The sequence below is a fragment of the Haliotis asinina genome, chromosome 8 (assembly GCF_037392515.1).
Source record: "Haliotis asinina isolate JCU_RB_2024 chromosome 8, JCU_Hal_asi_v2, whole genome shotgun sequence".
Classification (NCBI taxonomy): Eukaryota; Metazoa; Mollusca; class Gastropoda; order Lepetellida; family Haliotidae; genus Haliotis; species Haliotis asinina.
The window spans coordinates 34,755,526-34,898,672 of record NC_090287.1 but is presented as its reverse complement, the minus strand read 5'-3'; the positions used below and the strand labels follow the sequence as shown (position 1 = coordinate 34,898,672).

The 143,147-nt window shown below is 41.9% G+C and overlaps 4 protein-coding genes across 5 annotated transcripts; 2 read left to right on the top strand and 2 right to left on the bottom strand.

The window, feature by feature from the left end:
- Positions 1-17,007: 17,007 nt before the first annotated feature.
- LOC137294932 (proton-coupled folate transporter-like) lies at positions 17,008-29,238 on the top strand. Its single transcript, XM_067826105.1, has 6 exons — positions 17,008-17,261; positions 21,588-21,698; positions 24,474-25,532; positions 26,371-26,454; positions 27,578-27,734; positions 29,099-29,238. The coding sequence occupies exons 2-6, from the start codon at positions 21,620-21,622 to the stop codon at positions 29,145-29,147; spliced, it is 1,428 nt and encodes a 475-aa protein (XP_067682206.1). The 5' UTR covers positions 17,008-17,261; positions 21,588-21,619; the 3' UTR covers positions 29,148-29,238.
- A 4,381-nt stretch (positions 29,239-33,619) lies between these two features.
- On the bottom strand, positions 33,620-62,507 carry LOC137295234 (xanthine dehydrogenase/oxidase-like). The gene is made up of 35 exons (XM_067826550.1): positions 62,468-62,507; positions 57,701-57,844; positions 56,128-56,185; positions 55,886-55,982; positions 55,276-55,384; positions 55,071-55,197; positions 54,176-54,291; positions 52,561-52,629; positions 51,911-51,982; positions 51,323-51,461; positions 50,982-51,149; positions 49,994-50,070; positions 49,663-49,756; positions 49,336-49,448; positions 49,039-49,226; positions 48,515-48,665; positions 47,811-47,991; positions 47,313-47,491; positions 46,969-47,088; positions 46,307-46,537; positions 45,216-45,279; positions 44,249-44,318; positions 43,225-43,312; positions 42,509-42,595; positions 42,230-42,421; positions 41,647-41,792; positions 41,134-41,215; positions 40,869-40,964; positions 40,219-40,347; positions 39,764-39,838; positions 38,216-38,268; positions 37,799-37,916; positions 36,758-36,844; positions 35,723-35,890; positions 33,620-34,598 (listed from the first exon to the last, which is right to left on the bottom strand). Exons 2-35 carry the CDS (start codon positions 57,737-57,739, stop codon positions 34,422-34,424), a joined length of 3,960 nt encoding a protein of 1,319 aa, XP_067682651.1. The 5' UTR covers positions 57,740-57,844; positions 62,468-62,507; the 3' UTR covers positions 33,620-34,421.
- Positions 61,994-97,537, top strand: LOC137295048 (xanthine dehydrogenase/oxidase-like). 2 transcript variants are annotated; one of them, XM_067826312.1, is made up of 36 exons: positions 61,994-62,090; positions 62,526-62,591; positions 70,054-70,110; positions 72,362-72,419; positions 72,572-72,668; positions 73,561-73,669; positions 73,762-73,888; positions 74,746-74,807; positions 75,258-75,326; positions 76,082-76,150; positions 77,223-77,361; positions 77,546-77,713; positions 79,006-79,082; positions 79,215-79,308; positions 80,317-80,429; positions 80,538-80,725; positions 81,228-81,381; positions 81,696-81,876; positions 82,303-82,481; positions 84,434-84,553; positions 85,331-85,561; positions 85,994-86,057; positions 86,648-86,717; positions 87,131-87,218; positions 87,707-87,793; positions 87,914-88,105; positions 88,528-88,673; positions 89,863-89,944; positions 90,333-90,428; positions 90,855-90,983; positions 91,555-91,629; positions 94,149-94,201; positions 94,691-94,808; positions 95,579-95,665; positions 95,878-96,045; positions 96,706-97,537. In XM_067826312.1, exons 3-36 carry the CDS (start codon positions 70,072-70,074, stop codon positions 96,880-96,882), a joined length of 3,906 nt encoding a protein of 1,301 aa, XP_067682413.1. In that variant the 5' UTR covers positions 61,994-62,090; positions 62,526-62,591; positions 70,054-70,071; the 3' UTR covers positions 96,883-97,537. The 2 variants fall into 2 exon arrangements, with proteins under 2 accessions (XP_067682413.1, XP_067682412.1); XM_067826311.1 differs by lacking the exons at positions 61,994-62,090; positions 62,526-62,591 and having other exon boundaries at positions 69,999-70,110.
- A 2,186-nt stretch (positions 97,538-99,723) lies between these two features.
- LOC137295233 (xanthine dehydrogenase/oxidase-like) lies at positions 99,724-129,351 on the bottom strand. The gene is made up of 34 exons (XM_067826549.1): positions 129,313-129,351; positions 128,178-128,235; positions 126,814-126,910; positions 125,928-126,036; positions 125,695-125,821; positions 124,821-124,882; positions 124,582-124,647; positions 123,184-123,258; positions 122,291-122,429; positions 121,869-122,036; positions 121,293-121,369; positions 121,099-121,192; positions 120,605-120,717; positions 120,154-120,341; positions 119,427-119,577; positions 118,968-119,148; positions 117,788-117,966; positions 116,566-116,685; positions 115,586-115,816; positions 114,814-114,877; positions 113,959-114,028; positions 112,224-112,311; positions 111,441-111,527; positions 110,088-110,279; positions 108,704-108,852; positions 108,408-108,489; positions 107,623-107,718; positions 106,349-106,477; positions 105,068-105,142; positions 102,685-102,737; positions 102,094-102,211; positions 101,652-101,738; positions 100,773-100,940; positions 99,724-99,909 (listed from the first exon to the last, which is right to left on the bottom strand). The coding sequence occupies exons 1-34, from the start codon at positions 129,349-129,351 to the stop codon at positions 99,724-99,726; spliced, it is 3,918 nt and encodes a 1,305-aa protein (XP_067682650.1).
- Between the last annotated feature and the right edge of the window lie 13,796 nt (positions 129,352-143,147).

Genomic DNA, 143,147 nt, shown 5'->3' with positions numbered 1-143,147 from the left:
GTGGTGCCCCATGTCGGTGGTGGTGTGCCATGCATTGGTGTATGTGATGGGTATGTCTTATGTATGCCTGCGGTGGTGCCCAATGCATTGGTGGATGTTGTGGTGTCCTCATGTATGCCGGTGGCGGTGCGCCATGCATTGGTGGATGTTGTGGTGTGCTCATGTATGCTGGTTGCGGTGGACGATGCATTGGTGGATGTTGTGGTGTGCTCATGTATGCTGGTTGCGGTGCACAATGTATTGCTGGATGTTGTGGTGTAATCATGCATGCCAGTGGCGGTGCGCCATGCATTGTGATGATGATGTCTCATGTATGAGGGTGCTGGTGCGCCATGCATTGGTGGATGTTGTGGTGTACTCATGCATGCCGGTGGCGGTGTACGAAGCATTCGTTCATGTGATGGTGGTGGCTTATGTATGCCTGTGGCGGTGCGCCATGCATTGGTGGATGTTGTGGTGTACTCATGTATGCCGGTGGTGGGGTCCCATGCATTGGTGGATGTTGTGGTGTACTCATGTATGCCGGTGGTGGTGCCCCAGGCATTGGTGGATGTTGTGGTGTACTCATGCATGCCGGTGGTGGTGCGCCATGCATTGGTGGATGTTGTGGTGTCCAATGCCTGTGGTGGTGCGCCATGCATTGGTGAATGTGATGGTGGTGTCTCATGTACATGTATTGTGGTGTACGATGTTGAGATGATTTTTTTTACTTTACACAAAACGTAAACCAGACATAGTGAAATTAATATTTCGAGTCCACGTCGTTTTATCTTGCAACTGAAAATTTAAGTCTTAGAATTTTATTCAACTTAGGATAAAAGTTAACAAACGATTATAGATTGAAATCGTTATCACTGGTTTGTATTGCAAGGAGGTAAGCGCAGCAGTTAGAACAGTGAAACAAATGCACGTGCGGTACGTGATGAGCGTTAACTTAGACCAACCCAACTTCTCGACGTTTTATTTAATGTGCACCCCAAACCCCCTGTAATACAAACAAAGAAAGTGATTTGAAATTATGATCGTTTGTTTAACAACTTTCATCTTAAGCTGAATAAAATTCTGAGAATTAAATGTTCAATTGGCAAGGTATAAAATTATAAGAAATTTGCCATCCTATTTTCATTTTATTCGATTTACGTTTTTGTTTAAAGAGACATTCATCGGTACGCTTTCACGGCAAACGGACTGTAATCGCAGAATTTACAACATTCCCACCCACGGACGACAGTTTGTTTTAATTTATTTACATTGAATGTTCCATACACCTATGTCACTTTGGGTTTAACTTGTAATTTTAAATTTACAATGGGTTATACCTGTATTGTATTAGCCGTTGATTATGTTTTAGCTATATTGTCTTACATAAATAAATCTGTAATTAATGAAAGAAAATTTTGTTTCGTTTTGTTTCAATAATGAATATTACCAGGTCTCACTTGGCTCACGCTAAATAAGAAAACATGCCTCTGTGCAAACACTTGTGATTGAGGTGCTTTCAATAGCTCTGATCCTTTGTTTCGGGTTCGCCGACTGGGATTAGGTTGCGTAAGCGAGCGACCCGATGCGAGCGACTGAAGCCCGCTTGGAGTTTGAGCACCCACCTATAGTGATGTGAAATATTCGTCGTGGGGACAGAAAGTCTTGAAATCCTGTAGAGGTAGGACGACATCAAGGATTCTTCGGAAGGGCGACAGACAGGTAGGTGTTTCCATATCTATTTGGAAGAAAATATGCATCTTCATGGATATTTGTTTGATATATACACACTCATTCTCTCATAGTACACAGCCATTTAGGTATAGAAAGGTTGATACTGGTTTCTGCATGTAAACGGAGTGGTAGTGCAGCCTAGTTGTTCAAGTGTTGGCACGTCATGTTCAGTGTCAGTGTTCGAGTCCTCACTTAAATATTATGTCCCACGCCTACGTATGAGGCCCGTCGTTGGAATATTGCCCAAAGCGGCACAAAACCACACTTACTCGCTGTTGTTAATCCAATCTACAAACGCGAGAAATGTGATTACTGATGCTTATGCATGACTCATTTCTTTCAGACGCAGGAACCCTGGCACACTCTGGATTTGGTGTTGTGTCACTCTAAACCCTTCCACCTGGACTTTAGTACACTGACTTTCCGAGGGTCCGATGGGATGAGCTTTTGTCTCATGGTGGCTCCATTGTGCGTCTGCTCTCCGCGTAGCCCCCTGCCGAGCGTACATGGAGTAGGTTCGGTGCTAGGGCCTGACTGTACAGTCAGGATGGTTGTTACAGCAACCCAGCTAGTTTAGGGTTGGCACATTCTGTGGCCCCAGTCTTTTCAGCACCCCCAGTAGACCCAATGCTGACTGCACTTGACTGGTAGATTAGGGGTTAGTGTAGATAGGGCCCCCTTCGTGCATGCCCTGTACGATGCTATCTATAGATAGTATAACTTAGTGTTAACCCACCATTCCGTCCTTCAATAGGTAGTTCGAGACAAAGCAAGTCCCGGATGGTCACTTTGAAAGTCAGTGTACTGGCCACCTGCTGGTAAAGCATTCACTACTTCAGTTTAAAACTTAAATTTATTTTGCTTTGCATTTAAATGGAAGGAGATCGTCGAATAACCGAATGGTTAAAGCGTTCGCTCATGACGCTCCAAACAACCTATTTCGATTTCCCATATCTGAATGTGTGAAGCATCTATTTGTTGTTACTCACCGTGATATAGCTAGTATATTGCTGAAAGCGGTGTAAAAGGACACTCATGCAGTCATAATCTGTGTGAGAAGCATACATTATGTAAAGTGTTCTTTGCCTTTTTAAGTAGAACCGTTGCTTACGCATGCAACTGTTCCTTTCAAGCAATCTTTTGAATAAACCATAACATGAAATGCATCCTTGTTTATCATGACGTCTACTGCAAAATTACAACTTGAGTTTCATATTTGAGATTTTACGTGTAGGCATATAAGTTGCATTTATGCACACAGTAAGTGCCAGCGATGTAAACTATATTCTCTTTACTGTTATGAGCAGGGATGCCATCTACCTGGGGGCGGAAATGGACCCTGAAGTCCCCCAGAGGCAGGACGACTGCCAAGAAGATATTCCGTGGACAGAAGTGGATCAAGGTCTCTTCTGGCGGCAGGACAACGACCACAAAGCCACCAGACTACCAGGAAGGCATGTTCTCCAAACTATCTTTTGAAGACAACATACCATATATTCTTGTTGACAATGACGTCATGAGCAAGTTACAACTTGTGTTTCAAGTTACAGCGTTTTCCTGACCAAAAAGCACGTGCTTTTAATACTTATTATCTATGTAGTAAGTATCAGTGATATGAAATATTAACCTATTCGTTATCGTTACTATTAGGAACATGGATGCCATCGTCCTGGGGGCGGAAATGGACCCTGAAGTCCCCCAGAGGCAGGACGACTGCCAAGAAGATATTCCATGGATAGACGTGGACCATGGATTCTTCGGAAGGGTGACAGAGGACCAGACAGGCAGGTGTTTTCAACTCTATTTGGGAAGAAAATATTTGTTTCATATATAGTGCACACTAATTCTCTCATAGTATACAGCCATATAGGAGTGAGTGAGTTTAGTTTTACGCCACACTCAGCAATATTCAGCTATAAGGTGACGGTCTGTAAATAATCGAGTCTGGACAAGACAATCCAGTGATCAACAACACGAGCATCGATCTGCGCAAATGGGAACCGATGACATGTTTCAACCAAGAAGTCAGCGAGTCTGACCACCCGATCCCGTTAGTCGCCTCTTACGACCAGCATAGTACACAGCCATTTAGGTATAGATGGGAAAGGTTGATACTGGTTTCTGCATGTAAACGGAGTGGTAGTGTAGCCTAGTTGTTCAAGTGTTGGCACGTCATGTTCAGTACCATTGTTCGAGTCCTCACTTAAATACTATGCCCCACGCCTACGTATGAGGCCCGTCGTTGGAAAATTGCCCAAAGCGGCAGAAAACCACACTTACTCGCTGTTGTTAATCCAATCTACAAACGCGAGAAATGTGATTACTGATGCTTATGCATGACTCATTTCTTTCAGACGCAGGAACCCTGGCACACTCTGGATTTGATGTTGTGTCACTCTAAACCCTTCCACCTGGACTTTAGTACACTGACTTTCCGAGGGTCCGATGGGATGAGCTTTTGTCTCATGGTGGCTCCATTGTGCGTCTGCTCTCCGCGTAGCCCCTTGCCGAGCGTACATGGAGTAGGTTCGGTGCTAGGGCCTGACTGTACAGTCAGGATGGTTGTTACAGCAACCCAGCTAGTTTAGGGTTGGCACATTCTGTGGCCCCAGTCTTTTCAGCACCCCCAGTAGACCCAATGCTGACTGCACTTGACTGGTAGATTAGGGGTTAGTGTAGATAGGGCCCCCTTCGTGCATGCCCTGTACGATGCTATCTATAGATAGTATAACTTAGTGTTAACCCACCATTCCGTCCTTCAATAGGTAGTTCGAGACAAAGCAAGTCCCGGATGGTCACTTTGAAAGTCAGTGTACTGGCCACCTGCTGGTAAAGCATTCACTACTTCAGTTTAAAACTTAAATTATTTTTTGTTTTTCACGTCCCGGCATATTTGCTTTGCATTTAAATGGAAGGAGATCGTCGAATAACCGAATGGTTAAAGCGTTCGCTCATGACGCTCCAAACAACCTATTTCGATTTCCCATATCTGAATGATGTGTGAAGCATCTATTTGTTGTTACTCACCGTGATATAGCTAGTATATTGCTGAAAGCGGAGTACAAAGTACACTCATGCAGTCATAATCTGTGTGAGAAGCATAAATTATGTAAAGTGTTCTTTGCCCTTTTTAAGTAGAACCGTTGCTTACGCATGCAACTGTTCCTTTCAAGCAATCTTTTTGAATAAACCATAACATGCAATGCATCCTTGTTTATCATGACGTCTACTGCAAAATTACAACTTGAGTTTCATATTTGAGATTTTACGTGTAGGCATATAAGTTGCATTTATGCACACAGTAAGTGCCAGCGATGTAAACTATATTCTCTTTACTGTTATGAGCAGGGATGCCATCTACCTGGGGGCGGAAATGGACCCTGAAGTCCCCCAGAGGCAGGACGACTGCCAAGAAGATATTCCGTGGACAGAAGTGGATCAAGGTCTCTTCTGGCGGCAGGACAACGACCACAAAGCCACCAGACTACCAGGAAGGCAAGTTTTCCAAACTATCTTTTGAAGACAACATACCATATATTCTTGTTGACAATGACGTCATGAGCAAGTTACAACTTGTGTTTCAAGTTACAGCGTTTTCCTGACCAAAAAGCATACGCTTTTTATATTTATTATCTATGTAGTAAGTACCAGTGATATGAAACATTAACCTTTTCGTTATCGTTACTATTAGGAACGTGGATGCCATCGTCCTGGGGGCGGAAATGGACCCTGAAGTCCCCCAGAGGCAGGACGACTGCCAAGAAGATATTCCATGGATAGACGTGGACCATGGATTCTTCGGAAGGGTGACAGAGGACCAGACAGGCAGGTGTTTTCAACTCTATTTGGGAAGAAAATATTTGTTTCATATATAGTGCACACTAATTCTCTCATAGTATACAGCCATATAGGAGTGAGTGAGTTTAGTTTTACGCCACACTCAGCAATATTCAGCTATAAGGTGACGGTCTGTAAATAATCGAGTCTGGACAAGACAATCCAGTGATCAACAACACGAGCATCGATCTGCGCAAATGGGAACCGATGACATGTTTAAACCAAGAAGTCAGCGAGTCTGACCACCCGATCCCGTTAGTCGCCTCTTACGACCAGCATAGTACACAGCCATTTAGGTATAGATGGGAAAGGTTGATACTGGTTTCTGCATGTAAACGGAGTGGTAGTGTAGCCTAGTTGTTCAAGTGTTGGCACGTCATGTTCAGTACCATTGTTCGAGTCCTCACTTAAATACTATGCCCCACGCCTACGTATGAGGCCCGTCGTTGGAAAATTGCCCAAAGCGGCAGAAAACCACACTTACTCGCTGTTGTTAATCCAATCTACATCCGAGAGAAATGTGATTACTGATGCTTATGCATGACTCATTTCTTTCAGACGCAGGAACCCTGGCACACTCTGGATTTGGTGTTGTGTCACTCTAAACCCTTCCACCTGGACTTTAGTACACTGACTTTCCGAGGGTCCGATGGGATGAGCTTTTGTCTCATGGTGGCTCCATTGTGCGTCTGCTCTCCGCGTAGCCCCCTGCCGAGCGTACATGGAGTAGGTTCGGTGCTAGGGCCTGACTGTACAGTCAGGATGGTTGTTACAGCAACCCAGCTAGTTTAGGGTTGGCACATTCTGTGGCCCCAGTCTTTTCAGCACCCCCAGTAGACCCAATGCTGACTGCACTTGACTGGTAGATTAGGGGTTAGTGTAGATAGGGCCCCCTTCGTGCATGCCCTGTACGATGCTATCTATAGATAGTATAACTTAGTGTTAACCCACCATTCCGTCCTTCAATAGGTAGTTCGAGACAAAGCAAGTCCCGGATGGTCACTTTGAAATTCAGTGTACTGGCCACCTGCTGGTAAAGCATTCACTATTTCAGTTTAAAACTTAGATGAAATTTTGTTTTTCACGTCCCGATATATTTGCTTTGTATTTAAATGTATAGGGATCGTCGAATAACCGAATGGTTAAAGCGTTCGCTCATGACGCTCCAAACAACCCTATTTCGATTTCCCATATCTGAATGTGTGGAGCCGATATTTGTTGTTTCTCACCGTGATATAGCTGGTATGCTGGTATATGCAGTGTGAAAACGACACTCATGCAGTCTTAATATGTGCTGGAAGTATAAATTATGATACAGAATACTCTTTACCTTTATTAGCAGAAGCCACTGTGTTCTTCCAGATGATCTTTTAAAGAAAACATAAAGCGCCTCCTTGTGTACAATGACGTCTACTGCCAAGTCACAACTTGATTTTCGTGTTTGAGATATGTTCTCGTGGAATCACATATTTTGCATTTATGCACACAGTACAAATGATGTAAAATATGTTTACCTTTATTATCAGGAGCGTGGATGCCATCGTCCTGGGGGCGGAAATGGACCTTGAAGTCCCCCAGAGGCAGGACGACTGCCAAGAAGATATTCCATGGACAGAAGTGGATCAAGGATTCTTCTGGAGCAGCATGTGGATGTTTTACTGTTCGGACATTTTGTGACAATGTACTCTGCGTGTCTACTACTGTAAACCCTCCAGTAGAATAGGTAGCGTTGCATACGTTGAGGGAACACGGTTCCAGAGGTTTTTTTCTCAAAAATGTTTTTTATCTCTGGTTTTACGTGTCGGGCTTCAGTTACCTTTGACCTTGTTCAAATCTCAAATTTGATCAAGATCAATTTAGACACACATTCTGCGACAACGTTGGTGTTTATGTTCGAGGATTTGGTACTGTTCCATGTTGGGAATGATGACATCAATAAAACATAATCCGCACAGCTGGTCCAATTGTACTTGTTTGTTTTGCTGTTTTGTTTGTGAAACTTGTGAACTCAAGAAGAATTGTTTTTGTCCATGGAAATCGGATGTGCACGACTTTATCGCCTTGTAGGAGTGCTTGTTTTTAGCCATACACTGCCATGCACTGCTAAACACCGCCAACACAGAAACACATCACGAAACAAGTCCAGCATTAAAACAATAGATCAATACACGGGGTATTCTAATGTCTACACACCAGACCTTACAATACAAAAGCCCATCAACATTACTAGATCACATCGCACAGACCTTTAGTTCAATGTATGTACTAAACAATCCAGTGGTGTCTGTAGATGAGATAAGACATTAAATGAAAAGCTCCCACCGATATCCAACAGTCTTGAATATTACATTGCGCAAGTAAACAACCAGGTGCATGTTTGCCAATCATATTCCTTAACCAGCTGACCATGGTTGGAGAATTTGTGATGGTCAGCGTATCCCTATTCTGGTGTTCTGGTCTCGAGAGATGCTGCTCCACATGGATTGGTTGAACTGACAGAGTAAATGCAATAAAGTCAGTATGCCATTAGAGAGAGATCTATATCAAAGCAGATAAACTGAACAAATTGTAAGCTTTTGAATGTATCAAAGGTGATTAACAGTTATCTGACAGACCATTTGAATAGCTACTACGAGAGCTTAGAGGCAGTTATCGATCGTGAAGCATAGTTTTCTAATACTTTAGATACTGTTATTTCATCAAATAGTTTAGGAATGTATAGCTTTTATTAAGCATAACATTGAAGTTTGTTTTTTTTCTAAACTGTGTTAAACATGTGACACCAAATGAATTGTTCGTTAGTTCTCTGCTCTGTATAGGCACTAAAACTACAATGGTGGCCATCTTGGCAGCCATTTTTGAATTCTGGGTAATATCAAGTTATTCCATGTAACATGTTGTCACTCTCGAGGTAATCAGGAAACAAAATCTCGTCTCAAAGAGTAAGCTGTAAAACATTATCTTATCACGACATGACCATACAAAATCACCTGTTTTGTGCCCGAGTCACCACTCTAGAAGATACAAGTGTCAAAAAGCATAAAAAGTATCAACATTGGCCGTAAATGGACACATTCGGTGTTAATTTTGTATGTAAATGTAACTGCCGAGAAGACAATTCAAAATGGCGGTCATTGTCATTAGTTTCAAAAGCAAATATATGTCAAAAACAATATACACCCCTTAGCAATACACAATGACAGTGATCAGATTGATATTAGTAAAACTATCCATGATTAACTTTGAGATGTTGTCGGCTAGCAAACCAAATGTCATGAAAATGCTCACAGACCTCCACGACATAAAATGGCCTGTGAAAACCTGAGTATTAAAGACCTTTTCATGAACCAAAGATATAATACTAACTGAAGATAGTGTCAAACAAACTCAGTATTGGGGAGGCTAGGACATCAGATTTTTCAGCTGCCTCCTTCTGTACTACTTCAATGCCCTTGGATACAGCAAAGAGGTTCACCTTTTACGGTGTCTTAAGCTTGTCCGGAGTCTCGATCACAAGGAAAAGCGGCCAATACTCAATCGATGCAGAAGGTCTGTGATCAGAATCAACAGGGTCAATTGCAAGTGGACATTTTGGGTTTTGGGGCGGAATTTCATAGGTGTAAGCCATGGTTAGTGTAATATGGTTCATCATATACCACCCACCCACCCACCACGGAGTATCACAAGGACAATGCTAAAAGCAAGTGGGTCTCCAACTTACAGCACCAAGGATACCCGGATGATATACTCCAGCAGAAGAATTAATATTGATATTTCTACCAGATTGGCCCATGAGCCATATTAACTACGAGGTCGAAAATATCGGGGTTCATATTTTTCATACGATGACCTCGGGGAAAATATTACTTTGTCATGGTGAGGTGATGTCGTGAGCCATGCAAGGACGCCACGTCTCCTCTATAACGTTGCGTTCTAAATGAGGCCATTGTGGGTAACCAGCCCATGTTTGAAAGTTTGGTAATAGATAGGCACACTCGTGCCTAAATATCTGTATATCCCTCGCTTCCGTTCGGGGAATACCAACATTCCAACTTGTGTCGTAAACATAGTTTCACATTAACTAGCAACAGCCTTAACAATAATAAACGTATTGTATCGTGCTTACGTCGACTTTCAGGGTGTATTACACAGACAGGTGTAAGTTGTGGTAAGTTGTCAAAGTTAGGTGTAAATGGAAAGTTAATGTCAGTTATATATTCTTTGTATCTGAACGTTAGATCGTTTGTTAGCGTTGGCGGCTACTTTAGTGAATCCTTTAAGAATAATTCGGATTTAATGCAAGGTGATGTTTTGTCTCCAATTCTATTTTCATTTTATCTCAGTGATTTTGAGACCCCCTTTTTTGAAGATAACCGAATTTCTTATAAATGTAAATCCCTAAGTATTTTTCTGTTACTGTATGCAGACGACGTGTCCTGAATTGTTGAATTACTCCACTGAGGTTAAAAACTATACATGTAATTCTATGGTTATGCAGAATTGGGTCGTCTCACTCGCACATATCAGAGACAATTTAACATGATAAAGTATTGGTGCAAGTTGCTTCACACAAATGATCTTATCCTTCGAAATTATTATGAATGTCTTTTGTGAGAAGTAAAGACCCGTCGTGTTAATAGCTGGGCGTATCAGGGGAACAATATTTAATCTAACATTGGTATCAATGAATTATGACATAGAGATGAAGTATGTCCTGCATACCTACCTTCTTACATACGAAGTTTCGATCAAGCATCTCAAGAGATTGTTGTTATCTATCCAATTGATCAGAATGTGTAATTTATATAAATATTATTGATATTTGCACTCTGCTGTATTACCTATGTAAAGCTATCCCGCACATCCTCGGGAAATATTTATCTAAATTCCGACGTAACTCTCGTAATTCAACTATAGAAACAGCATGTTGAAATAACAGAAAGAAACTGTGTTTTTTTGTGAAGACGACATTGAAGACGAGTTATTTTATTTTATATTAGTATGTCGCTATTTTATTAATTACAGAAAACTGTACATAAAACCATATTACTACAGATGCCATATTACTAAGATATAAAACCATATTAGTACAATGCATAAACGCATTCAACTTGTAAGTGTTAGAACTGTAAAACAGTTGTGTAATTTAGGTGAATATTTGTATAAAGCTTTTGTCTCTGTACTGTACTTTCTGTACATTCTACATTATAATCAATGTTTCGTCATCCGCCTGTGCCAACTTTCGTCTTTGTAGGCACCACTGATTGTCTGTAAAGGTAAATTATGAATCTCAATCTGACATGGGCACTCATACAATGGTATAATACATCACTTCATATAATGGTATAATACATCACCTGAATCATCCAAACGTTCATCGATAGGTAGGGGTGGCCATTCTTCACTGAGTCGTGTTTGCATTATCCCAAGATTGATACTAAATGTGATTTCAGACACGTGTAAGGAGGAACCATTGTTATACCATTCAGTAAGTTAGACTGGTTTAACGGAATGGAATCGATGACGAAAAAAAACAGATTGGAATAGGTAAGGCAGGATGAATGACGTCTTTAACACGAGCCGAACCTAAGTATGGGAAATTGACGGGGGCTGTTTTGGAAATAACACTATGCAATTTGTGTCAGCGGTTTCTGGAAAGTAAATTAAGAGTTACTGGAGAAGCGATAGATTTAATGCCTTCCAATACACGACAAGTTGTACCACGGGGCGTTCAGATCAGATGTGATTTCATTCCGACTTTAAACATAACAGTTCCGGTGACTTTTATTTTCTATGCAGTCATTCTTGTGAATTGGTGGATGTTTTGGTGTACTCATGTATACGTGTTGCGGTGTGCCATGCATTTGTGGATGTGATGGTGGTGGCTGATATATACCGATGGTGGTGCCCACTGCATTGGTAGATGTTGTGGTGTCCTCATGTATGCCGGTGGCGTTGTGCCATGCAGTGGTGGATGTGATGGTGGTGGCTCATGTATACCGATAGTGGTGCACCATACATTGGTGGATGTTTTGGTGTGCTCATGTATGCCGGTGGCGGTGCACCATGCAGTGGTGTATGTGATGGTGGTGTGTCATGTATGTTGGTGGTGGTGCGCCATGCATTGGTGGATGTTGTGGTGTACTCATGTATGCCGGTGGCGGTGCACCATGCATTGGTGGATGTTGTGGTGTGCTCATGTATGAATGTGGTGGTGCCCCATGCATTGGTGAATGTTGTGGTGTACTCATGTATGCTGGTGGCAGTGCGCCATGCATTGGTGGATGTGATGTTGGTGTCTCATGTATGAGAGTGCTGGTGCTACATGCATTGGTGGATGTTGTGGTGTACTCATGTATGCCGGTGGCCTTGCGCCATGCATTTTTGGATATGATGGTGCTGCCTCATGTATGCCGGTGGCAGTGGCAAATGAATTAGTGGATGTGGTGGTGGTGTCTTATGTATGCCGGTGGCGGTGGACGATGCATTGGTGGATGTTCTGGTGTGCTCATGTATGCCGGTGGCTTTGTCCCATGCATTGGTGGATGTTGTGGTGTCCTTATGTATGCTGGTGGCGGTGCGCCATGCATTGGTGGATGTTGTGGTGTACTCATGTATGCCGTTGGCGGTGCGCTATGCATTGGTGGGTGTGATGGTGGTGGCTTATGTATGCCTGTGGTGGTGCCTTATGCATTGGTGGATGTTGTGGTGTATTCATGTATGCCGGTGGCGGTGCACGATCCAGTGGTGGATGTTGTGGTGTACTCTTGTATGTCAGTGGCGGTGCACGATACATTGGTGGATGTTGTGGTGCACTCATGTATGCCGGTTTCGGTGTGCCATGCATTGATGGATGCTGTGGTGTGCTCATGTATGCTGGTGGCGGTGCACCATACATTGGTGGATGTTGTGGTTGTGTCTTATGTGTGAGGGTGCTGGTGCTACATGCATTGGTGGATGTTGTACTGTACTCATGTATGCCGGTTTTGGTGCCCCTTGCATTGGTGGATGTTGTGGTGTCCTCATGTATGCCGGTGGCGGTGCACGATCCATTGGTGGATGTTGTGGTGTACTCATGCATAGTCTGTGAAAGCAGAGGTTTCTTTTGGAGCAAAACGTCAACGTCGCGTATCGGCACTGCTGCGTCTGTTGTGAGTCCCAATGATCTGGCGTACTGCTTCCTTCGCTCTAGAGAAGCGATCCTGCCAATGGTGGCGCACAATGTGTTGGTCTTGATATTGAGTATTTACTGAAGATCGCTCATTGCATGGACGATCTTGGAGGTTGTTTGTTAACTGATAACACGCCTGCCGTCGGTAGATTGTCCTTATATGAACAGTAAAATGATTGTCAGTCGGGCCCTTATATGAACAGTAAAATGATTGTCAGTCGGGCCAACCTGCAATCGTCACAAGAACTGGTTCCTCTGATTTCTCGTGAGACCTTCCATGGCGATTGTGTCGAAAACAAAATGAATTCGGGCGAGTTTGGGATTTGCTTTCATTGATCGGGTTGTCGTGATATGCATGTGCATTTTTTGTTTTAAGGAATGGCATAAGGAACATTTTACGGCGTCTTCTTTTATACGTGTGTTTGGTCGATATGCTTCTTCATCAGAAAAGCATAGTGGTCATAACTACTCTATCGATCTGGATTGAAAAACATGTTAAGAAAACGTTGCAGAACAAAATTTTGCATTTGATATTGAAAGGTGATGTTTCTTTTGTTGTTCAGTGTAAAATACAGACATCCAAATTGAAAACGGTGCTTTAGGTAATCATACATATTTTGGTTGAACTATTGGGGTATTATTAAATGCCGAATTTGACACAAAAAGTAAAGGTTATTTGGTTTATGGTTATGACTGTTGCATATTAAACGCCAATATACAGAATGTCTAACAAAGCTCAGAAACATTTGTCGGAAGAAATACAATATATATTTCCAGTGTAACAACAAAGGAAAAAGCATTTGATGGGCAAAAACCATCATGCAAAATATGACGATTGGACGACTGCCTGTTAAACCCCCTGCCCCTAAACAAAATGAATGAACGCTTTTGTGCAGCGTTGAGGACTGCTATTCATTAGTTGCAGCTACGCCTCATCTGGCAATATTTGTCGGTGAATATCAACTGTTATCATTCTGTTACCAACCTTGCCTCTTCCTTCACTTTTCTGACTGGTGTCTCCGTTTCTGATTGGAAAATGGACTGTCATGTCTGATTGGGCACGTAGTAGGCACTGACTAATTAATCCACTGTCACCGTAATAGACTTTGACGACTGAGAGAGCTTCTTTCAGATGGAAGGTCAGAGCATTGCAAGCGATAAATATGTGTATGATAAACTCTGTTAAAAAACTACGCACAGGCCAAATATAAGAAAATGTAGTATACGTAATTAAGTATGCACTTATTGACTAACACTGAACATAGATGAAGGAAATCAGACAGACGGAGGAACAAAAGGCTGTCATTATCAGCATTTATTCAGTCCACTGACTGCATATATATGGACACAATGGGGCGTTCAGGTGAGTGCCTGGTGACACCACCCCTTGCAGCCGTCACTGCTAGACACCGCTTTGGAAGAGGTTGTAGGATTTTTGGTTGGGGATATTTTTGCAACGCGTTGGCAGGTTTTGCAAGAGCCTGAGTACGATGGTGATGTTTCCGGATTCTTCGGTCAAGATCTTCCTATAGATGCTCGATTTGGAAGGTCAGGTAAGCATTTGTACGTTTGCAGTGGCGAGAAAGGCAGCTGTTATACGAACCGTATGACGTCGATTTTTGTCGCGTTAAACCAGCTCCATCTGTCGGTTAACAATGGGAAGAGGTGAGGCCGCAGGATTTGGTGGAAGTAGCGATTTGCTGCAAAAATGCTTTGAACCACCACCAGCTGTAATTTATACGTGTAAGACATGGCTCCCCACATCATGACGCCCTCTTCACAAAATCTACCCACCTGTCCAACACAGCTGGACGCAAAGTAATTGTGTCGTTGTCGATGGGCACGGTCCTGGTCACTCCTGGTCTTCTACTTCTTGGTCGATCTTGGATCGAACCAAAACAGGTCTTTTAGAGTCGATTTCTCTACTTATGTTTCCGAACTCTCTGCACTCTGCAATCTTTTTTTGTATGACAAAAAATAAACGAATTAACAAAATATAAAACAGGCTACTTTTATACTTTGGAGTTGGAAATAGACCGTTCTGGACGATTGGGTAGGCGGATATTTTAAATGTTGAGCATGAACAGCAAATAGTACCTTACAAAAGTATAAGTGAGGTGAAGAAATACGACAACGGTGTTCACGTCCCATATGCATGTCCCGGCACTGAAGCATGCTGCCTCCAGTGCAGACGCTGTAATTAACAATATATGTTGCTACATCACTTGCTTGTCTTACGAGTCATGATTTGTGGAATAATACGCTATACAAACTACGTTTTTTACTGTTTTCGAAAGCTTGTGTCATTTTCTTAAACAAAGTGTAGTGTGTTGGTGTAGTTAAGCGTGCTATTCGAGAACCATGAAGATCCGGATTAGAGTCATCTAAGGTAACCCATGTGTGTCGTAAGAACAAACTAGATTTGGAAAACAATGTTAACCATGGTACAGTGAAGGTAGACTGCTGGCTATACTACTTAGTTTCAGTGAAAACCAAACTCCATACACTCGCATACCCGTGAAGGTCCGTTAAGAAGTGAAATTGTCGTGAGAGGCAACTAACGTGTTCGGGGCTTCAGACTCGTTGACTTGGTTGACACATGACAACGTTTCCCAGTTGATGAATGGTGTTGTAGACAACAAATTGTATAAATAATTAAATTCTAGGTGGGAGCCCATGCTGTGGATTGTCTGGTCTAGACGCGATTATTGCTGATAGTTTGGAACTTGCTGTGTACGCTGTTACGCAGTGCAGAAATGTATTATATGTGTTCGTGCTTCATACGCGGCAATACGCTGATCTCTTGACAAGAGCTATGAGCCGCCTATGCTGGATGTATACATTGCACACTTGCAGCGTAGATACTACACACGCTGAACGAACTCATAGCTTATGCCGACGAATTGCAGAAGTTTATGCCGTTTGTCCTGCGATCGGGCAACGCATTGTACTTATTTGTAACTACGACAAACGCACTCACAACAAAAATTACAAAATGGAAACTTAAGTTTCAGTTAGTTTTCCGGATCGTTTCTTTACATTTTCCTTTATGTTTCCGGAAAACGGAAACTCGCAAGTTACCCACAATCCCGTGTGGCGTCAGTGAGTGTCCGTTACCCAGATTCCAGTAGGGGCCCCAGTGAGTTTCCGTTACCCAGATTCCAGTAGGGGCTCCAGTGAGCTTCTACTACTGATAGCGTATTAATTTGCGGTGTTGTATTAACCTTGAAGTGCTGCAGGCCCTTGCGATTAAGGTTCATAAAAGGTTGTGGGTCTTGATCAAAATGTGTAATCCTTATATTTTCATTAATCTGCAGCATAAGACTCCGCGGTAACTTCTACAGTATGGGCAACACTGGATTCGGAGCGGCGACTTCTTCTGGAAGAACTGCTCCTTTGATGGATCTGCATATCAACATATATCATCTACCATTGCAAATGAAATGAAAGCGATACCCTGTCAGGGAGTTTGCAATGCATTCGGATCACTTGTTCGCGGTTAGAACATCATATCTCAGTAATGATATCCCTCGGGTGGCCGAATAAATCCGAAATACGCTCGGAACACGCTTGGCACTGGTCGGAAGTTCGTCATTCTTTGGGTTCTGCTGGAATATACTCTGCATGCTCTCTGCATATACAACTATTTGCAGCAAGAAAAATAGATTTACGCAAAGCATACGCACCTCAAACGCTAAGGATGCAAGGATGCGCTGAATTGTAAATTATACGCCTGATGTATTATAAATACATACATGCATACATACATACATACATACATACATACATACATACATACATACATACATACATACATACATACATACATACATACATACATACATACATACATACATACATACATACATACATACATACATGTGTGTGCATATATATATAGGATAGCATCGTGGTTAAAGCATTCGCTCATCACGCCGAAGACTCGGGTTCGATTCCCACATGGGTACAATGTGCGAAACCCATTTCTGGAGTCCGAGGCGGTGGTGTTGCTAGAACATAGCTAAAAGGGGCGTAAAACTCACTCACTCATTAATGCACGCACGAGTGTGACAGGGGCTCTAGGGACGCAACTCCTCAGCGATTTACAACAACGGTCAGATACAGGTAACTGAGTAACATGCCCCAAGCCTGAAATGAATACTCTTCCATAAATCCACAGGTTGAATAATTGGATTTTCAGCTGTTATAGAAAGTACGTTTCACAGCTGTCAGTTAAACGAGCCAGTGATCAATTTAGTTATTTATACAATCTGTTTGTGAACATCAACGCACGTATTAAGCTGCTGATACGGGAACAGATGTGGTCTTATCCAAGCAACAGCGCAGTGATGAAGATGAGGCCGACGAGGATGACGAGGATGAAGCCGCAGAAAAAGAACAGTGACGCCATGTAAATTAGAGCCACGTCACGGGAAACTGACGACGACGTCATCGTCATCGCCATCGCCATCGTCGCCGCCATCGCCACCACTATCGCACTGACAGAAGCGAAACGTGCCTCTGCAATATCACAACAAAGGTAATACAAATTATTCTACGAAAACCTATATAAAACCGCACGATCTTTTTACACCATCCCTGTATAAAGATTTCTCCGAGGTATTAGACGCAGACGTAACCATAAATAAAATTGCTATTGCCACAAAATCAATGAAAAATAATAAGAGTTCCGGCCTGGACGGTTTTCCTAAAGTAGTTTTTTTGGAAAGATCTCAAAACATGGATTCACCGTTATATTAAAGAAACTTTCAACAACGATTTTCTCAGTACAACAATGAATAGAGGAGTGACTACCTGTATCCCCAAATCAAACAAAGATCGAAGATTTCTTAAGAACTGGCGACCTATTTCTCTCTTAAATGCTTTATCAAAATTTCTAAGTACTTGCATCACAAACAGACTAAAGAAAACATTAAATATTCTTATTAATGAAAATCAAACGGCTTTATCCCAGGCAGATGCATATCAGATAACATAAGACTTCTCTACGATATTATGAAACTGAGAGATTAAACAAAAAGGCTTTATTAGTCCTGACTGATTTTGAAAAAGTTTCTTAAGTGTTTATCATGATGGTTCTGAATAAATTTGACCTTGGGAAAAAATACAGAAATGAGTTAGTATTCTAATGTCTAATGCAAAGTCTTGCATTCTACAAAATGGACAGTTATCAACTTTCTTCCAAAATGAAAGGGGTTGCAGACAAGGAGATCCAATCTCACCTTACTTGTTTTTGTTTTTTGCTGAAATACACGGGATTATGATTCGTGATCATAGAGAAATAATCCTTGACCTTAATCTAGATTGGCATGTAGGAAACTTTGATGTATTGGGAATAACACTGAACGCTTCTTTGCAAAACCTGTGAGTTATCAACACCAGAAAGAGACTAAACAATATCAAAAGAATTCTTTCAAATTGGCGTAACCGCAATTTGACTTAAAGTTTGATTGGCAAAATCATTATAATTAAAACGCAGGCATTATCAACCATCGTACACATATTCACCTCCCCCCGACTTTATCGCAGAATTGAGCACTCTTTTTTTAACTTTGTATGGAACAACAACAACAAAAAGACAAAACGAATTATTCTTATACGAAAATATGAAGAAGGTGGTCTGAGAATGATTGATGTTGAAACATTCATTGCATCAGTAAAAAAATCATGTCTAAAAAGATACATTTAAAAAAAGAAACGGTATGAGCTCTGCGGTTTTAGGTTAGACTATAGCTTCCTTTTCGGTGGAAATATTCCATTTTACTTAAAAGTTAAACATCCCTTTTGGGATGATGTTCTAAAGGCGTGGAGTAGATATGTAAAGACCCATTCGGTTGACACTGACGACATTAACGGCATCCTAATGCAACCGCTTTGGTTAAATCATCATTTCACAACCCAAACTTCATTATTAAAAACTGGTTTCACAAAGGTATGTTTTACGTAAAAGACCTCTACGATGAAAATGAATTAATTCCATTCATAAACCTAAGAACGTTTTTCAATATACAGGGGACCATACTTAACTACAATCGCTTATTACTTAACATCCCAAAGGTATGGAGAACAAAACTACAAAATTTTAAAATAGACTTTTCTCACATTAAAACTGTATGCCCTTGGAATGATATTAATTATCCCTGTAAAGGATCTATACTTATCTATGATAAATTCATTTCAGCCACCAGTCTCCCCGATGTTTGTAATAAATGGGAAAGAGAACTCGACATTTTTATAGATTGGAAATGCATTTTTTCACGATACAGAAAAGCCATAACCGACACAAAACTCTTAGAATTCCAATACAAGCTCCTGCATAAAAGAATATACACTAAAAATTAACTACTAAGAATGAAATTGGTCAACTCTGATTTGTGCTCTTTCTGTGGGTTAGAAGGCGAAAATATTGACCATGTGTACATACAATGCCCATGCGTTAAATCCTTTTGGGAGAGTTTTAACAACTATGTTGATTTAATATTTGGAAAACATATTGCAAAAACAAACAATGACATTCTATTTTCTTCATGTGCTGATAGTTTATTAACTCATATGATCATTCTAGCCAAAATACATATATATGTTAGGAATATCAAAAGACATAAACCATGTATTAACTCATTTAAAGCCTCCTTCAAAGAGGTCTTCATTGTCTTTTCAACAGCAAATGGAATGTATACAAACCATGATTTAGATACTTAGAGCAAGTGTTAGCGTCCATCTTTATTACCAATTGTACAGGTTCAGCTCAGCTTAGCTTATAAGCTGTCACTACCACTGTTAATATTTGTCTTAGTATAGGTGCCCATTTATCAACTAGAGCTACTGCGCCTGCATTAATATTGTACCCTACTTTGAACGTACTCCTATTCTGTAACCCACTGAGTGTAATGAAGAAATGTACTCCTATTCTGTAACCCACTGAGTGTAATAAAAAAAGGTAATACAAAGTTGAAATTTACTATGTGGTCTGAGAGCTATCGCTCCTGGTGATTCTTGAACAGTATAGCGGTGGATAGATAATGGGTATACTGCTGTTGACTGCCACCGACTGGAAACTATTGTTTCCATACTTTTACAAATCTGGCGTGACCCATACAATGCTGGTAGAGAAGGTACTCTACCGAACATGGGTAGAGGGATGATTGACCCCCAATCTTTTCGAACAGACCCAGCGCTTAATAATGATAATCTTTCTAAATCCAGAGTCCTCTAGGGTTTGGGGGCTAAGACTTGATGTTTATTTTTGCAGAAGACATTCCACTATTGCAATAATCTGTTTATCGTTATTACCATTGGAGATACCGATGTTTATGAGTTGTAAGACATAACAGATTCAACCATAGACAGTATACCAGGGTTACCTTCAGTTACAACATCCACACCCGCAGGGACATAATCGAACACAACATGATGGACATTATAACCCATTTGACATCCCTCCGGGTACCCATTTTCGACTGGTGAACAATTTTGAACAAACTCACTTATCTAAAGTGAGACGACATGTGTGCTTCGTTGTGGTACCGGGATGATTGCACTTTTATACATGGTCATATCAATTCACACCCCGTGCGGGTTTCAGTTCTACTACAGGCAGGTTTTCAATACAGTTGAACAAACCTCTTTGAATTCCATTAGCATTCGTATGTTTGCAGAGGCGAGAGACTTTGCCAAGCGTGTCATATTGAAATAGTATTTGCAACGACTCATTGTTATTCTAGCAATAAGATAGAAGATATATTAACTGTATCTCTCAGTCGAAAGGATATTCTGCATAGTGAACATATGGCAACCAATATACACCCATTGTTCAATGCAACAATGGAACTAAACAACAACTGGTGACATAAATGCGATAGGACCAATCCGATATACATGCGTGTCTTGCGTGAACGTTCGTCACTATTTCTCTTAATCGTTGGGTCTTGAGAGATGCGACTCGTGAAGGTCCCAGCAAACCAGGCTTGCCATGAAAATGGCTGTGACTATGCTTTTCGTAAGAGGCGACTAACGGGATCGGGTGGTCAGACTCGCTGACTTGGTTGACACATGTCATCGGTTCCCCATTGCATAGATAGATGCTCATGTTGTTGTTCACTGAATTGTCTGGTTCAGACTCGATTGTTTACAGGCCGCCACCATATGGCTGGAATATTGCCGAGTGCGCCGAAAAACTAAACTCACCCCTCACCTCACCCTTGAGAGATGCACTATGTGGGGATTCTTCCCTCTTTATACAGGTTTTTGACATGTGAGTGAGCCAGTTTAGTTTTACGCCGCTTTTAGCGGCATTCCAGCAATATCACGGCCGGGGACTCAAGAAATGGGCTTCACACATTGTACCCATATGGGGAATCGAACCTGCGTCATCGGCTTGACGAGCGAACGTTTTTATCCCACCTTTCAGATGATTGATAGACACATACACGCAGGCTTATACTTTTCTACATTATAATCACAGTGGCCATAAACATGACGGTCGCCATTCTTAAGAACGCCGTTCCTCTTATGACATTGATATCGGTGGTTATTGGCCAATAGCTAAGGCGTGATGTTTTTCCCAAACCGAAAGACGACTGTATAAGAACGTATGCCTGAGTAAGATTTTATACCGATTACAATATGGCAATATTCCCAAAGCATCCATATAGGGCCACCAGAAATAATGAGGAATCGAATTTAGGATCTTCGACGTGACGAACCATCTCATTAGCCATAAGGCTACCCAAAGGAACATCTCCCTTTGAGGGTAAGTGTTTGAAAACTGCTCTCCACAAGATACTGAAATACCTGAAGAAATAAGTCTGTAACAGCTTAACGAACATTTGTGTATCTGTTGTAGCCCACAAATAAAGACCACTACAAACCTGAGTCATGATAGCACCTGATGATTCTACAATACACAAGGCCAGTTTCACAACGTCAGGTGACGATGTTAGACAAGGAGACGCGAGTAAGTGACCCTCCCTACTCGGTATTGTAAAGAAGTCACAACAAATAAATCAGTATAGCAATCTGTGATTTTATAGACAAAGATATTTTTCTGCTGCAGCTAAAAAAATAATTAATTAAAATCACGAGTTTATATTAAATATTACACCTGGAAAAAACGTTATGCATCGCTAAATATGTTAATTGCTGACGTAATTATGTTCAATATAATATTCATTTAATATTATATTGTTGCAAGTGTACCTGCTGGATAGTGTCGGTATTAAACGGCACACGCGACACGTGACCAGCACTGTGGTAAAACGAACACGTAGTGGTAGATCGAAAGAGGGCGAGCTGTCGCAATGGGCGAGCAAGGAGCTAACCACGCCTTCATTGCCAGAACAGAGACTCTTTCATCAAACTGACTAAACAAAGAAACAGACAATACGCCAGACAAATGTAGGCGTGACAACGCCAACGTTTCTGTGACGCCATCGACAGTGTCGGTCCAAGGCCACCGTATCAGTGAACATATAGTAGGACCGGAAATTACTGAGAATTTTAGGAACATGTTCAATTGGATTTCTAATGTAAACAACCTTGACGAGCTATCAAGTGCTTGGTTTCATTCATTAGTTCGAGAAGAGTTATGCCCCTTTGTTTACATGCTAGCAGAAAACATTTTCAGTGATCCACAGTATCGAAGATTTAGAGAAGAGGAAGTTGATTTTAGAGTATTATAAGAAGGACATCAGATCGGCTAAAGTGATTTCAAGTAGAAAAGAATCTCTTTGTCCACTGTTTATTACAAATCGATATGGCACCGAGCACCGAATAGGCGCAGGAAGGCCAAAAATTGACTGTAGGCGACAGGAGGCGGCTTGGTATTCTTGTTCCTAAAACAAACGAGGAGTTTAGAAAGCTCAAGGTTAGATATGATTGATAGAGGAACTGTGGCTGTCTGTAAGGAGACAATTAGAAGTGAGCTGCATGCAATAGGTTGGCAGAAACGTCGATGAATTCCATCACCAATCATGAAACCTGAACAAAAGGAGCGAAGGTTGAACTGGTGCTTACAATATTAACTGGGACAAAGTGATTTTCTCAAATGAAAGTTCTGTGTGGCTGTTTCCTAATACACTGAAATTCTGGACCAAATTAAGCCCGAAACAGTCCGAAATGTAACGTGGGGGTGGCTCATCTGTGTTATGGGCAACGCACCTCTGTGTTTTTGAAGGGAATATGAACAATGAGCTGTATACAGATATTCTCGGGGGACATTTACTTCCATCTGCTCACGTGTTTTATGGACATTCTTGGAGTTTCCAACGACCCAGAACATCGTTCAAAGCAGTCACAGGCCTGGTTTCGGACCCAAAATATGACATTATTAGATTAGCCATGGTATAGCCCTACCTAAATCCAATAGAAAATGTTTGGCGACTTATGAAGGAAAGTGCCAGTAAGAATCTAACAAATATTGCTGAAGTGAAAGAAGAGGTGGTTATATACTTGGACACCATGGACCACGACTTTCTAACTCCTTTGATCAGCAGTATGCTCCGAATGCGTTGCTGCCCATAGTGACTTGACAAAATACTAACTGTTCACCTGTCTTTCAATCTGGAGTTCTGCCAATATTCACATTTAATACGTGAGTAATGAGTGAAAAATAAATACAACGCCTTGAAAAAAAACGCCTTGTTGATTTGTATGAAGGATCCGACTATCATACCACGTTTCTTTCAGAAGCGGTACTTTCGACTTTATGTGACATGAAATTGTGTACATTACTGTAGAATTGAAAGCTTTACTGAAATTAAACAGATGTTCATTTGGTCAAATATTATTTTGAGCACTAGTTTTCGTCCATTTGTCCATCCCAACTTCAACAAGATTTCTTTGTTGTGTCATATCTGTTATCAAAACATTGAAGGAAACTGTCCTTTTGTGTTTTCTTATAGTCAAGGCATGATCTTACTGAAAAACACGCAACTTTACCAACGTCCTGTTCGTGTGCAGCACTGAAAATAGCCAAAGTATACCTCATTTAACACGATGCCGAAGATGCTTAACATTTTCACAGGTGTAATATATAATTTTGTCTAAGATAACAAGCAGAAATGTATTTTGTGCCCGGGAAACGTTTGTACAACAGCAGGAAAAATAGCTTTCAAGCATTATTGAGACCCTTCACAGTTCAACTGTGTAAGGTGTCATGACACATCTCTAGGTCAACAGTGTTGTGTCATGTGACATCTCTAGTTCAACGATGTGTCATGTGACACCTCTAGTTCAATAGTGTGGTGTCATGTGACATCTCTAGTTCAACGATGTGTCATGTGACACCTCTAGTTCAACAGTGAGGTGTCATGTGACATCTTTATTTCAACGACGTGCCATGTCACATCTCTAGTTCAACTGTCTGGTGTCATGTGACATCTCTAGTTCAACGATGTGTCATGTGACATCTGTAGTTCAACTGTGTGGTGTCACGTGACATCTCTAGTCTAACAGTGTGGTTCATGTCACATCTCTAGTTCAAATGTACGGAGTCATGTGACATCTGTAGTTCAACTGTGTAGCGGTATGTCACATCTCTAGTTCAACGATGTGTCATGTGACATCTCTAGTTCAACCGTCTGGTGTCATGTTACATCTCTAGCTCAACTGTGAGGTGCCATGTCACATCTGTAGTTCAACTACAAGGTTTATTATGTACACGTTACAGAGCAGAGATATGCTACCTCACTGATATGACGTACCCACTACTCACTTACGTTTTACAATTCAGATTATGGCAGCATTGGCCGGAATGTCCCAACTACTGGACGTCTTCACTACGTGCCCCTGGAGGTTCTAGCTCTATTTTACTTCACCAACGGCCACTTTCTCATATTCCATCTACAGTTTTACCTCCGCGAGAGGGCAAAGTTGGAGTACGATGACAACCATCTGAATCACAGCCTCAACAACAACAGCACAGGCAGAGAGGACGCCATACAACTTAAAGCCACCACAGATTTAATAATCATGCTGTTATCCCTGATTCTACCTGCTTGTCTCATTGCTCTCTTCATGGGGGGACTGTCGGACGTGTTTGGGCGGAAGATGCTGATGTATCTGTCACTTACTGGGTCAACGATTTATTCTATCAATATCATTATTGTCGTTCGGTTTAGCTTAAGCGTCTACTTTGTGTGTATAGGTGCGGTTTTGTATGGATTGGCAGGTTACTTAGCAACAATGATGACGTCTCTGTTTAGCACTGTTGCTGATATAACAGAAGCAGGGGATAGCAGATCCTGGCGTATGATTCTCCTCTCCTTCATCATGTTCTTGTCCAATGCTCTCGGAAATTCTATTTTAGGAGTTTGGATTGACCACGTCGGATACCTTCAACCATTGTACCTCAGCATTGCTCTCTGCACGGCATCGTTTCTGGTAGTAACACTCATTCCAGAAACACACCGGACAGGGAAATCAAAATATCTACTGAAAGAAAATTTATATGACATTAAACAAGGATTTAACTTTTACTTAGCCCCGTCAGAAAATCGCACGCTGGTCGGTTGGTGTCTTTTGTCATTTATCACGTCATTTTCCGTGGAATTTACGAAAAATATTATCTTGAACATGTTCCTGCTAACCCGACCCTTCTTCTGGTCAAAGACCCACATCACCCTCTATTCAGCCGGGAGAGTTTTGCTGTCTTGGTTCGTCATCCTACTGGCCACCCGGTGTTTGAGGCGAGTCATGTCCAACATCAGTATGACTATCATTGCTGTCCTCTCTGGCACTGTTTCGCTCCTTCTCATCGCAGTCAGTACCAACGACGCCATGATGTATATAGGTGAGAGTCCATAACACCTGCACATTCCGTCCATCCCACATGTCAGACGGGATGAAGTCAATTTCATTTGTGCTACAATGTGATATTTCTGGAGTATTGCTTATGGCGGAGTCAAACAAAACTCACTCCTTAATCCCAGATGGTGTTATCTCTCGTTTTCTTAATCTAACCACATCCGTCCGGTGAAAAGGGAGAAGAGAATGTCAGTGTTTCGATTCACTTGCAGAGCTATCCCAAGTGACGTTATTTTGTAGATAGTTCGAATGTACCATGATACTATGATCCAGCTTAGAACCGATCTTCAGCAACCTGTGCTTGTTGTAAAAGGCGACTAACGGGGTGAGGTGGTCATGCTCTCTGACTGGGTTGACACGTGTCATCGCATACCAATTGCACGGATCAATACTGTCCATTCTAGGCAGATAGACAAACATGCAGACACGCCATATCCATGTACTGCAAATTACAGTCTAATTATATCTTTCTAAGGCAGCCCTTGGTCCTTTCAAATCAGCATTGCGTGGTCTCTTCATATTCTTTGAAATGAAGTACCTGAAAACCTTGACACCGGGCCTATCTCTATGTGACAACTGCAATATGTTCTGTTCCAGCGGACTCGTGAAGGTCCGGTGTGGACATGTTCTTCAGTAGCCCATGCTTGTCGTAAGAGGCGACAAAAGGGTCAGAATTGGTTGACACATGTCATCGGTTCTCAAATACCCACATCGATGCTCATGCTGTTGATCACTGGATTGTCTGGGCCAAACAGGATTATTTACAGACCGTAAGTCAGGATTGTTGCTGAATGCGGCGTAAAACTAAACTCATTCTGTTTCAGCGGCTTTGGCTGGCGTATATACCCAGGCAACTGGGCCTTTAATGAGAGGATTTATGTCAAACCTCGCAACGCCTGATCAGCAAGGTAAGCATATGTTCCATCATACGTGCATAATATGCACGTGTTGTATCTCAATCCGTTCTCCCTGAGCAGGTTAGACGGGACATTAAACAATCACTTTCAACATCAGGATCACACGCGATAACCCTGAATTTGTTTTTTGTTCTATATTGTTCAAATTGATTAGTTTCACATACACGTAACTAACGTGGTTGTTGTTGTGGTGTTCAGTTGCTACAGATGTTGTGCAATTGTGTGGAACACAGCGATTGCGAATTTTTGTTGGTTAATTGAAAATGATGCCGTCCAGTATTAACACTGTAACAATAAACAATAAACTACCTGAACATGTTTATGATAAACTGGTTTTGGCTCCTGACTGTATAGTTTACACAAAGAACAAACTCGGTTATAACGAGCTACTATTAGTTGTCTCATGCACTGGATAGTCTAGAACAGATATTTCCAAGTAAGTCTTTAGTGCAATGCTGTACTTCTTTACTTGGCTTAAAATTTGTTTGCTATCTTAATGACAACAATTATTTACCGAAATCAGTAACACAACATTAGCCGGGGTCTCAGACCGTGTAATGGTATGTTGCTTTTCGAAAGATTCTTCTAACCACAGGCTAAGTGTAGCGCAAAATGGGTTACGCAGCAGAACGAAACTGACAAGTCTGCAACCCATTTTGCGCTACACTTTGCCTGTGTTCTAACACAACTGAGCTAGGCTACAACGAAACGACTAGTATCCGTGTCTGGAATTGGAACACAATCATCCAAGTCACAGATTCTAACCATCCAATCCACAATCGACTCAACGAGAACTGTAGGTTAAATGCAATTATTTCAAAACTGAATTAGTGACAAAAAATATGTTCCATGCAATTTCATATTTGACTTGTGCTATCCGTTCCAAATTTTAGGTGCAAAATTACCCTTTGCCCATATTGGTGACGGGTGTGAATGGGTAAGACACGTTCACCTTTTCGCGAACATCTGTAAATGTCACTTTTTTGACAATTATAAACACATGCCCCTGGTTTAACGGGAATTGCACAATCGCTTCTAAAAGATATTTCCTACGGTTGTGGAAATCGCTTTTGTCATGAAGAACGTGGAAAACTGCAGATCCCATCTGTTTTAGGAGCCGTGTTTAGTGTGATTGACCTCAGCGAGGTTGTCGCCACTGGAGTGTTCATGATGGTTGGAGGGCTGCTCTACGAGGCAACTCTAGTGATATTTCCTGGCTTCGTCTTCATTGTATTCGCTGTCGTCCTACTTTGTGTTGCTGCAGCTCTGTTGTGAGTAGACAGTGGGCTTTGTATTGCAGTGACAGTACTAAGCATCATCAGTTTGCTTCTGATCGCATTTCGAAACTCATGTAATACTCCCGATAGAATGAGTGAGTGAGTGAGTTTGGGTTTACGTCGCACTTGGCAATATTCCAGCTATATGGCGACGGTCTGTAAATAATCGAGTCTGGACCAGACAATCCAGTGATCAACAACATGAGCATCCATCTGTACAATTGGGAACCGATGACATGTGTCAACCAAGTCAGCGAGTCTGACCACCCGATCCCGTTAGTCGCCTCTTACGACAAGCATAGCCACCTTTTTATGGCAAGCATGGGTTGCTGAAGGCCTATTCAACCCCGGGACCTTCACGGGTACTCCCGATAGAAGCAGATCGGTTAGTGACTGAAACATACACGGCTTGTTCTTGTGGAAGATGGCGCGATAAGAATTAACATAGGCCACGTTCCCGTTTGAAGATGGGTGTTCGGAATGAAAGGGAATCACCTACTTCGCAGTATGTGACAGGGTGACGGGAATAAGGAGCTGTCACGTTCCCGATAGTAGAAGATAGGGTGATGGGAACAAACAGTGGCCACCTTCCAGATAGTAGAACACAGGGTGATGGGAACGAACAGTGGCCACCTTCCAGGTAGTAGAACAGAGAGTGACGGGAATAAGGAGTTGTCATGTTCCTTAGTAGTAGAAGATAGGGTCATGGGAACAAACAGTGGCCGCCTTCCCGGCAGTAGAAGATAGGGTGATGGGAACAAACAGTGGCCACCTTCCAGATAGTAGAACACAGGGTGATGGGAACGAACAGTTGCCACCTTCCAGGTAGTAGAACAGAGAGTGACGGGAATAAGGAGTTGTCATGTTCCTTAGTAGTAGAAGATAGGGTCATGGGAACAAACAGTGGCCGCCTTCCCGGCAGTAGAAGATAGGGTGATGGGAACGAACAGGGACTACCTTCCTGGATGATGGGAATAAACACGTTCTGCCATGAGTCTAACTTTGGGGGTTTTGCAATATCGAAGTTGTTTGAGCATATCCTGAATTCATCTTTGCCATTGATGAAACTAACCATGAGTCATCTGGACCACTGACATTGTTACGAATTATCGGGTATCATTTGAGATCCTTCTTGCCAAGCCTGGATTAATGAATAACAAATTTCCTCATCACAAATATAACGATAAATACCAGGGTGTCCAACACACAAAACGTTCGTAATGTTACGACCTGTCGTTACTCTTTAATTTATCATGGGTCTAACACTGTCGTAGCTCGGAACGTTTAATGTATCGGTATCCTGTATCGTCATACAATATCTTTCATAAAATGTCATTTTTTATATAATCATTCTTCAGCATCGCCAAACGAACACATGATCGCAAGACGGAAAGGAGGACAGAATGAAGGACAGAAGCGGATGACGATCAGTGCATACATATATATAGAAATATGGAGACACGTTCAGATGAATAAAGCAAAAATTTTTTTTTTCTAATTACATTTTATTTAATGGATGATTATGGTACCAAACACCATGGATATAAGTTTATAGATATCATGACAGACATGCTTTTCTACCAGTATTAAAAAAATTGGTATACAAAGTCAGTCAGTGCAAAACTCCAGCGATAAACCCTGAGAATTATCAATGTGTTCGGGAGAGTTATAAATTGCAGCATATAGTTAATTACAAAAAGTGAAAACATAAACATACAAGGTCAAGGAGCGCACCCCTCTAGCAACACACTTCATGGAGTAAAGACGAGATTGCAGTTGGTTGTACAACTGCAGCAAAAGTTACTAATAATTTCAAAGATAATAAATGGTACACAAAGTCAGTGGGTGCATAGCTCCAGCGGCAAACTCCGCGAATTACACGCATGTTTGACGCGATTATACATCAGCGACCAAACGTTAACTATAACATGTGGAAACATAGACGTATACAGTCATGGAGTGCACCACTCCAGCAACAAACTCCGTGGATTTCACACATGCTGAAGCTAGTTATATCTCGGCAATAAAAAGTTAGGCAACATAGGTATACAGAGTCAGAGAGTGAACAACTACAGCGAAAAACCTCCAGGATTTACACATGTCTTCAAGCTAATAATACATCATCAACAGAGAGCTTACTACAGGGAAGACAGTGAAAAACCTCCAGGATTTACACATGTCTTCAAGCTAATAATACATCATCATCAGAGAGCTTACTACAGGGAAGACAGCGAAAAACCTCCAGGATTTACACATGTCTTCAAGCTAATAATACATCATCAACAGAGAGCTTACTACAGGGAAGACTTAGGAATACAGCATTAAAGATTGCACCGCTCCAACAACAAACTTCGTGGGTTGCACGTATGTTCGAGTTAATTATACAACAAACAACCACGAGTTTATTTCAGAATGTGAGAACATAAGTATACTATGTCATTGAGTGCCTTGAGCTACACACATGTTCAAACTGGTTATACAATATTATTATTATGTATTATATATATTATGATACTAGACATTTGTATAGCGCTGATATCCAGTTCGCCAGTTCAACTGCAAAAGGGCGCATTGTTTTTCCCCGATCATTGGATTTCCATCACAACGGCACATCGTATTTTCAATCACAACTCCCTGGGGAATCATACAAACCTTGCAGCCTACTTAACGCACCGAGTTAATGTGGCTTTCCCATCCTTACGAGGTACCCATTCACAGCTGGGTAGACTGGGATACATTATCACAGTACTTTGTGCATGTTACTGCACGCTGCTGTACCCGCAACTAGGTGTATGCACGTATTTGTGTGGCCACCATCTGGGCATCTACCAACGGATTCGTGGGTTCTTTTAAGTGCACAGGGTTGTGTACTGCCCACTAGGGGGTGTGGCAATACTGAAAGAGTCTACACAAAGCTGACTCCAAAGTTTTTACACCCGGTCACAGGTGGGCTCGATCCCGACACCTCAAAGCACAATGGATTACTAGCCTGGCGTCTTAGACATCTCGCTCACCGCAACCCGCATCAGCAACAACAAGTTTTCTCAGTGTGAAAACATAGGTATACAAAGGCAGAGAGTGCATTACTCCATGGATTACACGTGTGTTCAAGCTGGTTATACCTCTTGCAAAGTTAATAATTTCAAAGTAGGAAAATGTAGTTATACAAAGTTAGGGTCTAGGGTTACACACACGTTCAAGCTACTTATACATTAGCAACCACACGTGTGAAAACAGGTATACAAAGTCAGGTAGTACACCACTCCAGCAACAGACTCTAGGGTTACACTTAAGTTCAAGCTGGTTGGTTATACATCAGCCACCACAAGTGTGAAAACAGGTATACAAAGTCAGGGAGTACACCCCTCCAGCAACAGCCTCTGGGGTTACACACAAGTTCAAGCTGGTTATACATCAGTCACCAAAAGTGTGAAAACAGGTATACAAAGTGAAGGAGTACACCACTCCACAAACTTTATGGGTTACCCGCTTTGAGACTGGTTATACATCAAGCTGATTTACCATATCAAAGTGTGATACTATAGGTATATAAGAACAGGGAGTACATGACTTCAAACAGCTAAGTCCAGGATTAAGTCTTGGGTCCTGATTATTCAATGGAAATACGAATTTGGTCCCCCTAATGCTTGTGTTTCCAGATATATATTCTGGTCTCCCTAATGCTGGTTCTGTATGTTTGAAAATTAAGGAGACCGAAAAACACGTACATGCTTATTTTAAGTGTTTTTCACATCATCTTTTTTGTTAAAGTTGTTAAGGTGATTTAGAGTTAAAATACAAAATCAAATTGAGTAAAAGTCATTTTATAGCAGAATGTACACGTAGTCGTCCTATTGCTGTCTTTTCACATACGTTGGCTCTAATGCTGGTTTCAGAAATATCTATATATGATCACACACACACACATACATACACACACACATACACACACTTCTGGTTCTGATTTGCAAAGTGTACAGCTATTTCTATGAACCAACTTCATTTTCAACAATTCTTTTTAGTGTATATAATCTTGTGGATGAACCTATATTGGGAATCCAATAATTTAACGTACGGAGTACAGTTTCTGTAGCGGCTGTAAACTGAACTCCAAGGTAGTGTAATTTGAGTCGTACTTTCCCACTTTTTACACACATATGTAATACAAAAGTTTTAATCAATTCAGTTAATCACAGAACAGCCTACAACCTCTCAAAGGTCTAAACAAGTCATGCACTGTGTCGTTAATACCCAGATTTTGATTCTCATTTATAAAATTATTGACTGTAAGTCTCCTAGAAGCAGGTATATTTTTCAAAAGTTTATTGTAATCTAGAAATGTTCCTCTTACTGATTATCTGTTCTTAAACTGATTAAATGAAGGTAGACCGGTAATGTTACAAACGTCCTTAACTACAGTGATTCCATACTCAAACCAACTTTTAAGAAGAAAAGAGGAAACAGCAAACCGGTGATTATACCAGAAGGGCTCCGAGTATTTTAGATAGATCATTGTGATCAGTTATGAATGAGCTTCTGTATTTTTCCATGATATAAGAACATCTTTCCAGTTTGGGTTGCCCACAGACCAGAACTAGTCAATTTTGGACCCAATTTAAACAAGTAAGTGGATAGGAACATTGCATAGGTTTTTAACGTCCTTATTAAAATAGTTCTTAACAGCGGCTGTTTTTAATGCAGAAATAAAGGAGTTTAAATAAATCATCCTAATTCCTCCTTCCCTGCAATCATTTTCATATTCGCCCTGTTAATCACATCGGGTTTATCACTCCAGATAAAAATGATAAACATATTTTCAATATGCTTCACAAAACTTTCAGGAAGATCGAAGCGATGTGAAAATGTGTACTAAAGTAGACACAACCAGGGTTTTAATAACAGTGATCTTTTCGTCAATTTCCAAGAATATTTGATATAACATTTAGCCTTTTCCTGGAGTTAATAACCCACAAGTCACTCAAATCTGCATTTAAGAGAATACCTAAAACTTCAAAGTTCCCTGCGTGCCAGACAAAGCTGTTTTCATTATATATTACAGCTTTACTGCTAACCATAGCGCCAGTCCACGGAGCTTTTGTCTTGTCTATGCTTATTGTTAATCCTGGCATACGATAGAATAGAGAAAGAGTATTCACAGAGGCCTTCAGGCTAATATCGGAACCATCCGAAAAAAAAGCTGGGTGTCGTCAGCTTATTGACCTAGTTCATATTCCGAACAATTCAAAATAATGCCCTTAATACTTACCTTTAGACGGACCATGATACCCAGGATCTCAACTACAAAGCAAAACAGATATGGCGAGATGGGATCACCCTGTCTACAGCCCCTATTGTTAGGAAAAAATTCGGATATATGTCCATTTCGAATAATACAGGAGGTAGCATTTTTCGTTAATATTATAGATATCCATTGCAACAGGTAGGGACCACATCCAATTTTGGTAAAACTTTGAGTACAAATGTTTTCGAGACTGTGTCAGACGGCTTTTCGAAATAATTAATAGTAAAAGGCCCTTCTTATTTTGTTTTTTAGATTCAAACATGATATCATACAACAGTCTTAAATGTTCAGATGGTCAAGTGTAGCTTTTAATCTATTAAAGATACACATCCTTACAACCTTATATATAACATTCAACAGAGATATAGGGCGCCAGTTTTTCAGATATTTTCTATCCCTCCCTTGTGTAGGCATGCATGTTATGACTCTCCTGTTCATTGTCAAAGTCAAGCGATCACTTGCAAAAGATTGATTGATATATCGAAGAATCCATTTTCCCAAATCCAACCCAACAAACTTAAAACCTCAATTGTGTAACCACCAATGCCGGGACTTTTATTGTTTTTCATAGATTTAATTGCGTTTCACTGGTATTTGTAAACTTTTCCAATTCATTTTTAAAGCATTTGGAAGGGTAGGGGGTGTTCAGTTCTGAACATTTTCACGGTCGTCTATACATTTTTGATCAGAAAACAGATCCCGATAGAAAGTCTTTTGTTTATCTAGTATGTATTTTCCATCAGTAATAGCTTCGCCCGTTCCAGTCATGAGAAGTACTTGACTTACTAACATAGTTTCTGTTTTCTAAATTACAAAAATATTCAAATGTTTTTTACTTCTTCTCCTTGACTGAAAGAACACTTGACAGTGACCTGACGTATAAGGCGTGAGGTAATACTGTGGGTGAGTGAGAGAATGGTTTAACGCAGCAATTTTGTTCCAATTTTGTCCAATGACAAGGTAGGGGAACCAGAAATGGACTTCACACACACACTTCAGTACTGGATCTTAATACTCGTTTCCCATACACTATGCGCTGGCCAGAGTGGACGCCGTTGATTAAATGGTCGAAGGGTTTGAACATTTTGTCAGTGCAATATCTGCACGTGGGGGCTCCACAAACGTTTGGAAAGCGTCGATGGACCTGAGTGCTTTCCTTTTTGTCATGTGTCCCATCGCAACATGACATGACGCACGTATTGTTCAAAACCAAAAACTGTTTAAGCCAAATTAACCTCACTAGAAACTATATGAATCAAATCACTTCCAATCGAAGGCACCATGATGTACGTTGCGCCATTCATGGTAAATCCGCCATCAGAAATAAAAGATGATCATGCAGCCTTTGACGGTGGTAGTACGTTCGATGTTACGAAATGTCAATCTGTTAGTTTAGAGATACAGGCCCGACAAGCCTCTCGGATCCTCTCCGAAGTGGCTGGAACCCGCAAATCGAAATCAGCGTCACAGCCATTCTCCTTCCGACAATCCAAGATGGCGGCTTTCAGTGCTAGGTACACCGACATTGCAATGCATATCGACGGTTCGCCGATACCCTGCAATAAAACAAACCGAAACAATTTAAATACTTGATGGTATTCGCAACGAAATATTACTTGGTCATTGTTGGTATTATAGGTTTTGGGAAAGAGAAGACCGAAATTCTGTAAGGTGTTATTGATAATGGAAACATTTATTTGATAACGAAGACACTGATTTGATGATGAATCTATTCATCAATTTGATTTAATAATGAAGACACCGATTTAGCTGACTACAATAATAATACGTGACAGTGACAGTATTGATTCGCAATTCAACCGGAATGCCCACAGGTAGCATACCTGTAAAAATGTCGACGGTGAATATATTTCTTACGATGGTATTTAAAACAGGGCAATACAACGCTCTGTTCAATAAAACATTTATACAAAGGATTTTAGTTTTTTAGGTGCAGTGTGAGGATTGGAGTCTCACTGATCACAAGATCTAAAATACATCAAAATGTGAAATAGCAAACAAAGTTTCCGGTACCCAAACCCAAAAGCAGCACATCGGGGATGCCTTTAAGCAGCGAATTATCAGAAAGGTATGTAAGATACCAAATGATCCGTCATAAAAATTATGCTTCATACAGAACATTCATTTGAAATAATGCCCGGAAATAATTCATAACAACCTTTATTAGCCTATTAAAGGATTATGTGTGTAATACTCTTGAACAGTTCCCAATATACAAATCTTATCCTGCCACTATCCCTTCTTTGATAGTAAAGAACTAAGTTTCTTAATTTCTTATGTGTATATTTTAATGTCATATAGTCTCTTTTTCATAGTGTTGTGCCAATGAACAGTGTGGTATGAGATTCCTTGGGAAAATACAACTTTATCTCATAAAATATATATGTCTCTTTTATTTTGTTGAATTGTCTATCAATGTGTTTCACTGCACCCCAAAGGCATGGATCGTTGCCTGTAACATCTAAAGTGTCTGTTCTAAATATTATTATTTACAAGTTTCCATCTTTTAGGCCACGTACTGATGCACAAAGAGTAAAAGTATATACCAAAATGAAATCGATTAATCTGAGTTTAACTTGTAACTATTGTCGAAGTAGCAGTGGAATATTCGTTAAATGTGGTGAAAAAAACATTAACCTTCAGGAAACACCGAACTGACCTTGGAGGAGTAAATGCCATGCGGGTTGTCGCTGTCCTTCAGCAAGGATACGTTGAGTTTCCGGGGGATGTTCCTCACGGTGGGTATCTTGTATTCATCAGGACCATCCTTCACCATCCACCCATCCTCAGACACAACAGCACTCTCCAGCAACATGTGGCCACAGCCCTAGAACATGAACATATTGAAGATGTCCAACATAATAAGAAGCTCGAAACATCGGCCTTGAACTTTGAAGTCACGTGTCAGTATAAAAGATACATGGTGAGTCTACTAACAAGACCACAATAAAGAATAACTTTGGAGTAGAAAGTTATACCAAGTATTCTGAAGGAATTAAAACACCTCTCATGCCTTGTAGATGTGTTTGTTGATGACGGTATGCATAAAAACATGACGACTTGTTTGCGCGAACAAACAATATGATGTTTTTTGCCTATCCACTCCGGCCAACTCAGACGTGACACGTAAATATAGGAATAGCGGTTTTGTGTCACAGAGGAAGATCGCCAAGTGGACCTTCGTGTGGGTGTCTCATACGTCCGTGTTTGATTATACAGTTTCCGACACAGTGCAAGAGGCTTTATGTGTTTCTTGAGTTATAAGATCTTCCCTTATCCTTTAACAACTGAAGGGTCAGGATGGCTGGTTGTTGTTTAACTCCGGACTCAGCAATGATCAGGCTATGAAGAGGCGGTCTGTATATAATCGCATTTGGACCAGGCAATCCAGTGATTAACAGCATGAGTTTCGATCTGTTAGGACACGACGGCATCTGTCAAGTCAGCGAGCCTAGCCACCTCTTACGACAACCACGGTCTGCTGAAGACCAAGTTTAATCTCACGGCACAGGGTGTTGACATTTTGACATCACGTTGACGAACAGTCGGATTAGCTGACCATGTAGCAAGGTGAAACCTTCGAAGTTCAATATTATGATTTACAAGACAATAAATACTAAAACAATGTCTGCGGTGATTGCAACCAGACAAGAAGAAAATTATATTACAGTTACTTATGCTCGTTTAAACTGACCATTTGGAAAGCGCCCTCTATCTGTCCAAGATCTATCCCGGGGTTGAGACTCCGACCAACATCGATGACCATGTCCGTCTGGAGGATCTGGAGCAGGATACCCGCACGTGAAATATAAACATCTCATAAACAATGCTCTGTGATGACGAAAAATGACAATGGTTAAGAAGAAGAAAAGTAAATACGAGTAAATATCGAGAATTTCTGACTCTCGACTGCTGGCGGACATACCTGAATTTCCCCTGTAAGTGGACATACCTGACACTGTACCGTATGTTGATATACCTGACGTTATCCTGTCAGTGGACATACCTGACGTTCTCCTGTCAATGGATGTACCTGACGTTCTCCTGTCAGTGGACATACCTGACGTTCTCCTGTCAGTGGACATACCTGACGTTATCCTGTCAGTGGATGTACCTGACGTTATCCTGTCAGTGGACACACCTGACCTCATCCTGTAAGTAGATGTTCCTGACGTTCTCCTGTCAGTGGACATACCTGATGTTATCCTGTATGTGGAAATACTTGACGTGCTCCTGTATGTTGACACAAGTGACGTTCTCCTGTCAGTGGACATGCCTGATGTTATCCTGTATGTGGAAATACTTGACGTGCTCCTGTATGTTGACACAAGTGACGTTCTCCTGTCAGTGGACATGCCTGATGTTATCCTGTATGTGGAAATACTTGACGTGCTCCTGTATGTTGACACAAGTGACGTTCTCCTGTCAGTGGACATGCCTGATGTTATCCTGTATGTGGAAATACTTGGCGTGCTCCTGTATGTTGACACAAGTGACGTTCTCCTGTCAGTGGACATGCCTGATGTTATCCTGTATGTGGAAATACTTGACGTGCTCCTGTATGTTGACACAAGTGACGTTCTCCTGTCAGTGGACATGCCTGATGTTATCCTGTATGTGGAAATACTTGACGTGCTCCTGTATGTTGACACAAGTGACGTTCTCCTGTCAGTGGACATGCCTGATGTTATCCTATAAGAGGACATACCCGTTGCTCTTCTGCAAACATACACACCTGACATTCTCCTGTGAGACAATCCACTTCTATCTCGGAGCAGCCTGCGCCATATGCCATATACTCGCACTGAGGGCCTTTGCCGGTATTGAAATCGTAGCCGCCCTTTTCACGTGAACTGGCAACCACAATATTGCAAGATGATGATATCGAGTTTTATATCTATACATGTAATTGTATCATTGCTCTTCACTATAGAAATATTCTGTCTGATAAGTAGAAAAAATATTTAGGCGAACCTTTCAGATTAATTACAGACAAACTAGCGGCACAGCACGCTAGCAATGCGACTGTGATCTGTAATTAGATTTTGAATTGAGGGCATATAAATTATGTCTGTACAGGGATGATCGGTGAAGCATGAGCGTAAGACTAATTTTGGCCGGGTCTTTCAAGAAGAAGCACAGTCGCTGTTACCTGTAGTATCCAGCTGCCGACAGGTTGACATTGGTCATGTAAGCCTCCTCCACCTGAAGTCAGACAAGTGGGCACAGAACAATGACGTGTGGTTCGTTTCGATACGCAGGATGCTGAGGCAAATATATCTTACATAAAAGATAAGATCTGGAAGTGATCATCGTAACTGCACACAACATCCATATTATGACAAGGAGCTTTGCTAGATAATAACCTCTTTTATCTTACCTCACACATGAATGTCGCTTTCTGATTGGCTAAGCGCTATTCTATTATTTTCAATGTACCCCGCTTACAGGCGATGAATTATTTTCAATGTACACCGCTGGGAATTCCGAACTCTTCTGGTGCTTCATGGTAGTACTTTTTTTATCTCGAATAACATTGAATCCCGCATCAAGCACGGAAATTACTGATGTTTTGCGATTGAAATTCGATGGAAGGGAGACAGCTCTAAATCTGTTTACCTTGTGTCGTCTGCAAAATCGCGATTCGCCTCACAGTCAAGTGATTCAAACAGTCCAAAGTTAAAATTCAGGTGTTCGTTGTTTTCTGGTCCCTCGGGTTCGGGGAACAGAAACAAACCTCGAGGGTACATGAGCCTATGGCCCCCTCGCGACCAGTGACCCACTTATATCGTAACGACGTTTGGACTGTAAAATATATGAACTCTTACAGTTATTAGATAACTCATACTATGAACAATGCCGAACGAGTCTATCTGTGAAGAATATAGGAAGACACGCGTTAAGAATATCGCGTATCTGCGTGTTTGAATCAGGTGTTGATAGTTCAAACACGGATAGTTAAACTATTGGTGAATATACAGCAGACAGTAACAGAGGTCTGTTCCGCGTATAACCAGATGACTTTGGTCTTCGAGAAAATGACTCACGAGTTCCACTACAGCAGACATCTCATGATGTCAGTCTTAGAGTAAGTAAATCCTTGCGTTCCGCTACAGCATACTTCACATGATGTCGGTTTGAGAAACTGACCCTTCGACTTCCAGTAAAGCAAACATCCCATGACGTCGGTCTTCGAGTAACTAAACTTTCGTGTTCAGCTAAATCAGTCATCTCATGGTTCCGACCTTCGATAACCTAACCTTTCGACTTCCACTCCTTTCGACACCTCATGATATCGGTCTTGAAGTATCTAAATTTGTCTAAATGATGTCGGTCTTCGAGAACCTGGCCCTTCCACTACTACAGACACCTACTGATATTGGTGTCCGAGTAGTTAAACCTTCGCGTTTAGCTGATGTTGAAATCCCGCGGGTACTGTAATAAGATCATAGGAAAAGCAACCCCATACCATCATCAAGGGACCACGAAATGGATCATCTCCTGGTGGTATGACAAGAGACGATGTCTCCCTAACCTGTGCCTGTCTGTGAGGAAACGACGTCTGGACAAACAAAATAGTCATCAGGGCCACTGGTCTGCTTCGACTTACAAAATCTTGGCTGAACCTGACCGTCGCTGGTCAAGTGCCTCCACACAGAGACTAATAATCATGGATTTAATGTTCATGTTTGCGACCTACCCAATCCTTCCAGGTCTTGTCTGGGTTGTTATTCTTGATGGGCTCTAACCGATGCATTATCTCCTCGCACGCAGCCTGAAACAGAGGGAAATCCCTGGAGGGCATGGGACGAGCAACGAAGGTAAAAAGGGCTTTCTTTGTAACTCAGTATTGAAGACTGTCACACATATCAGGGGATCTGTTGGAATCCTCCACGTAGTTGGCAATAATAATAGGCAGTAGGTGCGAATGATACAATAGTGATTCTCAATCCCGTGCCTTCGTTATGATTGGTTGCCTTGACCTCGCTCGTATTTGACCAAGTTTAACGCCCTTATTGTAGCAATCAGTCTGTATTGTATCGCCACTGACAGCAGAACGAATGCAAGTGTTACTAAGTCACGTCGGTCACATTTTCAATGTTGACTGAATGTTGATCTTAAAGCAGTGTCACACTTGTACTATGAGACACCTACCTTCACAGCCATGCCGTTTAGATCTGTACTGACACTGGCTGCCGTCGACGATGCATTGGGGACAGTGTCGGTGCTCGTCTCGGCGATGTGGATGGTGCTAGCTGGTATTCCAAGAGCATGTGAGGCCACCTGGTTTATGATCGGGCCACTGTATTAATGTAACTGTTGCATCACTAGAGTTAGTGAGTGAGTGGCCACTGGGGCCCCTACTGGACTCTGGGTAACGGACACTCACTGGCACCACGCCGGATTGTGGGTAACTTGCGAGTTTCCGTTTTCCGGAGTGAGTGAGTGAGTTTAGTTTTACGCCGCACTCAGCAATATTCCAGCTATAAGGTGGCGGTCTGTAAATAATCGAGTCTGGAACAGACAATCCAGTGATCAACATCATGAGCATCGATCTGCGCAATTGGGGACCGAAGACATGTGTCAACCAAGTCAGCGACCCTGACCACTCGATCCCGTTAATCGCCTCTTACGACAAGCACCGTCACCTTTTATGGCAAGCATGGGTTGCTGAAGGCCTATTGTACCCCGGGACCTTCACGAGTCTGCATCACAAGACATCACAGAGATAGTTTGGAAGTTTGGTAGACTATCCATCAACGACTATTAAAGACGTGAAAGATGTTATATCAGAACAGTATCACCTGTATCATCTTGATATAGAGTCCCTGACCCATCTCCGTTCCTCCCTGGGTCAGCAGCACAGAGCCGTCCACGTACACGTGCACAAGAGCACCTGCCTGCAACACACACGCCACGATTCCATAGCAATATTTGGAAGAAGGGTTCATAAAAGGGTTGTTGAAATATGGACATCTAACTGTATCGGACTAAACCTTTCGACGGCTTTGTTGTGGAGATTCTGCAGCCGACTTAGATATTTTCAAGATTATAAAAATGTACCCGTACCTTACAAAGATATCTGTCTTTGAATCCGACGCCAAAACGATAGGGAACCATCGCAAAGCCGCGTTTCTTCCAACGATTGTGTCTGTAGTATGCAAACACTGAGGTTCAAGTAATGCAACAACTGTAGAATATACATGAAATGCAAAGTCACTGACATGGGTAATACAAGAAATATGCAGATTCCTTCCGAATAATTCGTTTGTTTTTCTACAGTCAGAAGGATGTTTAAATACAATCCAGGTCACTCGTCATGGCTCGACTATTTGATTATAAACCTTACAGAGGCGTGAATATGCTCATCCTACAACCGACATGCCAGGGAAACTGCTGTACCTTTCTTGCGTGTTCCATGTTTGCAGCGGTTATATGTCATAGTTGCACATGGCATACCTGTAAAACTGTTGCACCTGCATCAAAGATACTAGGATAGCTCTTGCACATTGTTCACCTGGCAAACTCCTTCACTATATTCATATGCCTGATACCGGTTAAAACTGTTGCAACTTGTCTCACCTGTTAAACTCCTTCACCTTTGTATTCCGGACTTCATAATGACTTTCCTCCAAACACTGACGCCAACAGCGAGACAGCGTGCAGTTGTCTAGCAACATCGTAGTCACCATGACGTCACCCTCTCTCAGCATGTTCACCTCACGCACCTGCCAACAACGTTCTGCATTGATATCCGATACTGGGATCGGGTGCAAGAGCGGGTGCATATGTTCTTTTAACATATATAGAGAATACTTCTCGAGGTCTGATTAGATACGAATTATACAAAACGAGTGTCCTTCATATGGTATCTGATACTATGGGAAAGTCATGGTGATGTTTTGGTTATTACCAGTGTCTAACATGCATTAAATTTACAAAATAGCGTATTTTGGGTATGTTATGGTTTTAACCAGAAAAGGGTTACATAAAGAGGTTGCGGAAGAATTGTGGACTATGGAACATGACGTCACACTGTATTGACGTCGCTACCACTACAGATGCCAACAAGAGGGAGAATGGCTAATGGGTAATGTGTCCTGGTATTGTGGAAGGATTAATCCAGGTCACCCACAAAAATATATACATTACATTCAATATATACCTGCGTTTCAGCCATGTTGAGCCTGCTGGCGATCTTTGTCATGATTATCTCGGACACAAGGTAACTGTCCGGCAGACCAAACCCTCTGAGGGCTGTATTAGGGGGAGTGTTCGTCTTACACAGGTACCCCGTTATACGGCAGTTGGGGTAGCGGTACGTCGACTCGAAGCTCAAGACACTCATTTCCAAAATCTGTGAACATATGGTACGTAACTAGGGTAATCATGTGAACATGATGTCGAACACAACCGCCTTTACATCTTCTGCGAATATACTCACGGCGTAAGAGATGTCAGCAACATGCCCAGCGTCGACGTACATGTCCATGACAACGCTTTGGATCCGGCCGTCTTTGATGTAGCCGACCTGAAGAAATACACAGCTGTGTGACGGAGGTATTAAGCAAATGTCCACAAGTGTGATCTCTAAGGCCACACAACTGACAAGAAAGTTTAAAAGGTTGCAGTATTTATTTCATTCCAGAGTTTTCATTTGTAGAGAGGCTGCATGACCCAGTGTACAAATATTAAATTTACATACCATTTAAGAGGTACAGTTAACTCTTCATTTTACACTCAAAGTAGATCGTAAGAGGCGATTAACGGGATCGGGTGGTCAGGCTCGTTGACTTGGTTGACACATGTCATCGGTTCCCAATAGCGCAGATCAATGCTCATTTTGTTGATCACTGGATTGTCTGGTCCAGACTCCAACATTTACAGAACGCCGCCATATAGCTGGAATATTGCTGAGTGCGGCGTAAAACTAAACTCACTCACTCACTCAAAGTAGACAAAGGGGTTTCGTAAGCTGAACAATGTATTACAGTACTGCATTCAATGCTAGAAACGGAGTAAGACCTTGGTCACTAGGCTCACGAAAATCTTATAGGCTTTTCAAGAAAACACTGGAATTCTTTAATCCAATTCAAAGTGGTCGAAACCTTAGCTTGTGAACCAACCCTATCGAAAGTATTAGATGCTGATGTCTCGCACCTTGTACTTGGCGTGAAACCTGGGCCCCTTCCCCGAGATGGTCATGTCCGTTCTTCTCTCTAGCACACACCTCACCGGTCGTCGGTATCTGCAACAGCGACAACACACACGACGTCATGACAAAACTTTCCCTGCGACGTAGAGCTGTATGTGTGTTATAGTGTCTAATTCAGGACAGCCATTGTCCAAATATTTCCAAAGACCAAAACGTATGTGGCCAAGCCATGTGGGACATGATTGTACTTATTTAAGCATTAAAAATATTAACATTCTTAAATATTTATCACTAACGCATTGTACATTTGTCTTGTCAGCCACCCTGTACCATGCTGTCATCCCCGTGGCTGTCCCTGTCATCACATCAGCCATGCAAGGAAGTGCCATTGTTTCTCTGTCTGTCCATTGTTGAGTCTTCCAACGTCCACTGTCGTTGAAAACTGTGTATATGATAACATTTATATTGTCAAGGAGTCCGCTGTTCCAACTGTCTGTGAAGGGACGTCCACGAGAAGCTGGATAATTTGCCTGTTGAAACGCCCTGGGGTTGAGCTGGGACTCCGCTCACCTCATTCAGGTATACTTGTATGTCATGTCTTGTGGAACCAACTGACGAAGTTTGGAACCCACCAGGCCTTCGTTTTTGTCAAAGTATTGTATGTATAATTCCGAGCTAATTCCTCAGTTGACTATATACCAAGCGTTGTCATGTTTGTTTAGTTGTGTCTTACGTTTGCTTGTCATACTGAGACTTTGTCTCGATTCCCATCGTGGGGTCAAGAAACTCTTTCTGAACCTACTCGCGGCGACACTACTTCTAAAATCAAATGTTTCAGCTAACTTACCGTTTTTTATGTTTCATACTTAATGGGGCAGCGGGATAGCCTCGTGGATAAAAGTTCGCTTGTCGTGCTGAAGACCCGGGTGTCCCCTGCTGTGATGTTACAATATATATCTTAAAGCGGCGTAAAACCAAACTCACTCACTCACTCATATTTAAAGCTGCGTCTGTGATAAATAAACTTACTTATAGGCAGCCACAGCCACCGGTTGAGAAAGGAGGTTGATTCTTGTCTCCCTTCCACCGAAAGCACCTCCTGTAAGTGAAGCAATATGATGAAACATAAAAATAGAACAGCCTTTAACACTGACAAGTATCCACTAAACCTCACTACAAAAACAATAGCTACATTCAAGCTATATATGGTGGCGGTATGTAAATGATCGAGTCTGGAGCAGACAATCCAGTGATCAACAGGATGAGCATCGATCTGCGCAATTAGGAACCGATGACATGGGTCAACCAAGTCAGCGACCCTGACCAACCGGTATCGGATACCTAACACGGATCCTCACGGGTTCATCTATAATGTTACTGACACCAAGCGAGTGCTTAATTAATGTACCAGGATCTAAACTCAAAGACTCTTGGAACTATACCGAAATCTCAAGCTAGTGCAAGCATAATGAATCTTACTGTCCAGGGTATAAGCATTCTCTTCCCACAGTGGTTACTTGTCACATCTTCCTACGTAGGACGATATGGCAAGTAACCTCTGTGGGAAGAGAATGGGGTATAAGATGTCAAACTAACTTGTCTTTGTCATCCAAAACTGGCTCCCACATTGTAGACATCGCAAGCATTGAATTGTCATAACGCCCCTGCACCATCAGTGACCTCACAATGCCTTGGCATCAATAAGCACACAGCTGACAATGCTATGACATCACAAAGCTGTTGATACAACGATGCCATGTCATAAAGCTGATGATGTCACAATGCTATGGTCTCAATAAGATCACTGCTCAAGAAGCCAAATGGCAGTATTAAAACTTCATTCTTTTACTGATAACTGACGAAAATGATGAAGAATGATAAACGATGAAGAATGATATTTACAGCTTAATCAAAGCGTATTTATTTGATATCAGAAGACACTTGGGTGTGATTCTCCCTGTCTCATCTTTGCAATTTTGTGCAGTCTAAAACTTACCCAATCGCTTGACATGACACACCACGCGGTTGAGAGGAATACCCAGTACCCGAGCTACACTATCCTGTAAAAACAACAGTCAGATGTATATGAATTGAACATGAAAACAATTGAGACACGATTTGCTCAGAAAGCCCATAATTCATTAACGAAATCAACGGATCAGGGAACATTCATTTTGCATCTTCAGTGCTATACGAAGTACACCGCAGTCTAATTACAACGACCATAAACGTTAATATTTTATGAAGCTTATATACCTGAAAATAAAAATAAATATCACAAGTAAACTACATACACATGCGCTGCGGGTACAAACTTGAAAGAGACACTGTTGGTCTACAAAAACAATCCTGAAGATGACATATAGTTTTGGAATTCTGAACAAAACATTTTTCGCGTTTCCATGGCAACAAGTTTGAATTGGACGGAATTTGATGGTAGTGATCCTTTCTAGAGCAGAATTTAAAAACCTTTTAATACTCTCCGTCCACTTTGTTGTATACACGCAAAAGTACATGGAATAATTTTAACTTATAGTACTCATATTCATGAAAAGTATTTTGCCCTTGAAGGGGATAGTGATGGGATTGTCCTCTTGTTTTTATTGTTTGCATTGTCTTTGCCACATATTATGTTGATTTTCAGTCAGTTTTAATCAGATAAATTATTAGCCTACACACATTTTCTACCAGAGTTCAATATTCCAAAACCCAGCTAGATGCCATTTTGGGAGAGGGAGTGCTCATTGTTTCACAATCTTTCGTATTTTTCTAAACTTACACATTTCTTGTCTCTTCATGAACCTGTATGTTACTATTATATATTTATGAAAAAATATAGGTGTGTAATGAATGGCTTCACTAACGATTCAAAGGAGAGAAACCCTGAAAATAGTACGCCAAAGTGTATGTGCTGCACATGCGCACGAGATACAAAATTTGAGATGCCAACATATCTGAAAATATTTGAGACATGTTCTTTTATATGATCACCAGTTTGGATGCTTTTGTCATCAAAAGTACAATTCTCATGAAAACTTGATCTTAGCCTCTGCAGTATTACAATTATATTAGACAAAAGCAACACACCTGCGCGAATGCAGGACTTTGTGATGTGCAGTACAGGTCAATCTCGTTGTGTTCTGCTCTTGGCTTCACAAGAACACCCTGCCTTTCCATGTAGAAGTGTTCACGGGCGTCGATGTCCACATGACCCTCAATGACCTCATCAGACGCAGCGAAACCGGCATCAACGTCGCCGAAGACGATGACTGGCTTGGCTAGCTCCTCAGTGAAAAACGCCTTCTCCCGAATGGCGTCCTGGAACACGAGGTGCTGAGTGTGAGCCAGGTTCATCAGTGCAAGCATTAACAAGGCATTCAACAGGGTGTTCTTAAGGGTGTTCCAGAGGGGTGGGTGGGGGTGCAGGGGTGCGCAACCCCCTTTTGTCCCGAAAGTTTATTAAATGACCACTGAAGCTCTCATGACAATGAAGTGTGCACCCCCTTTCTCAACAGAGGGCATCCCTGCCCCCTTTCTCAAAAAGTTGTATCCACCCTGCTTAAGGCAGAGAAGGATCGAGAAAATGTGCGGCAACACTTGTTTAACGTAGGTCTCCTTTCCATCATAGAGGCTAACGACTCATATGGCTCTGTCACACAACATTTAGATCTTGAATTCTATTGCATAAACTATTACTCTCTTTGGAGACACTTAAGGATGTTGGCGTGCGCTACGCTCGAAATAAGTACCTCAATAGTAAGAATGGCAGGTACATCCTCGTATGTCACCGTCACGTGTCTTGCTGCTTCCTGCGCCACCTGGCGATCTTCAGCAAGCACAAGGCCGATAATCTGACCACAACACTGCACCTAAAGAATTACACGAACAGTGTGAATACAGCAGCTTCTACGGCCATGCAGTAAGTGAGTGAGTGTTTTTTCACTTCTATGTTAACTTGACTACAGTCTACTCGTACTATACAATGGATTTGGTCTAAATGCTATCTGTCAACAAGGACCACTGACCTGGACCTTTCCATCCTGACAAAGGGCTTTGAATACTTATGACTGAAAGGTAACATTTCTCAACTAACCTCTGTTTCAACAAATGCCTGTTCATTCTTAATAGCAATTCCCCAAGAGTTCTTCCCTGGCACATCCCGGTGATCCACATATCCCGTTACCCCGGGCAAAGCAACAGCTTTAGTCACATCCACGTCCTTGATTCGAGCGTGTGGTCGCGTGCTCAGCACAAGTCCAGCATACAGTTCATCTACAACGTGAGTCATATATATATAGCCTTATAACATGACAAATGTTACTTACTGTATCTGACCCTAGAAGGTCCGGGGTAGAATATGCCTTCAGCAACCCATGCTTGCCATAAAAGGTGACCCTGCTTGTCGTAAGAGGCGACTAACGGGATCGAGTGGTCAGGGTCGCTGACTTGGTTGACACATGTCTTCGGTCCCCAATTGCGCAGATGTATCTAAGCCCGTTTAAGGGAAACATCTTATCTGTACGATCGAACTGCCAAACGAAATCGAATTGCCACACGCTTCGAGAACGTAAAAAGGGTTTGCCATAGCTACCTTCAGATCGCGGCATATCGTCCAGGTACACAGCCTCTCCACATGTCATCTGCAGGGCACTGGAGTGTGGAATAGGACGACGTATAGCATCTTCCGGAGGTTGATCTGGACTGACAGTGTCAAACACTCGGGTACTCTCGTAGTCCACAGTAGACAGGACAGAGGGACCATTGGGGGCAGTCTTCGGTGATAAAAATAGAGCGACTAAGAACTCTGTCACTTTCTCCCTGGCGGAGAATATGGAAATACAACTTTCAGTACAGATTATAGAAAGACCAGCAGGCTGACTTTATACATAACACAGGACAGGTGGGGTCAGAATAAGAAAGAGGATAACGTCAACAGCGACATCCGACAGATGGATTCCGGTATCCTTGGTTGCATCCTCTCTTGACTAGATCGCGCATGAACCATTGTGCGTTAGCTCATCACGCCGAAGACCCGGGTTCGATTCCCCAGGTGGATTCAATGTGTGAAGCCCACTTTTGGTGTCCCTGTCGTGATATTGCTGGAATATTGCTACAACAGGAATTAACCATACTCAATCACGCTTGTCTGCGTAACATATTACCTTACATACCGCAACTATTCTAACCAAATGCGGCATTCGTGGCATTCGCGGCATTCGCGGCATTTGCGGCATTCGCGGCATTCGCGGCATTCGCGACATTCGCGGTCGTGTATACCATGTTAACTGTGTCTACCTTTCCACTGATGGCCTCTTCTACAGCAAACATGAACTTGAAAGCATGGGCCATAGCGACGTGCCGAGCGTCTGCAGTGATGGTTGTCCTGTCGTCGAGGCGATTGCAAAGGGATTTAAGAACGGTGGGCACGAGTGATAGAGACCAGCTCCTATGATAATGAGAAGCAGAATTCAGATATTAGCAACATCGGAATAACACTTGACGTCAGATGCCATCTAATATTGAATATACTGACCTTAGACGTGGCTATAAGCATCGACGTCTCGCATATTATATATATGACATCAGATATTATATTATCATTGACATCAGATAGAATTCTTTTGAAGTCAAATACATGTACCTGGCAGGGGGAAACTCATTAACGGCAGTGATGCTTTCCAGGGATCAACCAAAGATCAGTTCCGACATTTGTTATTTAGACATATACCATCTTTTCATAGACAACAGTCAGGCTGTTCAGTGGAAGAAGTCAGTGAGAAGCTGCTTTTTGGCTGGACAATGGCATGACTCATACTCACTTTCCTGCCATTTCTTGTTGAAGATCTTGAATTTTCACAACCGGTTGGAAACATTTCCCGCCAAAAGTGAAATGAATGTCCTCAATGACGTCACTTCCTGGTTGAAATGATACCCCCGTTACAGCATTGACGTATGACGTGTCAAACCCTCGGCGTTCTGGCTGCTTGTAGAACATCACGTGATCGTCCTGTCACCACAAACATAAATCAATTTACAACGACGAGGGATGGCGGTGAAACCAAATAAGGAACATGTGTGATATGAAAGCAAAAATATTACTCTTAATAAACACGCACCTGTTTCGTGAAGGGCAAGGTGACATATATGAGGACGTCACTGGGGTCAAGGCCTTTTAAAGGCGGCGTAAACTTCATCACGTCACGGTAAGGCAGAGTGCGTTCACCTTGGACTGGGAAATAGGACTATAGTTGTCAGGACATGCACTCATTTATTTAAACACAAAAACATGATATAATTAACTTATACGCATCATCCATCCTAAATGACGACGCATTTCAGAATATGCCTTTGCATGATTACGAAACATCTTACACTGAAAATATAACTGTTGTGTTGCAGACAGCACTACCAGTGTGGGTTCAGTGTGCCAGAATTAAGCTTACCGGCGTTGTCGACGTGGAGCATGGCATCGAAAGCCAGGAAGACTGGTTGGAGATCGGAAACAGTGGCCGAGTTGAGAAGATTGCCGCCAATACTCTGCAGCAGCGAAAGGTGGGGCCTACAGTGCTTTTAGTCATTTCCTGCCATCACCCAGAAAATAATAATCGTACGATTTTTTTCTGGCACATTAAATCTGTACATAACCCCAAAGTAAGGCAACCTAGAATGAAGCTGAGATTTTCAGTTAAAGGCACATGCATTACAGAATTTGCATTTGCGCTAAGAAGCAAAACAGGAAAAATCTTGAATGTCAAGAAATGTAGAGCTACCCACCGCCACGTTTCTGACTTGACCTGCTGCCACCCAACGGAGAGCATCCTCCAGAACCCTCACAGACCGGGTCTTCCAGCCTACAAGACACGTGGAGTGACAATGACTAGTGGCTGGGAAGATGTCACTGGCATATCTTTGTATAATGGTTTCTCGGTTGAAATGACCTTTGTAGTCCCAAGTGACATGACCTCCTGTATTAAATAGGTCAAATATAATCTCTTTTGATCTTAGTGCAAATTGCTGGCCCTTGTATCTAGGCACTGAGACCGTTTTCACGAGGTACTCTCCAGGGCGGTTGCCGTTGTCTCGAGTGTTTTGAGGGTCCGTTTTCTCTGGGGTTCATTTTCTCCGTAACCCCTGTATGTTCCCGATGGAAATGGCCTCAGTATCTTATCTCACGACAAGGCATATATTATCATTACTACAGGCGTTCCCTCTTACCTGGACTATGTATGGATACTATCCTTCATAAGTTTTGGTGACGTGACCTCCTACATAATCCTTGGGAACATGACCTCCATCATAAGGATTGGTGACATGACCTCCGACATAATCCTTGAGAACATGACCTCCATCATAAGGATTGGTGACATGAACTCCGACATAATCGCTATTGGCATGAACTTTCTATGTAATAGACAATTTATTGCCACCTGCTATTATCTCACGGCTGAATCTGTCTGTTTTTACCATATTTTCATGCCACACGACAGGGAAATGGTTTCTGAATGCCTCCGAATATGGTAACTTTCTTGGGAGATCATTGATCACCTCCGAGTTATAGTAACCCAACTTGGCAAGTGTGTGAGTAATCTTGACAAAGATTTACCATATGTATGAATACCCCGATTGAGAGTTGCTCTATCTGGCAGGTACGTGAAAACCCCGGACTAAGAGTTTCATTACCTGGCAGGTGCGTGAATACCCCGGACTGAGAGTTACTTTACATGACAGGTGTGGGGATATCCTGAACTGAGAATTACTTTACCTGGCAGGTGTGAGACGAGGCCCGGAAGTCTGGTCCTGAGTTCCTCCAATGTGACGCCGGCCCCAACCACCAGATGGTCATCCTCCACGATCAGTCTGGTCAGCTCGGGGATGTGCGACGTGGACAACAGAGTCTGGGGCAGCTGGTGGTTCAGCTTCATATCAAGAACTGAGGAAGGAATCAGCTCATGAACCAACAACAGAATTCTCCATGATATAATGAACATTTTATGAAGAAACATGGCCAATTCTGCTCATTAACTTCACTACACTTCAAGTCACAGTTCATTACAAAAGCATGCAGCACTAGGCCTAGAAACGTTAAGCGTATGTATATCGTACATATGGTTGTGCCTCCAGAGATCAATCTTGATGAGGGTTGATCAGCAAAAAGTTGAAGCAGATGAGGCAGGTCACGAGGTCGAATCCACTTGACACCGTCGTGCTCAAATGTCACAGACAGATCATTTTCTTCATTCACCTGTAATTATGTGACACACAATCATAACGCTTATATCAATTTACGCCGTTTGACAAATTCACATGAGGAAATAATGATCACAGTACTGTTCTCAGAGCATTTTTCAGAGATGCCCATATTGGGATGCAACCTTTAGACATGAGGGTTTCACAACCCAAATTTAAACGGTTTCACAAGATGAATGGATAACGCAAGCACATTTACATATGAATAAAAGCCAAATTTCAAAAGCTTGTCATTAATGATAACAATTGAGCTTCTGTCAGATCAGGAATATTTAAGCAATTTTTAGGGGAAGTTCATTTATGGTGTCTTCCTTTCTAAAGTCTCACGTTGATTCAGAGGATGTAAATGTTTAATATCAGGCAGGGCTTTAAGGGCTGCTACACTGACAGAAAACGGACAGCATGCTACGGTATAAGTTTACTTTACACGTGATGAAAACCAACCAGGAGCTGTGGGGGAAAGATAACATCCTGGGAAGGGCATAGAGGGGAAAACTTGCGTCCTTCATCTTTGAGCTGAAAGTAAATCACGTCATGTACATGCATGGTAACACATGTAAGTTGCTCAAACGACCAACTTCAGAATTAAAAATCAAATGCGTGCAATGTCGAATGTCCGGTTATACATCGTGCTTATGAACCTCTGGTTACTTTATTGTGTTTTACTTGGCCCTCTTTCACTAATATGAGCCTCTTAGCAGTCACTGTGCATTTCTACTGAATATCCCTCGGCGTCACCATTATATATAAAAGAAGATATTTGCCTATGGAGAAGATACATAATGCGCAGAACAAGACTACCGTCATGTTTGCTGTTACGAATCTCCTATTTCAAGTTCATGCACGCCTGGAAAGATGCTAAAAGGTGTGCTTGGATGTTTGTTGGAAAACTAAAATTGTTAACAATTGTTTCAGATTTTTGAAAAGATAGATCGACAAAACACATTTCTTAGCGTGATGTGAAACACGTAAACACGCGGAGTCGAGATACAAACTCGACATTTTCAACCAAACCGTTTTTAGCATATTTATTTGGTTTTTATTAATCTTTTTTTCACATTATTATTTCATGTTTTTAATATACTCGATCATACATGCTTCGGTTGGTGTTCTTCTGGCTCTTCTGTACTACGCATGCATGTAGATCCGTCATCTTGACAACACTGCAGAATAAACGTAAAATACATGAGGTCGTATTATGCAGTGTTCCCAGAAATTATTGAGAAAATCTTTGGGTTTTTTTCTAATGATGCTAAGATTGGAAAAAGGGCTTTCACTATGCACTAAGCATACTAAATAAGGGAGACAACTCTTGAAGGCTTAGAAGGCAGCTCATTACGTCAAGAGTTATCTCCCTTGTCTGAGCAGACGGCTTCCTGTGTTGACATGGCAGAATTTACAGCAAGAGAGAAAAGAAAGCTCATTCTAGATGATTTTGAAAGAGGTGAGGCTGATGCTAAAGTGTTAGCTTGTAGACATGGTATTCCTCTGTCTACAGTATACAGAACTTTGAAGAATATTCAAACAGGAACCGGGATAGAGCACAAAGCAGGGGCAGGTCGGCCTAGGAAATTCAGTGTTGTGGATCGCCGAAGACTTGGGCAGATTGTGAGTAGGGGCAAATTGAAAAGTGTTGAGAACATCAGAAATGAAATGATTAGCAGAGGAAGTCCTCAGGTATGCAATGAAACAGTTAGGCAGGAATTACAGAGACTTAATTGGGTGAAAAAACGTGGAATTCCCTCGCCGTTGATGAAAGATGCACAAAAGGAAAAACGTTTAAACTGGTGTCGGGCTCATGAAAATCAAGATTGGGATAATGTTTTCTTTTCGGATGAAAGTTCTGTTTGGCTTTTCCCTAATTGTGTGAAAATTTGGACCAAAGATACTGTCAAACCTATCTACCAGCGACCAAAACATAGCCCGAAGTTTCACATGTGGGGTGGCATATCGGCTCGCGGAGTGACGCCATTGTGTGTTTTCACGGGAAACTTGACAAAAAAAAGATACGTTGACATTCTAAATGGTCACCTTCTTCCGACAGCACAAACATTGTATGAAGATGATTGGATTTTCCAGCATGATAATGACCCAAAACACACTGCGCGCTACACAAAACAGTGGTTGTAGGGCGAAAATGTTCAAGTTTTAGACTGGCCCAGTTACAGCCCAGACCTAAACCCAATTGAGAATGTGTGGGGAGACATGAGGGACAGAATAAACCAAAAGGGACTGAGAAATATTGAAGATATGAAGGCCGAGGTGGTCCAATATTGGGATACCCTGTCACACGATTACCTACAAACTTTGATGGGTAGTGTGCCTAGGCGTATTCAGGCATGCATTGCTGAGCGAGGAGGTCTAACAAAGTACTAAAACAAGACTGAGACTGTAAAAGGATGATGTTTTAACATGTTTATGTAAGTAAAACGCCAGAAGTTAATAAAAGTAATGAGTTACATGACGCAACATGATTCTCAATAATTTCTGGGAATACTATAATTACAGAATATATATTTCATAAATAACTAGCAGGTTTGGGACTTGTAATTCAGGTTCTTCGTGGAACATGGGTGGCACATTTACTTAAGTTGATATTCGTAATGTAGACTAAAGGTAGACCTCCATATTCGTAATGTAGACTAAAGGTAGACCTCCCCCCTCCCCTCCCCACTTCCAACACGCACACGCACACACTCACACACACACATACAGAGAGAGAGAGAGAGGGGGGGGGGGGGGGGGGGTAATAATGGAACTTACCTCTGCTGCCTTAGTAAATCCTTCTATAATGGATCTGTACCCGGTACATCGACAAAGATTACCTGTGTTGAGACGGAGAAATGACGGCCAAGACATTTATGAAAGAGTAACATTTTTGCACAATCGTATTTTATCTTAATGTGTGCCCAATATAATATTGGCCACGCGTGCGAACTGCAGAATATTTTAAATCGCATAACTGTGACAGGAAGTTATGGAGTCAGGAAATGCAACGCAAATACCTTTTGTGACCTACATGATTCCATCAGTGGGATAGCTGTAACTACTTTCAAAATGAGTCATAATCATGTCAGACTCATGAAATTCACACATGTTTTGTGACACAATGGAATTCTCAAAGCAGTGGCATAAGTACCTTCTTGGGCTTACAGGATGTTTAATCAGGGACCTATAGTTGTTAAGTACCTTCCCTGGCTGAATGTCATCCTGTCAAAGCAAGTAGAGTCACACGACTTACTTGTTTAACTGTTAACGACTAAACTCCAGCACACCTTCAGACCCAAATGTGTCATTCTATAAGTGCCATAGCTGACACAGACCTTGTGTGACCTACTGTACGTCATTCAGTAAGAGGTACTAATGTCGCATACATTTTGTGGGTCACAGGCAGTCATCTTGCAAGGACCGGGACCACAATCCTTCTATGGCTAACTGAACGGCTTGCGGATGATGTTCCTGGCCTAGCCTGTGCTGACTATTGAAGACAACCCTGTCAGGATCAGGATGCCACAATCCTTGTACAGCCAAATGAACGACTTGCAAGGGATGTTCCTAACCTAGTTATTGACGACCACCCTGTCAGGAGCAGGATACAACATACCTTCCATTGCCAACTGGATGTCCTCCTGGGAAGGCCGAGGAATGTTCCTCAACAGTGTGTACATGGACATCACCATGCCGGAAGTACAGAATCCACACTGGATCCCGTGAGCCTCAGCAAGACACTCCTGGAATATAGGGAAGATGGACAGACACTGGGAACTGTTTACATTAACAGTGCATATACTATATAGTCAGTCACCTACCTGGATCTTGTGGAGTCCCCGCCTCGTGTCACCAACCCCCTCTACAGTGGTGACCGCCATGTTGTACAGGGAACACAACGGCAGCAGACAAGCGTTCACAGCCATGTGTCTGGAGAAAAACGAAAGGACGTAGCCTTAGACTGTGTGTCTGCAGAATAATGACAGGACGTAGAGTTAGATTGTGTATGTGCAGAATAAGGAGGGGACATAGAGTTAGACTGTGTGTCTGCAGAATACGGAGATGATATAGCGCTAGATTGTGTGTCTGTCTCTCCTTTCAAAATCAGGAGAGGATACATCGTTTGAATGCGTGTCTGTGAAGTAAGGAGAGGACATAGCATCTACAGAATGAGTATCGATCTACGCAATTGGGAACAGATGACGTGTGTCAAACAAGTCAGCGAGCATGACCAATTACGATCCCGTTAGTCGCCTCTTCGACAAGCAGAGTCGGCTTTCATAGCAAATATGCGTTACTGAAGGCTTATTCTACCCCGGACCTTTACGGGTTCACGGGTAAGTGGAACAAGAGGGACCTAACGTTCGATGGTGTATTTCATGTTTCGACATGTTTCATGACGAAACCTCAACTCATCTGCGTCATTCTCACCTGACAGTCTTCTCCCTCCTGTCATATCGGGACACCATAACGGTACAAGATCCACACCGACCTTCTCCGCATCCTTCTTTGGAACCTGTCAGACGGACTGGATCGTGTCAAGGAATTTACCATCTGCATAGTTCACGCTACAAAACATTATTTTGAAACACAGGTGCCCGTGTGATGGTATATACTCAAATGACGCGGTTTCTGGTAAACACCCTGACCCCAGCCGATGTGGGAAAGGATACGTGTCCGTCTGAGGTACTGGAGGAAGTTAGCTCTTGGGTCGGGACGTGGTTCCGTCACCTGTAATGTATGGAGATGTTGACCTGCTGTGGGCATGACAATTCAGATGGATTCGGAAGACACTGATCGACGCTGCCTAACACTGAATTGACTTAATACCACCACTACCACCACCACCACCACCACCACCACCACTACTACTACTACTACTAGACCCGTGAAGGTCTGGGGTAGAATAGGTTTTCAGCAACCCATGCTTGCCATAAAAGGCGAATATGCTTGTCGTAAGGGGCGACTAACGGGATCGGGTGGTCAGACTCGCTGACTTGGTTGACACATGTCATCGGTTCCCAGTTGTGCAGATCAATGTCTCATGCTGTTGATCATTGTATTATCCGGTCCAGGCACAACTATTTACAGAAGGCCGCCACATGGCTGGAATGCTGCTGAGTGTGGCGTAAAACTGAACTCACTCTCTCACTCACTACTACTACTACTACAACTGCTGCTACTATTACTATTACTACTACTACTACTACTACTACTACTACTACTACTACTATGTCTATCGTGAGTGAGTGAGTGGGTTTAGATTTACACCGCACTCAGCAATGTTCCATCTACTAAGTATATGGCAACGGTTCGTAAATAATCGAGTCTGGACCAGACAATCCAGTGATCAACAGCATGAGCATCGGTCAACGCAACTGGGTTACGATGTCGTGTGTCATCGAGCGTAACCGCCCCAATCTGTTAGTCAAACATGGGTGGTTACTGAAGGCCAAGTCTAACCCGGATCTTCACGGTCTGTGAAATTCCAGTTAGTCTCGTGTATGTTTCCATGTGCTATATTAGCACCACGTACTCCCGTACCCGTGGCTTGCCCACTAAACGTCCGAGACCTATATCACTTTTCCTACCATCGTAATCTGACGCGCCCAGACAGTCGGTCTTGACGCCGCTTTTCGCAATATTCCAGAAAAAAACCCCAGAGAACCCTTTTAAATGTCATTTGTTTCTGAAATGGTAATTAGTTTTTCAAAAGCTGTAAATCATCCAAAAATTTAACGTTGGATATTTTTTTACATATACACACTATTGCCACGCCTGACAGAGGATAGAACTGAAGACATATAGTGCTGGCTGACTGAGTTGAGCTTATATGCCGCGTGCGTCCTTACGCTGCACGAGCGGGGCAAGATGGGTCGCTGATGGAATACTGTTGGGGACATTCTCGTGATTTCAGATCTTGCGATTTCGTGTTTTATGACCTTATGTGACAAGTCGAGACTGCGAGACTGCGAGACTGCGAGACAGCATCTACAAATGTCGCATTCTCGCGCTGTGGGCTTTTGTTAAAAAGTGTTATATACCAAAAACACGAGAATGCAAGATCAGGGAATGCGAGATTGCGGCAATGCCCCTTACAGTATTTCACAGTCTACGCTCTGGCCAGTAACACATATTCAGATAAACATAACGTGTTACTATGACGCCCGTGTCGACAATACACACCTCAGCAGGAGTTGCACGTCGATTGAAATCATTTTGAACTGGACGACAGTATTTCCTTACCTTCACGCCATTAACGAAGAAGATCAGCTGGCTCTGCATGACGAGTCCTGGGCGCCACTGTCACGCAGGTTATTGCTGCTGATACAAACAGGTCAACGGTCAAAAGGTCAAAGGTAAAATACTGCAGGCTCCAGTGAAAGAATTCTGAAAGAAAACGAATGCCTCTCACTGTGTTATGCAGACGTTGTTTGGTTGTTGTTAAAACGGGACAGGCATCATGGCTTGAGCGACCATTTAACTGAAACATGTTTATGCGTCGTTTCATTAGCTACGTGAGGCAAGAAACAGTTTAACGTTTAGTATTATTCCATCAATGCAAAGACATGCATGGCACATATAATTAACGGGGCGGTGGGGGTAGCCTAGTGGTTTAAAGGGGCACTGATGCGGAGCAATTTCCGTGGACTGGTAGTTCCTCTTGTTATTGATTTTCTTCCGTGAGTACCCGGATATCTCAGATTTCATGACTGGTTCGTGACCTCTGCTGCGCAAATGAGAGTTTAATTATAGACAGATCAACTAAGATGAAGTCATTTTAACTTCATTACAAATGTATTATGAAAACAAATGACACACTTGGAGGGTTAATCATCTGCCAGTGGTATAAAACTGTTAGGACGGAAAAATAACGAAGAAAATGTACATCTTTATATTTTGTGTCATAACCCTAATTACCTTATTGTCATATTTGTATGATTTTGAAAATGAATTAAAGAACAACACGGTCTGCTTATACTTATAATAAATTTCTAACGTAACTGCAACAATTAAACATTGTATAGTCTGCCAATGTGGATCCTATTTCACACATTCCCTGTCCGCGATCGAGTGTGTGTTTTCTGTCATATAGATTCTACTGAATGCTACAACAAATAAATTAAAACAAAATGCAAATAATGAATTTAAAACAGACTACTGTTATAGACATGTCAGGCTAATGTCAACTAATTGTATGATACCTGCCATTATAGTAATTTAGTTAACCAATAATGAGCAATCAATCAATGCAATGGTGGTTAATTCTTTGAAGGAAGGATGTTGTTTTTACACTCGCACTTTACTACAGGGTGTAGTCAGTATAGATTAGTACATCTACACACATTGCCTTTTGACAAATCCTCTGTAGAAGATAAAAGTAAATAATCAATCAGTGTGTTATCGGTTAATCCTTTGATCGATGTTTGTTTTTGTAACTCAGCTGATAAAAACTCTTGCATCATAAGAATGAAGAATTTTATGGATATCAACTTCTTTATTATGAGAACACAACGTTTAGGAGTTACTGCTTACTCCTTCATCAGGTGAATGAGAATGGGTACAGAGCTATATTTATATGTACAGGTAAAACAATAACAAAGTAACAAGTGGAATGAGTTAACAAAAGCTGGATGCCAGTATGAGCAAGCACTGATAGGAAGGCGACAGTTATGATAACAATGACGGAAGCCAATGGTACGATACACAGATGGGGATAAAATTCTTCATTCTTATGTATTTCACGTCTTCAATGGCCTCTTGCATCACTTACATGCACATATTACATAACATACAATACATTCGCCACTGCAGACCATACTTCATAATGTTGAGTATATACTCCAGACAGGAGAAATGCCAAATGGGAACCTTTGTTGAGTAATCTGAGTGGTGTTACCACTAATTATACCTGTTACAAATTCATTCAAGTGAATGATGACAAATAAAACGTGTAGGTTTATACCATCAAACGCGAGTTACAGCAAGGAAGATGTAATCTCTGTGTCGCATGCACCATGAAAACACTTACGGGCCGAAACTGTGTTGAGGATACCAACGGAACTTCGTTGTTAAATAAGCAATTATACATACAGGCATTTGCTGTGTATTTGGGTAAATAGGTGTAGTCAGGTTTTTTTTACGTTAGAACAAATTCAGATTTCTCTACCAATGGCAACATCGTTGTTTTTAGTTTACGAATTCAAATAAATCAACTGTGTGTTTTTATTATCATAGATAATAAACCAGGGTAGCTACCGTAGCCAAAGACATATGCGTACTATGATTTTTGCTATGACAGCTGAGTGAACCCTAAAAACTATCTAAATATAAAGCAGTGTAATCGTTCGGACTTATATGAAACAAATGGCTTGCTAAGTGCCTGCAGACATCATATTTTCACATGACATGATGAAATATCGAGGAAGAAAACACAGAAATAAGATCAAATTGGATCAGTCATTATACCATTCAGGCATCAGGGGAAAAAAATACACTGCTGGGATATTTTGTTACAATCAGACAAGGAATATCATGGATATTTTTAAATAATGGTATATGATGGGCATCCGGCCTCCTGACTGTTTAGGGTGAAGAAATTCTGCTAATGTGGACAGGAGTCCAGTCCCATTGTCCGTCACGGTTTGGCGCTGACCAAATAGCAGCTTAGTTTCGCAACTAAGACCGTTGGCGAGAAACATTCTTCTCTCCGCCTTAGTGCCCCTTTAAGCGATCGCCCGTCACGGAAAGTCCAAGGATCAGTTCCCTATCTGGGTAGACCTTGTGGCGCCCTTCCGTGTTATTTCAGGTATCCGTGTTATTGCTGGATTATACCTAAAAGCACAGAGGCTACTTGTCATATCTACCTACGAACCTCTGTTCTAATACGGCCATATTTCGCGGTTCTCATAAAATGCCCTAGCGGCAAAAAATGGCAGCAGATTTATCTCCCTTTTTCTGTCCAATCAGAACCCGTGTTACATCGACTTAGATTCAACTTGACAAATGCAAGCAATGTGGAGAAACAAAAATGACATGACTGAGTTCTGTCTAGAAGAAACATTTGAGTATCGTGCTCGGGAAGAGGTTCTAGTTTTCACGATGCATCCGGAAATTACCGAGATCTTTCGAACGATCACTTTTGAAACAAGGTCGCTGATTGCACTACTGATTGCCTCCAATCACGAGTCTTGAATACTCGCACCATGAAAAGGTCGTATTAGAACAGAGGTTACGTAGAAAGATGTGACAAGTAACCACTGTGGGAGGACAATGACCTAAAAGCGACGTAAACCTAAACTCACTCTCCCTTCTGATTACCATTGAACCGTGTAGTCTCAAATAATAATGGGTGTGAAAACATTACTTGTGATATTTATTCAAATGTAGATAGAATAACTGAGAGTTATTACAGGTGGGACAAGACGTACCCAAATATGTATGTCGAATAATATACACAGATAAAGACAGCTTTGATGGCTGATGTGTGATGTATCCGACGGTTCCTTCATTCAACTGTTAAGGCATTTGGCCTAGGACCTAGATACGAAAGATGGGACGTGGAAAGTACTTGCAAGCACGAATACAGTTCCGAAAACTGTCCAAAATTAATGACAACCCCGCCCCATGCCATATACTGAAGACTAACATTTTAATATCCTGGCATACAGAATTGCTCAGTCCCACCAACAGCCCATCCCTTCCCAAATTCATACGAATGTTGCTTATATCAATGTATTTACATCTTTGCCAATGTCACTGCTAGTAGCGTTAGACCACTATATAGTGAATGAGTGAGTGAGTATTTTATTCACATTATTCAACATATGGACAAACAGACAGGGCAGATTGTTGGATCGGCATTTTAGAAGTTGGTGAATCTAAATGAAACATACAACTTTATGGATAACAGTTTCCAATTTTTTGTACAGAGCGACGTTTCGATGTACGTTCTACATCGTTATCAAGCTAAGAGTGATAGCTCGATAACGATGTACAACCATGTTTCATGTTTCCGACAGGACAGATTATAATGTACACAACCCTACCAGTAAGGGCTCTGTAGGTTCATGGAATAGGGTTATGATCAAGTGAACCCAATTTTACAGTGTGAATATAACTTTAAAGTTTGAGAATGGTACAGGCATAAAGTAAAATAAGCAGAGTGTCAGATGTGCACTGTTTAAAATGCAAGATGAAACCATCTCCTTTTATACATAGCAGAAGCAAAGGGGGACACAGCTAAACTGTCATTTTGTACACATTTACCACCGGCCTTTCCCCGTAATACCAATTGAATGAGTTCCATATACCGCTGTAAACGTCACTGATAAACTTATACACAAGTGTAACAGCACAGTTAATTACAGCAGAGGTAATTGCAGCAGACCTATATAATTCTCTATTCATAATACCCGTTTTGATTAAGCCATAGGAAGATATAAATATTTCTCTTTTGCAGTAAGCACGAACCCTTTGCTATTGAAAACCGATAATTAAACGAATCAGAATTACATCAGGCATACCGTGCGGAATACTACGGTAAAGGGCGGTAACTCTGAGTAGCCTCAGTTAGTAGCTCGTCAAACAGGCAGCGGTTGGTTAGCGAACAGACCGGCGGAGAAATTTATTGACCGTAAGTAAATGCAGGGAGACTATATACAGAAGCAGATTATCCCTGGTAAATGTAAGGACACGGTGACCCAATGTCTGATCGTTGCAAATGTTACAGCTATTCAAACAATATTGTTTTGATAACTCTAACGCAAGGACATACTACTCAAGCACGGCATGTTCGCTTATGTGAGCATTGTTTGACTGGGGTCCCCACGTCACACACGTTGAATGTTACTTCACCAGCTGCAGTGCAATTTCGCTGATTAGAGCACCGATTTATGAAACACGCATCCCAGGCCAAACACGCAATTCATGTTAGACCCAAATCGAGCACAATATCATTCCATCTAGATATTATTTGCCAATGTTGATGAGCCCAAGTGAACAGACACTTACCGTAGTGTTTGCTTTCTCTGTATAGAATGACATGCCGAATAAAACCTTCTATTTATAGATGGAGCAGATCAGGGTCGGATGCTTGTCGCGTTGATGAAGAAACTGTGCCGAGGACAGCAGTTGGGTTGTTTAATTTTTATCTATCTATCTATCTATCTATCTATCTATCTATCTATCTATCTATCTATCTATCTATCTATCTATCTATCTATCTATCTATCTATGCTATCGTGGTATATCCCTCATCTACCCCATTTGTAAATCATTTACATCACTTCTAAATATAAGATTGAAAACCTGGTGCGATCAGAATAATATCATTAGTAAATATCAGGCTGGTTTCAGGGAATAATATTCTGCAGCAGACCAAAGTTTTACTGTTCGGACTGTCATACAGGAATATTCATGCAAGAAACGGGGTAGATTTTACTGTATTTTTGTCAATGTTTCAAATTCTTTGATGCACTGATCTCACCAATATTATGCTATGGTTCAGAAATATGGGGAAATTCTTTTTGTAAAAGTATTGAATCAGTTCAGCTTGAATTTTGTAAAAGTCTCTTGAAATATACAGGTCATCTTGTAATCCCATGAACTGGGTGAATGTGGCAGATTGCCCATGCAGCGTATCTATATGACCCGTGTGATCATATATAGGTGTAGATTGTTACAGCTTCCTCATGACAGATTACCATTCCAAAGCTAGCTTTTGCTTAAATCATTAATTCTCTCCGTCTGTCTGGTTTAATTTGTAGTCTTAATGTTTCTTACATTTTGAGAAACGTTTATGACAAATGTTCCCCTGAAGGTCCCGGGGTAGAATAGGCCTTCAGCAACCCATGCTTGCCATAACAGGCGACTTGCTTGTCGTAAGAGGCGACTAACGGGATCGGATGGTCAGGCTCGTGTGACTTGGTTGACACATGTCATCGGTTCCAATTGCGCAGATCGATGCTCATGTTGTTGATCACTGGATTGTCTGATTATTTACAGACCATCGCCATATAGCTGTAATATTGCTGAGTGCGGCATAAAACTAAATCACTCACTCACTATGACAAATGTTTCCAAAAATAAAGAATCAGTGATTGTTATGACCAATGTTGCATCGTAGCTTTGATGTTGGCCTCCTTGCGAACTGTTCAAAATTCATGGCTTGGGAGACTGAGGGTTGTAAGGATGAGGCGCCCATTTGGTTCTTGGCGGGTATAAGGGTGTGGGGTGTGTCATAAATTTTGTACATGACGTGGGGGTAGGGGTGGTCACTTACTTTGCAAGTAATATTAAAAGGGACTCATTCACATTGTACATGTGTTTCTCTATGAAATCATAATCTCTCCACCCCAGCCATAAGCTATGAACGGTTATCCAAAATTTCAGTATATGATTTATTAATATGTCTCGCGACACAAGCTGTACTATAAAGAGCGAATTCTGTTGTCTTGGTGTTGTATACAGGGGTTTTGAGCAGAAAATCCGCCCGGGGTCTTCCCACTTGCCCAACTCCTATTGTTTCAGTATATCCCCATCACTCTCTCTCCGAGGTATTCACACTGGATCAACACTTTCCTTTGTCATATGCTGTTATAGCTACTGTTCTGGTAAATCTGCCCGGTAAATCTGATTGTGTAAATCTGCCCGTGTTGGAAATTGTGTTATTTCTAAATTCCTGTGTTCAGAATATCAACCAATGCCCCCCCTCTGGTAAACATGTCCTCAAAATGAGTCTTTCCTTTTTTCTTTCCAAAGTGTTCATGCACAAATAATTCAGTTTATAGAAATACACATTTCCAATGAAAAACACTTACCCAAGCAGGTGTCTTTGGCAACACAAAGACATGGACATGCTCGAACCATGCTCCAGTATTTGGGTGTCTGGACCCACAGGAGCAAGACATGGATATGCTCGAACCATGCTCCAGTATTTGGGTGTCTGGGCCCACAGGAGCAAGACATGGAAATGCTCGAACCATGCTCCAGTATTTGGGTGTCTGGACCCACAGGAGCAAGATATGGACATGCTTGAACCATGCTCCAGTATTTGGGTGTCTGGTCCCACAGGAGCAAGACATGGAAATGCTCGAACCATGCTCCAGTATTTGGGTGTCTGGACCCACAGGAGCTAGAAAGACGCAGTGAGTGTTCAGAATGTTGCAATCTATAAATGGAAGGATCCATCGTTCCCTGCAATAGTATAAACCACCCTCTGTTTGGTGACATAGAAAGAACAGTACCAAACCCCGTGTTGCAATTGGCATTACCGACAGAAGTAGAATGGGACATTTGTATATGCAATCTGTATAGTCAAGGCAGATGTGCCTGAACCACTTCGTTGAACACTCGGTACTTGGTGTTCCTCAGGAATATGCGTGATGCATCACAGATGATGACACAGTTAAACGTAGCATTATCTGTCTGTGGTGTATACATATCACGATAATGCCCGTGGGATACACACTTACTCTAAACATACTGAGGTAGGACTATATAGTTAGATACTCTGGTACCACTTCATTATCACACAATGACGCAACTGGAGGAGAGTACTTTGTTTGCCGTGTTCATTTAGGGTGTAACCTTTGCGCAAGACTAGTGTGTCCAAATAGTGGTGAACATTTAGTGAAACCCCATTATGTCTAAATCACTCAGACAAAATGGATATTTGAAGGACAGTACATCCTCTGTTCAACAAAAGTTGCCGTTACAACGTGTCACTGTAAAATTTCAGCTTTCATGAAGGTAGTTAGGAGTTTATACTGTACCAGTGTGTTGACCACGTCTTCTACACGTTGTATAGCTACCATGAGATGAGAGCAATTCCTCAGAATATCACGATGATGCATCAGTTTTCTGTCTCCAAGGTTAACAACCACTAGAACCAGTAGAGTTTAGAGTTTGCAGGCGTGCTCTCTTGCGACCGAAGTCTTAACGACATGGGGACTGTTCCCGGTCTTATATTGCCTACCTGCTGAATGGCGTCATACATTCTATAGTATTTCTCATCGTGATGGGACCATCCATATCTCCCCAACAAAATCCAAATATAAAGACTATGTGCATAGCAACTGGTTATCAAAATGATGTAACAGTGGTGTTTAATTAGATCACACAGGTCCATCATTAAAATATAGAATGGCGAAGTTTTTGCACAGCATCTCTGCATAATACATCTCTGTATACAACATCTTAAGGCAATGGGGCTGTTGGGTACCCTAGTGGCTAAACCGTCCGCTGGTAGCGCTTAAAACGGGCACATAGTGTTACATCCCATCATGGAGTACCCACTGTAATTTCGGAATACTGCAACCTCAAACTGTGTAAAACCACACTCACCCTGTAATGCATATGTGTATACGGCTTCATTGCCCTTAACTTGTAGAACACCGGAAGAACATTAACATTATTGTATGTTAATAGTTTACAGTGAATGTAACAATATGGACGTGTCTAACTGAAACTGAAAAGAAAGAATATATAATCTCAGGTCTGAAGACCCGTGAAGTTCCCGGGGTAGAATAGACCTTCAGCAACCAATGCTTGCCATAAACGGCGACTATGCCTTTTTGTAAGGGGCGACTAACTCATGTCATCGGTTCCCAGTTGTGCAGATCGATGCTCATGTTGCTGATCCTGACTCGAGTATTTACAGACCGCCGCCAGCTGGGATATTGCTAAGTGTGGCGTAAAACTAAAGGGCAGTAAAACCGCCCAGGCAAAGTCATGTTCAGTATTAACCCATATTGGTACTATATGTGTATATGACTCTAACGTGGCTTCAACGTATAAAGCTTAAACGTGATGTAACTGGAGACCATCTCTCGTGATACTGCCGCGTAAACAACGACGGCAATGGCATACACTAGCCGTACGAAAGACTTGCAGATCTCGTATCACTGGACAGGCGGGTGGGAGGAGAGTCGCCAATGGAGGTTTATGTCAGTTAATCATGTTTCCTTTGATTGGCATCTGGAAGTTAAGACGATGAGGAATGAGGACTGTTTTGTGGATATATAACTTCTTTATTTTGTGTAGGCGATCTTTCGACATAGGCTCTAGTATCGTCACTACAAGAAGCTAAAATATTAATTTGATTTGTGATACAACAGTTGTATCAGAAGCTAATATCACATCATCAGCAAAGAGCGACAGTGGCATTTCAACAACGTCAGGAAAAACTGCCAAGTGTCATGTCTTCTTCTTGTATTTTGTGAAACTATTTATAAATAAAGAATGAGCAAAGAATCGGACTGAGAACACAACCATGTCTAATTCAACAGAACCCTCAAAGAAATCAGTTAGGCTATTACTACATGTAACAAAACCTATTAAGTAAGAATACATGGATTTAATCATACAGGACATTTCGCTGTTTACCCATTCAAACAACAGAACATGGTTCACAGAGTCAAATGCTCTCTTAGAATCAACAAATGCTCTATACAATTTATGTATACGAACAGCTTTGTGATGGTGACGTACAGTGTGAATACGTCGTCTTGAGTGAAATAATTTTTCCGAAACCCAGCTTCTGTTTCAGGAATAATATTTCTCGTATTAGACAACATGGAAATCTGAATTTTAACATATTTACAAAAACTTTAGTTTGCTAAGATACTAATTATCGAAATACCTCAATGATTATCTGGATCATCTGTGTTACCACTTCTATGTATCGTTTTGTGACAGATTTAGCACATACATTTGGGTACACGTCTCTGTCAAATACTAGCTACTGACAGAAGTATTTAGTCAAAAATGACAAAAGATACATGGTGATGATTTCAGCATTTTGGGTAAAACATGATGTAAACCTGCAGATTTCTCTGTTAAAAAAATGAGAATAGCGTTTTCAACCTCTTCCGAGGTTATGAGCCTGTTCAGTAGCATATAATCTGTTTCCTCTGTTGAGTCCTGTTCAGTAGCATATAATCTGTTTCCTCTGTTGAGTCCTGAATCGCGTCTTCAGCGCTGTCACTTTCATACGCGAGCGGGAGGAAAAGTGTCGGACTTAGGAAGCTTTCTAAAACGAGTCAGCCACTCAGATTTAGAAAGATTTGGCTTAGTGGAAGGACTGTTCTGAAGATGTCTATCTCAGACCGAAAAGAATTTTGGGACAAAAAGTCTTGTAGGTTGAAGATCTGACTTCCGACATAGAGACTTTTAACGGTTTCTTTGTTTATTCTTTCACAGCGATTGTTCACTGCGATTGTTCACAGCGATTGTTCACAGCGATTGTTCACTGCAATTAGAATAATTACTGTAACGTCGAAATATCATTGCCTTCTTCGTTAGCAAGGTGCCTCTCCCTGTTTCGTCTAAACGATATTTTTGTGCATCCACGCCATGATCTTGCTCGATTATTGCTAAAAACAGCGAAAAGCCTGACTCACTCACTTATTTCAAGGTTTTGTTACAGTGACATGAAGAAACTGTTTGCTTATTATAGATGTAGTTGACGGGGAATACAACGTTGTGTTCATGTCGTCGACGTCAGCGTGTTCTCACGAAATTTTGAAGACGAGCATTTATGTCGGATGTAGACTGAGATAATGGTTCTGGATCGTTCCACCCCAAGTCGTTTCATCTAGGTTGTTTTATCCCAATTCCAAACTAGGTCAATTCACCCTACATTAGGGGCCGTTTCACCCCTAATCAAGAGTTTTTCACCCCAACTAAGTCACTGTACATGGAGAATGGTATTACTGCTTAAACCTGCTAATCCTAATTAGGCAAGAAGTGTGGTGATGCTGGAATCTGTTTCGACCCTTGACATAAATGAATAAAACATTGAAAAGATTACTGACATAATTATTCAAACACCCTGTTTCGACCCTTGACATAAATGAATAAAACATTGAACAGATTACTGATATAATTATTCAAACACTCTGTTTCGACCCTTGACATAAATGAATAAAACATTGAACAGGTTACTGATATAATTATTCAAACACCCTGTTTCGACCCTTGACATAGATGAATAAAACATTGAAACAATTTTATAGTTGATAGGAATAATATTTATGTGCCAGAGTGAAACGACCCCTAAATGGGTGAAACTGTATGGGGTGAACGACCTTGGTGAAACGACTTTGAGTGAACTTACCCGTTGCCGAGGAAGTCTTTGTTTTCAGTGACAATAGGCGAGCGTCTTTGCCTCAGCCTAAGGTAAGTCAGTTTAGTTTCACGCAGCACCTAGTAATATGACAATTATATGGGGGTTGTCTAGATCAGACAAAATAGTGATGAACACCATTAATATTGATCTACGCTATTGGGAAACGATGACTTGTGTCAAGCAAGTCAGCAAACCTGTCCACTCAATCCCATTATCCGCTTCTTAATACAAACACAGGTTAACAGGTTAGTGAAATTAATTCTAACCCTCATCTGAGTCTCATCGAAAGAAATAGGAATTGGCATGTACACCTTAAACGTAGAACTGCGCCATTTTTTAGTGGTCATACATGTATTATATAGTATATATATAATAGTCTAATCTTTCAGTCATCACTTATTTGCGATTTCATTGGCGCATGATTTGTCATCGTATCTTATGTTTTGTGTGTTTGTTTCTTGTGCAGGGACGATCGCTTCGTCACACTGAAGACCCGGATACGATTGCCCATATGGGTACAATATGTGAAGCCGACTCACTCACCCACAGCGCATTCAGCAATATTCCAGCTATATGACGCGACTGTTAAATAATCGAGTGTCGACTAGATATTCGAGTGATTGATATCATGAGCATCAACGTATTTCGATGACATGCTTCAACCAATTCAGCAAGTCTGTTATTAATTTTTGATGTTCTCACAGATACACACACCAGCTCTCTGTTTCCAAGCTTTCATGAAGGGGTACGGATAAACACCCAAACGTCCTGTTTCTCAAAATATTGGTGGCGAGGTAGCGTTGTTGTAAAGACCCGGATTCCTCACAGACACAATTTTTAATGTGTGGAGCTCATTTCCGATGTCCGACTCCGATGCTGGAATATTGCTAAACGCGGCTAAATTAACTCACTCACATTAAATTCCCCACTTTTATGTGTATATCACTTCTGTGTAACTGATCAGTCTGTTAATCTGGAACTTTCCCGAATTATGCTGAATTATATTGCGATCTTAGGCGAATTCCGTTTTGCACTCTGAGTTCCTTAATTGTTGCTGGATCTTGGATACCAGTCATACTGGTGCATCTGGAACTATGTGTTTAACGAGAAGAGAAGAGAAACTAATCGAGCTTCGATCCACAAGTTGCTTCTCTACTTCATCTTGCTAATAAGTACAAATACAATAAGTACAAATACAATAAGTACAAATACACTAGAATAACGATCAATGTATCTACTTGATGTGTGGCGGTATTAGCTTGGATGTTCAACTCTATTTTTCCCTGTACATACCTGTGCAAATTCAAAGTGATGCGTATTGATCCGTCCCCCCAACACCGAAAGAACGTCGGGAAAACGTGAGGCGAAGCGAGTCTTTCACAACACCCAGTAAGTTGACCTTTGACCTTTGACCTGTTTATGTCAGTGTCTATAACGTGTGTTGCAGTGTCTACAACTTGTGTTACAGCGTCTTCCTCGACTCGTCATGCAGAACCAGCTGGTCTTCTTTGTTAATGGTGTCAAGGTAGGAAACAGTGTCGCCCATTTTATCATTTCAATCAACGTGCAACTGCGGTTCAGCTGTGCATTGTTGATACGAACCTCGCTGAGCGTCTGTTGGAAAAACATTTATCGCGGCAGTTGAGGTCATGTGAATTCGATCGAAATGCTGTTCCTCAAGCTACGTCCACTGAGCTGTTCTGATGAAAATAAAAGCATAATATACACAAGTTAGATACAGGTTTGAAAACCAAATACTATCAGGTATGGTATGATTGCAATTAGATATGCCCATTAAGTTGAAAAATATATATAGGAATACCAGAAAAAATCTAGACTTGCTTCATTAAGTTTAGACTTTACCATTACATTGAGGGCTAGGCTGTAGGGACAATAATATGGTTCAGGGACAGTGAGACAGGCTAATATAGCATACAGTCAATTATTTCATATTGTGAAAAATCCCATCTCCTGTCAGTGTGTAATAATATATTAATATATGTAGGTCAGTGGTCACACCCTCACTGACCTTCTCGACTGCCCAGGGAGAAAAAGCACGCACACTGCATATAGAGCTCGGTCAGCCAACATGGCCCGCCATTGTGCCCTTGGTGTAATCTCGTGGCAATTTTACGTTGATAGATTTAACAGTTATCAGCTTGTAACACTAATTAAAAAGTTATAATTTAACGGAGTTTCTCATGTTTTGCCTATTTCTTAAACAAACCGCCAGTTTTTATTATGATGTATTGAATCCATTGCTGATAGATCAGTTAAAACAAACAAACAAACATGACATAAGGATGGGAATGGTGTTTCTCCATGTTACATCATGCAACTGAGCACAGAAATAGAACATAGCTCTGTCCTTCCGTTCAAATCAGTGCATTTTGTACTTGGTATCATTGTAATTCACGTCACCTGCAACTCAGCATATTCTTTGTATTATTAAGGTTACTGTGAATGGTCTTATTTGGGCTCACAGCTTAATTTGTTGTTGAGAACTCCAATGCTTTCAGGTCGAGGGGTAGCCTTGTGGTTAAAGAGCTCGCGACTGCTTGTCATGCCGAAGACCTGGGTTCGACTCCCTACATGGGCACAATGTGTGAATGTCATCTGTTGTGTATCCGTTTGTGATATTGCTTGAATACTGACGAAAGCAGCGTGCAAACCCACTCACTCACTCAGTTTGCGTCAGACACATATGGGGTGAATTAGTGAGTGAGTGAGTGAGTGAGTGGGGCTTTACACGGCGTCACAAATTGTAACCAGTAGGGGAATCGAACCCGGGCTTTCGACCTGACGAGCAAATGCTTTAACCACTCGGCTATCCCACCGCCTCTAGATAGACATGAGAGAGCCGCATCCAATGCAGTTTCGAAGGTAAACCACTCTTAGTGAAAGCCTCAAGCACGGATATGGCACTGGCGACGTTCGGAACATGATGGATGAACCCCGTGAGTGACTGAGTTTAGTTTTACGCCGCGTTTAGTAACCACTAGGCTCAAGTGTGAGTGAATTAAGTTTTGCGCTGTACTCAGCAATATTCCAGCTATATGGCGGCGGTTTGTAAGTAATCGACTATGGACTAGACAATCCAGTGATCAACAGCATGAGCATCGATCTGCAAAACTGGGAACCGATGACATGTGTGAAGCACGTCAGCGAGCCTGACTACCCGATCACATTAGTCGCCTATTACGAAAGCATAGCCGCCTGTTATGGCAGACATGAGTTGCTGAAGGCCTATTCTACCCCGGACCTTCACGGGTCCCAGGCCCAAGAAATCCGGGTCGGAATCGTCGGCAACCGATGCTTGTCGGAAGAGTCGACTAACGGGATCGCGTGGTGAGTCTTGCTGACTGGGCAGACCTCGTTATCCCAATTGTGTAGATGCTTTTGCGGTTGGTCACTGTATTATCTGATCCGCACTCGATTATTTACGAACGGCCACCACATACATGGGATATTACTGTTTTAAACAACAAACAAAAACTTCGAAATGGAATTTGATCCCTTTCAGACGTTTCTGACGAGCAGAGTGCCGGCGTCCTTTTAGACTACAATTTTAGTTCTTCTGGTATTAATTTACTCGTTGTGGTAGCAAAAGATGTGTGGCGTTGATTTAATACATAGCGGCCTGTTTTCCATGCAAACAATCCGAATAAATCTGTTTTCATCACAACAGGAGACAGTTGGCATGACACAAAAATAGTGTCAGACAATACACAAAACATCAACAAGTCTGGAATACATTAATTTTCCATCCATTACAGGTGACGGAGCCACGTCCCGACCCCAGATCCAACCTCCTCCAGTACCTCAGACGGACATGTATCCTTTTCTGTACATCGACCGGAGACCGTGTTATTTGATGCCCGGAGACCGTGTTATTTGAGTATATACTATCACACGGGCACCTGTGTTTCAAAATAATGTTTTGTAACGTGAATTACAAAGATCGCCAAATCCTTGACACGATCCAGTACGTCTGACAGGTTCCAAGGAAGGATGTGGAGAAGGTCGGTGTGGATCTTGTACCGTTATGGTGTCCCGATATGACAGGAGGGAGAAGACTATTAGGTGAGAATACTGGAGATGAGTTGAGGTTTCGACGTGAAACATGTCGACACAAGATATGCACCATCGAACGTTAGCCTCTCCTGATGTTCTTCTAACCCACTTTTGGATGCTATATTCCTCCTTGCAGACACTGTAATGTCCTCCCTTGTTATTCCGCAATGACGTCTGGCGCTATGCCCTTTTGTTATTCACGTGACACATAATACGACGCTCTATAAGCTCAGCTGGATTAAACGCTGCATATGCGCCATTTGATATTCAGCTGGAGTAGCATAATCGTTAGAGCATTCGTACGTCACGCCGAAGATTCGGGTTCAACTACCCAAATAGGTACAATGTGCGAAGCCTAGTTATGGGTCCGAGGTTATTGCTAAGGCTATGTCTTCTCGTTATTTTAACTGACAATCTAACTCTATGCCCTCTCCTTATTCGGCAGACATACAATCTGACGCTATGCCCTGGTATTCTGTAGACAATCAAACCCATGTACTCTCCCTATTTTGTAGACACACAATCGAACGCTATGTCCTCTGATTATTCTGCAGACATACAATGTATGTCATTTCCTTTTTTCTGCAGACCAACAATCTAACGCTATGACCTCTCCTTGTTCTGCAGATACACATTCTAACGCTATCCCTTTTCCTTATTCTGCAGACACACAATCGAACGCTATGTCCTCTCATTATTCTGCAGACATACAATCTAGCTCTATGTCCTTTCCTTTTTGTCTGCAGACCTACAATCGAACGCTATGACCTCTCCTTGTTCTACAGACACACAATCTAACGCCATGTCCTTTCCTTATTCTGCAGGCACACAATCTAGCTCTGTCTCTCTCCTTATTCTGCTGGCACACAATCTAACTCTATGTACTTTCGTTTTTCTCCAGACACATGGCTGTGAACGCTTGTCTGCTGCCGCTGTGTTCCCTGCACAACATGGCGGTCACCACTGTGGAGGGGGTTGGCGACACGAGGCGGGGACTGCACAAGATCCAGGTAGGTTATGGACGATACGATCAACACAGTTTGTATTCACTTTTACTGTAAATATTTCCCAGGTTTGACATCCAAGCCTCCTCACATTCCAGGAGTGTCTTGCTGAGGCTCACGGGATCCAATGTGGATTCTGTACTTCCGGCATGGTGATGTCCATGTACACACTGTTGAGGAACATCCCTCGGCCTTCCCAGGAGGACATCCAGTTCGCAATGGAAGGTAAGTTATAACTTGATCCTGACAGAATGGCCTTCAACAGTCAGAACATGCTAGGTCAGGAACATCTCCAGCAAGCCCTCCAGTTGACTGTAGAAGTATGTTATATCCTGACCCTCACAGGGTTGTGTTCAATAGTCAGGACAAGTGAGAAACATCTCCCGCAAGCCATTTAGTTGGTCATAGAAGTATGTTATGACCTCATCTTCACAGGGTTGTGTTCAATGGTCAACACAAGATACGCCAGAAGCGTCCACTGGAAGCCTTTCAGTAGACTAAAGACCCGATCCTGATAGTCAATAGACCAGCTAGGCCAGGAATATTGACTACATCAGCTGGCACTGGATCATATGGATTACATATTGCATCTGTTCCCAAGTGTCTTGTCTTCAAGAGAAGAACACTCAGTAGACTTGAGAACCTTTAACCAAACTGGATCATATGGATTACATATTGCATCTGTTCCCAAGTGTCTTGTCTTCAAGAGAAGAACACTCAGTAGACTTGAGAACTTTTAACCAAACTGGATCATATGGATTACATATTGCATCTGTTCCCAAGTGTCTTGTCTTCAAGAGAAGAACACTCAGTAGACTTGAGAACTTTTAACCAAACTGAAGGCAATTTGCAGCCATGACTCATCATATATATCGTCACTAACCATGATTCTCAGTAGTATGTCACAGAAATTAAGGCATATGTGTACTCTGAAACATAGTTGTCCTAAAAGTGCACTGTACGTTTTGTTTGTTATCTTGCAAATCAGATTTAAACTACAAATCAGCTGTAACCAGCTGTTTGTTAAGATTAAATACGGTTATGCCTTCCTGCAAATTTTCTTTATTCTCATTACATCACAGGCAATCTCTGTCGATGTACCGGGTACAGATCCATCATAGACGGGTTTACTAAGGCAGCACAGGTAAGTCGTGTACGTGTCTAGTAATGACGACCAGTGTTACCTGAATTAGTGAGCTGGTTTTAAATGTTGCTGTGTTTTATCTGTGTTCAGTTCTACTTTCCACAGTAGGGCAATGATGCTGACGAAAGATCAGGCGACCCAAGGATTCACAGGATCCTTGAACGTGTAAGGGAGGCAACCCCGCACAGCAAATTGCGATGTCCTAGATGAATTGACCACCCATTTCTATAGTGTAACGTGAAAAATACCAGGCACAAACCATGGTCTCCTTTCACTAAGCAATCTTTACTCCGATTCACCTTAACTCTCATTACTTTACATTGCACTAAGGTTTCCTCAGTGTCTTACGATCACTTTAGTTCTTTGTGAAAGGAGGCTCTGCTAATATTTTATTAAATTTCTCGACCTGTAACTACAATACAAATGATGCGCTTAATGTTTATTCTTCAGTGTTGCCAAGGCGACGGATCCAAGTCCTTGTGTAGGTCAGGAGGCTCAGAGGAAAGCCAGGAGATATATGTAAGAACGATCACAAAGCAATTACAAACATGGAACTACTCTTATCCAAAGATACTATCACGCTCATGGGGGTTTGGATGAAACGTAAACATGAGGGAAAGGGTCAAGCTCGAGGAAAAGTGTGCTGTCTAGCCATGAAACCATTACAAAATTCCGAAACAATTGTTATAACCATTTAAGGTTTCCAACAGACTTTACAAGAACCAATGCTAATCAACGGAATATATATCTTGCCAGGCTTACATGTACTTTTAGTTGAAGCATATATGACAGAAGCGTTGTATTGTATAATGTGCATTGTGTTCGATATCTCATAGTACTTGTACATAATAGGGGCGCTTAGGCATATTCTGAAGAGTGTTATTATACAGAAGGAAAGTCCTGAAGAACAAAACCAGCTAAATTGTCAAGACAAATAATTGGTACCCGTGAAGAACTGGTCTTCATGATTACATGTTTGTCGCAACAGGCGACTAAAGGGATCGGATGGCCAGGCTCACTGACATGGTTGACACATGTCATCATCCCCAATTGCGTAGGCCGATGCTCATGCTGTTCATCACTGGATTATCTGGTCCAGACACGAATAATTACAGACCGCAGCCATCCAGTCTGAATATCGTTGATGGCGGAGTTACACAACCAACCCACCAACCAACAAATACAATACGCATTTTATGCATGGTTATGAAGGTTTCACTATGTCTTTATATATCGACCATGCATGTATGTTGATTCATATTCGATTGTTTCAGCGCACGGACGGTGGTCAGTTTTCCCCTCGATGCCCCTCCCAGGATGCCATCTTCCCTCCGCAGCTCCTGGTTAGTTATCATTACGGCTATAAGACATCACGTAAACTTACGTAAAGTAATCGTGGCGCGTTGTCACTGAATCCGTCCTAAAAACCCTCAGTCCTGAACACTATTTTTCTGAAAACCTCATCAATCCTTTGAACGTACCACTACTGTAAATTCACTAGCTACCCCTAAACATTGCATAAGTCATTCTGATCTGATCATAGGCGGATCCAGAGGGGAGTGAGGGTTTGCATGAGCGCACACACACGACCTTTGTCCAGAAATTTTGTTATATTATCATTGAAACTCGGGTAAAATTGAAGTGTGCACCCCACTCATTTTTTCCTCAATACCTTCCCTTGCTGATGGGAAACTGCAAGGGGTGCTAAATTGTAATCATTCATGCAAAGCAAATCATTATGAAGCTGTATGTCCAACCAAAATACTATTTGGCAAATGGCATCATACTGCGCCCTGTACTGACCTTGTACTTCCCTAAGGAACCTTTAGTATAATGTAATTGTATGATCCCAGCATGGGAATTCCTCAAAAATGCTGCATGGATCTCTAATAAAAATTCCAAGGTAGTGATTTTTAAATGTACTTTTTGCCCTTTGCTTTACAGTTCCTAGAGTATCATTGCTAAATTTCATTCAGTACCTTTTAAATGTCCGAAGCTTAGTTTTGCAAATAGGTTCGAAACTGTAGTAACAAATATATTAATGACCTTTAGAGTCATGAAACCAAATTATGTGGAAAAGTTTGAAGACAGTTCCGATGAGCTGCGGATCCTTATTTTGTATTATGTTGATGATAACAACTTTATTTTGAATAAACATCGCTAGTTAAACAGAGCATTTACTGATGGCAACCAGTCGAAATTAATGGTAATCGATACCAAAGGATGTATGCGTTACGTTCCTTAGCCGTACCAGGATGCACCCAGTTTTAATCCTCAATGTTCACGACGGGAATCACATCTGAATGTCCTATACTGAGTCGACATGCAAAATCGTGTCGACTCAATCGTCAAATCGTATAGGTTCATAGTCATATATTGATTGTTAAAGCATTTCGTTTTATTACATTATCACAGGTGAATGAAGACAAGGAATTGTCTATGACATTTGAGCACGACGGTGTCAAGTGGATTCGACCTCGTGACCTACCTCATCTGCTTCAACTTTTTGCTGATCATCCCTCATCAAGATTAATCTCTGGAGGCACAACCATATGTATGTCATGTATACGTTACACTTCTCCTTCAGCCATTGTATGCATATCCTGTATGCGTGTGTAATGCACCTTTACATGAAATATATGGGTAGAAGTTTGAAGAACTGGTCAAGTTTTCAAACCAAAAGTTCCTTATATCATGGAGAATTCTGTTGCTTGTTCATGACCTGATTCCTTCCTCAGTCCTTGACATAAAGCTGAAACATCAGCTGCCCCAGACTCTTTTGTCCACGTCTCACATCCCCGAGCTGACCAGGCTGACCTTGGAGGATGACCATCTGGTGGTGGGGGCTGGCGTCACATTGGAGGAACTCAGGACCAGACTTCCGGGCCTCGTCTCACACCTAGCAGGTAAAGTAATTCTCAGTCGGAGGTATTGACGCACCAGCCAGGTAAATTTAAAGTAACTCCCAATCGGGGGTATTCACGCCCCTGTCATGTAAAGTAACTCTCAGTTCAAGCTATTTACATATGTGCCAGGTGATGTAAACTTTACTCAGAGCTCTTCATAAACCATCCAGGTCAGGTACGTGTATCTCACCCAGAATATTCCTTTATCGGTGGGTTGTGATGAAACTGGGGCAAATACAGTTAAATTCCTTTACTCTTGAGATGATACTGATGATAGGTAGTAATAGTGTTCAGACATAGAAAGGAGGTAGTGTCAACCGAGATTGTACTGGACTTCACGCCGTCGATCATTATACAGAAGGTCATGTCACCGGGGATTATACAGAAGGTCATGTCACCGGGGATTATACAGAAGGTCATGTCACCGGGGATTATACAAGAGGTCATGTCAGCGGATATTAAAAAGGAGATCATGCCACCGGGATTTTGCAGGAGATAATGTTACCGAGGATTTTATAGGAGATCATGTCACGGGGATTGTACATAAGGTGATATTACGAAGTATTACACAAGCGGTTCATATCACCTACCTGGTATCATACAGGAGGTCACGTCATTGTGGATTATGCAAGAGATCATATTACCAAGTATACAAGAGGTCATGCTGCGGGGAATATACATGAGGTCATGTCACCAGGGATTATACAGAAGGTCATGTCGCTGGGAATTATACAGGAGGTCACGTTGCAGGGGATTATACAGAAGGTAATGTCACGGAGGATTATATGGAAGGTCATGTCAGCAGGGATTATACAGGCCATGTCGACGGGGATTATACAGGGGGCCATGTCACTGGAAATTATACACAAGGTCATGTCACCGGGAATTGTAAGGGATGGCATCTTGATAAGAACCATATAGGAGATCCTGTCAACGATGGTGATTATATGAGCCTTGTAAGGCTAACATTAGGAGGCCATTGCAATCCGGAGGATATATGAAGCCGTGCCACATTTGGCTACTGAAGTCATTTCAATCAAGAGACCACTATGCAAAGATATGCCTGTGAGATGTTCGCAACCACTAGCCGAAACTAGTGACTGATTATTACATACATATCTGGTATGATATAATCGCAGAACACTTCATGTTATAACAGACAGACATTGTAGCATCTACTTGATATTACATTGTTGGTGAACGCAAATGTTCCTTTGAGCAATGCTTCCTTGCTTTTTCCTGTGAGACCTTCCCAACCACAAGCCGTTACACTGTCACTCCGTGTCTTTTAGGCTGGAAGACCCGATCTGTGAGGGTTCTGGAGGATGCTCTTCGCTGGGTGGCAGCAGGACAAGTCAGGAACGTCGCGGTGGGTAGCACTAGCGTTTCTGATAAATACATATAACGTGATTTACTTACTTTATGGATATAACCTGGACGGTTACCACCAACGGTGGTTGGTGATGACAGAGAGTACTTTATGCCTCAACTTTCATTACAGAGTATTGGCGGCAATCTTCTCAACCCGGCCACTGTTTCCGATCTTCAACCAGTCTTTCTGGCTCTCGACGCCATGCTCCACGTCGACAACGCCGGTGAGCTTGATTATGACTGTTTACACATGCAGTGCTGCCTCCTGCACACCGGTTGCAAAGAGCAGAATTTGTGTCTGTGCGTTTTAGCTGTCTGTATAGAATTGAATTAAATTTTCAATATATAATGCAAGGACACATTCGAAAATGCGTCATGAATTAGGATTGATGATTCGCATACATTAATTATACCTTTAATCTCAACTGTGTGTGACCCGTGAAGGTCCGGGTTAGAACAGGCCTTCAGCAACCCAAGCTTGCCATAAAAGGCGACTATGCTTGTTGTAAGAGGCGACTAACGGGATCGGGTGGTCAGGCTCGCTGACTTGGTTGACACATGTCATCGGTTCCCAGTTACGCAGATCGATGCTCATGCTGTGGATCACTGGTCCAGACTCGATTATATACAGACCGCCGCCATATAGCTGTAATATTGCTGAGTGTGGCGTAAAACTAAACTCACTCTCTCACTCACTCAACTTTGTGTCTTAATAGATGAGTGTATGACATTACAGACAGACAAATCTATTCTGTAACCAGGCCTTAGGCCCACAATACATAATAAATGATGATTTCACGGTGAATTGTTTAGATAGACAGAGTCCAATTTTGTATAATACATCTTTATCAGCAGATTCCATCAGGCGTATGAAATCAGTAGTTATTAGGTAGTCTTTAATGCAAGCTGGTACGTATTATTTTCTCAGATGAGTGAAGTTTTCACACTTCATAAGCACATGGTATTCATTTTCCACAGTCTTCATATTTTCCTCCAAACCATAATCACAGATTCTTTCATGGGGTACATTGTTTCAACTTTAGTCTAAAATTGTTACATCTGAATTTTGATAGGTAATATTTTGAATACTGTGGAATGAGTAGAGACTGATATTGATGATAAAATTCACATTGACAGGATGATTCCAGGGAGAAGTGCCAATCTTGATAGAGGGTGTCTGATTGTCTCATATTAAATAAGTATTGCATTACAGTCATGTTTTTATTTCCCAGTCAAAGGTCAACGTACACTGCCTTTCCGTAACGTGATGACATTTACGCCACCTTTAAAAGGGCTTGACCCCACCGACGTCCTCGTCTGTGTCACCTTGCCCTTCGCGAAACAGGTGCGTGTTTGTGTAGGAATACTGTTTTTGTTTTCACATCAAATATTCGGTATTTAGTAGCAGCGTCATCTTGTGTCGTCGTAAATTGATTTATGTTTGTGGTGGCAGGGTGATCATGTGATGTTCTACAAGCAGCCTCAACGCCGAGGGTTTGACACGTCATATGTCAGTGCTGTAACGGGGATATCATTTCAACCAGGAAGTGACGTCATCGAGGACATTCATTTCACTTTTGGCGGGAAATGTTTCCAGCCTGTTGTGAAAATTCAAGATCTTCAGCAGGAAATGGCAGGAAAGTGAGTATGAGAAGTGATATCACTCTCTGGCCACACAGCACCTTCACACATATTGCGGAATAGACCGAACATGGTACTGCAAGAACTATGGTGATATATTTATAACTGTCAAATGTTGGAACTGATATTTAGTTCAACACCGGAATCTAGTACCACTGAACATCTACTTTTAAATTGCATCTTATGTCATGTTTCCGACCATTTTCTTTGAAAAAATATCTGTTTTTTAAGAATATTTTTGTGCCACGTGCATGCCCAAATCCCGGGCGGTGGTGTAGCCTAGTGGTTAAAGCGTTCGCTCGTTACGCCGAAGGTCCTGGTTCGATTCTCCACATAGGTACAATGTGTGAAGCCCACGGGAATTGTAGTTGTGTATTTTAACACCTATGGAATGTCAGTGATTGTCTGACCCGTTCATGTTTAGTCCTAGGAAGTAGCCATGGCATCTAATGTCGGTTAGTACCTCCATAGCTCTTATCTCTTGTGCTTCTCATTTTTTCAGGAGCTGGTCTTTGTCATTGGTACCGTGCGTCCTTAAATCCCTCGGTAAGCTCCTTGACAACAGGACGACGACCGTCACTGCAGACGCCCGGCATGTCGCTCTGGCCCAAGTTTTCAAATTCATGTTTGCTGTAGAAGAGGAAGTCAATGGAAAGGTAAACCATGGGTAACACAGTGGTGAACATTATTGGTAACTGCAATACTACAGATGTGCTCTAATCAATGACATGAATGCCAACTTCATCTCAACACACTTCAAAGCATGTCACCTCACCCCACTCCTCCCCACCACACTTCACCTCACCACCACCTACTCCACCGATCTCCTCCTCATCTCACATTTCTCCACCTCATCCACGTCCACGGGTAATAGAGCCGATGGAACAGCGCAGTGGTTCAAACCTTGGTTCCCTACTTGGGTACAAAGTTTAAAATAGTACAGAATCGTGTTGTTTCTTTTATTTTGAAGACTGCCTCCAACGGTCCGTCTGCCCTGTCTACTGTGGACTACGAGAGTACCCGAGTGTTTGACACTGTCAGTCCAGATCAACCTCCGGAAGATGCCATACGTCGTCCTATCCCACACTCCAGTGCCGTACAGATGACGTGTGGAGAGGCTGTGTACCTGGACGATATCCCGCGATCTGAAGGTAGTAATGGCAAATCCTTTTTTAATCCGTATTAAATGCACTGATCGTGAGATCAAGATTTCCGTGAAACGTACCGCGAGACATGATTTTCCAAATGTCGTACCATTACATGTAGGTTAGAACATATAATTATCAAGATGCTTGGAAGTTAACGGTATATGTGTGATACGGGGTCTGGACTGGGTTGCTTTTCTCAGTAATTGCTGTTTTGATTTACGTCCTTTGGGCACGCCAGTAACCTACAATTGTTGATTAAGTCCCGGTTCATGTTAGGTTAACGCCATCTCAACTCCAACACATACGAGTTTCTAAACGCCGTTGATCCAAAAATAAGGTGGCTCCCCATGACATAACAGGAATATTGTTGACAGTCGCATTAAACCAACCCACGTATGTTTGTGATACAATAGTGTGAATACATTGTAGGTGAACTGTATGCTGCACTTGTTTTGAGCAAGCGACCACATGCTCAAATCAAAGACGTGGACGTAACTAAAGCAATTGCGTTGCCCGGGGTGACGGGATATGTGGATCATCAGGATGTGCCGGGCAAGAACCTATGGGGATGTGCCATACACTGTGAACTTGCATTTGCTGAAACAGAGGTTAGTGGAACAATTTTATTATTTTCTCTTTTATTCAGTTTTACAAAGAAAATTAATTTATCAGCATTGTTTGTCCTTAACCCTGAAACCATAAAAAGTTGTGGGTTTTGATCAGAATGTGTAGGCAATATGTTTTAGCTATAATCTAAGTAATTCCCGGTAAACAAGGGCATACGGGTCCGTAGAGAACAAAAGATCTAGGTCCGAATGGTGTTCAGTCGGCATCAGGCCAAAGGACCAACATTAATTTCGAACGCTGTTGACCAAGTTTCCTGGTATTACAGAAGAGTCGAAAGACGTCTCACTTACTCACTCAAATAATATAATTAATGCTCAGATGCAACATTTTAAAAAATATAATGTATATATACTGAACCGCAAAAGTGATGTCAGCATGAGAAATGTTTGGCCAGATATGTTTCATCGTAATTTTAATTATATTTTCACTTTTTGTATGTTAGCTAGACATGGCTCGTAGCAAATGTTCAAGAAAATTAATTTTGGTTTCAGATTCTGTAATTGATACAAAAAACATGTCATCAAACGCAGTTTCTAAAGTAATGATGGGATGAGGTTTTTATGCGTAGTTTATGAAATGTCAATGCACGTGCTTCCCGAGGTGTCATCCCTATGAGAAGAGCCGCCGAATATGCACCGAAGCATTCACTGTTCGAAAGAAGAGACATGCCCGATTGTCAAGGGAACAGACGGACCAAGCTTAAGGAAGACTGAATGATGGCCAAACTACAAGACATGTTGCAAATCATTTTCCAGTTTATGTTGGAATAATACATCGCCTACAACAACGAGACCAAACCACTGGAAGCGGAAGACCGTCTGTGACAACGTTGAGGCAGTTTGTCCGTCATCACCTAAAGAATCGTTTCTCAAGGGCTTCTGAAACTGCACTGACAACAATTGGCAATCACAAGAGACCAATCAGCGCCGACACAGTGCGGAAGCAAGTCAGATGTCAGATGTCGCAGGCCATACCGGATCCGGTTCTCACTCTTCGAAATCGTCTCCAGTGGAACACATATCATCGGAACTGGCGTCACCGGGAGTGACCAACTGTGGTATTTTCAGACGAAAGCCGGTACTGCGTCTCGACGGCTGATGGCAGAGTGAGAGCGGGGCAACAACGCGGGGAGCGTTTTAAAGATAATTGTGTCCGGGAAAGATGGGGAGGTCCGAGCATAATGGTGCTGGGTGCTATTGCTCTCAATCACAAACTAGTTATAGGCCTTATACTGTTCCAGAATATTGGCCCTGGTAGAGGAAATGTTGTAACATTTGCCCGCTACATTGATCAAGCGCTGAGACCCTTCGTCGTGCCACATTTTGGTCGTCGTGGAAACCACGTCTTCAATCAGGACAACGCGAGTGCTCGTACTGCCAGAGCAACTGGCGACGTCCTCCGCCAACATGGCATACAAACTCTTCAATGACCTGCCATCAGTCCAGACTTGAGCCCCATAGAACACTTGTGGGACGAGATTCAGAGGAGGCTGAATGATGTGCGACCAAGGCCAACCACTGCAGCTGAACACATTCAGGCGTATCACCGAGTCGGGGCGCAACTTCCTATGGCCTTCACCATCCACTCCATGTACAGATGATGCATCGCTATTGTCAACGCTGAAGGAGACTATACACGTTATCGGATCTCACTGTCTCGCCACCTGGCGTCATTTCGACTTGTAATTGTCTGAAATTGGTCTTTAAGTCGTGATGATCAAACCCATCAATTTTGAAATCTTTTCGACAATTTTTGTCTTATTTACGTGCGTTTGAATTAAACTGATAACCAATTTAAAAAAAGGAGTGAGGTTTTTTTGCGGTGTGGTTTATATGATGATAAATGCATTTAAAGTTCTAGAGTGGTTTTTTATTTTTCGTTATATAATTATACTTCTGTGATATTTATATTGATATTTTGAGTAATTCTTCAGGTGAAGTGTTGTGGTCAGATTATCGGCCTTGTGCTTGCTGAAGATCGCCAGGTGGCGCAGGAAGCAGCAAGACACGTGACGGTGACCTACGAGGATCTTCCTGCCATTCTTACTATTGAGGTACTTATGCTGTGCTGTAGGTGTTTTCAAGGAGACCTGTGTAGTATGCAACGGAACCTATTTCTGAGGGCTGTTGGCACTGAGTTGACTGTTACCGGTTACACAGTATATTCTTGTTATATTACCACCGTGTGCGTAGTTGGTACTATAGCCAGTTTGGCATTATAACCTGGGTATTATAATACTTGGGAATCCATTCTGGTAAAAGCACGTGTATATATTTCGTTGTGACCAGGGTGCACTGTAGGTGTGAAACGGTATACCACGGTATTAGTAGAACCGGGGAAAATTGCCTTGTGTTTCACATAGAATAATGCAATCCCCCAAAATCGGTATTTTCGGTTTTGGGACCGTTTATTTACGTTCTGAAACATTTTTCTAAAAAGTCTAGAAGTCAGTTTGTCAAATCGACGTGTTTCTTTTCTTTTCTGCATTACGAACATATGTCATATACCGAACCCAAATGGACCGAAACGAAGGACTTATACCGCAATACGTGGTAAGAGCGTACTGTTTCGCCCTTAGTCCACTGTAACGCAAATATAGATTGAAGAGGCGTTTGGCCTACTTGAATCAGACTTCAGATGCCAAATAAATCCCCTATAAAATGTCCCGTAGGACACGGAAGTTTGGTAGCCTTGAAAATAATAACATCATCTATAGACTCAACATTTGTAAATATGGTTGAGTTCTTTGTATCATGATTTTATAAGTCAAACAATCGTTGCATCAGCACATTTAACAATACCGATTCATCATCAACACCTTGTGTTCCAGGATGCCATACGACAGAAGGCTTTCTTTACTGAGAAACCAGCCACACCAGCCATCGTCTTCGGTGACGTTGAAGCCGGTTTTGCTGCGTCTGATGATGTTATTGAGGGCCACGTGGACATCGACGCCCGCGAACACTTCTACATGGAGGACCATGGTGTTCTGGTAAAGCCAGGAGCAGAGCATAACGAGGTTGACCTTTACTGCACGACACAAAATCCTGCCATGGCACAGGTATATATCATTGTCTTTGATTAAGTGAGAATGATTTTACGAAGCTTTTTTGCAATATTGCAGCAATATCACGGCGAGGAAACCAGATTGTGACAAGTGAACACATTAACCATTTGACTTCTCCATCGGCCCAATACTTTGAAGATCAACACTGAGTGCGTCCAATGTGCACCCATATAGTAACGTGAATTTGGTGTATTGTTGATATCCTATCCATGTGATCGTAGCCGATAAACGTAGATTGATGCTCATGTTGTTGATCACTGGATTATCTGGTCCAGCATCAATTATTTACGGACTGCCAATTGTGTACTCCCAATTAAGCTGAGAATACAAAATGGATTTTCCTTAATAACCATATATCGATAATCATATTCCAATGTGCAATGAACACCTTGTAATTGACATGCACTCAAATTATCCCTTTTGCAGAAAAGTATAGCTCAGGTACTGGGTATTCCTCTCAACCGCGTGGTGTGTCATGTCAAGAGACTGGGTAAGATTTTTGTTGGTTTTGATCTATCATTTGATACAACCAATTCTAAGAAAAGTCGTTGAACATTCCAGTCTGAATATATTTATGCTCTTATCAAGCTTGAAACTTCAGTGTAGATGATAGAACCTGTAGTACACATATACACCTGACGTTTACTTGGAGATATTCATGTGGTTGTCAGCGCTTGCTCGAAGTTTGGTTACAGATATCAATACCGTTGTCAAGCTCTGGCTAGAAGTTTGGTTGCAGATCTGAATACCTTTATCAAGCACTTGCTCGACCTTTGTTTACAGATATCAATACCATTGTCAAGCTCTGGCTAGAAGTTTGGTTGCAGATCTCAATACCTTTATCAAGCTCTGATAGAAGTTTGGTTACAGATGCCTTTTTAGCACAGATGTCTTTTGAACCCTTATTCAGCATTTGTCTGTCATTTATATAGAAATGTCTCCGTTATCACTGCCTTGACATTTCGTAGATATTTTACTTTTTAACATTGTATATATTGAGCTATGGTAAACAAAAGACATAAACATTATGTTTACCATTCAAAGTCCTCAAACGTATTAACCAATCTGCTGCACTTACAGGTGGTGGTTTTGGCGGAAGGGAGACGAGAAACGACCTTCTGTCTCAGCCTGTGGCCGTGGCTGCCTACAAGTGAGTCGTGTGCGGTGGGGTAGCCTAACGGGTAAAGTGTTCACGGTGGTTCGATTTCTAACATGGGTACAATGTGCCAAGTCCATCTCTGATGTCCCTCGCCGTGATATTTGGGGACTAACGCTAAAAAGCGGCGTGAAACTAAACTCATTCCCTCATTACAAGCATGTTCACAGCCTGAAATATGTGCGTGAATAAAGGAAACATCAGGTACACACTGGCATTTGATTTTAGCATCCATATTGCAGTGGGGGCTGTCCTAAATAAGTTTCTCATGGTACTCAGGATGCATCGAACTGGGGTCACCCCTGTGACAAGTAAACGCTAAGGCCACCAGACTGAACAATAACAGCTGTGTTGCACTGAAACTTCTACAATGACGTCGTTTACACCGTGTGTTGTCGCTGTTGCAGATACCGACGGCCGGTGAGGTGTGTGCTGGACAGAAGAACGGACATGGTCATCTCAGGGAAGGGGCCCAGGTTTCACGCCAAGTACAAGGTGGGGGACATCAGCATCTAATACTATAGGGTTGTAGCTGTGGCAGAATCTACTTCTGATAAAAGAGTATCGGTTTCATGTCTTCGTCCTCCGCTCCCATCCCTATCCAGACCGTCTAATCTGTGAAAGTAAAAGATACACCTCAAGATTTATGCTATTTTCAGCTGCGTGTTTACGTCTTTGTTCTTGTCTGAGTCTTTCAAATGTCAACCATGATACTGAAGATAAGGTTTCCAGTGATTTAGAGTCATTCTTCAATCTTAAATGATATTTGTTTTGTGTGTGTGTGTGTACTTGTGTGTGTGTGTGTAGGGGTGGGTGATGGGGTAGCCTAGTGGTTAAAGCTTTCGTCCGTAACGTCGAAGACAGGGGTTCGATTTCCCACATAGGCACGTTGTATGAAGTCCATTTCTGGTGCTCCCGGCGTGATATTGCTGGGATATTGATAAAAATAGGTCTGAAACTCAACTCGCTCACTCAATCTTCAGGTCGGCTACACCAAAGACGGCCGTATCCAAAGCGTTGTCATGGACATGTACGTCGACGCTGGCCATGCTGCTGACATCTCTTACGCCGTGAGTATATGAGTATATAAATTCTCCGAGAAACTACATGCACCATCACCAAGTAAAGGGCAATAGTGTTCGACATCAGTATCGCATGTCTACCCAGTTATACGCTTCATATGTTCACAGTTCCTGCAGATATGTGTGTTGAACTTCGAGTCGGCGTACCGCTACCCCAACTGCCGTATAACGGGGTACCTGTGTAAGACGAACACTCCCCCTAATACAGCCATCAGAGGGTTTGGTATGCCGGACAGCTTCCTGGTGTCTGAGATGATAATGACAGAGGTCGCCAGCAAGCTAAACATGACTGACATTCAGGTGAGTACTGTCATGTTCCCTGTTCTCTCTCACCGAAATGATCCTGTTTAGAATTGGTCTTCAGCAACACATGCTTGTCGTAAGAGATCACTAACGAAATCAGGTGGTCAGGCTGCTGCCTTTATTGACCCATCGTATCCCATTTGCGAAGGTCGAATATCCTCTGAAATATTGCGGAGTGCGGCCTAAAATTACACAGACACAGACGCACACACAAACGCACACACAGACAGACACACACAGACACACAGATAGACACACACACACACACACACACACACACACATTGCCTGCACGGATGACAAGCATCTCTTGGCATTCCTCCAGTGTGCTCACATGCTCAGGATTGTGTTCTGGCACCAATTTATTATCCAATTGTTCTTGGTCCAAGCGTGTGATCCGTATGGTACGCGTGTTTCCAGGTGCGTGAAATAAACATGGTGAGAGAGGGCGACATGACGGTGTCGTGCATGCTGCTGGACAACTGTACGCTGTCGAGGTGTTGGAGTCAGTGTTTGGAGCAAAGTCAGTATGAAGCCCGGAAAAAAATGGTGCAGGAATTTAACAGGTGAGTCAAGTGAAAGTGTTTTCAGATTTGTCCGACAATGTTGTTTAACTGGTAAATCAGGGGAAGATGTTTAACAGGTGAGTCAGGTGAAAGTGTTTACAGATTTGTCTGACGATGTTGTTTAACTGGTAAATCAGGAGAAGATGTTTAATAGGTGAGTCGAACAACACGTGTGCAAGGATTTCACGTTGGAGTTGGGGGAGGTGGGTGGGAGATTGCTGTGAATATCATTTACAGACATTGAACAGATGAGCCACGTGAAAGGGCTTACAGTTAATAAGCTAACAGATTAGTCAGAGGCAAAGGTTTAACATTAAAGGTAATGATGGGCATATGCACAGACTCAGCAGCGTAGAGTTTCGTAACAATAATTTGGTCACGACAATTGGTCTCTCAGTCGATACGTCATTCAGCATTGACAATGTTGAAGAGAAATATTTTTATGGGAAGACAATATGTTAATTACTTGTAGTAACCTGTTCTTTCAATTAAGATGTTGTCTGTCCAAAACTTAAGTGTTTCCGTTCATCATTCCAAATACCACCCAAAGAATGTTATATCGCATATTCCTTTGAATATACGTATATCCTGTAGGGCTCTGTACTTATTATATACCTAAAGTATGCATCTCACTATATATTAGGTCATCTCTTGTTTTCCCAGAATAACCGCATTTGAGGTTTTTGTTTTGGAGGGACATGTTTTACTTTTCGTTAGTAAGACCTCTTCCCAGGTTTTACTTTTCCTAACTTTATATGAACAGCAACATTCAAATGATACATGAGTGTTTAAAATCAATTGAAAATTATCGTTCAAGATTAAAATCACAACACAGATATTAATGTTTAACGAAACAGGATTGGACCCACAAATATCACATCCGTAGACAGACGATCTACTGCATGGCCACCGGCTGACACAGGTGTTGGGGTTAAATTATCTAAATGTACCTATCTATTATAGTTACTGTCGTTAAATTGATTTTACGCGCGCTGCAGTTATTGTTTTGTAGCTTTATTAAGTGATCATCTACATTGTAATTACCCATCATTGACGAGGTTTTGCGAGACAATGCAAAACTACCGGGGTCGGGAAATGCCACCACCCACCCTCCGGTTTTACATTGTCTAACAAGTCTCGGAGGCGTGTTTTCTCCTATACTTACCCACTCGGTGTACATGTGCTACAGACAAAGTCGTTGGAAGAAGCGAGGCTTTGCGATGGTCCCCTACCGATTTGGTGTCGGATACAACGAGAAGTATCTGTGTAAGGTATGTGGACAAGCTGTCAAATGTTATCTATTACATTTTGGTAGGTATGAGTAAGCTTAGTATTACGACGCACACAGCAGTATCCCAGCAAAATGGAGGCGGTTTCGAGATAATTCTCATGTTCTGGATAGAGGGCAGAGAACCCAGTGATCGACAGCATGAGTATCGATCTATGTATTACTGATACAATAACGTGTTATAGAGTCTGTCAACGAACCTGACCACCCGATCACGTTAGGCTCATTTTTTGTCAAGCAGGGGCTACGGAATACAAACCGTCACTGTGTCATCGCTGATTTTCAACATTTCATTAAAATTCACTGGCCCATTTTGCCATTTAGGCTGGAATATGTCAGGATGGATGATCAAGAATTGATTCGTCTTGCAGGCAGGTGCACTGGTACACGTGTACGTGGACGGCTCGGTGCTACTGACCCAGGGAGGGACGGAAATGGGTCAAGGACTCTACATCAAGATGATACAGGTGTTACTAAAACCAACACTTCGCGAGAGATTAGTACTTCCGGTGATAAAGTTGGTCTCATAGTTGTCAGTGAACATTAAGGAAACGATCGTTCTAGCAGGGATAACAAATGTCCTATATTACCATCCCCAAAGTAAAGCCTTGTAAAGTCACATTTGGGGATGAATTCGTAAATTTGAACTGGTTCTCAAATACACGTTTGTCACCGGCACGCTTTACACCGTCTCGCCCATCGCATGTTGTCACGCGCATAGGAAGACGGGAACGAGGCTTGTACCGGTAGTAGCGCCTCGCATGACTTACTAAGCAAACATGTATGTAGCCATTTATTCGTATAAGAAACAAAACACCTAATTTATTTTGTGTTCAACTGTCATGTACAAACAGTTATTAATAAGTTATTACTGTTGTCATATCATAAATCAGGTGGCGTCCCATTTCCTTGGAATACCAGCCAGCACCATCCACATCGCTGAGACAAGCACCGACACCGTCCCCAACGCATCGTCAACGGCGGCCAGTATCAGCTCAGATCTCAACGGCATGGCGGTCAAGGTCAGGCTCTTATGGTTCATGTATGGTTTTGTGGAAGTGTATTACGTCGTTTCGAACGTCAACACAGTTGTCAAAAGCTTTTTAGGCAAAGTCTTCAACGCACGTTTTCTGGTCTGAAAAGTCAAGACATTGTTTTACACGTCAGTAGACATTCCATCAGCTTGACGGTCAAGGTCAGCGTCTCATGGTTCCTCCGTGATTCATTTATATAGTGTTAATTCTTAAGCGTAATCCGTTCGGTGTGAAATAAACCCTTGTGGCTTAAGAAGGGCCTATCGTTCATCCTGCTATCAAAGCCAGTGGAGTGAAGTGTCACGAAGCCTGTGACGTTCACTTTATTGAATACGTAAGACCTCATAGCGATAACCACAGGCCGAGTAGTATCTCAAGGCTATTATTTTATATACTGCGCCTACTGGCTGTTATTGTGTCGGACATGGTCGATTCCAACCGTCCACCTGATGTGTCGGAACCTAGCCAATATTGATAAAAAGAGAAAGCCTCGGTTACACCTTGGTCTAGGTCTTTTCTGGTCCCATGTTCTCTATCCGTTATCCTCTGTTTGATGCAGGATGCGTGCGAGGAGATAATGCGACGACTGGAGCCCATCAAGAAGAACAACCCCGACAAGACCTGGAAGGACTGGGTAGGTCGCTAGATCTTAATTATTTGGGTCTGTGGTGGCTTGGACGGTGGCGAGTCTCAAGGGACCTTTTGGCTTAATGTCCTTAAAGGGTTCAAAAGGGTTCTTGGTGTATATTCTGTTATGTATCCAACTGCTACGGAAAGCGGGATACAGTATTTCATCCTTTCTTCGCTAAGAGCTCCAGAGTCTTCTGTGCATTTGCCTTGACCAGGTACAACATTGGAACGCAGATACCGCTCCTGCCAGAAGGCTCCTTACATTCTTGGCACCACTGCATGTTGTCCAGAGACATCAAATGCTGTTGTCTGCTAAATCTAAACGCAAAAGGTCCTCAGAGACCGACAGCATGAAGACCAAGGATTATGTTCTTCAAGAACAATGTCAGCAGGTGTCTGCTTTAGTTGGACGCGAATAGTTAGGTTCGAGACGTCCAACCTCGTGAGTTGTATGCGTTAGTTGAAGGCCGAGGGTTAGATTCTTGAACGTCAGGGGTCGCTTTAGTTAGACAGGAAAGGTTAGTTTCTTGAAGACCAGCCCCATGTAGCTTAATGTCAACTCTCTGATACTGTTGTCTGCTTCGTATTTGAGTCCTGATTTGAAATGTACATGCACATAGATGTCATGTACTCAGTACAGATTCTGTTCTTACATGTGAATATTTGGAATATACGTTGACTTTTTTCATTGATTGTGTAACATAAGTACAGTATGAGATTATATATAGTAAACTTCAGCAATTGAGACAAAGCAAACAGCCACATACGTCATATTACAGACATTAAAGATGGTAACCATATTTTTTTATCCAACAAAGTTCCTTGTCTTTCAATTCTAATTATTCAGTACAGTGTATGGGCCATCGGCCCTTTGTATAAGAACATGACCCATGCCTTATAGAAAGACTGTGAAAGCAATACAATCAGTTTGGTATGAAAAAATATAGCATTCCTCTTTCCTAAATGCCTAGTTTTATACTGCCAGGTAGATTGACAAAAGTGTAAGACAGGAGCATAGAGCATAGTCTATGCATCACACAGGAATACATGCAAAGACTGCAAGGCCATATGATGATACAATCGACCGGTATTGCAAAAAAATTATCCATGTGTACGCGGGCATGAAAGTTATTCCGTCCTACGTTCAAAAGAATACAGAATGAATATACAAAACTATGAAGAGGACCTATTCAAATACGACAAATACATACAATCGATATTCACAGAATGTTTATACAGATGTGTCCGGGCATGGGGTACATACCATTCGATGGTCAATGATGCAATATTTTACACTACGGGGTAGATATACAATTTTGTTTTTAAAATTATTATTAAAGCTAAATCCTAGATGCAACATGGTCCAAACACATACATAAGCTATACAATAGAACAATCGGTTATACATGCTGTTCAGCCATGTGTATCTAGGCATAAAAATTATGAGTTCTTAGTTGAATGATACCTTATATTACACTGCAAAGTGGAGAAGTTTTAAGAGGGCGTATGCAAGTTCAGCATGTACATAACAGACCAAATCAAATCAGGCTTTAGTCCAAGGCAGTTTTAAATCAAATCCACGAGTAGGTTAAACTTCGCCATAGTTTGGAATTCAGAATATTTAATTTAAGGGGTATGTATCCTTGGCGGAGCTAATCACAAGCTACACAAGTCAGCAGGAAGTGACATTCAGTCTCCACGTATCCAGGTTACAGACATTACATAGTCTTTCATGCCATGGGGTATCTGAATATCTGCCAGTTTCAATGGCTAGTATGTGAGGTGCAGCGGAACTCTGCAAGAGCAATTCTGAATTTATTTATATACCAAAGAGGTAAAACTCAGTTTGGAAAACTGTCTTCAACAGAGAATAATCGTAATATTTATGGCTATTGGCGATATTGTCCTGCCACCCTTTTCCATAGGTGCATTTTAAGCTGTGGGAAAATTCAGTAACAAAGGAAGGAACATTATGTACATGTTGTCTTTCCCAAATGTAGCCAAAACCATGATTATAAAATATAGATCTCATTTTAGTCACACGGATCGACTTCCCATTTTGTGTCAATCGCAAAAGCATGTGAAAGCATTTTGGGGTAACGGTTGTTAGGCGTACTGATAGGTTTTATCCAATACCGGATGCAGCAGATGTAGGCAGTGATATAACGGGGGCGTCCGCCGCACCACATCATTAGACGTTCCTGTTTTTACTCCCAAGATACGTTTACAGGCCAGAACACGGGCTGATTCAGTTTCTTTACATACAGATAATCCCCACACTTCAACATCATACATCAGGACCGGAAGACCTTCGAGTAAAAGATAATAAAAAAGAATCTCAAAGACAATAGTTTAATATGTAGAAAAGAGCGTAAAATACCAAAGGACCCGTTTAGCTTGTAATACAATGTTATTGGTTATAATATGAAATCATGTGAATCATTATTATTTGCCTTGACTCAGGATCCTGCTTAATGAAACTGAACACCTGCCATTACTGTCTATCCCCGTATCTGACTTCAGGTGAAAGAGGCTTACATGACCAATGTCAATCTGTCGGCAGCCGGATACTACAGGTAACAGCGACTGTGCTTCAGGTCTAATCAGGTCTACCCTGAAAAACCGGGTCGAAAATGGTCTCATGTACCGATCCCATTCCTCCTACGCAGTAAACGGTCAAAGTGGTATAGCTAGACTATTAATCTTCACGAACTATTGCTCCAGTCTCAGCCACTGTATGTAATTAACCCGAGTGGTCATTTGAGTGTTACATATAATTGTCACCGGAAGAACGTCTGGGCCGACGGTACATGGAATAGATGTAACTCTGGAAACGATTGTCTTGCCAGTTCAACAGGGCGGCTTCGTATGTAATTAACCCAAATGGTCATTTGAGTGCTAGCTACACTACTAATCTTCGCGAACTATTCTTCCAGTTTTAACCATTGTATGTATGTAAGTAACCCGAATGGTCATTTGAGTGTTACGTGTAATTGTCACCGGAAGAACATCTGGGCCGACGGTACATGGAGTAAATGTAATACTAGAAACAATTATCTTGCCAGTTCACGTGAACAGGGCGGTTACGATTTCGACACCGGAAAGGGCCAGCCGAGCGAATACACGACATATGGCGCAGGCTGCTCCGAGATAGAAGTGGATTGTCTCACAGGAGAATGTCAGGTGTGTATGTTTGCAAGGCAGCATAGGGTATGTCCATTTGTATGTCAGCGTAATGTGTATTCATTTGCGGGGTAGTGTCGGGTATGTACACTTGTGGGGAAGGGTCAGATGTTTTTGATTGCAGGAGTACGTCAGGTATGTGCACTTATAGGGAAGAGCCAGATTTGTGTACTTGCCGGGTAGAGTCAGGTATGTACACATGTAGGGAAGGGCCAGGTGTGTCTGTTTGCAGGGTAGAGTCGGGTATTTCCATTTGTAGGGGAACGAAAGGTATGTCAGTTTGAAGGCTACTGCCAGGTATGTCCACATACAGGTAAGTCCACGTGAGCATCCCTGTTAACATAATGAGTAATCAAACAACGTGTTGAAATGGCCCGAACTTGTTCACATAAATCCGATGACCATTACAAGTTAGTAAGTGACTGTTGATGTAGATGTATGATTTAGTAGTGTTTGGTAGTTTTGGAATTCTGAATAAAATTATAGTTTTTTTTGCGTTTCAATGGCAACAAGTTCGATCTTATTCGGTGGAACAGAACTGTGAAACCTTTCGATACTCTCCTTCCACTTTGCCATGTACTCACCAAAACATTCAACATAGCCATAACTGGTAGACATGTTCAGTAAGAATATTGTGCCACCGAGGGGGATATTGATGGCTTTGTCTTCTTGTTCACATTACTCCTTCCAAACTATTGTGGCATCACGTCATCACAGCGAGATGTGATGGAATGATGGTTACATATTTACGTGCGTTTGACCTGCTCCAGATCCTCCAGACGGACATGGTCATCGATGTTGCCCGGAGTCTCAACCCTGGGATCGACCTTGGACAGATAGAGGGCGCTTTCCAAATGGTCAGTTTAAACGAGCATATTCAGGAGAGTAAGGCATCGTAATATATTTGTTCGAATTGGTGGAGACAAGAAGACGTCGAAAATAATGGGGTTTTATTATTGTATAGTAAATCAGTGAGAAACAGAGAGCTTGCCAGTAATCTGCCCATGTTTGCAGGCTTATTACAGAAGGCAATGTGCTCACGTTCATCTTCAATTTGTTTATGATCCAGGGCTGTGGTCACATGTTGCTGGAGAGCGCCGTGGTGTCTGAGGATGGGTGGATGGTGAAGGGTGGACCTGATGAATACAAGATACCCACCGTGAGGAACATTCCCCGGAAACTGAACGTGTCCTTGCTGAAGGACAGCGACAACCCGTATGGCATTCACTCCTCCAAGGTAAATTATTTTGTTTTGTATCATTGTCACCACGTCAAACGAAAGTTCAAAAACCTTAATGTGTGCTTCAAAACCGCCCATCTATTTCCGAGAAATGAAATTTGACAATATTCCAGCTTTACATTCGAGGATTGACATGACTTTCAGTGATTGATAATATGAATAACATACCACGGCATCGTGGCACAGTAACACGCAATGAACCACGTCACCTAGACTGACTAAACTTGAAACGCAAAGTAGCAGGTAGCCCCGAGCGACAAGCAAAGGTTTATTGGTAACTGTTCAAGACCTGAACAGTCTTGTTATTTATGAAATTGTTCATGTCAGTAACGGACATTCGCTAATATGTGTCCCGTGAAGAGAGGATGAAAATGATGAAGATCCCGCGCATAATCTGGTATTTTTGCACGAATAGCATTCAGGATTCCTTTATAAAACACAGCCTTGTCGCTTAGTCTGCCGGAAGTCCTTGTCAAGATCTAGCAGTTACGGCCACCTTAGCATCTCTTCTCGACGGCACCCTGGACGTTTAACCCTGCGCAATCTTTGGGATCATGCATGAATTATAATGCTAGGAATTTGGTATGACCTGTTCACATGGAAAATGCTTATAGAATATTAAGTATTTACACATTTTTATGTTTTGTTTCACCACAGGGTATCGGTGAAGCGTCGATATGCATTGCAATGTCGGTGTACCTCGCACTGAAAGCCGCCATCTTGGATTGTCGGAAGGAGAATGGCTGTGAAGCTGATTTCGATTTGCGAGTACCAGCTACTTCGGAGAGGATCCGAGAGGCTTGTCGGGCCTGTATCTCCAAACTAACAGACTGACGTTTCTTAACAAAGGACGTACCAGGGCCAAATGTCTGTGTCTGCAAGAAACCAATTTTAATCATCTAGTATATCTTGTCTGATTATGGTTTTGCCGGAAATAGTGCAACAGGTATCTTGATGATTGCCTGAAGTGACAGAGCGGTGGGGTAGCCTAGTGATTAAAGCTTTCGCTCGTCACGGCCAAGTCCCGGGTTCTGTTCCCAACATGGGTGGAATGAGTGAAGCGCATTTATTGTGTTTTCCGTTATGATATTGCTTGAATATTGCTAAAAGTGGCGTAAAACTAAACTCACTATTGAAATGACACCTCTCAGTAAGGTTAAACAGTCTACCGTCACTTTTTATAATAATATTTTCATCAGGTCTTCACAGTGTGTCTGTAATGAGGAAACAAGACATCTCGTAACCATATTACGCGTAACCAGAATCATTCATTAAAATGCATTCTCATCAAAGTATATAGCTTTATTTTGCTTTAAATATTCCATGAACATTTTCATCCCCCAATTTCCGTGAGTCATGTGCTGTTTGTGTGTTACACCTGTTATCTAACTTTAAAAAAAACCCAAAACAAGGAAACCATGCATTCCAGAGTACCTGTATCCATATTACCTATAACCAAGATCATGCAATAAAATGCGTTAACATCAAATTATGTTGTTTTGTTTTGCTCTAAAACCCTTATTTCGTAAATATTTTCATCCCCCAGTTTCTGAGAGTCATGTGCTATGTTTGTGTATTACGCTTGTTGTCTATCTGAAAAAGAAAACAACAACAAAAAAACAAAGAATGGATTTTGACGTTGAGCGTGATATATCAACATCAAGGGAAAGAGACACATCTGGCCCTCACATGTTAGGTTGTTTCAACAGTCATAAGAGGCGGTAGGGTAGCCTTGTGATGTAAGCGTTCGCTCGTCACGCCGAAGACCCGAGTTCGAGTATCCACATGGGTACAGGAAAATGTGTGGAGCAAATTTCTGGTGTTTCAGGCCGTGATGTTGCTGGAATATTGCTAAAAGCGAAGTAGAGCCGAACTCACTTAACTGTGATGTGATTGGATCACGTTAAATCATTTTGGGGAGGAGACGGTCTACTAGTTGTCTTGAGTAACTGGAAGGAAATCATAGTGGACCGTGAAAGCTGGATCTCTTCACCCTTAGATCTATCGACAGTTTCCTCTTCATTTAGAGTGATGATTTTTTTCTCTATGTGGTGAACATAGCACTCTCAGGACCAAACAAACATCGTACCCAACTCGGTTGAAATCGGGAATTTTCGGTAAAGGTATGCAGAGTTCACTGAAAGCACCAAGCATTGACGTTAGAGGTCCCTCATTTCTACCGTCAATATCTGTTCTTCTTCAAAATGAAAATGATTAGTGGCACAAATAAGACACCTCATGCTCCGATACAGGCATAGCAGTTTACAATTACAAGCAGTTCTGGAAACATTTAGGATTTCGAAATGTTAATGAAACCTACGGAACACTGTTTATTTCAAATGTGTATTTGGCTATGGATGGTGGTAATTGTGTGATAAAACCGATAAGTTTACAGAAGCAATATTTGAAGCACGAAATTCCTCATCTGGAACAGATGCATTTAGGCATATGGCGCCTGTATCTGCTGCGACCGCCTCCGTGGTGTAGTGGTTAGAGCGTCCGCTCGGTGAGTGGAAGGTCGCGAGTTCTTTCCCCGGTCACGTCATACCAAAACACGTTGGAGTTAGGTACTTGTCGTTCCCTTGACACCAATGGGTAAAACAAAGACTGGTCGACTAGGAGTAAGTATAATGTGGCTGAGAGGGGTATTCATGCCTTACTGCGGACTGCTACAATCTCAGTAAGCTGGCAGTGTACAACACCAAGCTAAAGTCTGGGCTAGTACAAGCTGCCACGCATCCACATACATGCGTAATATGTGCTGACGGTATGGATCTGTTCCAAAGGCTTGGACACATGTACTGAAAGCATTTAAAGACCCGCCGCTTACAAGCATGACAAAGATCAATTTCACTTATCTCTAATTTACCAACAGCTTGACAACTGCCCTTAATTCAGGCAGACCTTCAAAATTTGAAAAAAAACCTTCCTTGGTTTACAACAAATATATTTTATTTTATAAATCATTGAAATCAGGCACATGTAGATTAACAACTAGTTACAGAAAACAGTTCACAATGAAAAAAAAAGATAAAATATAACGGAAAGGAGCCCTGAAAATCTAGACTTGTTATATATACTATAATTGCACTGGTTTTCTTGGATATATTTGTTTCGGAGTCAGTATGGCAAAGAGTGTGAGTGTAGTTTTACGTAGCACTCAACTATATTCCAGACATGGCGGCGGTTTGTAAATAATCGTGTCTGGACCAGACACTCCGGTGATCATCGGCATGAGCACCGACCTACGCAAATGGGATACAACGTGTCAACCAAGTCACCGGGCCTAAACACCCAATTATGTCGTCTCTCTCGACAAGCATGGGTATCACTGAAGATCAATTCTAATTAGAATCTTTACAGGTCTGTAAACAGACGCTGTGGAAATCGTGACTTGCCACATTTTCTATACTTGCATGGGCTATCTTGGATATAAATATTTCAGGATGAGTAAGGCAGACTAATGCACAAAGTATTGTCTTTGATGATGTATTTCCTTGTATCACACGACGCCTTTAAACTATTCCGTTAGTCTGTTTAACCAATTCTGTATTGAACTACACCCTCACAGCACCAATATTTGTGTGCGTGTTATTCTATAAAGACACTACATCCGAATACAAAAAGTTCCCCTTAATAATTTGTTGGCATCGCCTCGAAACTGTAGCGACGTTGTTAGGGTCTTTCGTCTCTCAACGTGTAGATACACGCACGGCAAGCCTCACGGATCCTTTCTGCAGTTGCTGGAAACTGCAAATCAAAATGGCCGCTGCAGCCATTTGACACGAGGCAAGCCAATATGGCGGCTCTCAGGGCGAAGTATACGGACATAGCTATACATATAGGAGGTTCGCCGATTCCCTGTGGAGAAATATAACATGATTACATGATTGTTTAAAACCGAGAGGAAGGCGTTTGAGCTAAACCACAACTATAGACAGGTCATTCAGAATTTCAGGCAATATAACCTACAGTACAGTTGTTTCATATTTTTACATTGCACTGTCACATGGATATATAAATATACATATATGTAGTACTATTATTTTTATTATGTACACTTTTCTTTCTCAGATTTTATACCGACAACGTAACATTAAAATTGAGTAGGGATATTCGTAATTTACAGAAAGTTCTATCCTGTACAAGTACAAGTACAAGGAACAAGTAATGATTTTAATATATTTGCATTCTGACACAGAACTCTTGAGGATGATATTTTTCAGTGCCAGTTTTGTGAAAATATATAATTGAATCTTTGCTTAAGGATAAAAGTAAATAATGTAGCATTTCCAGCATCTTGAGATATCCAAACAAGGGAAAATCCAGACATAAAGTGAGTATTCCTTATATCAGACACATAAGAATCTTTCCCATCATCATCCAATCTTTTATCATGTTATAACATTGCACGATAAATCTATTTGAATTTGTACGAAGTAGCTTTATCAAATATTTGACAGTCCTTAACTGTGATGCAACAAAGAGGCCAGTGCGACCAGTTTCTCCTAAAATAGTTTTGTAGGGAGGCAAATTTACCAACATCTAAGAAATGTTTCAAACATAAAGCGTGAATTTTTTCGATGGGATCATTATATTTAACTCCCCATATTTCGGACCCACGACTTTGCTTGAATTGCATGGTGTGTCATTTTCTTAGTAGTACTTCCTATGGACTATAGAAAATCAACCAAAAAGGGAACCTGACTTCTTGCTACACCTACCTTTGAGGAATAGATACCATGCGGGTTGGCACTGTCTTTAAGGAGGGACACGTTGAGTTTCCGGGGGATGTTCCTCACGGTGGATATCTTGTATTCACCGGGTCCACCCTTCACCATCCATCCATCCTCTGAAACCACGGCTTTCTCCAATAACATGTGGCCACATCCCTGAAACATGGCTGTATATGTTTATGTTCACTGTAACACGTCTAAGATATGGACAGGTTACAGTCGTACCATTACCAATTGTAGAACATTGCAAAATATTGACAGTGTGTCCCCTGTCAACAGCCTGAAACATTGGCAGATTCGTGTTTTGCTGAAGAAACCTGGAAATTATTCATGTATCCGCTCTCCGAGTGAGTGAGTGAAGTTTAGTTTTACGCTGCACTCAACAATATTTCATCTCTATGGCGGCGGTCTGTAAATAATCGATTCTGGACCAGGCAATCTAGTGATCCACAGCATGAGCATCGATCCGCGCAACTGGGAACCGATGACACGTGAAAGCAAGTCAGCGAGCCTGACATCCAATCCCGTTAGTCGCCTCTTACGAAAAGCAGAGTCGCCTTTCTGGCAAGCATGGGTGCTGAAGGCCTATTCTACCCTGGACCTTCACGGGTCTTCACGGGAAGACTGAGTGAAAATGTTACCTGTCAAGACGTCCTCCTTAATACACAAGGCGTTGGAGTAGCTTAGTGATTAAAACGTGGGCTCATCACGCCAAAGATCCGGGTTCGATTCCCCACATGGGTACAATATGTGAAGATCATTTCTGATGTTAATCATCGTGATATTGCCAGAATATTGCTGAAAGCAGCGTAAAACCTTCCTCTCTCACTCTTTAAACAGAAACCGTCACCTCTGAGACGTTCTCACCATTTGGAAAGCGCCCTCTATCTGTCCGAGGTCGATCCCGGGGTTGAGACTCCGACCCACATCGATAACCATGTCGGTCTGGAGGATCTGCTCAAACAGGCACAGGCGTTGAGGTATAGGGACTGACCATCATATTCGTTTTAAGCCGAATATTTTTATAAGAGTCAAATAGTTTTTCACCCACAACACATTTCTTTCGGAACAAAACACTCAGTGAACAATGGTATACTTCTCAAAATGTGTGATCAAAATTCGAGAGGCTTGTCATGCGTGTTTCTACGCATTGCGAGACCAAAAACCTCAATACCTCCGTTACAATTTACAGACTAAATGTTTGCTCATTATAGCCGCCTTTCATGATCAAACATATCGTTTTATCCTTTTATACAGTATATATCTGATTTCCTTGCCAAAAAGACATATCTTCATCGTATGAAAATACCTGGCATTCCCCTGTGAGGCAGTCCACTTCTACCTCAGAGCACCCAGCACCATATGTCAGATAGTCCATAGACTTCCCTTTGAGGGTCTCTATGTCAATGCTGTTCAGTTCACTTGACCTGAGAAAACAAGTGACATTGTCTCAAAGACAGGTGGTTCATTGCATCGTAAAGCTCCAGAGTGTTCTCTAATCTGTTTCATCCACATCCGCTTTACAATGCTCAACGTTCGATTGCCCATATGTGTACAATGTGTGAAACTCATTTCTTGTGTCGCCCGCCGTGGTATTGCTGGACTATTGCTAAAGGCGCTAAATGTTGTTTTTTGTTTTATCAGAAATGAAGAAATGTTTTCGATCGATATGTCCCTATATACAGATTCATACTTGTCAAATGACATAATTTCAAGGAAAGACGTGGTTATTTAGGAAGGCTGAGTTAGTATTGCTGGGATGCTTCCATAGCAAAACACATTATCCAGCCATGACAGATCTAGCCATGGGGTTCATCTAAAAGTAAGACATGCCATATCTAAATGTAAAATCTTTCTGCTTTTGTCAGTCACTGATTTCTATATGTGATGCGGTACGCACCCGTAATATCCAAAAGCAGACAGGTTGACGTTAGTCATGTAGGCCTCTTCCACCTGAAAAGGACAGCGTATACACCTGACTAATAGTTAATATCTGAAACATGTACAGCTGGAAAATACCTAACATATGACACTAGACATACCCCTGTCAAATACCTGACAATTGACACTGTATATACGCCTGTCAGATACCAGATACCACCTGAAACAACACAATTACCTGGCAGATACCTGACACTTGAAACATTATGCATATCTGTCAAACACCTGACACTACCCGTCAAATACATGACACGTGACCCTACACATACACCTGTCAAATATTTAATACTTGACACTGTATATACACCCGCCAGATAGCTGACACTTGAATCCACACACCTGTCAGATACCTGACACTTGACACCGCATGTACACCTGTCAAACACCTGACACTTTGCACTACACACAACTGTCATATACTTGACACAGCATATACGTCTGTCAAAAACCTGATATCTGAAACGACATATACATCTGTCAAACATCAGATACTGTATATACGACCGACAGATACCCGACACTTGAAACAACATGCACATTTCTCAGACACCTGGCACTTGACACTACAGATACAGCTGTCAAATACCTGACTTTTGAATCTGCACATACACCTGACAGATACTCGACACGTGACATCACAAACACATCTGTCAGATACCTGACACTTGACAATACACATGCACCTGACATATACCTGACATTTGAAACCACACATAAAAGTGCCAGATATCTGACGCCTGAAACTTCATATACACCTGACGTACACCTGACACATGACACTACAAATGCATCTGTCATATACCTGACACTTGCAACGACACGTGCCAGATATCTGACTCCTGATACTAAACATACACCTGACAGACACGTGGCACTACACACGCACACCTTGAAACTTTAAACAACATATAAACCTGGCACATAATCTGCCTAAACACCCGTCACTTCAAACACAAAACGCTTGACAAATACCTTACTCATGATACAAGTTATAACCTGATATTATCTTAACAAATATGCAGGTCTCATATGCTAATACACATACTGTTAATTTCTGGGCTAAGTAAATGTGGGTCTTTACGGGTCTACGATAATATCATTCTAATATTCAAAGCTGGTATGGTTTGGACATGTACCTCTTTGAACACAGAGCTCCGTAGCTGGATCCACAACAGTGTATAGCGGATCTAAATATACAATTTTATGACAGCACTGAGGCGATAGTCAGCTTGCTTAGGGGTCAAGTCCCTCATACAACAACGCATATATGTTACAGCCAGACTGTGAAATCAGTTACTTCGTGAAAAGACTAAAATGTTCAGTCATTTTGAGAAATGACTAACAGGGTCAGCTGTTTCGCGTCACAACAAACAATGTACTTCAGTCATTTCATTTCATCTGTATGTGGTGGACATCGGTTTGTGGGTTGTGGCTGCTCTGGACACAGCAAGTGTCAACAAACAGGTGCAAATGCTTCAAAGCCAAGTTGAAGTGCAACAGTCGCTATCGCAATAGTTTTAACTGTTAGTGGCAACGCATGATGACGAAATTGTGATCCACATTCGTAGATCAACTTATGAAGCGACATTTCATATAATGACTGAAAGATATCGATTGTTATTTCACAAAATTACCCGAAATGTTTGAACCTCTTAGTCATTTCACGAAATGACTGAATTTTTTAATCATTTCTCGAAATGACTGATTTCACAATCAGACTAAAACAAATATATACTTCCGACCGTAAGGCAGCACGGTATCTCATTAAGGAATGTATGGTCAGTCTGTAGTGCCCAGCACCTCATGCACAATGTTATATTTCCGTGGCCAACCGGCCATACTTTAACATTAATTACACCCAGCTGACCCGAACAAAGGCTGTGCTGTTGGCCACGATAGTGAGCTGCTGTTATTTCATTTATCTTGGTAGCACTGTAAAAAGCTTTTTAGATACACAACGTTTACTTAAGTTGGGGAATATACAAACATGTCTATACTTCGTTAAAAGCCATATCTTGCCAAAGTGATTATAACACTAGTTTGATCACTTATTCAACCGCAACGATGTTGCGAAATGAGTGAGTAAATTTAGTTGTAAGCCACACTCAGCAATATTACAGCTATATCGCGGTGGTCTGTAGATAATCGAGTCTGAGCCAGACAATCCAGTGATCAACAGCATGAGCATCGATCTTCCCAAATGGGCACCAATGGCATGTGTCAACCAAGTCAGCAAGCCTGACCACTCGATCCTGTTAGTCACCTCTTACGACACTCATGAGTTGCTGACGGTCAGTAGTCTAACCAGGGCCTTCAAGGGTTTGATGACAAGGAACGCCTACCCAGTCCTTCCAGGTCTTGTCGGGGTTGTTCTTCTTGATGGGCTCCAGTCGACGCATTATCTCCTCGCACGCAGCCTGCAACGTGAACAGTGCGTGACAGTTTGAACGTATGTCTGTTTCTCTTTTCCCGTTGCTATATCGCCTCGTGTCAGTTTAACAATAGAAGAAAACAGATACGATGTAAGAGGTTAGCCATTGTAGTGTTATACACGAGTGCTTGAAGCTGAGCTCTGACACACTAGCAAACCATCGCCTGGGATTCGAACCCAGGACCAGAGATTATTGGCGCAGGTGAGAAACGATAGCTTATTCAAGCTGATATACGAGCGCAGAAAGAATGGGCGTTCACGTGGGTCCTAATATACGTATATACCTAGAAATACTATACATGTAAATAACGTTATGATAACAAAATGTTTATGACGTCATGAGGACGTTATTTTTGGGTCGCATGAACGTCGAAAATAACGTTGTGACAAGGTTATATTTATGACGTCGAGGGGACGTTATTCTTCTGGTCGTATGAACGTAGAAAATAACGTTCTGAAGGTGATTTCGACTCCACACGGGGGACATTATGGGTACGTTATATGCTGACGTTCTTGGGTACGTAAATGTAACGTTGTGACCTTGTCCTCAAAAGGTACATTTGGTAGCTGGGAAATCCGTATTTTCAACCTTATAACCACGTGTGTCATGCAGTGGTGTTCCGATTACTCGATTTCTTCGACGATTGATCGGTAGAAAAAAGCAATGGATCATGATTTCTGTGATCCATCATGATTAGTTAATATGTATCTACATATCAGTATGATGTAAGCTAGTACGTATTTACACTGGTATCAATGTGAATTTCACTCATTTAATACTTATATCACGGCATGCGTGTCCGTCTCGGGTAACGTAAGTCAATATCATGTAATAAAGGCAAAAATATAAGCATAAAAGCAAAAATATAAGCATAAAAAGAAGCTCCCTGATTGGCTCACACGACTGCATGCGACCGGGTACAGCCAAAGGCTCGTATCATATCGCCAGTGATCAACATCATGAACATCGATCTGCTCAATTGGAAACTGATGGCATGTATCAACCAAGCCAGCGAGTCTGTACACCCAATCTCGTTGGTCGCTTGTTAAGACAAACATGGATTACTGAAGATCAGTTCTAACCCGGACTCCCATAACACTGCTTGGTGTATCCAGTGTTCATCATTATATTTCCAGAGATTGTATTATTGGATTTTGTACAAGTGTATTATTGTGAATTACATGAGCTGACCTTGACAGCCTTGCCATTCTGGTCTGAAGATATGCTGGCTGCTGTCGCCGGGGTGTTGGGGATGGTGTTGGTACTAGTCTCAGTGGTGTGAATGTTGCTTGCTGGCACTCCAAGAACATGGGAAGCTACCTGTAAATATGGCAAACCACGACTCTTGGAGAATGGTTTCAATCATTAGCGTCAAGAGCATGAAATCTGCCCTTGCTATCAATGATCACCTGTTCATAATAATCAGTTTCTGTTTTTAACAGCGAACACGTTGGATGACGGGACCGTCGTGTATGATATTTTGAATTTTGATGTTTGTTGTTTAACGCCACACTCAGCAATATTCCAGCTATGTGGCGGCGATCTGTACGTAATCGAGTAAACTAGACAATCCAGTGATCAACAGCATGAGCCTCGATCGGCGCAATTGGGAACACACTATTTAAGCGCGCGGTGGTCTGAAAACTTACAACGGGCATAAATGTAAGACATGGATTTGAGGGCTGTTAACACACAGCTCTCTTGATGTTGATTTCCTTGTCCCTGACGAAAATCTGACGTGTAAGGTAATTCGCATTAAGTGAGCTTTACGCCACATTCAACAGCATTCCAGTTGTACTGCGGCGGTCTGTAAATAATCGAGAGTGGGCCAGACAATCCAGTGATCAACAGCATCGAACTATGCAATTTGGATACGATGACATGTCTCAGTTAAGTCAGCGAACCCGTTAATCACCTCTTACGACAAGCATGGGTTGCTAAAGACCACTTTTATAAGCTATGTTGTCAAGCAATTGCTATAGGTGCTTGCACCTGTAACGAAAAGTGAAGGAAGTACTTAATGATACGCCACACTAGAAGAATAGAGGCTATGCATAAATTCTTGGTGAAAGTACGGTATAATTACCGAAACTTTTCATCGCACATAGAAGCTGAATAAACATTTCTTTCGTCACTGGCACTGTGGGTAATATGTAAAGATATATAACCTGCATGGCCATATCTATATGATGAGTGAGTGAGTTTAGGTTTGAGCAGCATTCAGCAATATTCACCTATATGGTGGCGGTCTGTAAATAATCGAGTCTGGACCAGACAAGTGATCAACAGCATGAGCATCAATTGGGAACCGATGACATGTGTCAACCAAGTCAGCGAGACTGACCACCAGATCCCGTTAGTCGCCTCTTACGACAAACGTAGTCGCCTTTTATGGCAAGCATGGGTTGCTGAAGGCCTAGTCTACCCCGGACCTTCACGGGTCCTATCTAATGATAATGACCAACCTGTATCATCTTGATGTACAGTCCCTGGCCCATCTCTGTCCCTCCGTGTGCCAGTAGCACCGAGCCGTCCACGTACACGTGCACCAGCGCACCTGCCTGTAACAAACCACTGGTACTCTAGATCGATCTACCCTCGAGATCACAGAACACATGCTTTATTATATGAGAATCAAATCATCAAGGGACATCTGTTTGGGTTGGTTTATCATTGAGATACAAGTTGATCTCCATCTTGACATAATTAGACGGGAAATATTGTCTTGATAACAAAAAACACACAAACGAAACGATTAATGAAAAGAATATATTTTATATTCATCAATCGGTGCTTATGCTGCTGAGCACTGGATTGTCTGGTCCAGACTCTAGTACTTACAGATCCGTCCGTCTCCACATAGAAAGAATACTAATGAGTGTGCCGCTATATAACAAACAAATCTATTCTTATAAAATGCGTTCAGCTACATAATTCTCCAAGAACCAAAGTGCCTAGGTATTTTCAGTTGATGAAATGAGCAAAATAGTCAACCGAGCTTGTATTAAACATTTTCAAATCATGTGATCTGTATGATTACGTGTGTAAGGATGAGGATAAATGTAGAAAAAAAACCCAAAACATTTCCTTGTGTGCAATATGACTATATTGATATAATTATGTTGGTTAGGACTTTGTTGAACATTTAAATTTTATTTCAACATCGAATGCAGCATTCCTGTTGCAACAGAGCCATGTGGATGTTCTGTCATGAAAAAGACGATATCATCCTTATATATGTCGTACTTACTTTAGACATGAATCTGGCCCCGAAACCAACTCCAAACCGATAGGGAACGATGGCAATACCCCTTTTCTTCCATTTATTGTGTCTGTAAAAGATATGAATGTCTTACATACGATTTGAACATTCATGTATAGCTTTTTCAATGAATGTGAATCAACACTCAACAGTTGCTATATACCAGCTTCCTTACTACATCGCTTGACGTTGCCTCATCAGTTAAAACTTGAACTGGATTGGCCTATTCGACTCTTGAACTTGATTCAAATGTTACACTTCTACAGTCGAATCACCTGTCTCACCTATTAAACTCTTCCACCTTTGTCTTCCGAACTTCGTACTGACTATCCTCCAGACACTGCCGCCAGCACCGGGACAGCGTGCAGTAGTTGTCCAGCAATATCCCACTCACCGTGACGTCACCTTCCCTCAGCATGTTCATCTCACGCACCTGATGCGTACCAGGAAGAAGACGGAATTCATATTCGTGGAGAGAGTGAGACAAAAAAAAGCATCCACGTCTGTATCCTATTACAATGTTTTATCTGCGGTATAAATGCTCATTAATATTCATTGTGTCACATGCGTATAGTATGATTGTGTTGGGAGTCACATGTGGGACATTTAAGATGCTCATACCATTCGTAGACCCATGAAGGTCCGGGGTAGACTAGGCCTTCAGCAAACCATGGTTGCCATAAAAGGCGACTATGCTTGTAAGAGGCGACTAACGGGATCAGGTGGTCAGGCTCGCTGACTTGGTTGACACTTGTCATCGGTTCCCAGTTGTGCAGATCGATGCTCATGCTGTTAATCTCTGGATTGCCTGGTCCAAACTCGATTATTTACAGACCGCTGCCATATGGCTGTAATATTGCTGAGTGTGGCGTAAATTAAACTCACTCTCGCACTCATACCATTCGTAAATAGTTACAAAAAGACTCGTGGCAAACCAATCAAATCGCGCGTAGTAAAATGATTATGTGAAATGAGGTCAGTTAGTTTCATTGATATTATCGATTTTATGACAATAGAATTACCATATCTTTGATATTTGTTAACGACATAGGGAACGTTTCGTCTTGTATTTTATGACTAATTTCGCCTCAATGCGCGTTTGCGCTTAGCCAAGGCCCATTTGTGAACACGTCCACGAGAGGGATACGAGTCGTCATTCGACTTGCCAGAATGACATGAGGTAGTTACAAATGGTTGTTTCCGTTTCACAGTTGCGTCCCTTGGCTGTGCCAAGATAGTAGATTCGTCCAGTGTTCTGTTTCCTGATCGTTTGCATCAATATTTATGTTGAAAATCTATGATCCGGGTTCCCTCCCATATTAGTCTGACATACCATGAGAGTACCGATCGAAGTACTGTTAACATCGGCATTACACCCTTCACTTACCATGAGAAAATTGTATTTTCCAGAATCGAAGAGAGTGAGTGTAATTTTACGCCGCGTTTAGCAATAATCCTGCAATGTCACGATGTGCACCCTTTTGGAAATCGAACCGGTATTTTCGGTGTGACGAGCTAACGATTTAACCACTACACAACATAGAACAGAAAATGGAATCCATTTTCAAACCATTACGCAGCTTTTACCAAATGGTTTACTCTGGAATATTGCTAAACTCAGGAACTGCTGGGAACCTTATGACTCATTACAGTATTTTCTTTGTTTACCTGAGTGTCGGCCATGTTGAGTCTCCTGGCGACCTCCGTCATTATCATCTCCGATACAAGGAAACTATCCGGCAGACCGAACCCCCTGAACGCTGTATTAGGAGGAGTGTTCGTCTTGCACAGGTACCCCGTTATACGACAGTTCGGGTAGCGGTACGTTGACTCGAAGTTCAGCACACAGAGTTGAAGAACCTGAGGAGATCAAATTGATCTGCCCAATACTGTTCTCAAATCATGGATGTGATTCAAAGTGCATTACACATTTCTTCACAGCAGGATCAAGATCACAATTATATAATACAAATGTCCTCGTTAAGCACTCCCTGAATGAGCCCCGATTTTAACCCGTTGGGGCATATCTGGGACATGATTGGTCACATTAGAGGATCAGTAGACTGACTGGGGGTAGAAGCTGCTTTACACGAGGAATGGACTGTCCCTTTAGAGGATCAGTAGACTGACTGGGGGTGGGAGGATGAGAGTGCTGGCTGTCATACAGTCAGACGAATGTTACACTCGGTTTCGACCTTGAATCGAGCAAGACACGCAAAATGACATTTTGAATGTTCCCATTCCCCAATATATTAAATATTCCAGGGCCATACTTGGTTTTGGATGTAATACAGTTCGTTTCTTTTAAATGAGCAATTACCATCTTAGAATTAACAAGGATTTCAATCATTCTGTGGTTTTTACTGATTTCTCTGCGTACCTGACCTAGATCTGAACAGACATGACACCGCACTTAGGATGGGTATGTCTATGTGTTGGTGAATCGTATTAAGCATTGCTATTAATAAGCAGTGCCATCAAGAAGGTGGTCAGATGTAACACGATATATTTCGGACTACACTTTCTTATTTCAGCTCCTAGTACTCATTGGTGTAAGTTCAAACTCAACTCCAAAACTACCAGAACCTGTACTTCACTAACAAAGTTTAACTCCAAACACGTTAAGCAATGTTATTGCATTAGAATATACTCATACGTTCGTATTTTCGTAATCGATTATCACGCCGTTGAGTCCTACCCAGACTATCATTCACAGCTGCAGTCTTTTCAAAAGTAAAATACATTTGAAATTTATGGTGCGTATATATGATATTGTTCTGAAATGATTCGATTCCAAACACGTTAATCCGTTAATCATATGCTAGTTGTGTGATCTGTGCAGGTGGTTTCTTTACGACAATAAACTACACGTGAATTCTTGTGTGTCTGTGTGTGTGTGTGTGTGTGTGTGTGTGAGTGAGTGAGTGAGAGAGAGAGAGAGAGAGAGAGAGAGAGAGATGTTTCCAAATGACCATATTCAACAGAGCTCCTTTGAGCACGTGTCGTTTCATTTCAACTCACGACATAGGCAATGTCAGCAGCATGGCCAGAGTCTAAGTACACGTCCATCTCCACGCTTTTGATGCGTCCGTCTTTGGTGTAGCCGACCTGAAGAAACAGCAGATAATTTGACGACATCAAGGTAGGATTACATCGTTGTTCTGGAAATTGTAATGGTTTGGGGGTGACAGTGTGTCAGTTTAACGTTAAGCCTGCGGTAACCATATATTTTATCCATATATGGCTCAAAAGCAAATCAATGAATTGCAATCTACTCGAAACACTATTAAACATGTAAAGCATGTTGAAACCGCTTTTTGCAGAATTTATGACATGTCCTAAAAGTAGGAAGGTTGTTTAACAAATTATCATTAATCTATTTACGCAGTTCACTATTTGCTACGAGGGAAGAGTGCAAAGAGAGATTTTCGAAGGTCTCTTAGCAATAAGTTATTGTTAATGTATGGCACTTCGTCTATCTTAGTGCTAAGACAGCTTCGAAAGATTAGGCCCTGGTTCGCACACTTGTCTGGGAGCTACGGGGGATGTATTACATATGCATCGACCATACCAGGTTAGAACCACGGATCTTCCCTTTCGAAGTCGGACGCCTTGTCCACATGCCCAAAGCAAGCTGACAAGGTGATGATATCATCTCTGAGGTGATCCCACCTCTTGTTACACATACACTGCAATTAATCCAATATCAAGCATGGCAATTTTCACAATGTAGTCATTCACTACATTTCACTACATGACGCTGTTCACAGCTGTCAAACAACTTCTAGGTTGTCATGCCTCTACCTTGTACTTGGCGTGAAACCGGGGCCCCTTCCCCGAGATTGCCATGTCCGTTCTTCTGTCCAGCACACACCTCACCGGCCGTCGGTATCTGCAACAGCGACAGCGGCATCACCGTAACGTCGGCTCCACAACGTCTACCTACTTTTGTTTGTACTGTGGCCATTCCACAGTTTTAGGATAATGTGAGGCGAGAGAGTGAGTTTAGTTTCATGTCGCTTTCAGCAATATCCTACCAATATATCACCGATGGACACCAGAATGTGGATTCATACATTGTACTGGAACCTGGATCTCGAAACCTCGAACAAGCGCACAAAAGCATACCTATAAGCGGACCTATCGTTATCCATTTATCAAGATGATTTGGTTCAAAATCGGGTTTCAGTAGACTTGCAGAAATGACAATAACGAATTGATAGGTGTCTTGAGTGATGCTTAACAAGCCAGTGCTGCATGGTTATGTTTACATTACGTTTTAATCAATTCCATGCGATGTTCGCGTAACGATCGGCAACGACAGCGGGTGGTGATCACCGAAGTGTCCGGCCTTGCCATAGTGCCTTATACGCATTCGTCAACTCCAAGAAGCGGCTTGTCATGGAATAACACGAGTTGGTCTCGAATGGTATATTATACTGCGAAGCAATCTGAGACGGAGTCTTCTCAAAAACAATATATTTTTTAATCTTTAATCCTTGCTAAGACACGAGGGCCTGTGGATCATTGGTAAATCGGACAACTTAGTCCTTGAGATGAAGAAGTTCTCGAGAAAGCCCTTACATAATGTAATTCATTTGATTTTGATATTAAACTACACATTGATAGTGTTAAGTGGAAAGTAACTGGTTTGAGCAGTACACAGAAAACACTATTTCACTTTTCAAGCCTTCTGAATTCGTCCAAGCAACAGAGAATTCTATCGTAAAACTGATCGAATCTGTGCTGATTTCGTATGACACTAATATTATCACCACCCGCTGTATGAAACATGAACAAAATCAAAATTGGCATTGAAACTGCGTCCGACATACTTTGCATGTTTGCGTAAAAACGCGAATGCATTGTTTTGGACATGGGGTTTCACATGCTTCACAAGGATGATTGAGTGAGTTTAGCTTTACGCCGCACTCATCACTATTCCAGCTATATGCAAATAATCGAACCAGACAATCAAGTGCTGAACAGTATGAGCATCGATCTGTCACGGGGAACCGATGACATGTGTCAGCCAAGTCAGCGAGCCTGACCACCCGATCCCGTTATTCGTCTCTTACGACAAGCAGAGTCGCCTTTTTGTGTCAAGCATGGACTACTGAAGGCGGGTCTGTAATTAATCGAGTCTGGACCAGACAAGAAAGCGATCAACAGCATGTGCATCGATCCAATCGATACCAATAATTGGTATACGACGACGGCCACGTCAGCAAGCCTGGCACCCGATCCCATACGTTGTCTTTCACGACAAGCATGAGTTACTGAAGACCAGTTCGGGGAAGGGAGGGACACGATTGAGGAAAGGGAGTGTGTGGTGGCAGGAAGTGTCTGCCTGATTCTTCAAGTAAGGGTATTGTTTCATCTCTCTTTACAAACTAGTCGTGCACCACTCAAAACGTAAGGTGACATCCCTGAGGCAGGAGAGGTGGTATTGTTGAAATACATACATTCATTTAGGTAGAAGTTTAGTGTGATAATGTGCCTTTAAACACCCCCCCCCCCCCCCCTCAACCGTACTTACTTGTACGCAGCAACCGCCACAGGCTGAGACAGGAAGTCGTTCCGTGTCTCTCTTCCACCGAAACCGCCACCTGCAAGTACAAGAAATGCATTTACTGAATGTTTTGCAGGTTACAATTAGTAAGCAACAGAGCAGGTTCGGGTGGTCCTGGAACAGTCAGACTTGTAAGGAGGCTCATCATCAGATCAGGGTCCTTGTCCTTATATTTTCAAACCAGTGACTGATAATGCTTCTCCCAGGTACTACCTGGTCGAACCAACCAATTTCCGGAGAAATATGTACACTCTCCAACACTGCTGTCTTCTGTATTACCCAGAAAGGCAGAAGTGTTGTGCATGTTTTTCGTTTAAGATCTATCACGTGATTAATATAATCTTTTAAGTAACTGTCCTCTAAGCCATGCGGACATATTACTGGTTAACCGATTCATAGAGGAGGGCTGTGTTTCCGGTGGAGAACCTGAGTAATCTCCTGGTCTCCAAGAGATCAGGAAGTACCAAACCAAGGGCACCAAGAACAATGGGGAGCCTGACGATGGTGTATTTTGGATGCATGCGATACATCTCAAAAGAAAAAGGTACGCATATTTAGCCAGCTTAATTGCCACGACACATCCTGGACGTGGATGGACCTCGGAGTCAAAGTTACAGCACGACTTCCTTGTGCCGAGGAAGGGCATCCACTGACAAAGTGTTGGACAGTGTCTGCAAATTCATTAGTATACACAGTCGGCATTTCATATTCATATTTTCATTAAGAATCACGTTTAGCCGAGTGCGACTGGGAAATGCCTGATCCGGGGTTTGGTTCAAACTGTATCCCTTCGTTCCACCAGAAAGCTACATATATACTCACCAATTCGTTTGACGTGACATACGACGCGGTTGAGGGGGACCCCCAGAACTCTGGCGACATTGCCCTAAACATGATACAAGAACATACTGAAGACCAACAGTTTGAAACCTTTAGATCGTACAACATTTAAATGCTCACATGGTCATTTCGAGGACCATTGATGAAATGAGAACTAAGGATACGAATGTAAAAGATCATCAAAGTGTTATAGATACTTATTGTCTCGGAAGAAACATGTGTGAGTTTAGTTTTACACCGCTTTTAGCAATATTGCAGCACTATCACGACGGGAGATATCAGAAATGGGCTGCACACATTATACTCATCTTGGGAAACATCATGAATATAAGCATTATGTATGTTTAACTAGTGGTTATTTTACCACATGCACAGAATTTAATACAGACCCCGCCTATTCGACTTATCAGAGACAATATTGTGAAAGACAGAAGAAACTTGCCTTTACCAGACGATCGGTTTGACAGAACCAAAAGTTTACACCTATTGGGTTTCACTTAATACGACTGTCTACAAGGTGCGACTGACTGTTGTTTTACGTCGATTTTAGCAATATTCCAGCAATATCACAGCTTTGGACTGTAGGAACGGGTTCACCTATCGTACCAATGTGTTAACATCGAACAAGAGTCTTCTGTGTGACAAACCAACGCTTTAATCACCTGGCTACCTCAGCGCCTCCAAACTGATTATTGGTCTCGTTTCCAGAATGAAAATTGTATTTCACTAGTTAAGAAAGTCTAAGAAAGTGTACCTGCGCCGAGGAAGGATTTTGTGACGTGCAGTAAAGGTCCACCTCGTTGTGCTCCGGTCTTGGCTTTACCAGAACACCTTGGTTCTCCATGTAGAAGTGTTCGCGGGCGTCGATGTCCACGTGGTCCTCAATGACATCATCTGAAGCAGCGAACCCGGCTTCAACATCACCGAACACAATGTGCGGCTTGGCTGCTTCCTCAGTGAAGAATGCCTTCTCTCTCATGGCATCCTGTAACAACACGAGTCAAATCAGTGACCATCTATTTCGTAACTGCCAAAAGCTCATAGTGTACAAGGACTTTACGAGTAGTGAAGGTACACATTATTTCAGTGGCGTTACAGCCGCTATTAATATATAAAATGAAAGGAAGGGGGGCGGGGGTTGGGGGTTAATCGGTGGACGGTGGGAGGGGGGGGGGGGTGCGGCTGGTATATGATGCATGTCCAGTGAATGCATGATGTAGATGTGGGCATTTGTGGTCTGCATGATTCTAATCACTGAACATTAAATATTGATACATAGTTGTTTATTTCAGTACAACTATTCATTGAACAATTTTGGCGTTTGTGACAAAATTCAAATGCGTCCACACGTGGGATTTAGGACATCCCAATGAAGCGTATTTTCAAAAGTTTTCATGTGTAAAGTTGATTTTACAGGATAATTACTGAAACACACGTTTTCTCTGAGTTTCAAAAAGTTGAGTTCTCCGTTGACTTTAGCCATATTTTGTTTCATTGAACGTCATATGACAAAGACGTGCAAGTGTGAATTAGAGAAATATGATTGTTGTATGGATAAGTCTGATTCTTTTCGTTCAAATATCTGCGGCGGTTTTAGTTAATGTGACAAATTTTCCAACTTCCCCCCTTTTCATCGACCTCGTCGCATGCTTATACCAGTACACTTAAGTTAAAGCAAAGTGTTTGAACTGATAGGTTACAAATGAACAGCAAACATTGTACAAATGAACATACCTCTAATGTAAGAACGGCCGGAAGATCTTCATATTGTACCTTTACACATCTTGCCGCTTCTAGTGCCACCCGACGGTCTGCGGCCACCACGAGGCCGATTATCTGACCACAGCATCTTACCTGAAGAATTTACACAGTTAGAAACTATATACGAAAGCTGCAGTTCTGAACATTAAGGTCATATGTTTAGAACCTTGAAATGTTTAGAGCCTTGAAATGGTTAAAGTCTTGAACATAACAATATACATACGCGTGTCAGTCATATTTGGACACTTCACGTAATTTCCACAAAGGCACATGTTAATTTCACTATCGTAAGATCCAAATCAAATCTTGCACATTTGTCAGGAATCTTACCAACGATCATATAATTTTTGTTGTTGCTTATTTATCGAATGTCAACAATTTAATCAACCTATGACAGTGCCGTGAACTCCTTTCACGCGGCGGCCTATGGGATTGTGTATTGTGGAACCATACGTAAGTTGATAAATGTGATGTCATTAGTTCAATAGTGGTCGGTAAACTGAACTGAAATTATGTTTGCAGAGAAGATTTCACATTTGCCTATCAAATTTTACGAAGATCTGTCCTAAACTCACTTCATGAAAAATATTTTTGCTACACTGACATAACATGTTTGTCTATGGAAATTACTTCAAGTGTCCGAATGCAACTGGAACGAGTGTGTATGTGAAATATTTCTGTGAGCTTAACTTATGTAAGTTGCAGTTCAGTACGTAGATCGTTCAGTCTAGACACATCTATTATCGACAGTTATCTTGTTTCCAGAAGAAGAAATCCAGGTCTTTCGACCAGTCAGAAAATCGATGAACGTCGCTTTTAACAAGGTCGGGTAGAATCCTACAATCCTTTGCAATTGACTTTGCAAAATGGCTACAGTCGTGAGCGGTGTCAAGATATCTCGTTAATATTTACACTTATCAAAAGAGTTGTACGATATTCATTGTTCATGCATATGGTTGTCTGCCATTGTAACGAATCGATCGATGTATGACATTCTAGTGCAGTTGATCCAGATGTTTTAATCATCAAATGATCAAGTCGCTGATTCAAAGCATTCTGAACTGCTACCTGTACATTATGTGATATGCCCCCAGTATGTTCACATATTTAACATTACAACTAATTTAACAGTCCGGGGTTATAACCATTTTGGGGGACATTTTTTTATGAAACTGGGCGCTGTGCCTGGCCTTACCTCTGATTCAGCGAACACTTCTTCCTCTCCCAAACCACACCCCCAAAGGTTGGTCCCTGGCACATCCTCGTGATCTACGTATCCTGTCACCCCTGGCAACGCGAGAGCCTCCGTCGTGTCTACTTTCACGATCCGGGCGTGGGGCCTTGTACTCAGCACAAGTCCAGCATACAACTCATCTACAATGGTAGGAACCCGTGAAGATCCAGGTTACGATTGATCTTCATCATGCCGTACTTGTGGAAAGTGGCCAGTTACGGGATCCAATGATCGGGCTTGCTGACTTGGTTGATACATGCCATCGGATCCCATTTGGGTAGAACGATGCTCATGAAGCTGTTTACTTGATCGTCTGGCCCAGACATGATTTTACTTTTTTTAACCGCCGCCATTCAGCTAGAATATTGCTGATTGCGGTGTAAAAGAACAAGCTAAACTACAGTCATATATAAGTACATATCATCCTGCGATTTTTGATCCTCCACCACTTGTTAACTCGCGAGTTTGGGGAATCAGCTCGCTTGGCAGCTAGGAGATGTAACTATACCAACCCACACACAACATGAGAACCTGAGTGAATAAACAAGGAGTTTATTATGCCACAGTCACAGGATGATTTGTGACTGTGGTCGTCCCTGTTTTATACCCTTTTCCAGCTGTCATAGCTAATCGGGTTTACTGATAATATTGCTGATAAGTTGTTGTATCTAAATCCTATTGCTTAATTCGGTTACCGATAACGTGCCTACTGCGAAGTTAAGTTACTCTATCTGTCAGAATTACATAAAGATTTTCATAATGTATTTGACCACAACGGCGTTGACAAGCGAAAGACATGATGCATTTGCTGACACTTACAAGATATTGGTCTTGGACCTTCGTTATCAGTGTGACCTTTGGCAGACTGAAGATGTGGAACGTGTAGCATTTCGATATTTCAATGAAACATTCTGTCATAGAAACTTTATAAAATATTGTGCATTTCCACCATGTTAGTAATATCTTAAATCTCGTGTGTTGATTAGTTTGCATAACTTGTGGTAAATGTTCCCATTTTTCATGATGAAAGATTGGTGTCGCCTTAGACCGTTTTATGAAACATATCGTACCACTTGATCGCCTTATGAAACGGCGCTCAACAAATACCGAGCATGAACGTAAAACGAGTTGACATAGCTACCTTCAGATCGCGGCATATCGTCCAGGTACACAGCCTCTCCACACGTCATCTGTAGGGCGCTGGAGTGTGGGATAGGACGACGTATGGCATCTTCAGGAGGTTGATCTGAACTGACAGTGTCAAACACTCGGGTACTCTCGTAGTCCACAGTAGACAAGACAGAGGGGCCATTGGGGCCAGTCTGGACAGAGAAGGTTTAACATTCAACATTACAGGACAACCTTATAGTAGGTGAAGCCGTTTTATACTGGGTTTTTATTATCTTTATCTATATTTGATGATATAATTGGCTGGACTTATATATATATATATATATACTGACTTAGCCCAGCTTTCTGATAATATGCATACACTCCACAGTCAAAACGCTATACTACATTGTTCATGGTAACGGATATCTGTGCTGGGATGACCTCAGTATCTACATCATCAAAAGCACGCTGCTTGCTGGTTAGCTACCTTTCCACAGAGGGTTTCTTCCACAGCGAACATGAACTTGAAAGCATGGGCCATGACGATATGCCGGGCGTCGTCAGTGACGGTCGTGATGTTGTCTAGGAGTTTTCCAAGGGAGGTTAGCACAGTGGGCACCAGTGACAAAGACCAGCTCCTAAGAAATCAGAAGAACAACTCATGGAAATACTAACCGACATCAGTTGCCATGGCTAGGTGCCAGGATTATAATCACGTCACTTTCCTTGTCCTTTCCAAGGAAGACATCAGTTAACACGTCAATGTGGGTGAGGTTTGACCAGGTCTTCAGCAATGTTCCAGCAATATCACTTAGGGGACACCAGACATAGCGTCGCACATTTTACCCGTGTGGGGCATCGAACCCGGTCTTCGGTGTGAGGAGCGAAAGCTTTACCCTCTGGGCGACCCCAGAGCCCTTGGATAGCGGATTATCGACTGGGGGTATCCAATCGATCATCTTGAAAAGGTCATTTAACAAGATTTCTCAGTACCTCACTATTAAACACTAAAGGTGTTTAGAAACCTTAAATGTGTGAATCCTCATCGCCTTTGTTCAAACTCACTTGGTAACACACCCGAATCATAATCCCAACGCATTTGGGATTCGAAATCATGATAACCAAGGGATATAACAGGTGATGTCCGAATGTCTTTACCTTTCAACTATTAACAATTACCTGAGAGCTTTGTACAAGTCTACATCGATACTTACTTTCCAACTACCTGTTGCACAGAGTCCGGGGTTTTCACTATTGGTTGGAAACATTTGCCACCGAAAGTAAAATGCAACTCCTCAATGATATCACTTCCGGATTTAAATGTTATCTGTGGAACTGTGTTGATCACAGCTGTATCATAGCCCTGGCGTTCTGACTGCTTGAAGAACATCACGTGGTCATCCTGTGAAAATAACAACAGATCAACAACTAGTTGGGTCGGTCGTTGTTAAGAAGGTGTTAACTTGTTCCGGTTTAGCAATATTTGCATTCGCGTACCATTCCCACTTTTTAAATTAAAACTTCATGTTTTATAAGATTACAAAATGGCAACCTCCACTGTTGCCATGTGCTCTGAAAATAAACCATTGGAAATCGGACATACGCTTCTTTTCAGTCGTATCACAAGGAGTACAACAGATGTGTAAAGATCGAGCAGAGACATACCTGTTTAGTGAAGGGGAAGCTGATGTTGACGAGGACGTCACCAGGTGCCAGACATTTCTCTGGCGGTAAGGTCACCACTGCGTCACGGTATGGAATGGTCCTCTCGCCGCTTTCTGGACGCAGAAAATTTTGGTTAGGATACCAACTTGACACAAACTACAGCAGTCGGGATTCATAGTGACAGTACATTTACTTGCAGTTCTAAGGACCAGTAAGGCGTTTCCTGTGGACAACAAACCATTCTTTCGCATCAATCAAGCACGCTTTTTCACTAACCAGTGTTAAATTTGTTTCCCGTAAACCAGATGGTAAAGGGGTTCTTTTTTATTTTATTTTTGTGAACATTATTTTATATCAATCCCACGTTCCATGAGAATAGTTTGTTGTCAGCCATTACGGACGACGGAAATGTTTTTGTCAATTTTATGTTTGCCATTGTAACGTGAACAAAATGAATACTTCATATTGATACATCAGATCTATTAAGGACTTACTGGCATGATAGACATGAAGCATGGCATCCATGGTCAGGAATACCGGTTGAAGGTCTGAAACTGTGGCTGGGTTCAGAAGATTCCCCCCAATACTCTGAAAAATATACAATTGGATGTCATCCCGCCGAAATGTACAACGCATACATATTTGGGTCAACAGTACTACTGCAGATATAAAATGGAGTGCTACACACCGCCACGTTCCTGACTTGTCCTGCAGCCACCCAACGCAGAGCATCCTCCAGAACCCTCACAGATCGATTCTTCCAGCCTACAAGACAAGAGTTGTACTTACGTAAGGGCTTGTGGTTGCGGAGATCTCACAGGCAAAAGCAAGGAAGCATTGCTCAAAGGAACATGTGCGCTCACCAACGATGTCACTTTAAGTAGATCGTGTGTTAATGCTACAATGGCTGTTATAATATGAAGTGATTTCCTATTATATCACACCAACCACGTGTGTTAATTTTCAGCCACCATTTTCATTACGATATTGGCATTTCCGATGAGGATTCTTTAGTTTTTAGTTTTAACGCCACACTCTACAATATTCCAGCTATGATATTTCGAACTAGACCATCCAATGATACACAGTAGAGACACAATGACGTTGTCAGCGAGCCTGACGACAAGCATGGGTTGCTGAGGTCAAATTCTTACGCGGATCTTCATGTCTGCTGTGTTTGTTTTTGTTTTGAGTTTTCTTTTTTCATTCGAGAGTAACTTTAGGTGGCAGGTGCGTGAAAACCCCGAATTGAGAATTACTTTACCTGGCAGGTGCGAGACGAGACCCGGAAGTCTGGTCCTGAGTTCCTCCAATGTGACGCCGGCCCCAACCACCAGATGGTCATCCTCCACGGTCAGCCTGGTCAGCTCGGGGATGTGAGACGTGGACAACAGAGTCTGGGGCAGCTGGTGGTTCAGCTTCATGTCAAGAACTGAAGGACAATTAAGAAATCTGACCCTCTCCACATTGGGTTTTTCATGACTAGCAGTTAGGGAAGGCCAACACATCTTTTTTTAACCTCGTACTTCGCAAGACCGACAGAAAGGCTACAAATAACATATAGAAAACTTATACCTAATTTTCTCATAATAAAGTTGATACGCTTTTTTCAGATATTAGGTACCTTTGAATATATACATTTTGACAACAATTAATCTTTGGACATGTCTTTACGTTTTAACTTACAGATGGTTGTGCCTCCAGCTATGAGCCTTGCTTGGGAATTCTCAGCAAGGAATTGCAGCAATCCCTTTAGATTGGGAGGTCTGATCCACGTGGTACCCTTGTGCTCGAACGTGAGGGATTCTTCAGTGTCTTCAGTCAGCTGCAGTTATTGTTTTTGAAAACAACATTCGCTAGAGTAAATTTGTATTATACAATTTTGTTTTCATGATCTGTTAGTTACATTTCAGAAAATATCATAAATAGATAAAGTCAACTGTGATATCATTTATACCGTTAATGCGATATTACATATGAAAATGCCCATTGTCTACTAATTTGTCAACAGCAACAGATTGCAAACTGCCTGTATCCAGTGAGGGTTAAAATTGATCTCCCGGAACATGTTTCTTGTAAGAGGTAACATGGTAACATGGTAAGAATCTTACACAAACCAATCTTCATTTCTTCAGAAGATAAATAAATAGCTCTGAGATTAGAATCTAAATTCTTTTCTTATTAGCCTAACCCATGCCCGCTAGTTTTTCTCTTTCGCTTCCTTCAGCAAAGCCATGTTTTTTCGGAAGAGGCGACTTACTGATCGGATGATCAGGGCCATTGATGTCATTAAAACAAGCCATGTCAGAATCATGTGTGTGAATTGATGATCATGAGATCAAGTAATGGACTGTCTTGACCAGCCTCGAGTATTTACTGAACGCCATCATAAAACTGGAATATTGCTAAGGGTGTTAAACAACAAACAAATTCAAAATGTCTTGCACGTCTGAGGGAACGTTTGCTGGAATGTAGCAGGAATGTCGCTGAACATGGCGTTAACAACAACAAACTGTTCATTTTTTATGGCAATACCTATCGATGTTTGAAGTCGGTTTACATGAAGCACACTGACTAACCATAAGCTCTGGAGGGAAGATAACATCCTGGGTTGGTTCTCGGCGCCAAGGCGGTTGCTGGTCATCCGGGGCCTCCTGGTAATAGAATGATATAAGTGGCCCACAGTTACAGTAGGTCTACATGTATAAGTAGCGTCTAAATGGATCTTGTAGTCAGACTGGATGACCTGGGTAGTTGCATATCGTCCTATGTCGACTATACTCACATGCAAAAGTAAGTCAAATGTAAAGAATAAATGTATGTAATTTTCAGTATTAAATGCAAGAATACAGACAGGGTAGATCGACAAAAACCTGAATGAAGACATTTCACTGAACACCAAGACTGATGGCATCACTGAGTTTTCGTAAAGTAAAGTCTCATAGTCTCTGAACCACATTATTTTCCCGTGTCCTAAGCCCTCTCTGCAGTGCCAAAGCCCTAAATTAAGCAAGTCTAAATTTCCTTAGGTTCAGGTTTTGAATCTCTGGTCTCCCTTGTGCTCCTTTTCAATGTATATGGGTTAGTTTGTTGCTATCTAATATATATATATATAGAGAGAGAGACAGAGAGACAGAGGGAGAGAGAGAGAGAGACTAAGCTTTAGTATTGACTTGGCCGGAAATGTGCCGATCTTGTCGAGGGGCGGTGACCCTAAAACGACCGCTCCGAGGTTGGTCATCTGTGGTCAGTATAGCGTTGTATCAATGCCGGAGGCGGTAAATCGAGGGTTATCTTTACGTCGAAATGATCGACATGTAATATTTTGGACAGAAGCGTGTGCATGATACCCACATGTCTATTTTTTTATGGTTTTTTAAATTACTTCTATTGATGTGTTTTACTCGGGCCTTCCAGTACCTTCAGTACATGTCAAAAGCTCATACAAATACAGGGTTCCGAGTTTGTGTCCCGTTTTGGCAAAACAAGTTCCGTTTCTTATGCGTGTGAGTATTTGATAATATTCATAATATCGAAAATTGACGTGAATAGTTACAAGTTGCCTGAATGTAATGGAACCCAGCTGTGGTCTGTCTTATAACAAACAGATCTCGACGTTAGATCTAAAACATAGTGGGAGTAAATGGTTTAGCACCCAATGCAATTATATCATGAAGTACATTGTTCATTGTGAAGAGTTGTGTCCCTTTGTACAACCCATATGTTATGATCGTGTTTTTCAGTAAACGTTTATGATGTTTCATCAACTAAATGTCATCAGCCGTGGGAGTGCTAGGGTAGAATAGTGGTTTAAGCGTTCGCTCGTCACGCCCAAGATCGGAGTCCGACTCCCCTCATGAATACGATGTGTGAAGCCCATTATTATTATTGGAATATTGCTATAGTGGCATAAAACTAAACTCACTCACCCCACCTCACCGACATGAATCATTAAAAACAAAGCCACAAAATCCTACCTGACATTCCTCTGCACCAAGTGACCGGCATGCACACGTGACCTCGTCTCTTTGACAACAAATGTCCTGCAAATGATTCATAAAAAGAGTGTTCTGTGGAACCGCAGCATAGAAAACTTGATAATTTGATGAGTTGATTATTCCGAGTGAAAGTGATGTCAAAATTGCTTCTAAACACAATATTCCTGCATGATATATTTACAACGAAAGTGCGTGTGTATATATAATTTGGAACTTACCGATGCGGCCTTAGTAAATCCGTCAATAATTGATCTATACCCAGTGCATCGGCACAGATTGCCTATTGAAAAGAATTAAAAAATCGTGTTCAGTAAATACGAAGGTCGCAAAATACGTATGTACACTCGTCAAAGTACATGTTACTGGAAAATAACAAATTATTTCACAGACAGAGACAGTGTACTGTATGGATAAGAACGGAGGAACGAGATGATTAATTAGTGAATAAACTGGGTTTAATATCTTACATGATTTGTGTGCATGGGAATTTAGACACCAGAAGGCAAAAGGAAATTTAAAGGTGTACTGAGTATGCAATGTTAAATCTCGAGAAGGTTCTCAAAAATGTTTTTCACATGCTGATGGATTTTCTACACATTGTAACATCTATGTCAGTACTACACATTCTAACATCTATTACAGTACTAGGACTGGTGTCTGATCTGCTAACTCGGATTCGGTGTGATTCCATTGCAGGCTGGTTGATGTTCTACACACATTATGATACCTTCTCTAAACTCCAACTTGAATAACTGTGAAATACGATGCGTCTTCTTACATTTCCTATGGTCAAATGGTTTTCTTCAGAGGAGATTAATCCGTCGCCAGATGTAGATTGTCATGTAGCAGACGTAGCTTCATGCCTTAACGACAATCGACTGATATTGCCTCAAACAATTTCATTGAAATAACGCAATTTTCTATGGCTCCCTGAATAGTCCATTAAGGAAGTTCCTTAGCGAGGACCCTATTAGGAGCAGGAGACAACAAACGCGCCATGTCCTCCCGAATGGCTTGTTAAGGAAGCTCCAGCCCTATGTTCTCTTTATTGACCGTTCAAGACCACTCTGTCAGTATCAAGTTACAACATACCTTCCATTGCCAACTGGATGTCCTCCTGGGAAGGCTGAGATATGTTCCTTAACAGTGTGTACATGGACATCACCATGCCGGAAGTACAGAATCCACACTGGATCCCATGAGCCTGTGCCAGACACTCCTGGAATATAGGGATGCTTGGGCATGACACATAGGAAATTTGTAATGTTCAAAGTGTCTACTCCAAACTGTACGTGTTATATTCTCTATAATCGTCAGTCACCTACCTGGATCTTGTGCAGTCCCCGCCTTGTGTCACCAACCCCCTCCACAGTGGTGACCGCCATGTTGTGCAGGGAACACAGCGGCAGCAGACAAGCGTTCACAGCCATGTGTCTGGAGAAAAACGAATGTTAGACTGTGTTAGATTATGTGCCAGCAGAATAAGGAGAGAGACAGAGCTAGATTGTGTGCCTGCAGAATAAGGAAAGGACATGGCGTTAGATTGTGTGTCTGTAGAACAAGGAGAGGTCATAGCGTTCGATTGTAGGTCTGCAGACAAAAAGGAAAGGACATAGAGCTAGATTGTATGTCTGCAGAATAATGAGAGGACATAGCGTTCGATTGTGTGTCTGCAGAATAAGGAAAAGGGATAGCGTTAGAATGTGTATCTGCAGAACAAGGAGAGGACATAGCGTTAGATTGTTGGTCTGCAGACTAACGAGAGGACATAGAATTAACTGTGTCTGTAGAGTACCCACATTACAGAGTGTTAAATTTTGTCCCCACCTGCAGAATTCCAAGAGGTGTTAGATTGTGTCTGCAGAATAACCAGATGACATAGTATTAAATCGCGTGTGCGGAATAAGGCGAGACCATGGCGTTAGATTGTGTGTCCGCAAGAATGCATAACCCTATCATACATGTCTGTAAAGTAACAAAGGAGGCATAGCGTTAGTTTGCAAAATAACAAGGGAAGAGTGCATGTCTGCACAATAACGATACAATCGTCATGCCGCATTATGTCTACAGAATAACAAGTGAGAAAGGAATAAATATTTTGAGTTTTCGCGCATCGAGGAACACGTTGAATATTCAGTGTGTTTTACAAATTACTTTAAAGTTAAAAGCAAGGCGGTAGGTGTGGATAGGGGGAACTGTTTCCGTCTGTACCTGATAGTCTTCTCCCTCCTGTCATAACGGGACACCATAACAGTACAGGATCCACACCGACCTTCTCCACATCCTTCCTTGGAACCTGTCAGACGTACTGCCTTGTGTCAAGGAACCTAGCCGTGTTTGACAGACGTCTTGTACTGTCATAACAGATGCAATTATTATGATAGCTATTGAAATACTGAGACGATACGATGCAGTGGTTGACGTCACTTCCTCACTTTGATAATTGACCCGTGAAGGTCCCGGGGTAGAATAGGCCTTCAGCAACCCATGCTTGCCATAAAAGGCGACTCAGCTTGTCGTAAGAGGCGACTAACGGGATCGGGTGGTCAGACTCGCTGACTTGGTTGACACATGTCATCGGTTCCCAATTGCGCAGATCGATGCTCATGTTGTTGATCACTGGATTGTCTGGTCCAGACTCGATTATTTACAGACCGCTGCCATATAGCTGGAATATTGCTGAGTGCGGCGTAAAACTAAACTAAACTCACTCACTCACACTTTGATAATTAATTATGGTTCCTTTCACGCATATAGGCTGAAATCTACATCACGTTTGCCGTGTCCCAAAAGCAGTTCTTTATCCCTCGGCTACTTATGAGAGTGTTCGTTGTAAACAATTTTAAAATGAACATATGGCATCCACTTCGTGAGGTTTGGTCCCATATTGCCTACATCCCAAATTGCCAAACAAGATTGTAGGCAGGGTGCAAAATGACTTTTTTATGCCCCGTAGAATAATGAGACAGTCCAGTTAACAATGAACAAAGATGTCTTACGAACCAACACTTGTTTTTTGTTTTCTTTTGGGTTTTTAAAACTTCTATAGGCACAGTGGGAAAATACCATAGAACAGGACAGTTCATAGAACAACTAACTGGTCAATTTTAATATAACAGGTCAGATCGGAGTATTCCCATTAACTCCACTTACTGATCAACGGACCGTGTCATGTTGTCTAACTGTAGGCAGTTGAACAGCAGGCAGCTTGGAAATACGCCCTTCACCAGGACAAGTGGCATGTCGCAAACAGTGCATGTCGTTATTACGTATAACTCTCATTACAAAGAAAACACGGGCTTACACCTCATTTTTGTTATGAAAGTAGGGCAAGACCTCCATACTATCTGAATAGAACTTTTACCTATAGGGCATACACGAAAGCGATGACTTGCTACGCTCCTGGTTTTCATTATGGAAGTTCTACAATTGTATTTGACATTCAGTAAAATACGACAGGGCTGTTAAACTACATAATCAAGTGTCTCTCGACTAACCGCGCCCATTCGAATAAAGCAGCATCGACACATTGAGCCTATGCACGGATTCGCGTCCGACGTTTTGAGGAAGGATACGTATCCGTCTGAGGTACTGGAGGAGACTGGCCCGGGGGTCGGGACGTGGTTCTGTCACCTGGAAAAAGATAATCCTTAGTAAAACATACATTTCACAGGTAACTGACTTAAAGAACGATTTTCCATTTAATATCACTTTCAAACGTATACCTTTGTTTGTCGGTGAGTAAGGAATTCAAAGTATCATAACGTAACCCATTACCATTCTTTGATGCTTACGTAATGTATTACAAGCACACGCACACACCTTCCGCTCAGAGAGCCCTCATATAAAAGTTGAAGGTGTAAAACGTCAAGATGAAAAGTGCCAAAGTTAAGAGCGAGCGAGCGAGCGAGTTTAGTTTTATGTCGCACTTAGCAATATTCCAGCGATATGGCGACGGTCTGTAAATAATCGAGTCTGGACCAGACAATCCAGTGATCAACAACATGAGCATCGATCTGCGCAATTGGGAACCGATGACATGTGTCAACCAAGCCAGCTAGTCTGACCACCCGATCCCGTTTGTCGCCTCTTACGACAAGCATAGTCACCTTTTATGGCAAGCATGGGTTGCTGAAGGCCTATTCTACCCCGGAAGCCAAAGTTAAGAACAGAACAGATTATATTGGACAGGCGTACACAGGCGCTAAGTGCACCCATACCGTAAGAACGTTCAGGGGAGCCAGTACGGGGTAGAATCCGGGTTAAGACTGGTCTTCATCAATCCATGCTTGTCGTGTGAGGCGACCAAAGGGATTAGTAAGTAAGTGCATCTGTTGACTGTAAAACGTCCTGTCCTTTTCATGCTAATGAGGGAATACAATACATACGGGCAGAGGTCACCTTGCTGATCGAATGATTGCAATCTTTATTTAGACAAAACGGGATTTTGCAAGCGGAATACGCCCCAATCTACGTCAAACAGACCTCTCTCTGACGAGGCAAATTGGAATTAAGAGATTCGTCCACAAAACCAGCATACCACCCTGGACATTGTCCTGTCAGACAGTGGCAAATAACGGTCCTGTTCATAACGGGTATTGACGATTTGCGAGCGTGTTCGGCCGATGTAAGCCGAATGTGCCGCGCAATGTGTCGACTCCATGCATGGGTATCGTGATATTGGTAATGGGTTTATTTGTTGCTACTCACCTTCCTACCGTTAACAAACAACACCAGCGTGTTTTCCATGACGAGCTAGTGCGATGGTAATCCCGACGTGTGGATATGCACACCGATAACGGACTGGTGTGAGACGAGGCCTAGAGGCCCATTTACACCAAACGACTAGTTGGGTGCTTTGCACTGCGTTCGTTTATGTCATGATTGAAGCAGCCAAGAATAGATAGTGTTTCTTTCTTCATTTCTTCATTGTTTATTGTTTGACGACGCTCTCAGATATGTTTAAATACATGGCGGTGCTGTGTATATAATCTAGTCCGAATCAGATAATCAAGTGATCAACATCATGAGCATCGATATGTGCTACTGGGAAACGATAATATGTATCAACCGAATCAGGGAGTCTGATCACCCGATCCCGGATTCGAACCCACATCCTCAGAGTCAGGCACCTAATGCCAGTAGACAAAGTCAGCCGTCTAACCCGCTCAGCAACCACGACTTGATGATGGAGACAACAGTCGCATCCTGTCTTCGCCACTACTACCAATTTTGAGCTCCCATGCGACTCAGATGGTTCAAAGGCACATTTATCCACTCGTGTATTACCCGACTAAAAAGAGGAGACATATGCCCGACCATTCCGCCTACTGAAAGCAGCAGCAACACCACGTGGCTCCACCTTATCTCCAGACATCATTCGGATGGATTTTGAGAAGGCCGCTCCAACTCTGTGTCGACAGTGTTTCACACGTCACAACTATGTGAATGTTACTTTCACCACTCTCAGTGTGTTTGGAGATGTATCCAAAAACCTGAGCTAGTGACTGAGTACAAAGACAGTGATGACGTCGGCTTGCACGACGTGCCGTTTCACTAGTTTTGGTGCCTGTTGTTCAGGTTGGGGATGTTTGGGCCCAGGCCATTGCTGGTGATCCTCCAGGCGCTGTTATCACCAGATTTATGGACTACATCACCGAGACATAGTGGTTGGACCAAACCAGTGGAAGACGGAGCTGTGGAACAATTCCTAAATGATGGCCGTCGCACGAACAATACTCAAAAGGTTGGCGTGATCGTTTGAACAATGTCAGTGGGAAATCTCATACCAACATTTATATCGCATGTTCGTGTGTTGAAGAGAAAGCAGTCCTTCGTGGAGGCCCGCCTTGCTCAAGTGTATGGTTACAGACGTGCATCACGAAGGAAGCGCTGCTACCGAAAGAAGGGACACAAGGCTTCAGTGTCTCAAGGATTTCGATCATGCACCACGCTGATCAGACTTGCTACCATGCTCATGCGGTATGACTATATGACTATGGTCTGTCCACAATACAAAGTGTCCACAATAAGGAATGTACTATATAACCTATTTTGCTTTCCTTAATGCCCGGAGCGTCGAACGCCATAGTGGTAACGCCTAATTACCCCCTTATGTAATACCCGAAGCATCGAATTTATGAAATTTCAGTTTTCGACAGTCCTGGTGGACACCGTCACACGCTCGCTTACCTGTTTGGCCTTATGTCATCATAATTATCCCAGTTGCGTAGATCGATGTTCATGCTGTTGATAACTGGTCCAGAATGAATTATTTATAGACCGACGCTATAGTTGGTATATTCCTGGCAGCGGCACAAAACTGAACTCACTCACTTAACAGAATATGCATTACAGTTGCTATAAGACAATCCGCGGCGTGGCTTCCCTCTTCAACACAATTGCTGTTGTGTAACCATTACCTGTTATTACTGAAAGGTTTACTCTCTCTCAAAATGTGCACTATTTGTAATTTCACGTGTCTCCACATTAAAAAACATGTTTGACTGATTTCACCTGTCCATTTCATGTTTTTATCAGGCGACAGGCTTGGTAGGTATACGTGACATAGTGTGTTCATAATCTGTTATTCGTGTGTATGATTCACCCAAATTACGAAAATATGCATGTCTGCACTGATGCTATAACATTTTGAGCAATACGCCAAAGGAAATTGTCATCTAGTGTGAACAAAACAGACTACATTTCTGACAAGGTATTGTCTCTTTCGTCCATTCCAACAGCATATGTTCATGCAGTTTATTTTTTTAGATTTCATGTTGATTATGATGTCTCCAAAAAGTGTAATCTACGTTACCTCATGAAAATGGCCAAATAATTATAAAAATGTATATGTATTCATTAGAGGATTTTGTTTTTGTTTGATTGTTGATTTACGTCTGAATTGGGTAATCCAGTGATCAACATCATGATCATCGATCTGCGCATTTCTGCTACGATGACATGTGTTAACCGTGTCAGACCACCCGATCCCGTGCATCGTGTCTCCTAAACATCAAGATAGTGAATTTATCCTAAATCTTTTATCATCCCAATGGGCCTATAAGTCTCAATTTTCAAACTATATGGTATAATTTGTGTATTTTAGGAGGAATGCAGTACTTTCTTCTATAAATCTCATTGGAAAATTATTTTCAAATCTTTATTGGAACTATATCTTCATGATTAGTTACTCTAGAACAATTCAAATTACATGGGAAATAGTTAGTAACGCGTGCTATCACATGTTCAGATTCAACTCATTAGATTAATTAATCATTTTGCTATACAATGGACGCTATCTAAACTGGCACTCATCGGGACTGCAGCATTAATCCAGTTTAGACAGCACGCCGGATAGAAGAGCTGATGATAAGTGTACAGGCCAGGGATGGGACAGATGTTATACCGTTGTTGACAACTTACAAGGATTGGACAGGTGTCGGTTTTGACAGCTTCCACTGTATATTGTAACCTGATGATTTAGAAACACAGTTACTAAGTGTTAAGTATCAGTTCCAATCTTTCTTGGTCAAGTGAGAGGTTGTCCTCTCCGTCGTCGGCCAAACTCCTATGAAATTCCAAACCCTTCTTGTTGGGTCAGTTCCCAAGGTGGACTCTTAGAACGCTGGACGCAGGAATATGTTGGTAAGTTCCTTGTCTTCTTTTCTTCAGTCTGGGGTTCCGCTACATGAAGTAGACCATAGTCCTGTCAGAGGTATGTTTGTTAATGTTAAATATGAAGAGTCATATTCTTCATGTTTATGTAGTCTTATAAGCATGTAAGGCTTGATACGAATTCAGAGGCTACTGGTATTTTGGTAGTTAACAACTTAAATTGTTCCTATCGCCATGGGCAATATCTATGTCAGTATTCACCATCTTCATTCTATTTGAAGATTATTGGGGTACAGTCCTTTGATCCTCAGACCCTTTGATTCAATTCATTGTTACGCATTACTTACAGATATATTTCGGTTTTTCACCTCTCCATGTGTTATAGTCTTGTAAAAGGTATCATTATTATAGTTGGTTTGTGCTCTTTTTCATATATATTATTTTATCTAAGTTCACTGATGCAGATAATACGGTAATAATAGATCTAGACGCCCACGTGGTTGAGCCAATGACCCTAACGCAGGTGTCATGTTTTTTACGCAGGTGTCATTACCGCTGCCAGCACCATGACATCAGCTCCATTTCAAAGAGTAACAATGTGTTGTGTGCAGGCTCAAACAGCAGAAAATGGCGTCATCAAACAACTACGTGATCTCATTTTCACTTTGGGCCAGTGACCTTGGAGAATACCTGGCTGATACCCCTGTGGGAAACGGCTTTGGGGTGACTCATGACGACTGGGGGGTCGATGACCGAGGACCGCGTGGGAACTGGCATGACACATCAGACCACGCCATCAATTTCGACCAGTCAGCGTAGAGTTCAATTTTCAGTACCACAAACTGGTTTGATCCGGTTTGAGAGTGGGAATATATAAACCCCTCTGACAATGACTGGTGGTTATCACCAGCTACATGTCTTTTTTACATAATGTTTACATTCAACATACTCAATAATCTCTTCTGTCGCATGTGGAGATATTTTGTTATCTGAAAGCGCGCGCCGTTGAGACATGGTACACTCTCAAGGATGATCTTGACATGTAAAACCAAAATCCCATATGTGTGTGGTTGTATGGGATAATCAACCACCAAAACTCATGAGGCAAATTTACACATCTGTAGCATCAGTGTCGTCCAGCACAACAACACCGTGCTAGCAAAGAGCCGCGATCTGGTGACCTACATTGCGTGTGAAGGAGGGAGGGTATAGAGCAGGGCGTATCAAGTTTTTGTCAGCCTGTTAAACTGGCGACATTTCTCACGTACAGAGTGGCAAACGCCGAACTGATTCTATACAGGGCTGGCTAACATATTTTTATGTGTTAGTTCATTCGATCTTGTATGTGAAAAAGCATCACAGTGGAAGTACAAAGAATTTAGCAAACAGTATTGTATGTGTTTTTGAGGTTTTGAAGAATAGTGACATGGACTATAACAGATTAAATTCCACACACTGCAGCTTTAGATGTAGCCATGAGGTGGGCTCGTCATGGTGATTGCACATGCGCTTCAGTAGATCCTTGTAAACGTCCATAAAAGGGGTGAAAGAGACCACATTCATCAGAAGATGGCATGGTTGAGAGGTGTTCTCCTCACGTCTGCTCACTCTGGACGTCCAGGTAGGACTGAATGGTCTTTGCTTGGAGGTCCCCTTTGAAACTGAATGCATAAGGACAAATTTAAGTCGCAGAGGGTGTGTGTGTGTGTTGGGGGGTGGGGGGTAGGGGTTGGTTAGGGTGGGGGTTCAGATCAACCAACAAGTAACCACAAGGATCCTGGGTAGCCCTTTGAAACTGGTCCATGAAATATTTATAATTTCCTGGATACGTCTGTCTCGCCAAAGCCATGATGGGTTGTTGATCGATAGGGTTTTTGAACAGAAGCAGATAATGTCAGTTCCTTCCTTGTTCACCACTTGGGGGTCCAGAAACGCATCCTTTTCCGGGTCGGAAGCTTAAGGAATGCCTTGATGAAATTCAACGTAGGGATGAACATGGGTTTGAATGGCGATATACAAGGGCTGCCATCGTTTGTAGAGCCATAATATATGTTCAGGATAAGGTTTAACGTTCATCCGTTCTAGAAGCTGCTTCATTAAGTAGGTTTTCCCACATGAGGTCGGCCTTGGCACGATCATGGTAAATGGGTGTATGAGTCTAAATTCATCACCCGCATGTTGCTGCTGTGGCTGCACTGGTGACTGTGTCTGCCGCTGCTGCTGCAGAGGAGGAGGAGGAGGAGGAGAGGGTTGTTTTTGTTTCTGTCTTCTAAGTCTCAACATATTTTCAGTCCCGGAGAAATCCCATAGCACATGGAACACGTTGTTGACTGCATGTCAGTCTCAGACTAAATGACACATTTAGCCTTTTGCCTGTATTTAAAAATCGGGTTTCATTCGCTTTGTTGTCACTGCTTCAGTGATGTTTTCTCTATGGACGAAGTTTTCTCTCTTCAACTTGACTTAAGCCTGTTGAACGACTTGCTGGGTGGGAGATGTGAGAGCAAACGTGTCTGTAGAAGGGGATAGGTCCATCTTGACCCTTTGCTTTTCGTAATAGATGACATAATCATCCACGTTAATAAAGGGATTGGGGTAGCCCTTGGCCTGTAAATAATATTTGGGCCATTTCTTTGGATCGTCCAGATTGGGTCTCCAATATCTGCTGTTCATTTTCTTGTTCCGGTTGAATACTGACTCTCAGATTGAAGATCTAAATGAAGCTAGGTTGCCCTCATGGCCCGTTATAAGGTGTCCAATGAACTCTCGTGTTCAAATAAGAGCAGAAAGTGCTTCCGATCCACGATCCTGTGGGTTATGTGCCCAGTGTACTGTGCCAGGACACCTTACTTGCAACGTACCTTTTTGTCAGGATCTTTATATTAACCAGTGACAGTCAAGGACAACCAAATCGTCACAAATACACAGAATATTGTACATCACACTCTAATAGTGGCATAACCCCTGTGACAGTTTTTGAGGACTGTTGCATAAAAAAACCCTCATAAACAATGTTTGCAGTTGTGAGGTGGATGTTCTTGCCAAATCGTGAATACTGTTTCACCTTTTATAGCGTAGGTAGTACTGTTTTTCGATTGATCATGATCTTGTTCCTTGATCCCACAGTCAACTGCATATGGGCCTTCGTTCTGGTCATCTTTAGTGCTAAAACACAATACGTTCACTCGACCCGTGGCACAGACGTCTTCTTCATGACATATTTCAGGGCAAAATTGATTGTTCCACAGAAAATCCTGAAACCAAATATAAAATAATAATACGAGTCACATAAATAACAGATGATTCTTTTGCATGTCTGCAAATATGCAGTTATCTCTAGCCTGGCGACTAACAAAAATAAGCACACAATCGAAAAGATGAAATAAGACCAGTTGTTTTAGAATCAATCGATTTCTTAAAACACTTACCTTGAACATGTCAGGTATATCATAAAGGTCTTCTAAAATGGACCTAGCGTAGTTGTCACCCCAAACGTGGACAATCAACAGCATACGCTAGGCAGTATCAGGAAGCAACTCCCGTTCTTTTAGTTTCTCATATATGTTGATGAAATCCTTTCTGTTTTCTTTGATACTAGCCGTGTCCATTTTCTGTCTTCATTAGAGTCAGGAGCATGTGTGTATTTCTCTCTAGCGACTGAACTATGAATGACATGGGGAGATGTTCGGGGACCTATTGCCCACACGAGTCTGAACATACCTCGGGGAAAGTTGCCCCAAGGTCAGCTGGGGTCACTGCCCCCGTGAAAATGAGGTCACCAACAAAGTTCTCCAAGGTCATGATGACGTCATCTTCCGCTATCTGAGCCTGTATCCAACAAGAATACACACAAGAACTTCTATGTGCTCTCCTTTGTCATGAAGACAAATAATGCTGTTTACATCGCTGAAACACACACGAACAGGCTGAACTCAGCTAGGAATACCTTTTGCAAAGTAACAAGTAAAAGTACCGGCAAGAATGCACATCGAACACATGAATATTGCGATCACACAAAAAGGCGTGCATTTTATAATTTCAATTAATTAGAAAGTCTCTTCTGTATAAGAAACCAGCTAAATTCTGCAAATAATCAAGACTGGCAGGAGGAATGGAAGAGAAGAACTAGTTGCACTTAAAATGTTGAATAAAACATATTTCAAGTGAGTATAATTATTAAATATGGGACTGGAAATCTCAAAGCACAACCCTGCGATTAAATGGCAGTGTACGTTTCATGGTGGCGATATATTATTTGGACATGAAAAATATTTACGAAGCGAGGGAAGTGCGTTGCCAATCTTTGCTCGCTTCAATCAAATATAAAAAGACGGGTCATATTCTCTACGCTGCGCAACCCCATTTGCGCTACAGTTTGCTCGTGGTCAATGGATACTCTCAGGAACTCTGTCAGCACTGAATAAAAGTTTACGGCACAGAACAGACAGACAAACAGACAGGCTTATTAATTCAGTCCATAAATGTCCTCAGGTCGTAGAACAGAGACAGTGCATATACACAGTGATGTGTGATGGACATTCCCGGTTAGATTTTACATCCAATTTAACTGCTTAGCGTGGATGTGTTACTCTCATGCAGATTGTGAAATCAGTTATTTCGTGAAAGGAATAGGAGGGTCAGCCATTTCGAGTCATTTTGTGTAAAAACGATCTAAATACCAGTCATCTCATAAAATTTCACTTAAAAACTCAATCTGCAAAAGTGGATAACAATTTCAACATCACAGATTGTTAATAACAGTTAAAACTGTTGTGGCAGCGACTGTTTTGCATTTCATCTTGGCTTTGAAGCATTTACACCTGTTCATGTGACACTTGCTGTGTCCAGAGCAGCCACGCCTCACAAACCCCCTTCCATAACATATAGCTGGAATGAAATGACTGAACTATGAGGAAAAGTTTTCACTGGTATAATTGTACAAATTTTCGCAAACGCAGTTGTAAGTAATAATGTAACAGTTTCTTCATGCACTGAACATCTTAACTGTTTATACAAAGGGCTTCTCAAAGCAAAATGGTCTGCTTTTATAACTGTCACATTCTAAACATATTCGTCCAATTCGTCCATGTCTACCAGTGTCTATGTATAGGGGAAAACACGCCTCCGAGGTTTTGGTAGGCAATGAAAAACCGGAGGGAAAGGGAAATCCCGAGGTGGGGAACCCGACCCCGATGGTTTTACATTGTCTTCCAAAACCGAGAAGTGTTTTCTCTAACATATATAGGGTAATTACTATGTACAAAATGTAGATGATCATTTAATGAAGCGACATAACAATGACTAAAGCGCAAATAAAATCAATTTAATGACAGTGACTATAAGCAGATAATTTAACCCCACCACCTTCGTCGGCCCGTCTCCTAATATGAGGTTTGCGGTTCTAACGAAAAGTAGAACCTGGGAAGAGGTCTTTCCAGCGAAAAGTAAAACCTGTCCCTCCAAAACAAAAACCTTATTCCGGGAAAACAAGATTTCACCTAATATATAGTGAGAAGCGGAGTTTAGGTTTATATGTGTAGGGAAGGAGAGAATAATGAGTTTCAGTTTAACATCCTCAGTAACTTAAAGTGTATTAGATTCTCATTTTGTTTGCTACCATGTTCATTACCATTTTTATCATACCGAAAAATATGTCTCAATGACCTACTTTTCAGCCGATCCGAATTTTCTCCCGTGAGAGTGAACATAGACACCACAAACAACTCTGGTTCCACTGAGTTCCACTGAGACTGTCCTGTAATCTATGCTTTGACATGGTTTATAACTTTGTAAAGATGATCTTACAGACCAATTTCCAGTTTAAAATCTCCAGTAAAGTAAAGTAAAGTGAATTAGATTCTCATTTAGTTCAGTGCTATGTCCAGCCGCCTAGCAAGCCAATGCTTTCTTGTAAGCCCGACTTTTGTAAGTACTGAGGGTTTGCCCAAACTTCTAAGCAAACAATCGTGCACTCTTGGTTTCTTACGATTGTTATCTACGCCCCTGATGTTTTCATGCAGCTATCTTTTGGACGCGGTTTTACCACAGCGAGAAAAGTAGATGCTTTGACGCTAATGTTTGGTACTATTTGGGTTATCTTTCCACCACCTACCACTGTTGTAAACAGCAAATAAAAGTGAGTGAGTTTGGTTTTACGCCGCACTCAGCAATATTCCAGCTATGTGACGGCGGTCTTTGAATAATCGAGTATGGACCAGACATTCCAGTGATCAACAGCATGAGCATCGATCTGCGCAACTGGGAACCGATGACATGTGTCAACCAAGTCAGTCAGCCTGACCACCCGATCCCGTTAGTCGCCTCTTTCGACAAGCTGAGTCGCCTTTTATGGCACGTATGGGTTCCTGAAGGCCTATTCTATTATATTCCGGTCCTTCACGGGTCAGCAAATAATAACGCATTCAGATGCTACATCACAGAAGTCGTGAATACTGCACAGTCAGCTGTACAATCTTTGTGTTTTATCATTTCAGGCTCACGTGTATCTCGTCCTGATATGACTAGCACATTGTCTCTTCAAACACAGAAGTCCGTTAGTGGCTCCACAACTCTTTATCTGATGTCTGTATGCATGACATGATATTATGCACCAACGGCCACGCAGCATCACAGTAGGGAATATCAGTATTATCAGCCCACCCGCCTACCCGCTGTTCGAAGGTCCAGTTCATCTTACCACAAAGATTCAATGCATGCACCGACTGTCAGGCAGCCCTGTATCGCATAACGGTATATTTAGTCCATCAGTCCGTGGTATCCAGCGCTCACCGACCAAATTACCAAGGTTAATTACACGCAGCTGACCTATACATCACCGTGCTGTTATTTCATTCATACTGACAACAGTGTGGCGGTTTGGATGCACAGTCTTAACTCAACGTAGGGAGTAAAGAAACGTGTCTATATTCCCTGTTATTACCAATCTCTCGCCAAAGTGACTCCAGTACCAGGATACCGAATCTTTCTACACTCGCTTCAAGGTAAGGAGCATTTGAACAATATTTTATGTCTTTTTTTTTAATTTTTAAATATTTTCCATAAAACGTTCGTGTTGAATTAAAAACCTCGCTACTATATTGAAGCACTTTTTGAAATGCCTACCACTGTACATGCTAGTTCTAAATGACAGTGTGCCTAAAAACCAGTGTAACACAAACCAATAATAACGATTTGAAACTGTAACCGTTTATAAAACAACTTTTACCTTAAGTCGAATAAACTTCAGAGATTTAAATTTTCAGTTGGCAAGGTAAAAATATGAGGATTCGCAAACTTACCTTGAATTTATTTAATTTTTTTTAAATGAACGTCATCGGTTTTCAATGCAGATAGAGTATAATGCTCAGGCACTGCACACTGATGTTCCACGTATATTGCGCATGCGCCTGCGCCTGTGGCTCCTCAAGTTTATAATGTCAATACTGTTCAAACGAATATGTCCTTTCTATCGCCCAGCATAGTCCAAGTGTACGTGTAGCCTTATTCCTTATGCGTGGAAGATCAATATAAACAGGTTAGATTCTCTTTCGGTGGTTTAAACTCAAAAGCAGTTCCGAGAGTTAAGACAAGCTACTTCAAGCAATTATGAAATTGATGAGTAGGTCAGCTGTTATTCCACATTTTCCGATAATCCGCCGAACAAATATTATTCGTGGCGATTTACCTCCTATGTACGCGCCACAGAAAACGTTACAACAGCCAATATGAAGTTATTTTTATGAAGTTTAATGAAGTTATAAACAGTACAGAACAACTTATGCGCGATAATTGGTAGTATGAATAAGTTATTATCTTCTTTCGTATTTTCCGAAAATAACATTCAACCCCACATGACTTAAGTATGCAATTAAGCTTTTCACTATATTTGCATTACGGTATATGTATAAAAAAAAAACAATAGTCAATGATTGCAGCAGCGTCCTAATACATGCCCATAGTAATATAACTAAGTTTTTGTTTTGTTTTGTAGTTCAGGAATACGTACCATCGGACTTGTTTGTTTAAGTATAGAAGTAACGTCTCTATTCTGGGTTACTACTTAACTTTGTACGTTTATGTCGGAATTGCTCGCTGCCAATAGCAGCATCATCGTCGAAACATATCTACCGTAATCACTTAACTAATCCACGATGAAACAACATATATACATCCAGGCTCCTGCTAAAACCATGATATCTCATTTAATGAAATTACACTAAGACAGTTTATTAGGAGCGTGTGTCACTATATTGTATAAGACGCCCGTATTTCCATACACACCAATATAACAGACAAAATTTTACAGACATTTTATGACACTGTCACTATATTGTATAAGACGCCCGTATTTCAATACACACCAATATAACAGACAAAATTTTACAGACATTTTATGACACTTTATGACTGGAAACTAGGCATAAATAAACCAGACCGGACTAAATGATTACGTTCCACTATCTTAAAGCTACAGAAAAAAATGACCCGAATGTCATGTGAATTAAATATCGCAGATCCAGTTGAACTTGAATGACGTCATAATTCAAATTTGGAGTGGGGTTTTGTTCCTACTCTCATTATACTCAGACGCCAAATGCAGAGATAGCATCAAAATCAGGTAATATGATACACCCAGCCTTATCACCCATACTGCCATCTTGACCATGTTGATCACCAGTGCACCGTTTTGTAGACAGCGTGGTCAATCCTAATACAGTGTAGACAGTAGACTGAACCCAGTTTGTTTTAGTAATTTACATCCTGAGGCTGGTTGAATTGCAACAAGAATTCTTGGAGGGTAGGAGGCGTCATACGAATTACTGAATAACTCGTTTACTGCTTCCAAGAGATCCTAAAAGAAAGGGTCTTTCCTAGCATTTGGCCTGGGACTAATTAGGTTTACAGCAGGCCACTGCATCTGCTAGCCTTGGAGGGTCAAGGTTTGGCCAAGTACAAGGATCGTTTTGTTTCCAATGCTAACTACTATCAACAACCCTACAATCGCTCTGACGAGGAACATGGATTGTCAGGCGTAGATACGAAAGAGAAGTGACCTTCACCAGGATTACTTGAAAGTTGCCACGTCACAATCAGAGGAACATTCTGAAGCCCCAGTCAACAATACCACCGCAGACTACGGACGTGGCTCGGGAGACACTGATACCCAAGGTGAGTGACCGATACCATAGTTGAACTACTGTGCGCGATCGCATGCTACAGGTTAAACCGGTCTGGTCAACTATACTACCGACAAGAAATAAGGGAACTAATGACATAATAGCGAATTTGAAACTGCTCTAAATATCCACTAAATCAATTTTAGGCGTCAAGTTCAATATCTGGAATTGCTGCTCTGGCATATCGCTCCGCGCTCCGACGTCAACAACGTTTTCTGCCATCTGTGAATCGTAGGCAAAACCTTGACTCATCAGAGAACATGGTGTAAAGCCAGTGGCGCATAGCCCGTCCCTGATGCTGCCTAGCCCATGCCAATCTGTGGCGCTTATGGTGAGCTGAAAGGGTGACACCCTTAAAAGGCCGTCTTGCTTTCGGACGAGCTTGATAGAGTCGGTTTTTAACGGTTGAGGTTGAAATGCGTCTTCCAGTGAGTGTGCGGAATTCTCTATTGATGGCAGGGGCCGATTTAAACCTATCGCGTAGAGCAATTAACGTAAGACGATCCTGTCGTGGTGTCGTTGATTTTGGTCTTACACGCCCAGGTCTCGTTGCAACCCCACCCGTTTGACGGTACTTATCCCACAGGCGTGAAATTACACTTTTTGATTTACCCATCTGCCGGGCAACTTCACATAATGATGTCCCCCCCTCTATCATCCCCACAATTCTCCATTTTGTTGCTTCACCGAGGCATTTCTGTCTGTAAGTGTCAATCTCTTTTACATTAGTGATTGCGACTTCTCCAGTACATTTACAGGAGTTAACTTCTGTATGCACGTGTAGCACGTGCTGGGCATGCATTATGCGAAATTCCATTGTCATTGGATGTTGCGTTTGGGAGATACGCCACGATAACGGACCCTGTCACAGTCAAAGTCATCTACATTCAAGTTCTTGGTTCCCTTATTTTCTGTCGGTAGTATATATGGACAACTCACAACCGACATGAGAGACAATGAAAATGTTACTGGCGACTCTAAGCCAGCGTTTCACGAACGCTTCAACAACAAAGGTTACAGAACGCTATCTAGAAATCAAATAATTCACGTGGATAACAAATATGTCCCTCGCCAAATTCAGGAATGTTTATGCATAGATTATGCATAGTTCACAAGTGCTAGAAAATTTGTACAGGAATTTTACTCAAATCCAGCATACTCTTCTATCTGGTGTACGTGCGAAGTGATGCAAGTTTTTCATCTGTGCTAGTATCAGGGCAGGTCAAGTAATCTTCACTTTGGCGACGTTGGGTCGATTCCCCGATGTACAATGTGTGAAGCCCGTTACTGATGTCCGTCGCAATGATATTGATGGAACATTGCTAAATGCGGCGTAAAATCTTACTCACTCACTCACTCACGCCCTCTGTATCCTTTGTCAACATTTAGCAACTGTAGCCTCCTTTATCGATAACTCCACCATACTCATTACCAGCAGTTTTCTATCCCAAGGGGAGGTGGGGTAACATCGTCGTTAGAGCGTACGCTCTTCACTTTGAAGATCCGGGTCCGATTCCCCCCACAGGTACAATGTGTGAAGCTCGGTCCTTGATATTGCTGGAATATTGTATAACAGAGCAAGTTCGACTTTATTAAACCAGCGAAAGGTCACACTGATATGGCGCCCGCGTAATCCAGGACTAGTATCTCTCTTACTCCATCAGGGCCAAGGGGCAACGCATTTATCTGTTATCTGTCTTACGGCTGTTAAATACTTGCAGCTGGTACAAACCCCTCTTCCTCCCCCCCCCC

Excerpts from the sequence above, each read along its gene's own strand:
- LOC137295233 (XM_067826549.1), bottom strand. The coding sequence starts at position 129,351 with ATGGAAAACACGCTGGTGTTGTTTGTTAACGGTAGGAAG. Across the intron at positions 125,822-125,927 it reads GGGGACTGCACAAGATCCAG|GAGTGTCTGGCACAGGCTCA; the intron begins GTAGGTGACTGA and ends CCTATATTCCAG. Across the intron at positions 107,719-108,407 it reads GGGCCAGATTCATGTCTAAA|GCAGGTGCGCTGGTGCACGT; the intron begins GTAAGTACGACA and ends GGTTTGTTACAG.
- LOC137295234 (XM_067826550.1), bottom strand. The coding sequence starts at position 57,739 with ATGCAGAGCCAGCTGATCTTCTTCGTTAATGGCGTGAAG. Across the intron at positions 55,385-55,885 it reads AGGAGGGAGAAGACTGTCAG|ACACATGGCTGTGAACGCTT; the intron begins GTGAGAATGACG and ends GTTTTTCTCCAG. Across the intron at positions 35,891-36,757 it reads TAGAGGGCGCTTTCCAAATG|GGCTGTGGCCACATGTTGCT; the intron begins GTCAGTTTAAAC and ends TTCATGTTCTAG.
- LOC137295048 (XM_067826312.1), top strand. The coding sequence starts at position 70,072 with ATGCAGAACCAGCTGGTCTTCTTTGTTAATGGTGTCAAG. Across the intron at positions 76,151-77,222 it reads TCTTCCCTCCGCAGCTCCTG|GTGAATGAAGACAAGGAATT; the intron begins GTTAGTTATCAT and ends ACATTATCACAG. Across the intron at positions 86,718-87,130 it reads GTGGCCGTGGCTGCCTACAA|ATACCGACGGCCGGTGAGGT; the intron begins GTGAGTCGTGTG and ends TCGCTGTTGCAG.
- LOC137294932 (XM_067826105.1), top strand. The coding sequence starts at position 21,620 with ATGATAGCACCTGATGATTCTACAATACACAAGGCCAGTTTCACAACG. Across the intron at positions 25,533-26,370 it reads CGACGCCATGATGTATATAG|CGGCTTTGGCTGGCGTATAT; the intron begins GTGAGAGTCCAT and ends ATTCTGTTTCAG. Across the intron at positions 27,735-29,098 it reads TGTGTTGCTGCAGCTCTGTT|CATCGCCAAACGAACACATG; the intron begins GTGAGTAGACAG and ends ATCATTCTTCAG.